The sequence below is a fragment of the Sus scrofa genome, unplaced genomic scaffold (genome assembly GCF_000003025.6).
Source record: "Sus scrofa isolate TJ Tabasco breed Duroc unplaced genomic scaffold, Sscrofa11.1 Contig2094, whole genome shotgun sequence".
NCBI classification, from domain to species: Eukaryota; Metazoa; Chordata; class Mammalia; order Artiodactyla; family Suidae; genus Sus; species Sus scrofa.
Window position 1 is genome coordinate 291418 of NW_018085018.1, and position 142312 is coordinate 433729.

The following is a 142312-nucleotide window of genomic DNA, read 5'->3' on the forward strand; positions in this document are numbered from 1 at the left end:
TATGGATTCCGTTTAGGTGAAGCCCATTTAAACAAACATGTATCTCTAAGATATATTCCTAGAAGTAAAATTTGCTGGATTTTACTTTTTAAACAATGTGATATTTAAAATAAAGGTGATGTTGTGATGTTTCCGTTAGGATGAGGGTATATGAGAAGGAGAATGGTTAGATTTGGGGCCCTACTGTGAAGTGGAGTAGTGTTCCATTTGACTTGGCATTGTCTGTACTGTTCCCTGCGGTCTAATAGGTTCCATCCAGAAGAATCCACTGTAGAAAGATTTGATGGTTTAAAGAGAGTCATTGGGAAGTATAAGGGTCATTGCCGAACTCTTAAGGATTGAGGATCAGTCACTACATAAAACGTGGCTATTAAGTAATAAGATTTTCCACTATTATGGCCCAGTAATAAGAATGTCTGCCCACGTAAATGATTCACTTAAAGGCCATTTAAAGGAAGGGGAAATGGGGATGGTCGTATTGTCTAGAAAGAGATGACAGTACAACAAATACCAGACGACCAAGGTCTGCAAGACCTGTGGAAGTGAGATCCTCGTGGGGGCGCAGACGTCCTAATTCCTGGAAGTCAGGCGCGGTCAGGCACTGGGTGTGTTGTGAGGGGCACAGCATGATCTCACCGCTGGGAGTTGGAGGAGCATGGAGAAGCTTGGCCAGTGAAGAAGGCTGGCATAATGGAACTAGCTATTTCTAATTTATGCCTAATGAAAGAGTGTTCTGAAAACCCTTTGTATCCCCACGGCTTCTGAGAACGTCTTTTGTATAGAATTGCTGCAGAGATTTGGGCTGTCCTCAAACCACCATGAAGTATTGACCGAAGCCTCAACATTCAGTTTTGAAAGTAACACAAATTTCGGGTGCAAATTATTTCATGTCAGGACTGAGTTTCTCCCTCTTCGCTGGGGCTTTTTTCTCTGGCCAGTGACTAGCAATTCCAGATAGCTTACAACTAGAGAGGTGAAGTTGAGCCTTTATTATTATGATGATTTTTTTTTTTTTTTTTTTTTTTTTTTGGCTATGCCCATGGCATGCAGAAGTTCCCAGGCCAGGGATAGAACTCAAGTTACGGCATTGACAATGCCAGATCCTTAACTTGCTGAGCCATCAGGGAACTCCTTTTTTATTTCAATTTTTTTGTTTCTGAATCTTTTTTTTTTTTTTTTAATGGCCATACCCACAGCATATGGAAGTTCCTGGGCCAGGGATTAAATCTGCTTCTGAATCTTTACTTGGCTTCCTTGGCCTCTGTGGGAATTTGATCTATTATGGCCTCTGCTGGTCTGTTAACACCAGTCTCAGCAGGAAGGGCACATATGCCGTCTTGGCTGCATCTTTTCTATATTAATTCATATAAAGTAGTCCTGGGGAGTTCCCCTTGCGGTGCATCGGAAACAAATATAACTAGTACCCACGAGGATGTGGGTTTGATCCCCAGCCTCACTTAGTGGGTTAAGGATCAGGCATTGCCGTGAGCTGTGGTGTAGATTGCAGATGTGGCTTGGATCTAGTGTTGCTGTGGCTGTGGTGTAGGCTGGCAACTGTAGCTCTAATTTGACCCTAGCCTGGAAACCTCCATATGCCAAAGGTGTGGCCCTATAAATAAATAAATAAATAATAAAGTAGTCCTGTTTCCATTCTTTTTCTCCTAAAAATGCTCAGATTTTCCTGCTAGAATATTTTAGTTTGTGAATAAATTTTTGTTTCATTATATATAAACTCTAAGGCTTAGATGAGGAAGAATTTACTACCACTGCAAAATGGAATGAGCTAGAAAAGATATCCTGTGTGACATGAGGTCAATGCCATCAGCACTTGTCTTCTGTTTTGTTAGTACTTTATTTCTCCCTTTGAATTTGAAGTATAGTTGATTTACAGTGTTGTGTTAATTTCTGTATAGCAATGTGATTAGTTATATATATATATTCTTTTTTTTTGTATTCTTCTCCATTATGGTTTATCACAGGATATTGAATATAGTTCCCTGTGCTAAACAATAGGACCTTGCTATTATTTATTTCTCCTTCTTGCTTCTTTTAATGACGTTGTGTTTTTACCTTTGACATTAAACTTCCATCTGTTTCTAATTTCTCCCTTTTTCCTCACCTTTGCTCGTCACTTCCAGGTCCCCTCTGTGTTGCTCCTTATGGATATTGGCCTGTTCAACAAGTCAACTCGGAAATTCAACTAAGCCTAGCATTTGCATTCTCAAATTCAGAGATTTAAAAGTTATGTATGAATTAAAATTTTCAATTGGATTAATGTCAATTATAAAGGAACTTGCTATTTTTAAAATACTGTTGTATTATTGTACTATTTTGTATTATATGGTATCTTTGGGGAAAGGAGTAATAGCCAGTTTATCTATTAAGTGAATTTTGTTTTCATACATTTGCGTAAGATGAGGTACACATTCTTCATTTTATTTATTTATTTATTTATTTTTCTTTTGCCTTTTCTAGGGCCGCTCCCAAGGCATGTGAAGGTTCCCAGACTAGGGGTCGAATCGGAGCTGTAGCCACTGGCCTACGCCACAGCCACAGCAACGCGGGATCCGAGCCACTTCTGCAACCTACACCACAGCTCACGGCAACGCTGGATCCTCAACCCACTGAGCAAGGCCAGGGATCAAACCTGCAACCTCATGGTTCCTAGTCGGATTTGTTAACCACTGGGCCACAATGGGAACTCCTCCTCATTTTATTTATTATTAATTATTTATTGCCACACCTGTGGCATGTGGAATTCCCAGGCTAGAGATCAAAACTGCGCCACAGCTGTAACCAGAGCCACAAGGAAACTCCACACATTCCTCATTTTAATTACTGCAGATTCGTGTTTTCTTTTTTTTTTTTTTTTTTTTTTGTCTTTTTTTTGGTTGTTGTTGCTATTTCTTGGGCCGCTCCTGCGGCATATGGAGGTTCCCAGGCTAGGGGTCTAATCGGAGCTGTAGCCACCGGCCTACGCCAGAGCCACAGCAACGCAGGATCCGAGCCGCGTCTGCAACCTACACCACAGCTCACGGCAACGCCGGATCGTTAACCCACTGAGCAAGGGCAGGGACCGAACCCGCAACCTCATGGTTCCTAGTCGGATTCGTTAACCACTGGGATTCGTTAACCACTGCGCCACGACGGGAACTCCAGATTCGTGTTTTCTTGCAGAGTTCTAATGTCTAATTTTTCACTTGAGGATTTTGTTAATATCTTTCCGTAAACATCTTTATAACTTTGCCTCAGACTTTCGTTCACCTTTTTTAGGCATATTAAGCTTGACCTCTCTAAACTCATCCTTGCACTCCACCCCCTCAAACCTGGTTGTTATTTTGCCTTGTTTGTTTGTCTTTGTTTTCCTGGCTGCCCTGAGGCATATGGAGTTCCCAGACCAAGGATCAGATCCCAACGTAAGTAGTCTAAAGCCACAGTTGTGACAATGCAGGATCCTTAACGCCCTCTGCCAATCCCTTTGCACCACAGTGAGAATTCCTTTGCTTTTATGATAGGATTGTGTGTGTGTCATGCACATATATAAATTTGTGTGTGTCCTTTCTGAAAACTTCTTCCCTTGATAAAACACATGGCTTCTTCATTGTTTGTGCTTTTAACTTGCTGTGGCCTTGTCTTTTTCCCAGATTTGGGCTATTGATTTTGGTTAGTCAGAAAAAGGTGAGATTATAACTAAACGTAAATCAGTAAAGTAACATACACTTCAGGGCTAAAATGTACAAATTCTTTATCAAAGAAACAAATGCAATGACTTAGATTTTTGTTTTGTTTTAACTCTGTCTCTAAGAAGCTCAGCACATAGTATCCTCTAATCTATTAATTTTCAACCTCCCTGGAGAGTATACTCTATGTTTTGTTTGGTAAAGAGTAGTTGATACAAAATGTCTTTTAAAAAATGAGTAGTTGATACAATATATATTTGTCAGATAAGCCTCTGCTGGAACCCCAAATCTTGCTCTTTTTGGATGTGACCTTGAACAAAATAATGTCTTAAACCTCAATTTTTTCTTTTTTTTAGGGCTGCACCCACAGCATATGGAGGTTACCAGTCTAGAGGTAGACTCAGAGCTGTAGCTGCCAGCCACAGCCACAGCTCACAGCAACGTCAGATCCTTAACCCACTGAACAAGGCCAGAGATTGAACCTGCATCCTAACGGTTCTGGTTCGTTACCGCTGAGCCACAACGGGAACTCCAGACCTCAACTTTCTTATCTTAAAAAGGAGATAATACGTAACTCATAGGGTTGTTGAGATTATAAAGGATAATGAATATAATATAAAAGGTTTATTTTGTATTTAGTATATTTATTCAGTTGCTCGATAAATTTAGGATACTTTCAACTACAAGATCACCTCTACATGTAGACATGACGGCCAGACATGTGTAAACACTGTCCAGGATATAAAATCTGACCTTTGGCTTTCATCTTCTGCGGCTATTCTTGATCGTATGTTTTTTCTTTCTTTCTCTTTTTTTTTTTTTTTTTTTTTTTGGTCTTTTTGTCATTTCTTGGGCCACTCTCGTGGCATATGGAGGTTCCCAGGCCGGGGTTCAAATTGGAGCTGTAGCCACCGGCCTACGCAACACGGGATCAGAGCTGTGTCTGCAACCTACACCACAGCTCACGGCAACGCCAGATCCTTAACCCACTGAGCAAGTCCAGGAATCCAACCCGCAACCTCATGGTTCCTAGTCGGATTCCTTAACCACTGAGCCACGACAGGAACTCCTGTTTTTTCTTTCTATTTGACTTTTTTGTCACTAAAACAAACCCACCCATTCATGAATTGTGCTGACCTGGAGCAAAGCCATCACATTTAGAATCAGATGTCCATTGTTACTATTTACATAATAATGATAGCATTTCTTTTCAATTTTACCTGTAGTTTCTACTCTACTGCACTTGAGCTTCCTGGCGATTTGCCCTCCACAGGTCCTGCTTAAGCTGAAGGCAGAATTGCAGTTATTATGGGCAAAATGGTACTACTGTAGTAACTTCCCTAGTGATTCTTCATCAAGACAATGAAATATGGTGAATAAGTGTCTCTGTGATAAGTAGTTGTGACATTTGTTAGAAGTCCCGGTAATCTTTTGACTGATCTAGAGTTTACCACCAGATTGGATTCTGCTGTGTTCTCAGAGGGTGTGCTGCCTTTGCTTGGGCTATCTTCTAGTTTGGTGTCATTACCCAACAAAGTTTGGGCACTGAGGCTGTCACTTGGGCACTCTGACACTTTTCCTGGACTGCTCAAATTCTAGATGTGTGGGCATATGAACTGCTTTTTTAGCCTACCCAACATGGCCTTTAGGCTGGTTTTTTTTTTGTTATTCGGCCCACTGATTCTACAGTCTGGGACCTTTTCTTTTTGATTTCTGTGTGTCCAAGAAAAAACAGAATCATGCACATTTATATCACACTGACTGTCATCAACAATTTCTTTTTTTTTTTTTTTTTTTGTCTTTTTGCTATTTCTTGGGCCGCCCCAGCGGCATATGGAGGTTCCCAGGCTAGGGGTCGAATCGGAGCCATAGCCACCGGCCTACGCCAGAGCCACAGCAACACAGGATCCAAGCCGCGTCTGCAACCTACACCACAGCTCACAGCAACGCCTGATACTTAACCCACTGAGCAAGGCAGGGACGAACCCGCAACCTCATGGTTCCTAGTCGGATTCGTTAACCACTGCGCCACAACGGGAACTCCATGTCATCAACAATTTCTACTGTACTAATCTCCACAAAACTCTGAGATACAAACTGTTGTCCTCATTTTGCAGATGAGGAAGTCAAGGCACAGAGACGTTAGGTACCTTGCCAAGGGTTACACCATTAATGAGAGGAGTTGGGGTTTATATTCAGGCCACCCGGTTCCAAGATTCATGCTCTTGATCGCATGTATATATCATGCTTAAATGGTAGCAGATAGATGGATAATCAGTGCATGATACTTTTTTGTGATCTGCTATTTCATTTTGCAGGGTTTGTTTGTTTGTTTGTTTTTGTCTTTTTGCCTTTTCTTGGGCTGCTCCTGTGGCATATGGAGGTTCCCAGGCTAGGGGTCTCATCGGAGCTGTAGCCACCGGCCTGCGCCAGAGCCACAGCAACGCAGGATCCAAGCCTCGTCTGCAACCTACACCGCAGCTCACGGCAATGCCAGATCCTTACCCCACTGAGCAAGGCCAGGGACCGAACCCGCAACCTCATGGTTTCTAGTCGGATTCGTTATCCACTGAGCCACGACGGGAACTCCTTGTTTTGCAGTATTGTTTCCTTGCCTCTTAGAGTCTCTAGTGTCACCTGGAGCAGAGAACTGGAATTCTTGGCACTTTTTTCCAAGCCACTTAAACTCTCAATTGTAAAACTAAGATGGCTTGGTAGTCAGAAGATCTGGCTTATCTTGGTAGCCATGAAATGCGCTTTGGTTAGGTCTTGCCATCAACCCATTCAGTAAATGTCCAGTAAACATCCACTGAGCTCCTAAACGTCAAATACCAGGCTTTGTACTGGGTAGTGAGGATAGAGTATGCAATTCCTCACTCTCATGGTAATCAAGTGAACGAATACTGAATAACAAATATATGTCAAGTGGTAAATGCTTAAGAAGTAGAAGGTAAGGGGATAGAGACTTAGGGGAAGCATCATTTTAAATGTATGGTTAAAGGAGCTCCTATGTGGTTCAGTGGGTTAAGGATCCTGTGGTCGGATCGCTGGTACGGCACAGATTCAATCCCTGGCCCAGGAACTTCCACATGCTGCAGGTGAAGCATAAATACAAAGATCTATGATAAGGGGACATTTGAGCAAATATAAAGTGAGGGAGTAAGTTGGTATCCAGCTGGTGAAAGTGTTCCAAGCAAAAAGGCCCCGAGGTGAGAGCATGATTGTCCTATTAAAAGAACTCCAAGGATGCCACTGAGCCAGTGTAGTTAAAGCAGAGTAAGGGAGGGGGAAAATAAGAGACAAGAGGACAGTGGGGGGGTGAGTAGGTGAGGCGAGAGGATGCACCTATATCTTGGGCCTTACACCACAAGGAAGAGACATGTGCTTACATTCTGAGTGAAACAACAGCAAGCCAGGAGTTCCCGTCGTGGCGCAGTAGTTAACGAATCCGACTAGGAACCATGAGGATGCGGGTTCCATCCCTGGCCTTGCTCAGTGGTTAAGTATCAGGCGTTGCCGTGAGCTGTGGTGTAGGTTGCAGAAGCGGTTTAGATCCTGCGTTGCTGTGGCTCTGGCGTAGGCCAGTGGCTACAGCTCCGATGAGACCCCTAGCCTGGGAACCTCCATATGCCGCGACAGCGGCTCTAGAAAAGAAAAAAGACAAAAAAAAAAAAAAAAAAAAAAAAGGAAAGAAAGGAAAAAAGAAAAGCAAGCCTATGGGTGTCCTTAGCAAATGACATACAACTTCTGAGTCTTCGTTTTCCCCGCTTAAAAAATGGGTTGCAAATTATGAAGATCAGAAATCAAGTAAGAAAATTTCGGAAAGAAAACAACCCATCCATACATGTTGAGATTACTCTGCATAGCTTTTATTTTCTTTATACCTTGGGCAGGCTGCAGCACGTCATGAGCGAGGATAAAGAGGATTATGTTCCCTAAGCACGGGAGTGTGGGCCTGGCAAAAGGAAAAGGGGTATTGTAGAGAAGAATTTGTTTAGTCATTGAAGATCTGAGCTGAGGGTCTTCCCTCTTCCTCTTTAAAAGGCTGCAGAGGCGCCAAACTCGCTTTCCCAGGGTCCGCTGCAGCCCAGACACCGCCTCCTGAGCCTCTTTGCTGGCGAGCTGTGGCTTTCGCCGGTAGCGCCTCCAACTCCCAGCATGCCTTTGGGCGTGGGGGCTGGCACGTAGACTCCATTTCCCAGCCTGCCCCGGGGCTGGGTCCGGACGTGCCGGCGCCTATAAGAGCCAGAGCGCTGCGGCCGGATCCTATTGTTAGCCGGAGCCGGGGCGGTTCTGGGCGGCTGCTGCCTGGGGCGCCGGAGTTGCGGGAGCCGCCCGCCCTCCGCCGCCTGCCGGCCGACCTGCCCACCCACCATCCCTCCCAGCCCTGCTACCCTGGGAACTCCCTGACCGTCGCTGCGGCCACGGGACTCTCCCCCTCCTCCCTCCTTCCCACCCGGGCTAGGGCGGCGGCGGCGGCGGCAGCGGGGGCGGCAGAGACCATCACGGGAGGCGGCGGCTGCAGCGGGGCCGGTAATGGGCCTGGGGGTGCGGGGCAGAGGGTGCCGCCTCGTCCTTTCTCGGGATCAGCCCCCGGGCGGCTGTGGAGGAGTGGTCAGCCCAGAGCCTCGCGGATGGAGGGGTCAGAAATGAGGGGGGCGGGGAGCTAGGGCGCCGCCGGGAAGGGAAAGAGTCGGGAGAGGCGTGGGAGCGAGGGGCACAGAGGACGCGGGCCCGGACTGCGGGGGCCGCTTGAGGGAGACGGACGGGAGGCTTAGAAGCCGGCAGGAATTCGGATGCGGGTTGAGTTCGGAATGGAGTGGAGATGATGTAGGATGGAGGGAAGTGAAGCAAGGGGAGGGAGGAAATAAGAGGAAAATGTGGGAGGAGTGGTTGGGAATTTGTGAGTAGCAGGCAGGAAGGGATGGGAAGCCGGGTAGGGGGGGCAGCAGACGATTGGAATGAGCGGGAAGGTTAGCAGGAATCAAAGACGAAAGGTGCCCTGGAGCTGAAGGGTTCAGCGGGGGTGTCCACGAAGGGGAACTGGTGACTTGACATGTCCTTTCAGCTCAGGTTCCTGATATCTCACATTTTTCTGGCGTTGTGTGGGAAAACGAAAGCATCACTTGCCCTGGTTGCTAGTTTGATCTTTTCTCTCAGGCCCAAACACGCAGCTGACTGCCATCCATCCTTTTTAGTGCCACGGTTTTGATTCATCCTTTTAAAGGGGTTTAGAGTGGCAGTGTGACACACAAAACGTACTTCAGTATGAAATGTTAGAAGTTATCCCCAGGAGACACAGTGTCCCCTGGTCCTGCAGTTTTCAGTTCAAGGTAAACCCATAGTTGTTTCAGATTTTCCTTTTCTTTACTGACTTTCCATTTTGCAAATGTCCAAAGCCAGGAGGATGTTCGTGTGGGCCAGAGTTATAAATGGCTGGATATCCTTGAGAGTTCACGGTTCCTGCAGCATCATGTTCCAGTTCTCCCCTAAAAGATCTCATGTCCTTCACACGATGAGAGTTTACACATGAAAAGCCAGTTCTAACCTTGTGTCAGGGAAGTGATAAAAACCAAGGAGTGAGTGTTGGAGGGGGGCTCCTTCCCTGAAATGCCTAGTTTAAACACGATGTTTTCACTTGAGCACTTTGTAAGTTCATGATCCTGGGAACCACAAGGACACATGGATGGTGAAATTCATAGCATTTGAGAATCAAGCACAGTTTCTTGTAAAAGAATCAGGACCCATCACCCTAATTTGGGTTGATGATAACACTTAGCAAGCGTTCCATCCTCTAACCCACAGCAAACGGTGGCACTGACGATCTTACTAGAGATTTTTGTCCCTTGACCTTTAGCACAAGGTTGGGTTCCAGCCGAATAGAGAGGCCTTCTCCTGTGAGATATACCTTGTCTTACTGTGGACTCATTTATGACAGAGGCTTTCATTACCTAAACTTTACCAATGCATTCTGCAGCCACAAAATTGGGGGAGGGGCAGCTCCTTTTTCACTAGTCTCACATATGCTGCTTGTTTGTTTTGAGGGGTTGAAATCAGAATCTTCACAGGCCTAAAAAGGCTCAGATCTAGTCCTGAAATACAGATAATAATGCTGTAAATCTTTTATTTGGTACTCGCCTACTATCTTCTATATACTGTGGATCCGAATTATTGCAGATACCTTTGGGAAATGTTCAGCTAGAAACAGTAAGGCATGTAGGTAAAGAGTGTCAGCCGCTCTTTAATTTTACTGGCATAAAAGCTGTTATTGAGGTTTGCATTATTTTCTCCAAAAGCTTTTGTTGTTTGAGTTGGTCATTTTGACAGTTAACTGTCAGTTATGACCTGCATTTTCAGTCTCAACTTGATTATATCTGTGTGGGTTTAAGTGCTTGGAGTATAACTGAGAAGTGTTTTTCTTGAACACAGGCATTGATCCTCTGCCAGTGAATAAATAGTTGGGAGAGGTGGGAATGACTGACTTCTAATTATGGCCTGAAAGGAAGTTGAATTGGTAAATTGGAACGTGGAACCTATTCTTGTTGTTGGTGTTGCACAGAAGGATTTCTTTAGGCCACGGGAAGTGGATGGGAGGTTTCTCCTTGATGCCCAGTGGACATCGTTATCTAACCACTCAAGTTCACACCAGAGAGTTAGACAAGGAGAACTGGGTTGAAATGTCAGTTTATACTGGGAGTTCCCATTACTGCTCAGCAGTAACAACCCAGCTAATAGCCATGAGGATGGAGGTTCGATCTCTGGCCTCGATCAATGGGTTAAGGATCCTGCATTGCCGTGAGCTGTGGTGTAGGTCACAGATGCAGCATGGGTCTGGTGTTGCTGTGGCTGTGGTGCAGGCTGGCATCTGCAGCTCAGATCCGACGCCTAGCCCAGAAACTTCAATATGCCACAGGTATGGCCCTAAAAAGAAAAAAAAAAATTATATTGGTTAGGACAGAATTGTTGTTTTGGCCACACCTGCAGCATGTGAAAGTTCCCAGACCAGGGATGGAACCCAAGCTGCAGTTGCAGCCTATGCCACAACTAAGACAACACCAGATCCTTAACCTGCTGCGCACCACATGAGAACATCGAGGTTTTTATTTTTAAATAATGGGTTAGTGTCAGAGAAAGTGATGCTAGCACCCGAGTAGGGTGAAGAGAGCTCAGTCAGTATGCACACTGGTTACACATTTAGCCATAGATTCAGATGATTCTCAGGTATTTTTAGGAAAATGTTTTTCTCCTAGGTTTCACATCTTTTTTTCTTCTCACTTATCTGCCTCCTGTCATTCCCCAGAAACCTCTATTCCAGCAGTGGAAGTGAGGAAGTCGTAGAAAAGAGGATAGAACGAGCAGCCAGACCTCCTGGCTGTGCCCCAGTGCACAACAGTGACCTGAAGAGAAAGGTTATCCTGAGGGCACCTGGGTTAAGACAGCGGAGAATTCTGATAATAAAGCTGATCTTGGACCAAGCCCAGCCTCACGCAGGGCTCACAGAGAAATACTCCTCGAAGGGAACCCATGGTACCAGAAGCAAAGGGGCACCTGCACGGAGGACAGGAATGCACTTTTGCTCCCAATCCTCCATCCCCAGGTGCTTCCAAGCCGAGGAAAAAGGCACTTTCCTAGTAGCGACACTAACTGGCTCTCATTAAAAACTGAAGCTAGACTCAAGGCCTTTCCAAGGAAGAGTTCCAGCTCAGTCTGCTTTTAAGTGGGGAGGAAGTATTAAATTCATTGGTCAGGAGTTCCCATCGTGGCGCAGTGGTTAATGAATCCGACTAGGAACCATGAGGTCGCGGGTTCGGTCCCTGCCCTTGCTCAGTGGGTTAACGATCCGGCGTTGCCGTGAGCTGTGGTGTAGGTTGCAGACGCGGCTCGGATCCCGCGTTGCTGTGGCTCCGGCGTAGGCTGGTGACTACAGCTCCGATTCAACCCCTAGCCTGGGAACCTCCATATGCCGCGGGAGCGGCCCAAGAAATAGCAACAACAACAACAACAACAACAACAAAAAGACAAAAGACAAAAAAAAAAAAAAATTTCATTGGTCAACATTATTCTGATATTTTTTCTCATTCCAGCCACATAAGTACTCCACTGCAGAGGTCTCCCTCCCCCAATATTAGAATGGGATGAGAAATTTGTTAGTTACTAGCTATCTCTAAGCCCAGATGAAATCTTAACCCATATAAGTCGCTGGTCCTCTCCATTCTCAGCTGTGTCCTAGGAATGCGACCTCTGATGGTAAGATCAGTAACCTGAAGAACAGAATGGATACTTGGGGCTCATTTTTACATTTAATTGCAATTCTTATCAAGTGCTTGATAATTTGTTTCTCGCTGGCCAATTTATTTCGGGAATGTGCTTGTCCGAGTCCTACGAGGACTGAGGTTTCTTAGGTGTATCTTGTGACTTGAATGCAGAATTTTGATGAGCTCTGGCTGGATCGCTTAGGAAATGTCCAAAGTGCTTATTAGGTCTGGTTGACTGTGTAGCGCTGACCCAAGAGCAGGCAAATCGCTTCCAAGAGACAGTCCAGAAAACCAGCTCTGTAGCAGGCATCTCTTGACACCACAGTATATTCTGGGGAAGCTGCTCTGCAGTAATGCGGCCCTGGCTTTCTGGGCAGTGTTGTTATTCCTGCTGCATAATTAGCAGCTAGTGAGATCATAGTCTGGGGAGATTCTGGCATTACTGAGGCAAAGCCGGGAGGTTTCAGATCATCACACGTGGCTCTGGCTCGGACAGCATTTCTGCTGAGCAGATTCATCTCCTCGGGAACTTTAAGTCCAAAGATGGAGGAGGAGAAAGATTTCTACCTGGGAAATGAACTATCCCAGACTCCTTGGTTGTGTGGCAGCTTGCTGAAAACACTGCCTGCCGGATTGATGGAACCGGGTAAATAAATTGTCACTTCTCTTGCTGTTGTGCCCTTGCTGGTTCTTTATTGAGGGCAAAGACTGTAAAGCTACGTCCTCGCGCAGAGGGTGATGCAGACTGGCTGAGCCCTATTTGATGGAGCAGTACGAGATCGGGAAAGCGTCTGGGCTTTGAAGCCTTTGCAGATTCTTATCTTCAACCCATCCCCCGCCCCCCTTTCAGTCCATTCTTTAGAACCGAACCGCACTTCACCTTTTTAGGAGCCTGCTGAGACACTTTACTTTTGTGAAGATCTGGGTAAAGCATTTCTCTGACTGTCAGTGTACTTTGAAATTGAGAGCCTAGAGCAGTATTTCTCAGGGTTCCAAGGTTCCTTTGCGTACACCCCCCCCTCACCCTGCAAGACACTAGAGAAACAAAAGAGTTCCTTAATCGTGTGTGCGGAAACACTGCCTTCTGTTTCCTCCTACCCTTCACCACGCTCATTAGCATATTAAAAGCCACTAAGAGGTCTTCCCGTAAGCAGTTTTCTAAAGTAGTTTGACACAGCAGTCCTATTTCCATGTAAAAGCTATTAATATCTATGGAACTAGTTTACTTAATGGATGCACTTTGGGAAATGCCAGGCTGTATTTCCACGAGGAAAAATAATTGGGTCTAGTCTAGGTTTAGGCACAGCCTAATTCTGCCTTTGATCCCCAGTCCCTCCTACTGGCCCCATGGCGAGCTCTCCTGAGTGAGCTGGAGCGTGGCCTCTGGTATCCCAGGGCTAAGGAAGCCTAGCGCCCAGCTGGCTTGGAACCTAAGGCCTTCACCCCCTGGGAAAGGTGCTGCTGCTACTCATCTCCTTATTCTAAGAGTGACTGAGACTAGAAGGGCAGAGGAGGAACAGAAGTAGCAGAGTGCTGGCTGGACTAAGTAGAGCCATGACGTATGTCAGTGCTGCCTCAGGTGCTTGCTTTCTTCCATCACAGCCTTGGGATGAGGAGCCTTGGGAGGGGTCTGTCTTAGGATGGGACCTGCTAATTCCTCCTTTCCCCTGGGCAGAATCCTAATGCACCTGGCTAACTGGTGGTGAGCAGGGGCTTTGGGGCCAACGTGGTGGGCTCCCCAAAGAAACCCCTTTGAAACCAATGGATGCATTCACGGGCTCGGGTCTCAAGAGGAAGTTTGATGATGTGGATGTGGGCTCATCAGTTTCCAACTCAGACGATGAGATCTCCAGCAGTGACAGTGCTGACAGCTGCGACAGCCTCAATCCTCCTACAACTGCCAGCTTCACACGTAAGTCAGCCGCTCCCTTCCCGCCTACACCCATTCCCCCAAGCATCGCATTGGAGCCCTTGAGACAGCTTCTCTCCAGCTTGGGGATTTGCCCTGAATCATAATCTTGCCCACTCTTAACTCAGCCTTGCTCTTTGGCAGCCCTCATGGCTCGAAGATCATAGACTTAAGTCTGATTTACTCCAGCTGCTCTTACCTGTGCTGTGGTTTGCGTGTCCCAGAATGGGTTGAATTAAACCAAAGAGGGAGGAGCCAGGATTCTACTGTTCTCCACCAGAATGCCATAGAGCTCCACAAACTTGTAGCTCTAGCAGGGCACTGGGCATCGCCACACTTCTTAATTCTTATGGCTCAATTAGTTTCTTGGAAAGAACTTCTAATTCTGTAGATCAGGGGTTGCCTCTGGGCTAAATCTGGCCCACTGCTTATTTTTGTAAATAAAGTTTTTTTTTGGAACACAGCCACACCCAGTGTCTGATGGCTTCGGTGCTACAAAGGCAGAGTCGAGTAGTTGCAACAGAGACCTCATGGCCTGCAGAGCCTCAAATATTTACTTCCTGGACCTCTGTGGGGGAAGTTTGCCATTCTCCATTCAAATGTCCAATACAGTTTTCTGATTTGATAGACATGTTCCCTTTCTGCACTGCCCATTCTGGTGGCCGTTAGCCATATGTGGCTGTTGAGCACTTGAAATGTGATTAGTGCAACTGAGGAGCTGAATTTTGTTTTTCAGCCACACTCTCGGTATATGGAAGTTTCTGGACCAGGGATCGAATCTGAGCTGCAGCGGTGACAACACAGATCCTCAACTTGCTGCACCAGTGGGAACTCCAAGGAACTGAATTTTAAATTTGATTTCATTTTAGTTAAATTACTGCATGTGGCAAGTGGCTGCTGTACTGGACACTGAAGCTATGTAGACTGTTACATCCTGAAAAGATTACCTAGAGATTCTCTCCCCAGCTGGTAACTAAAAATGGATTTTGTAGTCATCTGTTTGAGGAGGTCAGTCTAGAGGCAGTGGTAAGGACCAGCTGACGTTCAAGGGCCCTTCCAGCTGTGTGTTTAGGATTTGAAAACCCAGAGGGTCTCGAGGTACAGTGGGTACCTTTGGAGCCAAGTTGAGAGCCCAGGTGAAGGACCAAGAATGAAGGCCCCAAACAGGCCGTCTCTGGGTTAATAAAACTCTCTGTGCTCCCTTCGCAGCCACATCCATCCTGAAGCGGCAGAAGCAGCTGCGGAGGAAGAATGTGCGTTTTGACCAGGTGACCGTGTACTACTTCGCCCGGCGCCAGGGTTTCACCAGTGTGCCCAGCCAGGGCGGCAGCTCCCTGGGCATGGCGCAGCGTCATAACTCCGTACGCAGCTACACGCTCTGTGAGTTTGCTCAAGAGCAGGAGGTGAACCATCGGGAGATTCTTCGTGAACACCTGAAGGAGGAGAAACTCCACGCCAAGAAGATGAAGGTGCCTAAGGGGTCTGGTTGTTCTCGTGCGCCAAGATGCAGTGGGAAACCACTAAGGCCTAGCGTGCTGTGTTTTTTGGTTTGGGTTGTTGGGATTCTTGCCTTTGGTATGTAGAGATTCCATATCTTTCTAGTGAGAATCTCAGATGTGGAGTCCGATCTTAGTCGGAGACCCCATTGTTTTTTGTGGGGGGTCTGCCAGAGATGGCGAGGTGGCTTCTTTAGAACCCCTACCTTCGCCCCCTCAACAAATGTTTTTGATGTTTGAAGTATGGATACCCCTGGACCCTGAGGCAGCAGCAGCACAGTGTTTCAGTTTCTTGTCAAATGATTGTCCCCTGGCCTGATGCACAGAATAGATTTGGGATTTTTTTACATTCTCTGAAAGAATCCTGCTGTTTCTGTGACTCCATTGCTTCTAGGTGATAGTTTTTCAGGTATAAACAACAGCATTACCAGAGTTATTTCAGTTTGTGTAGTACCGGGCCTGCAGTCGGATGCCACACCGCCCTTCAAGTTGAGGAGGAGAGCAGGGCTGGAAGAAGACGCATCTCAGACGGCTCTCTGTGGCTTCCATTTGCTCTCAGCATAGCTTGGGCTGCAAGCCCAAAGCCATCAGGCTGCAAAAAATTGCCCCAGAGTTCCTGGTTCCAAATTTGGAGAACACTGCTTTAGGCTTGGCCAAGTTTCTTGTGGGCTCATAGTACACAGACTCATAGTAAAACAGGTGGCTGCGTTATTTCCAGGGCTGTGGGTGAAATCCTAATGAGATAACTCCAGAAGGCGGTAGGGTTGGAGAACTGGTGGCCAAGGGTGTATGTGAACTAGATCTCGCAGCTCTCTCCTTTGAGAGCTGTGTCTACTGCCCGCAGTCTACGCCTAAAGCCTTACACCTGTTTTTCTGACTAGAATGACAGTCAGGCTTCCCTTTCTTCTGTCTGAGGAATTCCATCGCTGACCCTTTCACCTTCCTGCTGCCATAGCAACAACTGGGCAAATAAACACTGTTCTTATCATTTGCAATGAAAGCTTTCTTCCCTTTCCCTAAGAAGAAACCTCTCCCCTAAATCTGGTAGAGGGATGTCCTTTCAAAGCGTACCAGCACCCTGTTTGATGTCCTCCCTTGGAGTCTAGGGGCAAAGCCTGGCAAACTCAGAGCGAGGTATAGGATTCCTACACAGTAGCAGGTTTAGTGAGCAGCACACTGGTGACATCTAATACATCTTTTTTTTTTCGGTGGCATATGGAGGTTCCCAGGCTAGGGGTCTAATTGGAGCTATAGCCGCCAGCCTACGCCACAGCCACAGTGTGGATTGGTTGCGACCACAGCCACAGAACGCCGGATCCTTAACCCACTGAGCAAGGCCAGGGATCAAACCTGCGTCGTCATGGTTGCTAGTCAGCTTCATCAACCCCTGAGCCACGATGGGAACTCCTAATGCATCTTTCTGTGTCAAGAGAAAACCCTGACTTTGCTCTTCCCAGGCCCAGTTTTACTCTTTTCTTGGAAATTTTCCTGTCTCTAGCGCTCTATAGGGAAGACTATTGGTCTCAAAAATATATACACATTGCATACCCCATATGCCATCTAATACTTGTTTTCTTTTTAGATGGCCACAAAAAGGAAAAAAAAAAAGCTGCTAGTGCCCTGTAGCTGTATTAGTACCTTGCTTTTTTTTTGGCTTTTTATCCATATGGATTCATGGTTATGAATAGTGTAAATTGGGAAATCTAACTTAAATTTTTGCAAAAGACTATCCATTTGTTTCACTAGCTTTTAATGACTGGAAGACTTTCTCATGATCTATCATGCCATAATAAATTCTCATATCTACAGGGGTTTCTTTCTCTTGCATCTCTAATATCTTTCCTTTGAGAGGGTAAGACGGGGGTGCTTTGGAGGAGGCCACCCCTGGAGAAATGGGCAGGAGCAGTGCTAAGGCTGGCGGAAAGGCCCCTCATCATTGGCCTGCGGGGACAGAAGTGATAGACTAGGAGTCCCCAGAAGCACCATTTTCTCTCATTTCTCTAGCAGCTCCCCCACAAACAAACAAACCAAACAGGTGTATCACTTATTAGCCAGGTCTGTTGCATCACGCCTCTCCCAGGAGTTGTTCCTTTACCAGCACGCCTCTGGCTGGCTGATGAAATCAGCCAAACCCTCCAGTAGCTTGGCTTTCATCCTGCTCGTGCTTCCAGAGCCCTGGGGATCATGAGGCCTCGTTTTCTTTACCCAAATTCTCTAGTGAGTCTTCACAGCTCATTCAGCCACAAATCGTCTCCAGCCCATCCTTCCGCTAAGACTGCCTTTCCTGGCTCCGCATCCTTCTTAGCAGGGAACCCGGATCTCTGCCTGCAGAGAGTACACTCCGTAGGGCTCTGCCGCCCTACCTTGCATCCAGCTTCTCTTTGAAACCAAGTGAAAGAGGATCAGAAAGGAGAAAGAACATATTTCTTCTAGCCCGTGGGTTGGAAGTGAGGGCTTTCTTGATAGTCATGAATAATTTGCTCATTTTTTTTCCTCCTCCCAATAAAACAAAGGTCTTCTTTGTAGGCACAGATAATTATTCACACTGTGGGGCTTCAGGTTCATTGATGAAAACCTGGTAGGTAGCCTTATACTACATGTGTGTGTAATCTTCTTCCCAGAATGTGGCTTGGGGAACATCGGGGTGCAGATTGAAGGGTGTTTTGCAAGGTTATTTACATCCCAGGAACATTCCGTTGTTGATATACCTTCCCCTCTGTGTCTTAGAAGGCAGGTTAGCCGAAGCTAAGGGACCCGAGCCTGGGAATGGAGGATGTGTTTGTGGGAAACGATTATCTTCTGGGAGAGAAGAAGAGGCGAGGTTTTGAGATCTTGATCCCAAAAGCGACGTCCCTTGTGTGGACAGGGCGGCATTCGAGCTCTGTCGGCTTCCTGTCTTCCTGCCCTGGGTTGATTTATTCTCTGGACCTGCGCTCTCCACTAGAGTGCACTTCACTGAGTAAAGTTAAAGGCTCGGTTTCTCGGTTGTGTTAGTCGCACCGACAGTGTGATGGGAGGGCCTGCAGGGATGCTGCCAGAAAGGTCGGTTGGGCCGAGCTGCTGGAGCTGCGCACGGCAGGAAGGCCCCTGCTTTTCACGCCCTGGAGCCTGACCTTGCTTCCGTCTCTTGGCAGCTGACCAAGAACGGGACGGTGGAGTCGGTGGAGGCTGACGGCCTGACCCTGGATGACGTTTCAGACGAGGACATCGATGTGGAGAACGTGGAGGTGGACGATTACTTCTTCCTGCAGCCTCTGCCCACTAAACGGCGGCGGGCCCTGCTCAGGGCTTCTGGCGTCCACCGCATCGACGCTGAGGAGAAGCAGGAGCTTCGAGCCATCCGCCTGTCCCGGGAAGAGTGTGGTTGTGACTGTCGACTGTACTGTGACCCAGAGGCATGTGCCTGTAGCCAGGCTGGGATCAAATGCCAGGTCAGTCCCAGCTGGCCTGCAGTGGTTTGTCTGCCCCAGAGTCGGGGCCGTGGTGTGGGAGGAGCCCAGGCAGGGGGCAAGGCTTGGGAGGAGGGGGGCCTCCCATGGCTGGACACACCCAGTCCGACAGCCCTGCTCCACCCACAAAGGAAACCAGACAGACAGGGTTCTTCGGCCACGGAGATAGGCACGATCATTTTTCTTCTGTGTTTCGCACCTCAGGTGATAAGCAGTTGTCAGCACGGAGAGGAACAGGGGTTGTCAGTTTAACATTTAGTAGCTGTGCCTTAAGTAATGACTGATTCCTGAGTCAAATGGGAGCAGAGAGAAAAATGAGGGTCGGCCTTGTGATTTTTATGCTGCAAACATTGAATCACAGAGCCTCTACTCCAGTTTTGTAAAAATCAAATAGTTCTCAGCATCTGTAACTCTGGATCAGGTTTGGGCTGGCAGAGCTTAAGTCCAGAGAGAGAAAGCATCATCCCCCGGGAGGCCCTCTGACAAGGGACAGTGTGGGAGACAGACACATGTCCACTGAGAGGGGCCACACCATCCCAAGCAGTGACATTTATCTGGAGCTTGTGTACTGAGGCTGTGGGTCCTGTGGTTGAATTTATCCTAACCAACCGTTTCTTTCTTGTTTTCAGGTTGGTATCAAATAGCTATAGCAGGTCTGGCCAGATCATGCTTTTCTCCGACTAAGTCCCATAACAAGTCAGTCTGTTACACACAGACTCAGGACAGTCCTAAGAAGTGGACTTCCCCTGAGACTTGGAATGGAGAGTTCTAGAAGTTAATATTGTAGGAATACATTGTGTATTTGTACATACTTACTTGTCTACTCATGTTTTTAATTTTATTTTTGGTATGCGTGGGTTTTCTTTTTTTTTTTTCGTTTTGGGAATTCCAAAGGCAGCTAAGGAGGTGGACAGCCTATCCTTTCCAGATATCCTTGGTCTGTAAGTTGTCTTGATAACTGTTTCTGAACCAGGTTGGCCAACCATCAGGGAGAAATGAAGCAGTTAGGGAAAAGCTGGCCATTACTTTTGTTGGAAACTTCGGTACAGCTCCTTGGCAAACGAAGGCACTTTTGCGTAGTTTCCTCAGAGTGCTTCGCTCTGGACCAGCTAGATCTTTACCACCCTCGCCCTGCCTGTCGTCAAAGAATGCAGGAGGCTTGGGCCCTGGCCTTTGTTTCTTCTTAATAAAGTAGTTGAGTTCTGGAAAAGTGTCTGAGGCACGTAAGTTTCTTTTCTCTGAGAATTGTCGGCATTCAGAGGCATCTCTGGACTTTTAACTGGAAGGGCCCTTTGATATGATCTTTGTCTCCTTTTTTGTTAAGAAGAGGAAACAGAGCCCTAGAGAGAGAAATGACTTTCTTGAGGTCACACTGCTAATTAATTTTAACGGCTGTGCTGGAATTGAAATGCAAGTGGTCTGCTCACTCCCGTCTACCTAGAGCTGTTAGCTACATGTTTTGTGAGTTATAAAGACTTCAAACGCAACTCCCTGTATTCGCTGGCTAACATCTCCCATCTCATCTGGCTGCAACCTCCTTGTCCCCTCAGGTGGATCGCATGTCCTTTCCATGTGGCTGCTCCCGGGATGGCTGTGGGAACATGGCTGGGCGCATCGAATTCAATCCCATTCGGGTCCGGACTCATTACCTCCACACCATCATGAAGCTGGAGCTGGAGAGCAAGCGGCAGGTGAGCCGTCCGCCAGCCCCGGACGAGGAGCCCTCCCCTGCTGCCAGCTGCAGCCTAGCAGCAGCCCAGGGTTCAGAGACGCAGGACTTCCAGGAGTTCATTGCCGAGAATGAGACGGCAGTGATGCACCTGCAGAGCGCGGAGGAACTGGAGCGGCTCAAGGCGGAGGAGGACTCCAGCGGCTCCAGTGCCAGCCTGGACTCCAGCATAGAGAGCCTGGGTGTGTGCATCCTGGAGGAGCCGCTGGCTGTCCCCGAAGAGCTGTGCCCGGGCCTCACAGCCCCCATTCTCATCCAGGCTCAGCTGCCCCCCGGTTCCTCCGTGCTGTGTTTTGCCGAGAACTCAGACCACCCGACCGTCTCGGCGTGAACAGCCCATCCTACTTGAACAGTGGGCCCCTGGTCTATTACCAGGTGGAGCAGAGGCCAGTCCTGGGGGTGAAGGGAGAGCCTGGTACAGAAGAAGGCCCCCCCGCGTTCCCCAAGGAGAAGGATCTGGGTGTCTTCTCCCTCCCCGTTACCTCACTGGTGGCCTGTAGCCCCGCAGACCCGGCTGCCCTCTGTAAGACAGAAGTGGGGAAACCGTCCACTCTAGAAGCGCTAGTGCCGGAAGATTGTAACCCCGAGGAGGCTGAGAATGAAGACTTCCGCCCCTCGTGGTCCCCCTCAAGCCTCCCCTTCCGCACGGACAATGACGAGGGCTGCGTGGCGGAGAAGGCCGCACAGCAGAGCGAGGGCCGGCCCCCTGAAGAGCCTTCCCCGGAGCTCCCTCTGGCAGTGTGACACGGGGATGGAGAGTCTGCCTCTTACCCCCTCTATTTATTCCCTTATTTTATCTAACGCCATTTCAAAACAAACTGTAGAAGCAGCTGCTGCTCCCATGTTATTTTATTGGGGTCTCTGGGGAACAGGTGGGAAAGGATTGTTCGTACAAGTATTTTCTAAAGGGCGAACAGAACCAAGGAGACCAGCCCCGGCTCGATCTGGGGATAGAGTCTTGGGGCAGAGGAGGCTGCATACTGAGCCTTCTGGGCCTTTGGAACAAAGAACTAGGATCTCGCGGGAGAAGCTGGGTAATTCAAGCAGCTATTCACTAGGGACCAGAACATGACAATTTGGATGGCGTGGCAAAGCCCCTTCCCCTCTCCTGCGCTCCAGGCGGGGTTCGAGCTCATTTTCCTCGGTGGTTCCTCCGAGAGCCCACTTCGGTGTATCGTAATAATACAGCTGGAATCTAGCGAGGAGGGGGTGGAAGGGTCTCTGCTTCTGTACAAAACCTCCAGGATTTATAAAAACTTCACCTGGCTTCCCTGGCCCCCTATTTGGTAAATAAGTTAATATTTGACATGTTTGGTGTTTTCTGACCTGTTCCCCACACTGGGGATTCCTGGTCTGTAACTTGAATTGTTTTTCACATGTTCTTAGGTACTAGAGTTAAACTTGGCTTTTGTCTCCACCCCCATCCCCTCCCCCCCAAAACGCTAGATTGGCTGGGGCCAAGGCCTCAAGAGCCTGAGGCTTCTGTGTGTGTCCAACCCCAGCTCCGCCAGGCACCCTTCATCTGGGGCTCACACATCCCACAGGAGGCCTGTGTGGAGCATTAGCCTTTGCCCAAAGGAGGCAGCAGGTACAGGCTGAAAAGACGACTTTGTGCCATGCTTGCTTTTCCACCCAGGTCTGGTCTCCCCCTCCCCCCACTCGCTTTGGAAGATTTGAGCTTTAAAGGAATGTAGGACGCGGCAATCTAAGGTCACCAACTAGTTTCTGTTCTTTTTTTTCTGTATCTGCCCTTATGGACCTCCTTGGATGTGCAGGGTTTAGAGTCCTCTACTGTATTCTTTCGCGGTTCACCCCCAAGAACTGCAAATGCTTATTGGATCCCTCCGTCTTGATACATCAAAATTGGAAGCCAAACCAATTCTTAAATACAACTCCCAGGTTCTAAAAAAATTCACACTCCGACTACACCCTTTGAGGGCTGGGGGGTGGAACAACGCAGTTCTTGCTCGAATTAAGGGGGAATATGGTTCCTGTCCTCTTATGTCCAGCTTACGTTTCAGGAAGCGCTCCACTGAACACCACTGGATTCTTTTGTTAGCAAAGTTGTCTTTGCCTCTGTTTTAAAAGGGAGGCAGTAGGGAGCGTCCTTTATGCCAGGCTTCATTTCTGGTATAGTTTATTAACCAGGAAAAAACAAAGTGAGAGGAAAAAAAAAAAAAAACTTTTTTTTTTTTTTCTTGGTGGGGGAGATAACTATTCCTACTTATCTTGCTCATGAAGCCTTTTCTTGTGGGATACTAAGGCCCTGGTGTCTGAAAGCAACCTTCATGTTCATCACGGCAGCATTTCACCTCTCCAGTCTGAGCTGAGCCTGAAAGAAACATCTTTGAATTCATTCTGCCTCTCCTGTTCATTCCTGTTTTTGCTGGGTTTTACATTTAAAAGGGAGTTTCTAAGTCATAGGCCCTTATCACACCCCACCCTCTAAGTCTCAGAAAATGGAGTTGAGAATCATAAGTACCTGAGATCTAAATGCCACCCCAAAATGAGCTACACCCCCTCAAGTGTAACACTGAAGCTTAACTGGGACTTTGACTCTGGAGAAGAATCTAGAAGTTCGTGTTGGAAGGGGAGGGCGAGCACTCCACATGCCCTCCTTCCTTGAAGGCTCCAGCCTAAGCAACCGAGTGGATATCACCTGTTCAATAAGACACATTTGGGATCAAACCAAGAATTTGAATCTAGGCAAACTCATTGCCAAATTCCACGATGGTTTAATTGTTCCAAAAAACTAGCTTCTCAATGTAAGTCCATCCCTTCACTAACTCGCAGTTCTGACTCACCTATCCCAAGCTTTGAAATGCTAAGTGTTCACATTTAGCATTAACTGTCTTGTCAAGCAAAGGGCCTTTTCTACAACCTAGTCCATCTCGTTTCCGGTGCTACCCGAGTTGGACAGAATGGCTCGTGGTGGCTGGAAGGGCTAGGCCTTTGGTCACAGAAGCAGACAGCTTCAGTCCCGGTTAGACTAGGTCTAGATATAATAAATGACATTATTACAACTCATTATTTTCCACAATTTCCTTTCTCACATACTGTACACAGATAGTATTTTCAATGTGAATCCAAAGCTTGTCTGGTTCTCCAAAAAAAAAAAAAAAAAAATTTTTTTTTCCCTCCTTTTAGGTCCTTTACATTGTGATAATGCTGTATTTAAAGAGAATATTTAAATGTAATATTAAAGAACTATTCGAAAGGACGGTGTGTTAATTCTTCATCTTGCCAGACCACAGCTCAGTTACTTGTTAGAGAAAAGATGCTTCTCTAGCGCTGTATATAAAACCAATCAGGCCAGTTAAGGATTAATGTTCACAATAGGAATGTTTTATGGTGGAAAAATAGAACATTCTCTTTGGAGCATCAAGAGCCTGACTTGCACCATGTGCCCTAACGCCCCTCTTCAGCGGAAGCAGGCCTCGATCCTGCCTCGTTAGAGCGCTTCCTACCTGCAGTCCCTGTCTTGGGGCCCATTTTTAAATTCCATTACTATACAGGTACATACACATGAAATCTCTATTCCTCGTCACCATCTTAAAATCCAGCAAGAGGATCAACTTCAAATCAGCTCCTTTGTAACTTCCATCCCATCAGAAGGTTCTATTCCAACCAATTATCTCCCCATTAGTTAGGTTATGTTGGTCAGTCTTGTGAAAGGCGCCTTAGTAACTGATTAGGGTGTGCAGAAGTAATTTCCAGCAACTGGTTTCAGGCGGTCTTTACTTGAGTTTAAAAACAGTACTTCATGCATTTACAGTAAATTACTACAGGTCACTGATAACATGTAGGCCGAAGCTGAACCCAACTTACTCTCTCGGTGTAGACCTCGCCTGGTCTCCGGGGCTGGACAGTAATTAGTACCTTACAGGATTGATCCATGGCCCAAAGAAGGCAGCCACTGTCGGTTACAGTCGGATCGCTGCAACACAGTGGAGGGAGCAAAGAATTTAAGACTCACGGGCTGTAGCAGAGCCCAGAAATTAAGACAAGGGAGGCGAAGGCTGTGAACTCTGGCGGGGGGAAGGGGTCAAGTAGCACTTGCATTTCCTTTTCGCTTTTCCATTAGAATGTTCCCATAAATTATTCAGTTACCAAAAAGAAAAAAAGTGTTCACAGGATTTGAAAAAAAAAAAAAAGAGTGGTTAGTCCAGTGAGGAAAACAGAAATAAAATCCCAATTGTTTGGTCATATACCAAGTGTTGAGGGGAGCATCAAAGCACGTGCCTGGCTGTAAAAGCTCCAGGGTGTTCCCCTCGGCAGCCAGAAACTGCCCTGAACAGAAAGAGCTGCAAAGAACATGGCAGTGGCCAAGTCCTAGGCTGAGAGGATCCCACCTGGGGCAAAAGCACACTGCCTGGGAACCAAACCTAAAACACCACAGTAAAAGCGCAGTGCAGAGGCCACTGCCGGCTTGGGCGGATTCTGAGGGGGCTGGAATGACACCTCATGAGCCACCCAGGTGAGAGGTTTCTCTCAGCTCCAGTTCGCACAGGGGCGCCACCCCCTGAGGCTGTGGCACCTGCCCCTCTGCCTCCCACACACCTAACAGTGCACACAGACTCTGCGGACAAGCGCCATTTGGTCCCACGCCGCTGTACTAGGTGACCGCAGGGCAATGCCATCCGCTCCCCGGTCGCTCAGCGCCCTGTCCCGGTGTAGTTGATGGAAAGCAGGACCACGCTGTGTAGCAAGAGGGACAGCTCAGCGTCTGAAAACACCATCAACGTCAATGGTCAGACCAGGGCAGAGTCTGCCTTCTAGCTACCTTGTCACGCAGGGCTTGATACCAGAGGCCAAGGGCAGGGAGCTGTGACATTAAGAGGCCATTGTTCTCAAAGTCCCACTTTGTTCTGGTCCCCACATGTGCACTTTCTTTCCTTCCACTGCACATCTATATCTATTCATCGTCATTTCTGGAGGCTCACGTGGTGGCAGGAGGAAACGCAGCGATGGTAATGGTACTAAACACACTGTCACCCTTCAGGTCTTTCGGGTAGAAGCCGGTCCTCCAGGGACGTCTCTCAGTCCCAAGGAGATTCGTGGGCCTATCCTGACGTTCAGAGGCTTAGAAAACATCCAAGCCTAGCTGAAGGTTCCCAACCGGAGACATGCAGGCCGAATTCCCACCTGCAGATGCTTGTTTAGCCAGCTGAGTGTTTTCTGCTTGCATCTGAATCCGCCTTCTCAGCTGGGACAATTCTGCTCCACGCCCCCTCCCCGAGTCAAGGGGCAACGTCTGGAGACATTTTTGGTCGTCAGAACTGGGTGAGGGGGGTGCTACTGGCCTCAAGTAGAGAGAGACCAGGGATATTGCTAAACGTCCTAGAATGTACAGGGGAGTCCCCCTCACCCCAACAAAGCACCAAGAGCGCCGAGGTTGAGAACCCTTGCTTCACCCTCAGGCTCCCACGCTCCCCAGTCCTCCTCCTGTCTTGCACGGTCCACCTCGTTACCAGCCCTGGCCCTGGAGGCGAAGTGAGTCGCACCCTTTCAATCGGACACATGCATTTGATAAAGGTCTCATACTACCTAATAATGAACTCCAAGTAATCTTAGAATACAATACAAAAATGGGTTTTCGTGGCATAACCATAGGGACTGGTCTTACCTTTCAGGCTGCAGGAAATCTGCAGCCATTCTCCCAGCCAAGTTCGACATCTCTCTTCAGCAATATGGGTGGAATTCAGGCCACGAAGATAACAAGCCTATGTTACTCAGAAGGGAAAAGATCCTTAATGATCACAGAGCCAGCGTGCCAAGGAAGGGTAAACCCATGGCTAATCCCAAACCTCTTTAAATAAATTAAGACTGCATCCCCACGAGAAACCTTTCACCATGGCAATATAAACTCTGATGTGGACAAGATCACAAGCTAAGAAGCCCAACTAATCTACAGCAATGGATGTAAAGTGTAGTGTCTTGGTTCTTGAAGGGCCAGATGAAAAGCAGCAGAAACCAAGACTGCTGTGGGCAATTCCTTCCTACTAGTTAAGATCACTCAGAGAAAAAAAGACAGAGAAATGAGACGAGAGAATAAAGAGCCTGGCTCAGCTACAACAAGACAAGGCGCTCCTTGGAGTCACCCAGCTCCGCGAACTCAAAAACCCACCAAGGACTGAGGGCTGATTGCCATCAAGTGCTTACCGACTTCACCTCCTGAGCAGTCAGCTGGCCAATCCCCAGCTTTGCCAAAGCCTGGTCCAGCTGGTGAATCACAGTGGTATGAGTCTTTAAACGGTGTCTCAACAAGACAGAAGGCAGATAAGGTGTGAGAAGCATGGCTCGACTCAAGGCTCTCTGTGACACAACAACACAGGGGGAGAAAGTCAACTCGGTGTCGCCGCAAGGAAGAGCTGGAGCGAGGTGAGGCTGTGCAAGAAGGAAAGCCACCAAGTGCTCACCATCTGCAAAGCCTGGAGCTGGTTCATGCCCAGAGGATGGTCCGAGAAGCACTCTCTCAGAGCCAGGATATCATGTTTCGATGGGTGGGTACCACGTTGCATCTTGGGAGAGGGAAGAGATGGGCAGAGGTCAGGAAGGTTCTGGCTGGCTCTCTTACCTCGTTGCAGTGCGCTCTGGATCTCACAAGAGTCCTAGCTTGCAGGAAGGGTTAACGTGAAGGAATACCTTGCTGCACAGCTCGGTCATATGCCACTGGAGTCCTGCATCAGAAATGAGAGGGATAACTCTTTCTAAATAACTAAGGATTTCAGGGTGGGACTGATTCCGGAGAGCATGATAGATATCTAAGAAATCAATTTGTTGCTTTGGGGTCCAGAAATGTTGGATCAGCAGTTGCCTAGGAAACAGGTACCTGGAAAGAAAAGGAATCACAATGTCACTTGCTGAAACTGGCATTTTTCAAAGTGAGCTAAGAAAGCATTTAGCAGACATGAACGCTAGGAAGAAGAGATGGAGACACTCGTTCCCTACCTCGCTGTTCCTTCTTGTAAATGAGTCTCAGACCAAGGTGTAAAGACACACAGAAGCCCAATCTCAAGCAACATTACTGAGGTTATGTAAAAGGAAGCAGTAACGGAAGAGCCGTGCAGACAGCAATCGGATAAATGACTCCTTTTGAATTAAAGCACACAGCGAACACGTTTTGGACAGAACTGCAGAGCCAGACGCTATGTGATGTCGACAACCTCAAACTGCAGCACAGTCCTATGTGTATACAAAATGGATTTTCTCCAATTCATCTCTCTCCACGTGTGGTGGTTTTATTTTTTAAAAAAGAAATCCTTATTTACTTATTTTCTGCTTTCTTAGGGCCACACGGGTGGCATATGGAAGTTCCCAGGCTAGGGGTCGAATCAGAGCTGCAGCTGCCAGCCATAGCCACAGTCACTAGGGGATCCAAGCCGTGTCTTTGGCCTAGATCACAGCTCATGGTAACGCCAGATCCTTAACCCACCGAGTGAGGCCAGGGGTCAAACCCATGTCCTCAGGGATACCAGTCAGGTTCTTAACCCGCTGAGCCACAACGGGAACTACCCATGCGGTGGTTTGAAAACGTGGTCACAAATTCCCTGGCACTCCTCTTATTGAGAAGTGAGGTCTCCGACCCCTGCTTTTTAAAATCTGAGTGACTGCACCAGTCAACAGAACTAAGTCTGTTTGACTCCCAAGCCTAGGTATAAAAGGTCACGAGTTTCTTACCTGCTGAACACTCATTATTAGAGCCCTGAGCTGCCACGTAGTCGTCCCACTACTCTGAAGCCGCCACACAAACGAGCCCACATGTAGGCACCCCGGTTGACGGTTCCGGTCTTCCCAAGCCATCCCTCCTAAGGCATTCAGACCTAAGAGTGACCTCAGACTGTCCAGCCACCAGTTACATATCACTGAGGGACCTCTGTCAACACCACATGGAAGAGAAAAATCATTCCCCCACCTGACCCTGCCCAAATTCCTGCAAGTCTTGAAAATGATGCTTGGTTTCTTTTCTTTTTCTTTTTTTTTTAGGGCCACACTTGTGGCATATGGAGGTTCCCAGGCGAGGGGTAAAATCAGAGCTACAGCTTTAGCCTAAGCCACAGCTACAGCAATGTCAGATCTGAGCCACATCTGCAACCTACACTGCAGCTCATGGCAATACCAGATCCTTAACCCACTGAGCGAGGCCAGGGATCGAAGGCTCGTCCTCATGGATGCCAGTCAGATTCGTTTCTGCTGAGCCATGATGGGAACTCCAAAATGATGCCTGTTTTAAGCTATTAGGCTTCTGAGGCTGTTTGTTACACAGCAACAGATTACCTAGAACATGCACGGTCAGACTTTAAAACCATCATCTTTGGATATAAGGTAAAGTTATAAAGACTTATCAGAATATGAAATCCATTTTTCTCCTGAAGATAAAAATTTGCTCCAAGTTGCTATGGCTCTCGGGGAGTGGGCTGCTGCCTCCAGGGATGATGGAAAGGGTCATTATCTTATTTCACATCCCACAGGGGTAGCTAAGGGATAGGGAGAGTCCAGCTCACCTACACCTACAGCCATCCCAGTGACCCAGGCAGCTTTTATAAACCTTAGACTGACGAGAAGATTGACAGCCTCTGCCTAGCTACTGAAATGGCAAGTTCTCTTAGTTTGAAATTTAAAAAAACCTACACATCTTCAATACGCTGGGGAGACAGAACTCTGTACTCACATTAGCAAGAAGACCAGGTAGTTGGCAAAGGGTGGAATGGAAAGAATACCTAGGAAAAGACACTTGTTGACGTCTCGACGGAACTAAGCAGAAATAAACACAGAGGAAGTTTTAACCCAAGTAAGTTCTTAATACAATGAACACTCCCTCCACCCACCCTGTGCAGTCAACTTCTATTATAGCCCAGATAAGGATCAAGGTTATTTCTATCTACCTTCAGTTGGTTCAGTTCCTTGAGGACAGAAGCCCAGATTCATTCACTTTTGTATTCCCAACAACCCCTAACATTACACCGAAATCCCTCAGTAAATTCTTCCTCATTTGCAGAATGAATTCTAGATTCTTACTCTCAGCTTGAAAACTATCATCAAGTCATCACCAAATGACACTTTGCTGCTGCCTTTTGGATCTTTCCTTGCAGATTCGTACATGTTCAGAAATGAACTGGATTTTACAGTTTACAGCTTTTATTCAAAACGTCTGTCAGAAACTCTGTGAAGCTCTGCTACGAAGAGTCCATAACTCGGAATGAATCAATTCTGACAAATAATCGGATGTCATGGCAAGGGGCAAAAGCTTGGTCAGTGGTGAAGAAAATAGCAAAGAAAAAAAATCCTTGAGCTCTGGGTTAACTTGAATTCTCTCACCATGAACTTCTGGGTATCTGGCCCCAGCCCATACCTGTCTCAAATGCTCCATCTCCCGGTATGAAAGTTGATGAAACTTTACATTGTGCTTCCACATATTTGTCTTTATTCTTCTAGCCTTTTTGGCATCAGCCCATAACATCTGCAATCCTGCCTCATTAAAGTAGAGGACAGAGTGTGATGTTATCCCAATTTGATCACCGCAGCTTTTCACTCCACGTTCACCCACCACCCTCCCCAACACTACATCAAAGCTTTAAACTAGGTCACTTGAAATTCTTGTGAGAACGACCTATATTTTGTTTCTTATCCTTCTCCCCTCCCCCCCCCGCTCTCCCCCGCATGTCACTTCTCTTCCAGCCAAGCTGGCCTGCCTTCCATGATCTACCAGGGAATGGCCACCCCCTTCTGGTTCTTTACTCATTCTCCTTTTAAAATAAAAAGTTAAAGCTCTTTAGTCTCAGGAAGTCTTGTTCAATTAACCCTATGTATTTCCCCAACCCAATATTGACTTATCTCCTTTCTAGAACACTTTTATAATTGCTAGAATTCAACACATTTCTGTCTTTATTTTTTAGAGCCGTACCCACAGCATATGGAGGTTCCCAGGCTAGGGGTCAAATTGGAGCTGTAGCTGCTGGTCTATGCCACAGTCACAGCAACTCAGGATCCAAGCTCCGTCTGCGGCCTACACCACAGCTCATGACAGCACAGGATCCTTAACCCACTGAGCGAGGCCAGGGATTGAACCTACATCCTCATGGATACTAGGTAGATTTGTTTCCACTGAGCCACGATGGGAACTCAACACAGTACTAAGATTACATTTTCTTCTTCACCCCAAGATAATTCTTACATTGATCTAGGACTTTAGTTTTTAAAAATGCTTTCCTGGAGTTCCCGTCGTGGCACAGTGGTTAACGAATCCGACTAGGAACCATGAGGTTGCAGGTTCGGTCTCTGCCCTTGCTCAGTGGGTTAAGGATCTGGCGTTGCCGTGAGCTGTGGTGTAGGTTGCAGATGCGGCTCGGATCCCGTGTTGCTGTGGCTCTGGCGTAGGCCGGTGGCTGCAGCTCCGATTCGACCCCTAGCCTGGGAATCTCCATATGCCGCGGGAGTGGCCCAAAGAAATAGCAAAAAAAAAAAGACCAAAAAAAAAAAAAAATGCTTTCCTATTTATGAATGAAATGCTATAATGCCTAGGTTGGCTTCAAAATAATACAGCAGAAAGCAAGTGTATAAATGAAATAAGACCAGTGGCTCTGAGTCAATAATTGTTGAAGTGAGGCTGAGACTATGGAAGCTCATTTTATATATAATATTCTACTTCTGTGTATGTTTACAATTTTCCATAATAAAAGGCTTAAAAACAAACCATCAAAATACTTTCAGACTCTTTTTTCATTTGACTCTAGTTAAAAATCTAGAAGCAGACAAATCAGCCGTTCTTATCTCTTCACAGATTTTCCAAGTCCATGAAGCTATTATATATAATTATTATAATATTCAGAGCTGACAATGTGGTAGTTTACTATAATTGGTGTTACGATAAAAGTAGAGAAAATAAGAATAATCAATGTTACTTTTATGTGTGTGTGTGTGGTGTGTCTTTTTGCCTTTTCTAGGGCCGCTCCCGTGGCACATGGAGGTTCCCAGGATAGGGGTCTAATCAGAGCTGTAGCCACTGGGCTATGCCAGAGCCACAGCAACGTCAGATCCAGGCCGTGTTTGCAACCTACACCACAGCTCATGGTACTGCTGGATCCTCAACCCACTGAGAATGGCCAGGGATCGAACCCACAACCTCATGGTTCCTAGTCGGATTTGTTAACCATTGAGCCACGATGGGAACTCCAAAGCTACATTTATCGAGCACTTACTATGACTCAGACCCTAAGGGCTTTACTTGTATGGATTTATTTAATCCTCAGAACCATGTGGTTGATAGGTTCCGTGACTACCCTCATTTTGCAGATGAGAAAAACCAAAGGACAGAGAGGTTAAGTAAGAATCACACAGCTAGTGACAAGCTGGGATTTGAACCCAGGCAGTCTAGCTCCTGAGTGGACACTTGACACCATACCACCTCCTAATAAGCAGCAGAGCTCTGGAAACATTCAGAAACTAAGTCCACGTGGTGCTATTTCTACAACATGCTATCTCCAGAGAAATCTGTGACAAACATTAGACCCCATTTTCTTACAAGCCAAGTCAACTGACAGCAGGTCTGTGCAGCCATAGATCCCAGCCCTTGTGCATGACAAATTTCTACTACTAGCAGATGGGTGGTTAAGTGCAAAAACACTTCTGTTCCTCCTAGGTGTTGTCAGTAGTGTTTATCACAAAGTCTTCCTAGAGACATCCTCAGGAAGTGCTAGCTTATAAGAAATACTTTAATGCTCCAGTATTTATATGTAACAGAAGACATACCAGCTCATACCCCCATAGCAGAACCTGCAGACAATCTTACTTATTCTAACTCTTTGACACTGCCCAAGAGCTGACTCAATGTATTTTCATTTTAGTTTCATTTTTACCTTTCATGAAGATTGTATACAGGACATAGAAGCGGGGGAAATGACGACCCAAGAAACGATGGTATTTCTCATGAATCACTTTTGTCTTGGTCGCCACATAAGAGATCAAGCTCTTCACATCTGTCTTTGGAGTAACGTGAAGCTTTGAAGACCTACGAGGAAGATCAAAGAGACTATCTGGGAGCCAGCCCTGGAAGCCATTTCTTGCCTGGGGTTCCTAACGTCAAACACCTGCTTCAGAGAATGTATATGTTAAGACCTGAAACTTCGGAAATCCAAGGAAGATATTGGGATCAAGGAGAGATAAGCTCTCAACTGAGGAAAACAGCTAAGGCGGATGAGAGGCCAGGCAAGAAGGGATCCCGGGAACGCCGCGTTTGGAGAGTGCGGAAGGCCTGAGGGACAATTTGAGCAGCAGGCTGAGGCCAGAGAGGTGAGAGCCAGTTAAGCAGCGGTAAAGTCTGAGCTGAAAAAGGGAGGCTGAAAGCTAAGCTCAGAACACGTGGCGAGGGAATCAGACAACATGGGGCACTGAGAATTGAGGGTCAGGAAGCCAGGTGCGAGTTCTGAGCAGAAAAATAAAAATCCAGGAGCCAGGGCGTGGGACCCTGAAAACTGAGACAGAATGCAAACAAGATTGAGACACTTGGAAGGGCCTGAACGTCAAAAATGTTTTTCTCTCTGCAGATCCCTCACCGAGGGGCCCCCCAGGCTAGGCCAGAGCGAACAAACTGCAGCTTCCGGGCGACATAAGGTCCAGGGGGTACCGCCGAACCCCACAAAGCAGCCCGAGCCCAGCACACTCTGGAGAGCGCCATCTTCGCTGCGAGGGAGGGGGAAACGAGAGGAGGTCGTCTTCAGGTCAAAGTTCCCGTATGTCGCGTTCGTTCGATAACGCATGCGCCTTTCCTGACAGCTGATTGGTAAAGGTAGACGGCTCGCCTAGCGCTGCCCGGGCGAAGAGCGAACGCTAAAGCTAATTGCGGAAGGAGGACCAGGATTGGACGCCGTCAGTACTTCCTGTTTTAAAGGCGCCGGAAACGGGCTATCCCCGAGGGAGGGGGGGGTAGCGTCTGTGACCTTGGTTAGGTTATGATCTTGAGGATGTCTTCTCTTTGAGGGCCTTGTGACCCCTCGCGGTGAGGCCCTGAGGCCTCAGGACTTCCTAGCGCCGCCGCTCTTGCCTTCCGTCGGTACGAGGAGTTTTGGGTTCTTGGCGCGGCAGGTGCCTGATGTCAGGTTGTCCGGGCCTCTGGCAAGGGCGCCTCCTAGGGACTGGGAGGACTCGAGGCGCCCTCTAGTGCCAGTTAACACTAGAGGGAAGGCTGGAGCCCTGGGAGCAGCCTCTGTGTGGACGAAGTCCTCTCTTTGCTTTTGTTAGGTTTCTCAGAGTAGGTCTGTGGAATGTCTTTCCTTAAGCGTTTCCTGAAGACCAAGCTTGGGTCTTCTTCTTATTACCTTTTTTTTTTTTTTTTAGGGCCACACTGGTGGCATATGGAGGTTTCCAGGCTAGGGGTCCAATCGGAGCTGTAGCTGCGGGCCTGCACCACAGCCAGATCTGAGCCGCATCTGCAACCTACACTGCAGCTCACCGCAACGCAGGATCTTTAACCCACTGAGCAGGTCCAGGGATCAAACCTGCGTTCTTAGGGATGCTAGTCAGATACATTTCTGCAGAACCATGACAGGAACTCCAAGCTCTGATCTTAATGTTACTTTTCTGAGAGGCTTTTTCTGATCAAAAGGACAATTTTTTCCCATCACCGTGTGTATTTTCTTTATTGCACTTACCTTTACATAGCATATATGTGTGTGTGCGTGTGTGTGTGTGTGTGTGTGTGTGTGTATGTATTTATAATTCCTTTTTTGCCACACCCTTGGCATGTGGACGTTCCCTGGGCCAGGGATAGAACCCATGTCAGAGCAGCAAGCCAAGCTACAGCAGTGACATTGCCGGAGACTTAACTTGCTTCACTACAATGGAACTCCAAACGCACTGTTTTTCTTTTTTTTTTTTGTCTTTTTGTCTTTTTTTTGATGTTGTTGTTGTTGTTGTTGCTATCTCTTGGGCCGCTTCCGCGGCATATGGAGGTTCCCAGGCTAGGGGTTGAATCGGAGCTGTAGCCACCGGCCTACACCAGAGCCACAGCAACTCCGGATCTGAGCCGCGTCTGCAACCTACACCACAGCTCACGGCAACGCCGGATCGTTAACCCACTGAGCAAGGGCAGGGACCAAACCCGCCACCTCATGGTTCCTAGTCGGATTCGTTAACCACTGCGCCATGACGGGAACTCCCGCACTGTTTTTCAATTAAAATCATATACTTGGTCTAAGCACTTACTGAACTTCAGGCTCGTTATGTCTCAGTGCAGAAGGAATTCAGAGATGAACTGGGAGGTAAGAAGTAGTTTTTTTGTTTTCTTTTTAGACCTGCACCTGTGGCATATGGGAGTTCCGGGGCCAGGGGTTGAATCAGAACTGCAGCTGCTGGCTCACGCCACAGCAATGCCAGATCTGAACTGTGTCTGAGACCTACCCCACAGCTCACGGCAATGCTGGATCCGTAACCCACTGAGGTAGCCTGGGAATGGAACTCACATCCCTGTCAAGTTCTTTACCACTGAGACACAACAGGAATTCCAAAAGGTAGATTTATTGAGAGCGAGCGTGTGTGGGCCATCTTAGAAATGGCCTGGGAAATACACAGTCCACAGACAGAATGCAGTCTGTGTCAAAAGGCAAAAGAGCAGCCCGGGGAGAAACACACTCCACAGACAGAGTATAGGCCATCTCGGAAGAGGTTCGGTTATACATTTGTTGTTGCTTGATCGGCTCCCTGAACTAGACCTAAGGCAAGCCCTTTCTTGCTTTGTTCACCACTATACTCTACCTCCAACAGAAGGTGTCATGCCTGGCGCCTAGTAGTTGCTCAGTAAATATGTTTGATAACTTGGAGTTCCCGGCTTGGCTCAACGGACACGAATCCAGCTAGGAACCATGAGGTTGCAGGTTTGATCCCTGGCCTTGTTCAGTGGGTTAAGGATCTGGTGTTGCCATGAGCTGTGGTGTAGGTTGCAGACGAGGCTCAGACATGGCATTTCTGTGGCTGTGGCGTAGGCTGGCAGTTGTAGCTCTGATTGGACCCCTAGCCTGGGAACCTCCATATGCTACAAGTGTGGCCCTAAAAAAAAAAAAGCAAAAAAAAAAAAATATATATATATGTTTGATAACTTAACATCTGAAACTGACTTCCTAGAAGTGGCACTCAGCTGCCTTCCAGATTTAAAAGTCCTCTTGAGTATATATGAATATTCACAGTCCATGGGGGGTAGTAGAAAGAGCATCCCATTTGGACCCAGGGGATCTAGGTTCAAGTTTGAGCCCTGTCATTTCCTTTGATATGTGTGACCTTGAACATGTCACTTTAGTTCTGAGTTTATTTCCTTTACAGTAGTACCTATTTAATAAGAGTTCTGTGAAGATTCAAGGAGAAAATGGCTGTGAAAGCTCCCACATCTGTGCAGCACACTATGGGTCACAGAGCTTTGTATGAACATATATTGTTCACAATTGAACCACTCATATAATCAGAGGAAAAATTCTGTAAATGGGTGGATTTTTCTGCAAGTGTTAGGTGGATGGTGTGGGTGGAATAGAAAGTTGACTAAGGGAGTTCCCTTCCTGGCTCAGTGGTTAACAAATCCAACTAGGAACTATGAGGTTTCAGGTTCGGTCCCTGGCCTTGCTCAGTGGGTTGGGGATCTGGCATTGCCATGAGCTGTAGTGTGGTTGCAGACACAGCTCGGATCTGGCGTTGCTGTGGCTCTGGGTAGGCTGGTGGCTACAGCTCCAATTAGATTCCTAGCCTGGGAACCTCCATATGCCATAGGTGCGGCCCTGGAAAAGACAAAAAAAGAAAAAAAGTTGACTAAAACATGATCTCCACCTTAAGACATTTTCTAAGTCCTCTCAACAGTGACCTCTATGTATTTCTCAAGAATGTTCAGTTATAAAATCCTGGAACACGACAAGAAAGGTGTTAAGATCAATCAGAGACGGTTTTGTGTAGGAAATGGGGAGGAATTTTGCCTGGAAGGATGGAATAGAGGGAAGGCATTTCCTGTGGCAAAACAAGATGGTAGGAACACAGAATTCATCCATTCCTCCCTCAAATATTTATGTATTATTTAATGCCTCTCCCTCCCCTCGCCCTAACATACATCCACTCAGTGGTATTGGTTCTGCTTCTTTTTTTCAGTTAGCCAGCTTCCTTCGCTCTTCAGTGCCATTACCCTAGTCTAAGCGACAAGCCTCTGATCTCAATTACCAGAGTAGCCTCCTTACTGGTTTTCCTTTCATCTGTCTTGGCCTCACTCCAACCAGTTCAATATGCTATAGCCGAAGAAAGCTTTTGAAGTTACAAATCTAAGCTTGTCACTCCCTTTTGTAAAATCTTTCAAGTTTCCTCTGACTCCTAGGATAAAGTTCAGACTCCTTAACCCAGCCTACCTTCTAGCCCCATCTCATATCTCATGATATCTTTTTCCCTTTAGCTTTCTATGCTAAGGAGCATTGGCCTTGCAGTTCTAGAATAGGCCAGGGAACTTTATGCCTCTGGGCTTTTGCACATATTGTGTGTGTGTGTGTGTGTGGTGTGTGTGCGCACGTGCGAGTGTATTGAAGGCCAAACCTATGGCATATGGAGGTTCCCAGGCTAGGGGTCGAATCGGAGCTGTAGCCGCTGGCCTATGCTACAGCCACAGCAATGCCAGATCCAAGCCACATCTTTGACTTACAGCTCACGGCAACAATGGATCCTTAACCCCCTGAGCAAGGCCAGAGATTGAACCTGCGTCCTCATGGATGCTAGTCAGATTCGTTTCTGCTGAGCCACAGCGGGAACTGAACCACTTATTGCTTTCTGCTTGCAGTTCCTTCTTCCTTTCTTCTTGGCTTGTCTTTCAGTTTCCTGCGGAAGTGATAACAATAGCTAACATTTATTGAGCAACTACTATTGTTTTCAATGCCGTATGCATATTAACTTGTTTAATCCTCATTATAACTTTATGAGGTAGGTACTATTGTTAGCTCCACTTTATATATGAAGAAAGAGGTTAATAACCTACTCAAGGTTTGAGTCAAGATTTAAACGCAGCTACCCAATGGGCACATGGATTACTGCAGCACGGTACATAAATAGCATGGCAGAGGAACGGGAGGAATAAATTAGGAGGTTGGGGTTAACATATACATACTATTATATATAAAATAGATAACCTGCAAGGGCCTAATGTATAATACATGGAACTCTACTCAATCTTTTCTCATAACCTATAAGGGAAAAGAAATTGAATCACTTTGTTGTACACCTGAAACTAACATGACACTGTAAATCAAGTACACTTAAATACATTTAAAACTTTTTTTTTTTTTTTTTTTTTTTTGCTTTGTAGGGCTGCATATGTAAGTTCCCAGGCTAGGCGTCAAATCAGAGCTGCAGTGACTGTGTCAGTTTTATAGGACATGAGAGTCCTTTTTCTCTACATTCTCACCTTCACTTAAAATGGTCAGTCTTCAAGGTTATTGCTAATCCAGGAGATGCGAAGTGAATCTCATCATCATTTATTTTGTATTTCCCCGATTACTAGAAAGGTAGATGAGGTTTGTCTGTATATTATAGGTTTCTTGGATTTCCTCTTCTGGAAGCTGTCTCTTCATACCTTTTGTCCATTTTTCTATTAGATTGTTTATCTTCTTTATTATTGTTGATTTGTAGACGTCCTTTACAGATACCCGTATTTTTTTTAAAAAACAAATTTTATTGGAATATAGTTGACTTAGAAAGTTGTGTTAGTTTCAGGTGTACAGCAAAGTAAATCAGCCCAGATGCACATATATCCATTCCTTTGCATTCTTTTCCCTTATAGGTTATTATACAACATTGAGTAGATTACCCTGTTCTATACAGTAGGTCCTTGTGATCTATCTATTTTACATGTAGTGGTGTATATGTGTTAATCCCAGCCCCCTCATTTATCCCTCCCACCCCACATTTCCCCTTTGTTAACCATAAATTTGATTTCAAAATCTTTGTCTGTTTCTATTTTGTAAGTTCTTTTGCATCATTTTTTGTTAGATTCCACATATTGATGATCTCATATGATATTTGTCTTTCTCTGTCTGACTTAGTATGATAATTTCTAGGTCCATCCATGTTATCGCAATTGGCATTATTTCATTCTTTTTTATGGATGTCTAATATTCCATTGTATATATCCATCTTCTTTATCCATTCCTCTGTCAATGGACATTTGGGTTTTTCCCATGTTTTGGCTATTGAAGATAGTGCTACATGGAGTTCCTGTTGTGGCGCAGCAGAAATGAATTCAACTAGTATCCATGAGGATGCAGGTTCGATCCCTGGCCTTGCTCAGTGGGTCAGGGATCCGGTCTTTCTGTGAGCTGGGGTATAGGTCACAGATGTGGCTCAGATCCTGCATTGCTGTGGTGTAGGCTGGCAGCTTCAGCTCCAATTCAACCCCTAGCCTGGAAGCTTCCATATGCCGTGGATGCGGCCCTAAAAAGCAAAAAAAGAAAAGAAAAGAAAAAAGTGCTACAACAAACATAGGGGTGCATGTATATTTTATTTTTATTTTATTTTTGTATTTATTTTGTCTTTTCTAGGGCCGCACCCACGGCATATGGAGGTTCCCAGGCTAGGGGTCAAATCAGAGCTGTAGCCGCCAGCCTACACCAGAGCCACAGCAACGCCAAATCCCCAGCCCACTGATCGAGGCCAGGGATCGAACCTGCAACCTCATGGCTCCTAGTTGGATTCGTCAACCACTGAGTCACAATGGGAATGCCATCTTTTTATTTTTATTTTATTTTATTTTTTTTAGAGAGTAGTTATTTTAATGACTGAAGATGACTGTAGTTTATAGAGAAAAATTCTGCAGCTCAAAATGTCTACAAATCTGATATCTGTGTACATAATATAAAAAGAAAATCACGAGAAATTTGTCAGTGCTGCCTCAATTTAACAGTTATAGCAGGTAAAGTTAAGAAAAATCTAGGGGAGTTCCCATCGTGGCGCAGTGGTTAATGAATCCGACTAGGAACCATGAGGTTGCGGGTTCGTCCCTGCCCTTGCTCAGTGGGTTAACGATCCGGCGTTGCCGTGAGCTGTGGTGTAGGTTGCAGACGTGGCTCGGATCCTGCGTTGCTGTGGCTCTGGCGTAGGCCGGTGGCTACAGCTCTGATTCGACCCCTAGCCTGGGAACTCCATGTGCTGCGGGAGTGGCCCAAAGAAATAGCGAAAAAAAAAAAAAAAAAAAAAAGAAAGAAAGAAAAATCTAGGCAATTAGTAGAAATAAATGGGAAAAAACTCTACAGGTATCTAACTAATTAATTGCATTACAATGAGGCTTTGTTATTACTCATCCAAACTAAAGATAATTCCTTAGATGATAAACTGAGCTGATTGTTTTACAACATCACATTTCCCTTGATTTTATAACCCAGAAGTATTATAAGAATTTTTGATTTCTAGTTAATGCAGTCTATTATGTGATTAGGATACGGTAGTACACTTTATTACTCTTCCCAAATGTACGGTGCCCCTCCCTATGGGACGATTTATTTCCTCACCTCACTGAACTCAAGTATGGCCATGCGACTTGCTCTGCCCAGTGAAATGTGAACAGAAGCCACATGTGCTCCTTTGGGGCAGAAACTTTAAGATTTAGTATATGCTTTGCTATACTTTCTTTTCTCGCCCAAAGGCCAGAAATATACTTCATTTTTTTTCTCAATGAATTTATTACATTTATAGTTGTACAATGATCATCACAATCCATCTTTATAGGATTTCCATCCCACACCCCCAGCGCATCCCCCAACCCTTCAAACTGTCTCCTTTGGAAACCATAATGCATGTATCCTTTCTTTTGTCTTTTTTTTTTTTTTTTTGCCTTTTCTAGGGCTGATTCCGCAGCATATGGAGGTTCCCAGGTCAAATCGGAGCTGTAGCCACTGGCCTATGCCACAGCCACAGGAACGTGGGATCCAAGCCGCACGTGGGATCTGCGACCTACACCACAGCTCACGGCAACACCGGATCCTTAACCCACTGAGCGAGGCCAGGGATGGAACCTGAAACCTCATGGTTCCTAGTCAGATTCGTTAACCACTGAGCCACAACGGGAATTCCCATGTATCTTTAAAAAAAATTTTTTTTATTCTAGTTGATTTACCATGTTCTATTTCTTCTGTAGAGCAAAGTAACATATATATGTGTGTATATACACACATTCTTTTTGTCCCAGTATCCTCCATCATGTTCCGTCACAAGTGATCAGATATAGTTCCTTGGGCTATACAGCAGAATCCCGTTGCTTATCCATTCCAAATGCAATTGTTTGCATCTACGAACCCCAAACTCATATCCCTCCTAGTCCCCCCCCCCTTGGTAACCACAAGTCTGTTCTCCAAGTCTATGAGTTTTTTCTTTTCTGTAGATATGTTCATTTGTGCCATATATTGGATTCCAGATATAAGTGATATTATATGGTATTTGTCTTTCTCCTTCTGACTTACTTCGCTTAGTATGAGAGTCTCTAGTTCCATCCACGTTGCTGCAAATGGCATTATTTTGTTCTTTTTAAAGACAGTAGTATTCCATTGTGTATATGAACCGCATTTTCTTTCTTTCTTTTTTTTTGAACCACATTTTCTTAATCCATTTATCTGTCATTGGACATTTAGGTTGTTTCCATGTCTTGGCTATTGTGAATAGTGCTGCTATGAATATAGGGGTGCATGTATGTTTTTGAGTGAATGCTTTGTTTGGATATATGCCTAGGAGTGGGATTGCTGGGTCTATGGTAGTTCTGTCTTCAGTTTTCTGAGATACCTGTGTACAGTTTTCCATAGTGGTTGTACCAATTTACATTCCCACCAACAGTGTAGGGGGGTTCCCTTTCTCCATACCCTCTCCAGCATTTATTTGTAGCTCCTCTTCTTCTGATATACCTGTATGTTGCAGATATCCTCTCCTTGTCACTTGTACCTTAGATGTCTTCTATGTAGGAGTTTCTGGTATTTGTTTTAGATCATTTATCAAAATTATCCATTATCCATTAATAATCCATTATGACTCCTGCTTTTCCATAATTTGATTTAAGAAATTCTATTTTTTTGGAGTTCCCATCGTGGCACAGAGGTTAATGAATCCAACTAGGAACCATGAGGTTGCCAGTTCGATCCCTGGCCTTGCTCAGTGGGTTAAGGATCTGGCATTGCCATGAGCTGTGGTGTAGGTCGAAGATGCTGCTCAGATCCCCCGTTGTGGTGGCTCTGGCGTAGGCCGGTGGCTACAGTTCTGATTGGACCCCTAGCCTGGGAACCTCCATATGCTTCAGGAGCAGCCCAAAAAATAAGACAAAAAAAAAAAGAAAGAAATTATATTTTTTGGAGTTCCCGTTGTGGCTCAGTGGTTAACGAATCCGACTAGGAACCTTGAGGTTGCAGGTTTGATCCCTGGCCTTGCTTAGTGGGTTAAGGATCCGGCATTGCCGTGAGCTGTGGTGTTGGTTGAAGAGGCAGCTCGGATCCTGAGTTGCTGTGGCTCTGGCGTAGACGGTGGCTCCAGCTCCAATTAGACCCTTAGCCTGGGAACCTCCATATGCCATGATAGTGGCCCAAGAAATGGCAAAAGACAAAAAAAAAAAAAAAAAAAAAAAGCAGCAGTGGCAAAGATGAGGTAAAAGGACTCCCTGGGAGGAATCTTGTAAAAGATGATACAGAGGGTGGGTCTTCATCCTTCACACCAGGAACCTAAGGCTCCTGGAAGAAGAATTAGGCTTGTGGGGAGAAAGAAGAGTGTCTCAGTTGCTGGCCCTGAAAGAAGGGAGGTGTAGACTTGAGACAGTATCCTTATATCCCACTTTTAAAGTCCTTCCACGTCTACTTTCTTATTTTCCCTCTCTTGCCTACTTTCAATCCCTGTTAGCTTTGTCTGGCTTGCCCTAGAAGATTGCGAAACTGAGGCATATGACGTCTCCCAGAAAGTGGTGGTGCGTGTAATGGAGAACCCAGTTCTCCTGAGCATCGAACTGGAAGGTTTAGGCAAGCCCAGCTGAAACCAGAGGAAAGCCTTATAAGAGGAGGTCAGCATTTCCAGCAGAGCCGTATGCCCAAATGACAGAGTAGCCTTCAATTTCTAGTGTAATCACCGCAGACATAGTCATCATCACAAAGCCTTTCTCGGAGTTCCCGTCGTGGCTCAGCAGTTAACGAACCCGACTCCCATCCGTGAGAAGCGGGTTCCATCCCTGGCCTCATTCAGTGGGTTAAGGATCCGGTGTTGCCGTGAGCTGTGGTGTAGGTCACAGACGCGGCTCGGATCCCAAGTTTCTGTGGCTGTGGTGTAGGCCAGCAGCTGCAGCTCCGATTCGACCCCTAGCCTGGGAACCTCCATGTGCCGCGGATGTGGCCCTGGAAAAAGACAAAATAAAAAAGCCTCTATCAGTGCCTGCTAGCGGTAAGCAATTAAGGTAGACCCTGAACTAAATTTAGAACGTATTGCTCACAAACAGGGTCTAAGAATTCACACTCTGAAAATTAAAACAGGTAGCCAAAGGACATATTTATGTGACAATAATAATAATAATAATAAAAGTAGACCAATCCAGCTACTGTGGACAGTAAAGAATTAACATCAGGAGTTCTTGCTATGACACAACAGGTTAAGATCTGGCATTGTCTCTGTGGCAGTGAGGGTTCGATCCACAGCAGATGCAGTGGCTTGAAGGATCCGGTGTTGCCACAGCTGTAGTAGAGGTTGCAACTATGGCTCAGATTCAGTCCCTGGCTCGGAACTTCCACATGCTGCCAATTCGACCAAAAAGAAAAAAAAAAAAAAAAAAAGAAAGAATTAACATCAAATATGTCAGAAGTCAGTGCAATTCAAAGAAAAGAGCATCCCTAGGTGAAGAGCGGCGTGAAGTAGGGATTGGTTACAGGGGTTCCAAGTTCAGGGAAATTTACTCAACGATTAGGGAGGGCAGGTCTCTTGACTTCTGACTTCTCCCCCTGCTTTCCACCTGCCGCACACGTGCCCCACCCCAAGCTTTTACCCTTCTAGGCAACATAACCCTTGCGAAGGCTTAAGATCAGAGGAATTTCTGCTTTATGTTAGTCTTTGGCTCTGAATAAGGGGACCTTTACCCAGCGTTGTTAGGAACCTCCCTCAGGAGCCACCTTGTGCTGCCTGGCACGTCCACAGCAATGAGAGCAAAAGGACAGGCAGGGACACTCCTGGAGGGAAGGTCTCCCCACCCAGTTTTGACAAGGTCACCCGAGATCTCCACCATCAGTTCTGATATTCGCTGTGGCGCACAGCTCATTATTCCACCTGTGCCATTTATTGAGCTTCTCCCGGGTTTAGTTTCTGCGGGAAAAGGAAGCCCCCGCCCCCACGTACTCTCAGTCCAGGCACATCTGCACGCTCAGCAAGATGTGTAAATGCTTGCCTAGCTGAATCAGGGCTAGAAAGACTTCATGGATTTTGCAGTATGATATCACTCATAAAATCACTGTTATAATATCACTGTCAGATATTCCCAGCTAGGAAAATAAGGGAATAACATGTCACATACGTCTAGATCTATTACTAAATGTACACGTATTGTTCAGGGGAAGTCATTGTCTCTCTCAGAGTCCTTGCACTCGCTTTTCCCTCTGCCTGGAAGTTCATCCCTAAGAACCAGACAGTTACTCACACGACTTGCTCTCTCACTTCAGATTTATTCTTCAAAGTCAGGTCTTCCCTAAGGGTCCCCTCTAAAATGGCCCATATTTTGGAGTTCCCACTGTGGCTCATCAGTAACGAACCCAGCTAGTATCCACGAGGCTGCAGGTTTGACACCTGGCCTCCATCAGTAGGTTAAGGATCCGGCATTGCCTTGGATCCTAGCCTGGGAACTTCCATACGCCACAGGTTTGACCCTAAAAAGCGATAAATAAATAATAAATAAATAAACTTTAAAAATAAAACGAGAGCCCCCTCTGGCTCTCGTTGCTCCTTATCTTGCTCTTTATTTATGTATTTATCTATCTTTTTGGGGCCACCCCGAGGCATGTGGAGTTTCCCAGGCCAGAGATCAAATCTGAGCCACAGCCGCAACGTAGACTGCAGCAATGACCACGCTGGAACCCACTGTGCTGGGCTATGGATCGAACTTGCATCCCAGCGCTTCCAAGATGCTGCCACCAATCCCTTTGTACCGCAGCGAGAGCGCCACTGCTCTTTATTTTTTAATAGAATTTATTACTTCTTGAACATATACTTACTTGTTTATTATTTGTGCCCCCCCAAATGTAAATTCTCTAAGAACAAAAACTTTGCGTTTCTTGATCATTGTTATATTCCAGTATCTAAAACAGTACTTGGCATATAGTAGATCCTCAGTGCTGTAGTAAATGAATCAAATGAGGAGTTCCTTGATAGTTAAGTGGTTAGAACTCAGCACTGTCATTGCTTCGGCCTGGGTTCAGTCCCTGGTCTGGGAACTGAGATCCCACATCAAGCTGCTGCAGACCAGGGCCAAAAACAAAACAAACAAAATTAGTGAATGAAATTAAATGGAACAAATGTGTGTTAAATGTGTGTTTGTGTGTCTTTTTTTTTCTGACTGTTTCTGCAGCATACAGAAGCACCCTGGCCAGGGACTGAATGCAAGCCAAAGCTGCGACCTACACCACAGCTGCAGCAAATGCCAGATCCTAACCCACTGTGCCACAGTGAGGACTCCTACGTATCCTTATTCCAATGTTATATGATGACATTAAACATAAGAGACAAAGACATCTTTATAAACTATTCAAGTTTGTTTCTTTTTTTGTCTTTTTAGGGCCAAATCTGTGGCATATGGAGGTCCCAGGCAAGGGGTCCAATCGGAGCTGTAGCCACTGGCCTATACCACAGCCACAGCAACTTGGGATCCGAGCCCAGCCTCCGACCTATGCCACAGCTCACGGCAACGCCAGATCCTTAACCCACTGAGCGAGGCCAGGGATTGAACCCGCATCCTCATGGATACTAGTCAGGTTTGTTACTGCTGAGCCACAACAGGAACTCCCATGGGCATTGTCTGATGAAAGGAAAGGTGAGGGATCCATGAGGACTTCCAGTTTTCAATGCCAGAAAGTGCATATATAGGGAACGTGTAAGAACAAGACGGTTTGAATAGAGAGGAAGCTAGTTTAGGATATAGCAATGCTGACTTTGCAGCTGAAGATCCAGGGAGAGAGACATAGGGCAGTTTAGCTTGAGGCAAGAGGCTACAGAGAATAGCCTTTGGGAATCATCCTCAAGGAGGTGAAATGGGGGAGTTCCCATCGTGGCTCAGTGGTTAACGAATCCAACTAGGAACCACGAGGTTGCAGGTTCAATCCCTGGCCTTGCTCAATGGGTTAAGGATCTGGCGTTGCCGTGAGCTGTGGTGTAGGTCGCAGACATGGCTCAGATCCTGCGTTGCTGTGGCTCCAGCATAGGCTGGCGGCTCCAGCTCCAATTCAACCCCTAGCCTGGGAACCTCCACATGCCGCAGGAGCGGCCCAAGAAATGACAAAAAAAAAAAAAAAAAAGAAAGAAAAAAGGAAGTGAAATGGTATTAGTTTGGAAGGGATGCTGCCAGCCTTGGAGTCCTCCCTGAGAATACAAGAGTGAATAGGACAGAGTCCTGGCCCTCAAAGAGGGTTGCAGACAAATAGCCAAACAATTTCATGAGGTATCGCTATGGGAAAGGGAAGAGAGTATAGGGTGTCGTAGAAGACCTGCCTCACAAAGGTATTGGGATCACTGAGGCCTTTTTTGGAGGAAAGAACATCTAAAGGGAGACATCAGTGGTGAGTAGGATTTAACCAGATCAAGGTTGGGCAGGGCAAGAGTGTTGCAGCATAGGCGCAGCCTACGAAAAGACAGGGATGTGAAAGAGAACATCAGTGTGTTTGGGGGACAGAAATGTAGGGAGCATCCTTACAAGATTGGTATTGATGCAGTTCAGATAAAGAAATGAAACATAGAGGAGTTCCCTGGTGGTCTTGTGGTTAGGATTTGGTGCTTCCACCTTTCAGCCTGGTTCAGTCCCTGATCTGGGAACTGAAATCCCACATCAAGCCACTACACGTGGTAGAAAAACACACACACGCACATTTAATAATTTACTCATGTTTTCTACTTGGCTTGACCTGGACTCCAGGTCTAGTCTACCCTTAAAAGGCTGTTTGTTTTACTCCAGCCGTTCCATGAATGTCTCTAATGCTGAGTGGGTCCCCAGTATTATTACCTTGAAATTGCAGAGAGATTGTTTGGAATTAGAAGAGGATGAAGGAGTGAACCTAAGAATATCTACATGTAAGGAGGAGGAGGAGGAAGAGTCCCAGTTGAACGTGGTAGAGAAAGAACACTTCAAGCAGAACGACCCAGAAAGCACAGTGTGATGGAAGCCGAAGAAAAGCAGAGCTATAAGGGGGCAATGTCACATGGGCATACGGAAAAAGTTGAAGAGTTCATGGCTTCTGACTATATTTGGCCAGTGATGATCTCACTTAGCTAACGAGGAAGTAGTTTCTCGGGTGGACCCACAAAGAATGGAAAAATAAACGAGGGTTAAGGAAGTAGAAGAGTGCAGATCACTTTTTCAGACCCATTAACTTGGGGGATTCAGGAAGAAGTAAGACAGGGAAGCTGACTCAGAGATGGAGGCAGTAAGCTTATTAGAAGTTGATCTTGGGGAGTTCCCATCGCAACCCAACTAGCATTCATGAGGAGGTGGGTTTGATTCCTGGCTTCGTTCAGTGGGTTAAGGATCTGGCTGGGAGTTCCTGTCGTGACTCAGTGGAATCTGACTAGGAACCATGGGGTTGCAGGTTCGATCCCTGGCCTTGCTCAGTGGGTTAAGGATCTGGCATTGCCGTGAGCTGGGGTGTAGGTTGCAGACGTGGCTTGGATCTGGCATTGCTGTGGCTGTGGTGTAGGCCGGCAGCTACAGCTCCAATTGGACCCCCAGCCTGGGAACCTCCATATGCTGCCAGTGCAGCCCTTAAAAAAAAAAAAAAAAAAGTGATCTTGGGATGGACACTGAGGGAAGGAAGCAGTCTGCACAGAGGTCAGGCTGTGATGGGGGACATAGGTTCCGCCACCCTTCAGAGCTGTCCCCAGTTGGGGTGAGAGGGATAAATCTTTACAGTCCCACATGGATCAGTCACTGCATGTGGGCTGCCCGAGAAGGGGGCATGATGTGACAGCTGAGGTCATCTGCCAGCAGTATTCCAGTTTCTCCTGTCCTTCCGCTCACCCTGCCTAGGACTGAACTATACAGTAAGTCATTTCTCTGTCGTCAAGGGCTTTGTAGTTAACAGATATTGTTTAATAATCATTAGGACTAGGTGGCCCCTATGCTCTGTTGGTCCCCAAACAATGATGAAAACCTTTGTTGACGTATTCCTGACACCCACGGGACGAGTTACTCATAAATATTGGCTTAGGAATGTATTTACTGTTTCCAAGTACCTACCCCCCTACCCTAGGTTAAGTCTGAAACTGTCCCAGTGGCCCCTCAGTGGTGTGGAGGGCAGCGGCGAATTCTTCCAGATCAGTGTCTAACCAATCCCAGCCTGTGGGTAAGTTACACGATAATAAACTGGTCCCCTAGCCTAGGAACCTCCATATGCCACGCGTATGGCCCTAAAAAGACACAGACACGGAGTTCCCATCGTGGCGCAGTGATTAACGAATCCGACTAGGAACCATGAGGTCGTGGGTTTGATCCCTGGCCTTGCTCAGTGGGTTAAGGATCCAGTGTTGCCATGGGTTGTGGTGTAGTTTGCAGACTCGGGCTCGGATCCCGAGTTGCTGTGGCTCTGGCGTAGGCTGGCAGCTACGGCTCCGATTTGACCCCTAGCTTGGGAACCTCCATATGCCGCGAGAGCGGCCCTAGAAAAGGCAAAAAAAAAAAAAAAAAGTGAGAACTGGGAAATTAGAAGGTGGGCGTGGAGTGTGTTTTAGGAGTAACTGCTGAGTAGGGGCAATAGGGGGGGCTTTGGTAGAGTCTCATTGTAAAATCCATTCCTATTTTGGAATTCCTAAACCAAAATAGAGCCTTTTCCTGCAAAAAGTTAGTTCCTAGGCGACTTCATGTTTCTTCTTTTTTTTTTTTTTTTTTTAATCTCTTTTGCCATTAAGGGGAACAAATTGGAGCCCAACCCAATCGAAGGCAGTTTTGCCTCAGGGAATTTGTCTGCTGTAGAACAAGGACACAGAGATAGGTCAAGTTGTAATGAGATGACATTTAGTCCTTTTTCTTCATCCCCTCATTTTTGGCCCCACTGCAGCATATGGAGCCACCCTGGCCAGGGATCACATCCGCCCCACAGTCTCAATCTAAGCGCAGCTGAGCCATGCTGAATCCTTAAACTACTGTGCCAGGCTGGGGATTGGACACAAATCCAGCACTCCCACGACACTGCTGATCCTGTGAGCCACAGTAGAACTCCATTCCTTTTTTTTTCAATGGCCCCACCCGATTCTGGCCAGAGATGGAACCAGCGCCACAGCAGCAATCTGAGCCACTGCAGTGACCATCCAGATCCTTAACCCTGCACCACAAGGAAACTCCTATCTCGTTTACTTCTATCACACTTATTTGTATATGTTTTTAGGTAGTAAGCAGCTTTTCCTTAAAACTACCAGAAAACTTTCTGAAGGCAGTGAGATCTTCCAGTGTCCCACCCCATTCTCCTCACCAGACTCCAAAACCTCTTATTTCCAGCTTTGCCTCCAGCTGGCCTACTAAACTATTTTTGGTTGAGGCAAGCCCTCCCCCATCTTTCTTTTTTTCTTTCTTTCTTTTTTTTTTTTTTTCCAGTTCCTCTCCCAGATTGAGAAATCCTGGCTTGATCTGGATTTGTTTTTTGCAAGCTCAAGCGATTTTACTTTTTTCTTTGCCATCAGGCACTGTGTCCTGGGTTTGTGTGGCTTTGTTGTCCACCTGTGGATCACTAATTAACTAGCCTGGTGCCAGCGGTCCTTCAGATCCCAAGGGATGGACCGGGTGGCATTTTCACTTACACTCAGACTCCTCATAATTGCATTGGTGCTGCACGTACCTATGTGGAAAATACCCATGGACTGTCAGGCTTGGGGTTAATTGGTTTCACCTTACGTCCCGGGAGCAGAGTCCCAGCGCACATGCAGACTTGGTTCAAGTGCCCAGACCAGCTCCGTTCCAAGGGGAGTGGCATCTCGTAGAAAAGGAATTATTTTTACTCCACCCCTTTCCATCGCTCCCACCCACAGCCCCGCCTCCAGCTCCTGCCAAATGAGACAGAGATGAAATCTTAGAATAAACGTTTTCAAATGCAATTAATTGTTCATTTATATCCAGGAGTGGCAGATATATGATGATTCCTTTTCATGGCAGGTCAAAGATGAAATTTGATTATGCTTTGAATGGTGTGGTTGGCTTCTTGAAATTCCATGCGGTGTCTTTACCTATGTGTTGCCCAGAGCCGCCGAAAGTGCCCTTATCTAACCAAGGGAGGCGCGCTTGTCTGCATATATAGAGGGAAGACACAGGGGCCGGCACCGGGAAAAGTCAAACCCTTCAAGCACAATGAAGAAGGGGAAGAAGGAGGCAGCCCCATGCTGTGAGCTAAGTAAGTAGCCAGCAAGTGTGGAACAGCCCAGGGAAGTTGCCCACCTTAGCCGACTTGGGACAGCAATAAGAATGGCTCCAGCCATTCTATATTCTAGTTGCACTACAAGTTCCCAAAAGAAAGGTTCTGGTCTGGAGGGACTTCATCAAGCCTTTCTGAAAATTTCCCAGGTGTGTTGTTAGAGAGATTCTCAGAACTAATTTGTGCATTTTTTTTCTCTCTAGGAGAAATTCTGTATGGAAACAAGCCTGTACGGGATAACTGATGCTCAGCCCAGTTTTTTGGGGGGTTCCTGAATTTTTTTTTTTAACTTTGTACTTTATCTGGATTTTCCTTTTTGCAGTTTACCCTCTTTCTCTTAACATTTACCAACTAATAAAATTTTCTCCTAGCAGTTTTTACATGAAGAAAGAAGTCTGAGGGGCTTATGTTCTTTCTCTCTAAGCCTATGACTTGGTTAGACAAGCTTGGTTACCTTTGATGAAAGCGGTAAGGTGACGGGTGTGGAGAGTGGGGAGAGGGGTATCTAAGAATGTTTCTGGTAAATCTGTTTCTGGTAATGACACTGTAGAAAATTAGGGTGGTTAGTCAGACTATTTTCTCCGCTTTAAAGCACAATTGATCTGGCCATCACCTTCAGAGAAAGAATCTGGGGTGTGAGAATGAGGCTGGGGGCAGAGTGGGATTGATTTTGGGTAGGTGGGGAATAAAGTTTTGGGGAAGAAGTGAGGCAGCTTGTTAGGAGGGAAGAAAACAAGTCATTGCCCAGGCTTGGGAGTAGGAGATTGATGTAGTCGAACTGGCTGCACAAGATGCTTCGAGGTTCCTCCCAGGTTTGGGGTGCTCTCGGTGGGGCGGCAGATGCTATGATGTGGCTCTGCGAGGGAGAGGAAAAGATCCTGCCAGGTGGCTCTATTTTACAGGGTGGAGCTGCATCTCTTGCAGAGCCGTGTCTCAGAAGAAATAGTCTTGATTTCCAGGATCTAACGTGAGGTCGCGGCGAACTACTGCAGGAATCTTAGAGTCTCCAGACTGCCAGCGGGATGGGAGACTCCAATCCACACTTTGGGTTGGACCAGCGAGAGCACTGACTCTGCAGCAGAGAGCTCCAGGCCGGGCCGCAGTGGCTCCGCCTCCAGTCTGATCAAGGGTGGGCGGAGCCTCTGGATACTCAGTCTGCCCGCCACGCGCGCGGGCCGCTACGGGAATACGGGAACCCAGCCAATAGGAATGTGCGGTTGTGGTCCTGTCGGCCAATCGCTGGGCGTGTAGTGGGTAGGTTGGCGTGGCGCTGGCTCCCGGGATATGGAGCCACCCGCTCGGGGACCGCTTGTGAGGTGGTGGCGGAACCGGTAAGGCGAGGAGCGGGCCAGGTCAGGGGTCACGCTGGAGACCCGCTTTCCCCACTGGGGTGGGGTGGGCTCCAGGCGCCTGGGGGGCCGGCTTGGGTGCTGGCGCCGGGGCCAGTATGGGGCACGCGGGGCGCGGAGCGGGGCTACGGGGGGCGACGCCGGCGGGGAGGGCCTGGGCGCTGGGTCCAGATGGAACCGCGTTATTCGAAGGAAGACCAAGAGGAGGGGGACGGGGAGCGAAAGCCCGAGGTCGCAGGGACCTCGCCTTTTCCTCCGCGGCCTAAGAGAAATGGCTGAACCCCTGGTCGGACCTGCCGCGGTGTCGGGGCCCGTGATCGACTGTGCGCCGACCCCGCTTTGCGCCGAGAAAGAGGCCCTCGGCCCAGGGCAAGGTCCTCGCGGCTGCTGTCTTACCTTGGTGCTCTGGCGCCCCGTCCGCTCCCTGGGCCTCCCGCCGCCCCACTTCAACAAAAGAATTCATTTTACTGCACCCGACATCCAAGGAGCGCCTTAAGGTGTAGGGCCTGGACAGGCTGCTGAATACTTTTTGTGTAGATAGGTTTTCAGGCTTTTTGTGCAGGTTCCAGGCTCCAGGTACTTGTGCAGGGGGCATTATTGCACAGGATATGTGAATGGGGTAGTTGCTCTCTGTCTGTTAGATTTCATGTGTCCCTGCTTTTCAAGCTGTGTTTACTTTTTGATGTTCCTCCTTTGGGTTCATTTTTACTTGGTTTCTCCAAATTCCCTTTATATGTCCGACTATTTCAAAGCGCGTCGTTGGAGGAGAAGCTGAGGAACCTGGGCTTGAGTTTTCCTGTCCACTGCTCCAGAGGGAGTGTTAGGAAGTTAAGGGAATGTGACATCTCTTTAAAGTGAAAAGCAAAAGCAGAAATTATATGGAAGGAGAGAGGCAAGAGGAGACAGGTTTCCAGAAACTTTTGCTGGCGGTAATTCTAGTGAATATGGGTGAAACCAGGGGGCACTGTGTTTCGCCCTTGACTCCTGTGGAATCTGAACCCGGCCTAGTTTGCAGCACTCGTGGCTGCGTAAAACGTTGAGCGAGTTGCTTGGCCTCTTTGTTCTTTTGTGTCCACATACTTAAAATGGGGATGGATAATACCAATCTTAAAAGAGTTGGTAGTGAGTTTCAAATGAGTTACTACTCTTCACGTGCTTAGAACGAATCCTTGCATATATGAGTTTTTGTTATTATTACCTACCTGTGCCTTCTTTCCCCTTAAAGATTCCACACTAAAAGAATTCTGACCTTATTACTTATCCTTTGCTCAGAATTCTGCCAGCCTATTGCCCATGAACCTGTAGGCCTGTGTTTTCCATCCATGTCATTAATGATCTGAGGGTATGGTATAATTACCTGTGACTGGAGGCTTTCTACTGGGTGTTTATCATTAAATAAGATCGGAAACTACCGCTGTATGATACTAGGTCTGCCCTTGATAGCTGTGCTGAGTAAATGAAACATCTTTGTTTAGTTTTTCACTGAATACTGTTTCATGTATAGTCTTAACCTAGGCACTTTTTTTTTTTTTTGACCCAATACCAAAAAGGCCATGATTGCAGCATTCTTGGTTTCTCATGTTTCCGGGATGGCCCTGGGACTCAGGCGGGGAATTTCTGGGCAGCCTGGCAGCACTTCTTGTTAATGAATGAGGAAGCTTGGCGCGAATCTCATCTTACGCTACTGTTAGGAAATCAGCGGTGATCCCTTGGAATACTCCACAGAGCTCCTAAGCAGCTTTGCTTCAGTTTTGACTCAGTGAAATGAAGGTTAGAGGTTGGGGACTAGTATCTACAGAGTAGATTCTTTTCCGTTTGATCTTTTTTTTTTTTTTTTTAATATTATGGCTGCGCCCTCAGCATATGGAAGTTCTCGGGCCAGGAATTGAATCCAAGCTGCAGATGTGGCAGCGCCAGCTCCTTTAACCCATTGCACTGGGCCAGGGATCAAACCTGTGCCTCTGTAGTGATCTGAGCTGCTGCAGTCAGATTCTTCATCCACTGTGCCACAGTGGGAACTCCTCTAATTGGCTTTTTAGTGCTGAGAGCTTGGGTGGGTGCTGTGGAATCAAAGACATCTTTATTCCCCCCCCCTTAGCCTGTACACAAATAGAAATGTCTGCTGGCAGACTTAAGTGCTTTCTGTGAGCTTCAGGTTTGCTTGGTGCTCTCTGGAAGGCTCTAATGGAAGACTTTTTTGTCTTCTAGTTCTCCCCTTCCAAGAAAGTTGCTGTTTATATACGTTGCATTATTGGGAACTAATCACAAAATGAGAAACTTTGAATTTATAAAAAAGAATGTCGAGGCATTCCCGCTGTGGCACAGTGGGATCAGCAGTGTCTCTGCAATGTGGGGATGTACCTTCAATCCCTGGCCCAGCACAGTGGGTTACAGACACTGGCGTTGCCACAGCTGTGGTGTAGGTCACAACTATGCCTTGGATCTGATCCCTGGCCTGGGAAGTCCATATGCCACCAGGCAGCCGAAAAAGGAAAAAAAAGAAAAAAAAAAACAGCTTAGTTTTCTGCAGTAGTATGCTGTCCTGATTTGGCTGAAGTACACGTGATATAAGTTCAGTTATTTAACTGTGGAATATGGAATAAGACGACTTAGTACTTGTATGGGGTTGAAAATTGGATGCTGGCTTGGTGAGAGTAGAGGGCAGTGTCTTTATGAAACCTCTGCTTAAAAAAGGAGGACAGGGAATGACCTCTTTAAAAGGTTTAGTGTTTTTGCCTTAACATTGTTATTTTTAATCTTGTGAGTCTCTCTGGTTTGAATAAAAAATGCATGGGAAAAGAAGGCAGGGAGCATTTGAATGCAGAATATATGGAGTTAGAAGACCTGCATCCTTGTCTCCCCGTTGGATGCCATTTATTCTTTTGAAAGGTTAATATATTGAACAATTAACATTTATGGGCTGCTGGAGACACAAAGAAGAGCCTCGAGGTATTATCAGGAATATCGTGGATACAGTAAAACAACAAATATGTGTTATAAAAAAAAAACAAAAACAAATATGTGTGATAAACTATAATAAGATCATAATGGAATATAAAGTCATTGGCCAGGAATGAAAAAAATATTGTCTAATTCCTCTCCCACTTTTTCTTTTAAACCAAAAGCAGGCACAAGGTTTATTATTATAAGCACAGCTCATTCGGGAGAGCACACAGGGGAGCAGTTTAGAAACAAAACAACAAGTTCAGAGAGGAGTGTGGACACCCCCACTAGTGGGGAGCAAGCCAAAGGGACAGTGATTTAAATTTTCCTCTTCTGCCTTTTTTTTGGGGGGGAGGCCGCGCCAGGGATTGCACTTGCGCCACAGCAGTTACAGTGCTGGATCCTTAACCTGATGTGGCATCAGGGAGTTTCTCCTCCTCTTCCACTTTTAATTTAAGATCAGAGTAACTTAGTTTTTTTTTTTTTTTTTTTTTTTTTTTTTTTTTTTTTAGTGTAAGGACCAGTTTCCAGTAAAGACTTAGATTGGGAAATTAGGGTTCTCATTCTTGTCTTTGTGCTTATTGCTAGTAGGTCATCTTATATGGGTTATTTTTTGTTTGTTTTGGTCCCATTTATCACTAATAATCAAGTGTCTATTAAAATTCCTAGCTAATGAAAGGAGGTGGTTTATTATTATTGAAATTTTAGCAGGTTCCAAAGAGCAGAAGTAGGCATTTATGAGGCTGGAGAATCTTGTATGTATTTGCTGTCTTTACACACACTTTTTCTTTGCTTCAAGATAAGAAACATTGGGAGTTGCCGCCATGGTGCAGTGGGTTAAGAATCCAACTGCAGGAGTTCCCGCTGTGGCTCAGTGGTTAACGAATCCGACTAGGAAAGAGGATCGGGTTCGATCCCTGGCTTTGCTCAGTAGGTGAAGGATCCAGTTGCCGTGAGCTATGGTGTAGGTTGCAGATGCGGCTCGGATCCCGTGTTGCTGTGGCTCTGGTGTAGGCCGGTGGCTGTGGCTCCCATTGGACCCCTAGCTTGGGAACCTTCATATGCCGCAAGAGCGGGCACAAGAAATGGCAAAAGACAAAAAAAAAAAAAAAAAAAAAAAAGCCAACTGCAGAGGCGTGGGTCACTGCAGAGGTTTGGGTTCAATCCTTGGCCTGTTGCAGTGGGTTAAAGGATCTGGCATCACTGTAGCTGGGGTGTAGGCTGGTGTGGATCATATTGAACCCCTGGCCTGGAAATTTCTATATGCTGTGGGTGCGGGCATTAAATAAAATAAGAGAAAAGAAACATTGAGGAAAATATGAATTTAAAATTGTTAAGATCGGGAGTTCCCATCGTTGCTCAGTGGAAACGAATCTATCATCTGTGAGGACTCAAGTTTGATCCCTGGCCTTGCTCAGTGGGTTAAGGATCTGGCATTTCTTTGAGCTGTGGTGTAAGTCACAGATGAGGCTTGGATCCTGTGTTGCTCTGGCTGTAGTGCAGGCCAGCAGCTACAGCTCTGATTCGACCCTTAGCCTGGGAACCTCCATGTGCCGTGAGTGTGCTCCCCTGTACCCCTCCCTGCCAAAAAAGAAATAAAATTGTTAAGGTCAGTCTACATTGGCACACCAGTGTCTGTCACTGGAATAAATAAGTTGAATGTAATCTAATGATAATCATTCTTAACATTTGCCAGAGAAGAGTTAACTTTAGCAAGTAAAAGGACAAACACCCCCCCCCCACCGCCCGAGACAAGAGGTGGGTATAGACTGATTTAATAGACTTTCTTAAGTGTAAAGGAGTCTGATGTTTTTGAAGAGCTTGGAGTTGTGTTCCAGGAGAGATGCGTCAGGCCAGGAGGGCAGGTTGGTCCGCCAAAGGGAAATGCCCTGTTGTGAACTTGGGGTAAGGAGGCAGCCAGGGAAGCTCACACTGTGAGAGTTGGGAGGAATGAAGACCAAGCTATAGTCTCCGAAGTAAGGTTTTAGTGACCCTGACCGTGAGCCGTCAAGGAGGTTTGGAAGCTGGTTAAGCCTCAGAACACTGAGCAGAGAAAGTGGAGAGCTCTCTTTAATGGGTATTCTTCATTCGGCCCTTCCAATAACTGAAGTCTCTGGTCGATGAGTGATATTTTTGTTGAGTCCTTCTTGACAGCCCGGCCACATTTCTCCCAAGTGTTATCATCTTTGACACCCAGGCATCTGGCTTCATTATCAACTGTACTTTGCTCCCCACGCCTTATCCCCTCTATCCTCTTCTTGCTGCCTAACATTTTCTGTTTTTCTCTCTTATCATGAGTGGTTCTCAATGTCAGGTGTTTCTTTTAACTTGTAAAACAGATTTTCAAAAGTCCAGCTCAGGCGGAATCAGCTAACTTGCTGTGGAGTTGAAAGGGTGGTTCTCTGGTAGACTAAGCAGGACATCTCCAGTTTTGAGCATATTTCTATGGCATATGAGGTCAGTACAATGAAGAACCGTCTAAGCTGGTATCTCGGTGGCCGCTGCCCGAGGGTGAGACAGCCGTCCACACACGGGGAGGCTCTGATGCGTGGTAATTGCACTGTACAATAGCAGCACTGTTTGTGCTTTATGAACTGGGCGTGCTTGTGTGACCTGCAGCTTACGGAAACATTATCCACTCAGGTAGAGAAGATTAGCATTTCAAGGCCTTTTTCTTAAACTAACGAACACCAGAGGGGTTTTTTTTGCTTTGTTCTTCCGTCAGGAAGTAGGTATAATCTGTCTTCACCCTGTCTTTTTTTTCCCTTTTTGTTTTATATCAAATTCATTGTTATGAGAGAAAAACAGGATTATTATTATCCAATTCTTTTTTCCTCTGTTTTTGGCTGCCCCTGCAGCATAGGGAAGCTCCGAGCCGGTAATCGAACCAGCAGTGCTACAGAGACAAGCCAGATCGTTAACCCACGGCTCCCCATTTTTTTCCAAATTTTAAAAATATTTCCAAACTTCACATCCTCAGTTATAATTTAGAAATTCTCATAGCTTTTTAAGCTTTCTGAGCTCTCCTCACCTGTGGTGGGGGCAGATTAAGTTTTTGGAATTAGATGGATATTGTAATGGAAAGGCTCAGAAAATGGTGCTTCTTTAATGGAAAAATAGGAAGTAATCATTGCTTATTTTTAGAAATGGCTAGTAATTGTCCTTATTGGAATACATAGGGTTCAGACAGCAATTAGCTCTGTTTGAACTACTGAATATTCCTGAATTGTGTTGACTTCCAGTCATCCAGGGGCCGGAGCTCACCTTCAGGAAGAATGTCTTGTACAATGTAGATGTTAGATAAATAGTAATGGTTTAGTAGCCATATCAAGGCCTTTAGTCTTAAAGTAGACCTCTGCAGAAAAGGGAATTTTAGAAGAATCTGGACGTCTTTACAAAAATGTATTTTCTTCAAGACAAGTGGGATTCTTTTTTTTTTTTTTTAAACACAACTCCTCATTATTCTCTAATAAACACCTTGGATATTGGTTTTTTTTTTTTTTTTTTGTCTTTTTGCCATTTTCTTGGGCCACTCCCGCGGCATATGGAGGTTCCCAGGCTGGGGGTCTAATTGGAGCTGTGGCCACCAGCCTACGCCAGAGCCACAGCAACGCAGGATCCGAGCCGCGTCCGCAATCTACACCACAGCTCACGGCAACGCCGGATCGTTAACCCACTGAGCAAGGGCAGGGACCGAACCCGCAACCTCATGGTTCCTAGTCGGATTCGTTAACCACTGCACCATGACGGGAACTCCGATATTGTTTTTTAAAGCGTTGATCTGTATGTACATCTGGCAGTTTCCATTTTGTCACCACGATGTTGCTGGCACTGAACACTGGCTGAGGAAGCAGCAGGAAGGGAGAAGAGACGTCTTTGCTAGTCAACTGTAAACATTCCTGTTCACATTTAAATCAGCTGATTCCCTGCAAACACTTTTCTGGTTGCCTCTTTGAAAACTTTTCCTACTTAATGCTGTGGTGTAGGCCGGCAGCTATAGCTCCCATTAGACCCCTAGCCTGGGAACTAAAAAAAAAAAGACAAAAATTCCTCTCCAAAACTTAAAATTAATTTTAGGGAGACTTTTGCAACATTGAACAGAGCTCTAAAATCAGTGAAATGGTCTTTCATGACTGCCTTTGCTCTGTGTAAGAGAATTTTATAGGAAAAAAATTCAAACTTTTTTTAACTATCAAGGGAAAAAATTTAAGTTAAAGTTGTATCATTTTATTTATGTATGTATGTATATTTTGTCTTTTGTCCTTTTAGGGCTGCACCTGCGGCATATGGAGGTTCCCAGGCTAGGCGTCGAATCGGAGCTACAGCTGCTGGTCTACGCCAGAGCCACAGCAATGCCAGATCCGAGCCGCATCTGCAACCTACCCTACAGCTCATGGCAATGCCGGATCCTTAACCCACTGAGTGAGGCCAGGGATTGAACCCTCAACCTCATGGTTCCTAGTCGAATTCATCTCCGCTGTGCCATGACAGGAACTTCTAAAGTTGTATTATTTTAATACTCAGTATTTCACATTTTCTTGGTGGCAATTTTCAAAACATGTTTGGGCTATCCAGACTGTTCTTCTAGCATTTCTTGTAAATACTAAGAGAACGTATAGAATTATTGTTAATTAGGTGATCAGAGTCTATTATAGCTAGTATGTGTTTGGGGGCCAACTTTTTATTTTGATGTATTTTCAGACTTACCGAAAAGTTGTAAGAATGGTATCCAGGAATAAATGCTTTCAGGGTCATGTGATATGACAGTACTAAGCAGTAGATGTGCCTTGGGGCAACCTGAAAGAGGGCCATTTACGCCAAACTAGGGAGTCAGGAAATGCCCTCCTGAGGAGAATTTTTCTAATTCTTCGCATTCAGGTAAAACCTCCAAATTGCAATTTCAGAGCATGACTGTCTGCGCACTGTGTCCAAGGAGTAGTAAGTTAGCTTAAGGCCATGGATGCCTGCCAAGCAGACAGTTTCAGGTCCCTGATAATCCATTGCAGAAGCTTTGTCAGAGAGAGGTTAACCGAATGGCCCTGAAGTGTTCATTGAGAAACTGAGTGAATCTGTTTGACCTTTACATTAAAAAAAAAAGTTTTTTGGTGAATTTTTTTCTAAGTGCAAAACCACATACAGTGTGTATTCAGTGAGAGGTCTTCCTCTTGCCTGACCTTTTGTCCTCCGCCACGCCTTCTCTTAGGGACAGCATTACCAGTTTTTGGCTTGTGCTTTGGGTATCGTCTGTGCATGTATGTGTGTATGTTCTCTTTTTGCTACAAAAGTGATGGCGTACTGTTTATAAATTGGGTTTTTAACTTGATGACAAATCTTGGAGATTGCTTCTCAGCAATCCGTGTAGACCTGCCATATTTATGACAGCTGCATAGCTGCATGACATGGTGTTCCATCCTATGAATGGTTGTTTTTAGTCTTTTGACACTACAAACAATGCTATGGGAAATATTCTTTTTTTTTTTTTTTTTTGGTCATTTTAGGGCTGTACCTGTGGCATATGGAGGTCCCCAGGCTAGGGTCGAATCAGAGCTGCAGCCACTGGCCTACGCCACAGCCACAGCAATGCCAGATCTGATTCCCGTCTGCGACCTACTCCACAGCTCATGGCAATGTCAGATCCTTAACCCACTGAGGGAGGCCAGGGGTTGAATCTTCGTCGTCATGGATGCTAATCAGATTCGTTTCCACTGAGCCATGACGGGAACTCCAGAAAGTATTCTTGCACATACTTCCTTGTGTGAGTGTTTCTTGAGTAGGCATTCTTAGAAATGGAATTGCTGGGTCAACAGATATATAGGCTTCTGATGTTTCAAACAGAAAATGTAATTTGATTGGCATTCTTATCTTGTAAAACAGTCTTAGAACTTTTGATAAAGAATGGGATAAAATAGTTATATTACACTGAACCATGAGTGCTGTCTTTTTTTTTTTTTTTTTTTTTTTCCCTGCTGTTGATTGCTACTTGATAGGAAGAAACTTTACTGGCTTGACCAGAAGGTGACCCTTAATAGCTGGGGGTGAGCTAGAATATCAAAGGAATGTTAATCATAGTCTTTTAGATATTGAGCGGTTGATTTTTGTTGCTTGTATCTCCACTTCATCTTTTCCTTAATGTAATTAAATGACTGAAGGGACCTGGTCGTATGGTCCTAGAGAGCAAAACTGTCCTCTTATTAACTTAGTGTTTCCATAACGGTTTTAAATTTTTATGGAGACTTAAATACTGTGCAGCACACCAAGCATAACTGACCCTCTGTTCTCTGCCCTCGTTATGTTCTATAGACACTGCAAATAGTGGAGCTTATAATTTGTTGACTAAATGTTTTGGTGAAAAAGTTGGAGTCTAGAATCCATTTTTCTCTTTTAGAATAATACAGTTTTGTTTTTTTTTTTGTTTTTTGTTTTTTTGTCTTTTAAGGCTGCACCCGTGGCATATGGAAGTTCTCAGGCTAAGGGTTGAATTGGAGCTGTAGCTGCCGGCCTACACCACAGCCATAGCACCTCAGGATCCGAGCCATGTCTGTGACCTATACCACAGCTCACAGCAGCCCTGGATCCTTAACCCCTTGAGCGAGGCTAGGAATCGAACCTGCATCCTCATGGTTACTAGTCGGATTCATTTCTGCTGCACCACAATAGGAACTCATGTTTCTAAGATTTCACAGAGATCACCAGGCTTCTTGTATTTTGTTGGCTCTGTAATTAGTATAGGAGTAATCACTTGGACTACTAATAATAATTACTAAAAATTTTATCTCGAAGGGAGTTCCGTTGTGGCTCAGCAGTAACGAACCCAAGGGTGCGGCCCTAAAAAAGACCCAAAAAAAATTTATCTTGAAATATTTCTGTTTAGAATTATTTAACTATCACCTCTGCAGACTACAGGATTAGGGAAAACACACTACTATATTAATCGTTTGCTTTTTCTTTTCTTTTTATTATTTATATGTTTATTTTTTTTTTGTCTATGCCCTGGCCATGTGGCAGTTCCTGGGCCAGGGATTGAACCTGAGCCACAAGTACACTTCCTACTTTTTAAATATGTTTTAAATGCCTGGTTGGAGAGGAGTTTTGGGCCTTCTGGGACAGAATATCACTACAAAAATAATATAATTGAATTGGTTCTTAGTGAGTAGGGTTGCAGGTAGAAACTTGAGTTATTCTGAATAATAATATTCTAATAATATTGTGCTCAGAGCTGACTGCAGTATAATAAAGATGCCTCATATCAAATAGCCCAAGACTTTCCTTGTAAGCGCCATAGTCACAGATCTGCCCTGTAGTTTCTAATTTATTATGTGTTATCCTGGCTTCTTAAAATTCTATATAAAATAAAAGTAGAGGAGTTCCTGTTGTGGCTTAGCAGGCAAGAACCTGACTAGTATCCATGAAGATGCAGGTTCAATCCCTGGCCTTGCTCAGTGGGTTAAGGATTTGGTATTGCCATGAGCTGTGGTATAGGTCAAAGACACAGCTTGGATCTGCCATTGCTGTGGCTGTAGTGTAGGCCGGTGGCTACAGCTCTGATTTGACCCCTATCTTGGGAATTTAGTATGCCGAGGTGCTGCTCTAGAAAGACAGAAAAGAAAAAAGAGAAAGAAAAAAAATGCTGTGGGTGGGGCCTAGGAACCTTGCTATGATTGGATTCCAAGAGGCTCTGCTACTAAGTGGTCAGATGTGTAAAACCCAATTGGGCGAGGTACCCTTGTAACTGGCTGAAAGAGTGGTTGCATTTAGTCTGTATTATTGGGGTCTGTTGGTGAAAACGTCTGGTGGCTCAAAATCTGATAGGAAGGACGTGGCTGTGGTTCCTTGTAACAAAATATTTGATATGGGTGAGTACAGAAATGAAAGCTTATGTTTTCCAGATTAGCACCTAGTAGTATGTTTTAGTAACTTTAAAAGATAGATGAAACCTAACACTGCCTTCAGGTCTGAATTCTGTAATTCTGCAAAATAGGAGAAGAATAGGTAGATAGTCTGAAAAAGAAAGTAGAGGACTATTCAGACAGGAGGAACAAAGGTACAAGAGTAAAAGAAAAAAGACTGTTTAAGTAGTAAAAGATAGCTAAGGGGAGGCTTCTCAACTTTTTCTGTAGGATAATTATTATTGGGATTTAAGGAGGGGTGGCTAACAGTTCACCTTCTAAATTTGGGATCAGCTGAGAAGTAGATTCGGTAAGCAGTAGATCACAATTTTTGAAAATCAGCCTTATGGATGGAGTTGACTGGAGAATGTGCTGTAGATCTGTGGCCCGAGGAGCTTACTCCTCTCCCCCCCACCCCTGTTAAACTTTAATGGGATGCTGGACACCTGGGGCACCCCCTCACCCCCATCCGCCCTGGAGGGGCGGAAGTGCAGGAGAGAAGTGCAGGTGAGCTGCAGACGCTGCCTTGTCCCAGGTGCCTCAGTTCTCCTTGAGAGCCCAGGACGGAGGGTCATGGTCCTTAGTTTCTTCTCCCAGTTGGTGAAATTTTTGGGAATGGGACCGGAAACGCTACACCTAAGGTCTCTCTTCAGGGAAATAAGAGCCTGGGAAATAGTGGCCCTCTACCACCAAGGGCTGGTGAGACGCTTCCCCTTTCTCCTTTCCAGAAAATTGAAAAGTGAGCTTAAATTGTTAGGTCGGAGGGATTTTTAGATCTCTGCCCTTAAAAACTCATAAAAATGGGAATTTGGGGAGAGTCAGTCTGGCTTTAAATACTTGGCTTAATCTGGAGGCAAAGGCAGAGACTGGGTGATTGCTTAGCAGCCTCTCTGTGTGTACTTAATGAAAAGTATTTGCCTGCTTCCCTGAAATACCTTTTGTTTCAGTTTGGTTTTGAAGTCTTGCCAGCAAAAACATGATTAAGATTTTGACATTTTTTATTAAACATCTTCTTAACTGTGTTCTGATAACTGTAATTATTTCCAGGGTTATCTACTTCAGTAGAACGGTTACTCTTTTCCGTTCAGTCATACAGAGTAACAGAAGACTGATTTTGAACTTGTTAGTTTTAGTTCCTTCTTGCTAATTCCTCTCCCTCCCCTTTCTCCTTTCCAGAATCCTATTCTAAGAACTCAGGCACTCAGGTATCCGCCATGGTATTAGGTCCTGAACAGAAGACACCGTCTGGTAATTTATAGCTTTGTGTTGTTGTCTAATTATTATTTGAAATTAGGCTTTGCCAGTAACAGAAATTTACTATATTGTCCTTGTCCTCTATCCCAACAAAAACTGTCCCCATGTCCTCTCCCTCCGCCAACCATGTCCTCATGGAGATCTCCTCCATTCAGAGGTTACCACCTGGTGACCTAGGCTGTAAATGAAAATGGTTTTGTAACCAGAGACTGGCCTCATATCTTATTTCCAATTCTGAGTAGAGCCAAGATTAGCTGTGAGTTTGGTTTCTATAGCAATAATGCTTGTCAAGGCAGTATTTTTTGCAGACCTGGCATATAAACCTCCAGAGTGCTTGGACTGTACACAGCCCTTCAGATCTGCCTGGAGCTGTAAAATACTAAGCTAGCATCTTATAGAGTTGTTCCATTAGACTTCTTGAGTGCTTTGACTAATCTTTCCTGATTCTAAAGGTCTGGTTCAGAATTTCCATTCCTTTTCTATAAATGTCCTCCTCAGTTCAGCACTATTTAAGGTGAAGTAGGTCAGCTCCCTGCAGAAGGAAAGCTTTTGTTTTTCTAATTGCAGGTTGCAGAGATTTCTTGGAAACCCTGAGATTAGAGCCTTGTAGTTAAAAATAGCCATTTGGTGACTACAGCAAACTGAGCTTTGTATCTTTCTGGTGGATTAGCCCTTTTCTTCCAGACCCTCCTCCTCCCTGCATTTAAAATTACCTGAAAAAATGCAGGGCTCTGGGAAACCCGGGTGATTAGTCTTCGTGAGGGCCGGCCCCCCCTCCCCCTCCCCCAGCTCTTCACTGCCAGCCTGAGTCAGGAGGCAAAGGGTTCCTGTTTGCTGGTTTCCCTGCAGCTTCAGGGTTTAGCCTGAAATGTGGCAGGAGTTTGCAGCTTGCACATTTTTGGAGAAGGCTGGTGGAGGTATAATGTCCCAGGATGATTCTTTCAGTAAGTTATGAAATAAGGGGGAAGGAGGGTGTCCCGATGGACTCACCTGTCTCCTGAAGATTTTAGATTACCAGTGATTTTCGATTACCAGTGGGGCTAGTCAGGCAATGTTATGTGTTAAGCCCTGAAGACATCAGTATTTTTAGAAGAAAATGATGGAAGAAAATGAAATGGTTCTAGAAATTGGCAATGAGGAATAGAAGTATGACAGTAGGAGGAAACCATTGTGAGACTAGTGTTGAGAACTGATATAGAGCCATTGGGGAAGTGGGATGAAAGGGAGCTTTTTTTTTACCGTACGCATTTTTGCATTTCTCACATTTTCAGCCATGTGAATGTATTGCCTATTCAAAAATTAATTTATTAAAAATAGAAATAAAAAGGACTAGAAATTGAGATAGAGTCAGATGGGTCTTATGTGCTTAAGCATGAAAAAGATTTAATTTCAGTATTTCTGAGGATGAGTTGTTAGTGTATTTTGTTCAGTTGAATTAATTTCTTCTCACATGTCTTAATGCAGAAGATGCTTCTGGAGAACATGGGGACACGGCCAGTCTTGGTGCCATCAACCCTGCTTACAGTCACTCCTCTCTCCCGCAGTCGCCCGGGGGGCTCTCAGAGGAGCCCTTCACCACCTACTTTGACGAGAAGATCGCCATTCCTGAGGAGGAGGTTCGTGACAGGTCCTTGGGAGGAAACACTGGTATCCAGGGGGAACCTGGGAGTGAAACGTCTGCTGGACAACTCAAGATCGACAGCAGTGTCAGATCTAATTGTGACAAGCAATCTCTAAAGGCTGAATTTGTGGTAATCAGAGTAAACAAAAACTGTTAAGGAAACTGAGGGCTTTGAAAACCCCTAACCCTAACCATTGCCAAGTTCTACTTATATGCATTTTTTGATCAAGACAGTATAAATTTCATGTTCCTTTTTTTGCATTTGGGTAGTGGTTGGCACAGAGGTACTGTTATTATTGCTTGGGTTTTAGAGTGAAAGTCTGTTGGAAAGAGCTGGGCTCTTAGGTTTTGGACAGAGGTGGCCCGCTTGTGGTAAGTAGTGCATCAGATGGAAGTGAAAATTGGTCACACCCAATATCCAACTTCCTAAATCTTTTGTTGTTATGAAGCTGAGATTGTCGCTTTAAGTGTGATAAAATAGAAGGTAAATTACCTCAGCAGTGCGGAGGCGATAATCATTGGGATCTCTCTTCCTCTCTCGTACAGCACTCGTGTTTTAGCTTTCGTAAACTCTGGGCTTTCACGGGACCAGGATTTCTTATGAGCATTGCCTACCTGGATCCAGGAAACATCGAGTCTGATTTGCAGTCTGGAGCAGTGGCTGGATTTAAGGTGAACATCGAGTGCTACCTCGTCCCTCTGAAGCACACACAGCACACCACATCCTCTTCCTGTCCTTTGCCTGTCGGTCATCAACCTTGGCGGCCACATACCCACGTGCTCCTTCGTTGGTTGTGACACTTAGGTGAAAAGTACTTTTCCATTAAAAAAAAAAAAAAAATTATTTTATCCATGTAGCTGTTTTTTACAATTTTATTTCAGCCACATAGCTTCCTGGAACAAAGGAGAAACTGTAGATGGAAGAAACTAAGGCTGAGAAGGGTTTAAGGTGACCTAGCAGGTTCTGGGCAGAACGAGATGCAGAACTCAGGTCATTTGATTCCTGACCTGGGCACTATTCCTCACTGTGGTGGTTCCCACTCACATGGCTAAACAAGCAGACCAACCTCCCCACAACCTGCCCCCCCTACCCATCACCACTTATCTAATAAGTGTTATGGTGGGATTTTGTTCCAGTTGCTCTGGATTCTTCTGTTGGCCACCATCGTGGGGCTTCTGCTCCAGCGCCTTGCGGCTAGACTGGGAGTGGTCACTGGGCTGCATCTTGCTGAAGTGTGTCACCGTCAGTATCCCAAGGTGAGCAGCGTTTGTTCCTCGTAGGAATCTGTGCCGCCCCACTGTGTACTGTACGGTGGAGGGAGGGCATGGGGGTCTGGGGCCCTGAGGACTGGGAATCCCACGGGGAGTTCTGTTGTCCCTCTGCTGCTAAGCTGTGTTTCTGTGCTTCTTCAGAATCTAACTTGAGATTTACCCTTCCCAGAAAGTTGCCTTAGAAAAATTTGGTTTGAGCAAACATTTACCTTTTCCCTGTCTTTTGGCATCTAGCATGAAGGGGCTGGGGCGTTCTCTCTAAGCTCTTTCATTCCTACACCCGTATTACTCCTGTCACTTTGCAGTATACATATTTTCTTGTTTGTTATCAATTTGGAAAAAGTGAGTTTTTTTCTTTTACGACAGACTGTATGTGGCAGGACCTTTGGATCTGTTAATAATGATTTGCAGTTTACTCTGACCCTAGAGTTGACACTGTCCTCTACAGCTTCCTTCTGGACTTTTTTTTTTTTTGCTTTTCAGGGCCACACCTACTGCATATGGAGGTTCCCAGGCTAGGGGAGCCCACCTCACAGCCACAGCAATGCAGGATCCAAGCTGCTTCTGCAACCTACACCACAGCTCATGGCAATGCCGGCTCCTTAACCCCCTGAGCGAGGCCAGGGATCAAACCTGCAGCCTCATTCATGGTTCCTAGTCAGATTCGTTTCCACTGTACCATGTCGGGAACTCCCTTCTGGACATTTTTGACCTTTTTTGTGCTGCCTAAGGCAGGAACGGCTCCAATATCTGGAAGACAGCTTTGACTTAAACTGGCTTGATCTTTAGTTAAGATACCTCCAGCTTGTCCCAAATGTTTAATCTCCTTTTCTGGCTGTGAGACAGTATTTTTATCTACTTTTTATTTTTACTTATATGCTTCTCAAAAAAAAAAAAAAAACCCACCTTGGTAATTTATAATTTCTTTTAGCTTCTCTTTCATCATGTATTTTAGGAGTTGTTTTTTGAGACTTATTTTTTGGGTAGTAAGTACCTGAGTAGGTGTGTTTTTCCTGGCCTCAGTGAGCCAGCATTTACTAAATTTCTTTCTGCTAGATTATTTGATCAGATCAGTTTTCAAATTTTATTATAGGATACCTAATTCCAACAACTTTGCCCAGAGTCCCTTTTCATATCTGTTTTTTTTTTTTTTTTTAACTCACTTGTTCATTAATACATTACAGACGACTCCAACCTTTTCATGTTTCTTTTGTCTCTCCATCTAAGGTCAGAATAGATATTTTCTTCTGCAGTATCTCTCTTCTCTCCCAAAGAGTATTTTGACTATATTATCATCCTCATTTTCCCCTCAAAGTTTTAGGATTGTTTTTAGGCCAGAAACTATGTGGAAATAATGAATGGAAATTCCATTCCTCTCTTGAGTGGAAAGGAAAGAGAAAAAAATCAGAATCGGCTACTGCCCTGACCTTGGCTCATGGGCTCTGCCACGTGGAGGCACCCTTGCCTTCTCCAGCTAGGGGCAGATGGAGCTGGGTTCTAGTACTTCATCTTCTAGAGGGGCTCGTGAGGGGCTGGTTGTGGATCAGCGCCAAAATGTGAATTCCAAACTGTGGGGGAAGTTCTTAGAAATGATCGCTTAGAACCATGTCTTTCTACCATTTGGTGTTTAGGTTCCGCGAATTATCCTATGGCTAATGGTGGAGTTGGCTATCATTGGCTCAGACATGCAAGAAGTTATTGGCTCAGCTATTGCCATCAATCTCCTATCTGTTGGAAGGTGAGGGGTTTTTTCTCTAGAAAGGAATCAGCGTTTTGCTAGATTTCAAAGCAACTGTAAAAACAAAAACGCAACTCATTTTCAGTTTTCAAGATTCAACTCAAGTATTATTTTTTCAGTGGAGCCTTTCTGGAACTGCCAGAAAGGCAGATGTAGGTTCTATATCTTCTTTGTTCTCATGTTGGGGTACGCATACCTCTGTTATCCAGTGTGTGGCAGTGTGTATTAGAATTATTTGTATGTCAGTTTATCCAGCTAGACAAGAGAGCTCCTTGAGAAGTAGGACGCATACTTTTTGTATGCTTTGTATCCTAAATGTCTGACATAGTAGACAAAGTTTGAGGGAATGTATTATTATTTTTTTGCTAGGGCTGTACCATGGCATATGGAGGTTCCCAGGCCAGGGGTCAAATGGAGCTGTACCTGCTGGCCTGCGCCACAGCCTCAGCAACATGGGATGCGACCCGAGTCTGCAACCTACACCACAGCTCACAGCAACGCCAGATCCCCGACCCACTGAGCAAAGCCAGGGATCGAACCTGCATTCTCATAGATACTAGTCGGATTCGCTTCCGCTGTGCCACGATGGGAACTCCCAAGTGAATGTATTTTAATTGGTGCTGTGATCCTAAACTACTCAAGGCCTGGCCTCCTGCCATTGTTCCCTGTCGCCTAAGTCCTTGCTTCTCCAAGTGTTATATATCTGGAGAGCTGTTGGGAAGAGAGTGTTTCTTGATGTTTCTTTCTTTTTTTTTTTTTTTCCTAGGGCCGCACCCTCAGCATATGGAGGTTCCCAGGCTAGGGGTCTAATCAGAGCTATTGCCACCGGCCTACACCACAGTCACAGCAACTCGGGATCCGAGCCACATCTGCGACCTACACCGCAGCTCGCGCCAACGCTGGATCCTTGATGTTTCTTTTCTTTCTTTTAATCTCCATGTCTTATCTCTGACCTAGGATTCCTCTCTGGGGTGGCGTTCTCATCACCATTGCAGATACCTTTGTATTTCTCTTTTTGGACAAGTATGGTAAGGAGAGTGGGAATGGAGGGGTCAGTCAGAGCCACATTTTCCATCATGGGGCTGATGGGGAAGTCTGCCTTCTGTGACCTCACTGCCGCATTTTCCCCTTTAGGCTTGCGGAAGCTAGAAGCATTTTTTGGTTTTCTCATCACCGTTATGGCCCTCACATTTGGATATGAGGCAAGTGTTACAGGCTGTTCATTAGCTTTTTAAAATAGTTTTTTTCCCTTCCTTTTATAATGTTAAGATGTTTTAATTGTTTTACATGTATTAACAAAAAGTTAGTTCAGCCCTGGGCCAATTTTGAAGGAATAAAATGTAGCAAAGCCTGGTATCCAGAAAGGCCTGCAGGGACCCCTAGGTCAAAAATGACTAGACTCTCTACAACTTTCCAGACTAGACTCCCTGCTTTCAAGTTGGCCATCCCAACAGCAGAACAGCCTTGGAGAGGGTTAGGGAGGGGTTTCTAGGCTGTTCCTTTTTTCTTTTTGTCTTTTTAGGGTTAAAGGATCTGATGTTACGGTGAGCTGTGGTATCATCGCAGATGCAGCTCACATCCGGTGTTGCTGTGGAGTAGGCCTGCAGCTCCAGTTCGACCCCTAGTCAGGAAACTTCCATATGCAGCAGATGTGGCCCTAAAAAAAAGCAAAAAAAAATTAATTGACTTTATAGTCCTGGGTCTGTCTCATAGGAGTTACTGTGAAGCAATAAGGCCCTTAGCAGTCATTTGAATTCTTTAGAACATTGGTTACATTGAGTCAACGTCTTTTTTTTTTTTTTTTTGGCTGCCCGGTGGCATATGGAGTTCCCCGGTCAGGGATCAGATCCAAGCCATAGTTGTGGTAGTGCCAGATCCTTTACCCCACTGTGCCTGGCTGAGGGTTGAAGCCACTTCCTGGCACTGCAGAAATGCTGCCAATCCTGTTGCGCCGCCGTGGGAACTCATCCACCTCTGCTTTGTGTACCTAAAGTCCAGTGTGAAACATCTGGTTGCACCAGTGCTCCAGTCCTGAATCCTCTGACCTTGCACCGCTTGGTTTCTCGGCTGGTTCTCTATTCCTCATTGTCCTGTGTAGTTGTTGCAGAAGAAAGGATTGAAGTAGTGAGGGATGCGGCATGTTACGTAGCCCTGTGTTACTCCCCTGCCCTCATACTCCCGTCAAGGCTGATGGCTGTCCTGTTGGTATGCAGTATGTTACAGTGAAACCCAGCCAGAGCCAGGTGCTCAAGGGAATGTTCCTGCCATCGTGTTCAGGCTGTCGTACCCCACAGATCGAGCAGGCTGTGGGCATCGTGGGTGCTGTCATCATGCCACACAACATGTACCTGCATTCTGCCCTAGTCAAGGTGAGCAAGGCCTTTAGGTCAGCGGCCTGCACAGTTCTTGGGGTCTTTTCCTTTGGTCGCAACAGAAACATAACTTGGTTTAGTTGCAAGGCGCACATACTTTGTTTACAATTGCTAGAGCCCTGGAGAGCCAGATATGTTTCTACGATTGGACACCACACACTTGGACCCTGGCATTTATCACCAAGATGACCAGAGATTACTGACCCCATAGAGAAGGGACTTCATCAAAGAGCTGAAGGTGCACTGTGTCTCTTGTGCTTAAGTCAGAGTGGCCTCCTGGAGGTCAGGAGGAAAGAGTCGAGCCTGGTTTTTATCAGTTATTCTAACACAACAGTTTGCTGGGAGATTTCAGAGACCTTTGTGATTAAGGTTATCCGCCCCTTAGGTCTGAAATCAAGTTGTTTTTGTAGGTTAGTGGTTCTTTTAGCCACAGTGACTGAGCGCTCAGCAGTCACGTCCCTACTTGGGGATGTGTGGTGTCGTCAGGGGGTCACGGGTTCTTACTCAGTGAACCAGGATGTAAACAAGTTCTCTTGCATTTCATGTGGTCAGTTGTTTGCCCTCTAGATCTTTCACCTGACTCCAAACTGATGAAATACGACAAGGGAACTTGTTCCATCTAGTCAAAAAATGACTGTTGCTGTTTTCTCTCTAGTCCAGACAGGTAAACCGAGCCAATAAGGAGGAAGTGCGAGAAGCCAATAAGTACTTTTTCATTGAATCCTGCATTGCTCTCTTTGTTTCCTTTATCATCAACGTCTTTGTTGTCTCAGTCTTTGCCGAAGCGTTTTTTGAGAAAACCAACCAGCAGGTGGTAAGTAAGCCAGGGTCCTGGGTGGTAGTGAATGTGAGGGTAAAGGAACGGGGTGGGAAAAGGTGACAGGGACTTAGAGCTCAGGGGAAAGAGAGCTCCAGCCTCCACGCTGCCCCCTAGGTCAGTGCGGTGGTCATGGTTTACAGCGTGGGCTGCGACTGGGAAGGGAGCTTATCTCAGACTGGAGATTGCCTCATGCTTTTGTTAGTGGCTTCACATCTGTTAGGCTGTTTGTCATCCCCCGTTTCCTGGATACCAACTACTGGTCTGATTGCCCATCCTGCCATTTGGTGATGACAGGTTGGGAGGAGTCCACAAACAGAAAACAGAAACTGGCTAGACAGACTGTTTTTGTCATTCTGAAATCTGTCATCCTGATTCCCCCAGTGGCCGTCTAGTTTTGATTACTGCCCTGTTTCCCATCCGTAGAACCTGCTTTGACGCAGGACCCCCTATTCTCGCCTTCGAAGTCTTGAGCACCCTCACCTCCTGTCATCATTTAGGATGACCCAGCATCATGTATTACCATGCACACTCTAGCCCAGTAAATGTTTCTGCTGACATGGGGATGTAGAAGGATTATGGAGGAAGACCTCAAGGGACACCGCTGCCTGTCTCTGCCCTTGTCCCAGCCTGTGTCCAGTGTCTCACCTCCAGCACACGTCTCTTGTGCTGACTTGGGCTTCCTCTCTGACTCCAGGCCTCAAGAATAAAAGTTGTTCCTCACCTGCTTTGCTTCCAGGTTGACGTCTGTAGAAATAGCAGCAGTCCCCATAGTGACCTTTTTCCTGAGGACAACTCGACACTGGCTGTGGACATCTACAAAGGGGTAAACCTATTCAGATTTGTAGTCTTTGCTCCCGAACCAGTATTCTTGGCAGAGTATCTAGTCTTTTCTGTGGGTTCTCTTCAAAGCTCAGCATATCTTCTCTGGAGTGTCATTTTTTTTTTTTTTTTTTTTTTTCCCAGAGACCCAGATGCCAGTCAAGCTTTTTGGGTTACATGGAAGGGAGTAGAAGATTAGCCGAAAAGATGAATTGTGTCAGCAATTCCCCAACTTGTGTTCATAGTATATTGTTATATAGGGTCTTAATTGGGGTGACTAAAGAAGTGTTCCTAGGAGAGTTCTTTACTGGGGCCTCTCTGTCCCTTTCATGCTGGTAACATTGTGACCCTCCAGGAGTAGAATATACAGCATGTGGCCTTTCCTAAATGAAACGAAGGACCTTTCTCTTCACTCCAATTACCATCCTCCAGAATAGTGTGTTAAGGAATATAACGTGGGAAATGTGTTGTAGACTTTTTTTTTCTTTTCTTTTCTTTTTTTTTTTTTTTGTCTGCACCTGTGGCATATAGAAGTTCCTGGGCCAGGGCTGGAACCTGCACCACAGCAATGACATGGGCCACTGCAGTGAAAATGCCAAATCTTTAACCACTGCACCACAAGGGAACTCCAATTTTTTTTTTTTTTTTTTAAATACTTAAGATATAGGTTGGGGATAAAGATTTTAGGAGCCTAGAGAAGCGAAGGGACTAAGCTGAGAAAGGGAGGTGCATCCAGCAGAATTTAGGTTGAAAACTTCTAGCATGAGTCTTGCTTGGGGGACAGTGCTCAGCACAGCTCTGGTATAGATGGGTGCGTGAAGCAAGGAAGAGGGAGAAATGCCGCCGAAGAATGAGTGCAGTTTGGGGTGCTGTCTTGGATGACCTTTGGTGCAAACATACCTTCCTCCCTTGCCTCTCCCAGGGCGTGGTGCTAGGGTGTTACTTCGGGCCGGCGGCACTCTACATCTGGGCAGTGGGGATCCTGGCTGCAGGTCAGAGCTCCACCATGACAGGAACCTACTCCGGCCAGTTCGTCATGGAGGTACGTCCAGTTGTGACCGGGGTGGACCAGAGGAATAGGACATTGCCCTTTTGTAACTTCTTCTTAATCCTATGCGTCTAAGGTCGTTCCGAATCGTCTCCATCCTTTTTCTGTTTCATGTCGCAGACACTCATCCTGCTTCTGTGTTTTCTTCCAGGGATTCCTGAACCTGAAGTGGTCGCGCTTCGCCCGAGTGATCCTGACGCGCTCTATCGCCATCATCCCCACTCTGCTGGTGGCCGTCTTCCAGGATGTAGAGCATCTCACAGGGATGAATGACTTCCTGAATGTCCTCCAGAGCTTACAAGTGAGGCGGGAGCTGGGGAAACTCCCACGCTCTTGAGTCAGGCAGCGTTTTGTATTGCCCTTAGGAACCAAGCCTAGTGCTGGGTGCTGGGGAGAATTCAGAGGAAGAATGAATGCGTATGAAATCCCGGGCATCTAAAAGGCTTTTAGGAGTTCCTGCTGTGGCGCAGTGGGTTAAGAATTTGACTGCAGTAGCTTGGGTCACTGTAGAGTTGTGGGTTTGATCCTACACCTGGCATAGTTGGTTAAAGGATCTGGTATTGCTGCAGCTGTGGCTCAGATTCAGTCCCTGGCCTGGGGACTTACATATGCTGCTGGCGTGGCCATATTAAAAATAATAGTAATTAGGAGTTCCCGTCATGGCACAGCAGAAGCAAATCTGACTAGGAACCATGAGGTTGCGGGTTCAATCCCTGGCCTCGCTTAGTGGGTTAAGGATCCGGTGTTGCCGTGAGCTGTGCAGTAGGTCACAGACTCGGCTTGGATCCCGAGTTGCTGCGGCTCTGGCGTGGGATGGCAGCTACAGTTCTGATTTGACCCCTCGCCTGGGAACCTCTATGTGCTGTGGGAGCGGCCCAAGAAATAGCAAAAAACAAAACAAAATAGTAATTAAAATTTTTTTTTAAAAGGGCTTTTAGAAATGACTTATTCGACTTGTGTTTTTAAGCCCTTTGAATGAGAATTACAAGCTATAATTGCACATAGAACACAAAATTATTGTTCATTAATCCACACAAACATTAAATAACATGTAGGACACGGCTCGGTTTTATGGAGACTAAGAAGACAAGGCAGATGCAAATTTTTGTAAAGATGCTATGATCCTAACTGATGCTAGGTTAATGCCAGCTCTACACATTTTGACATAATGCTCCAGGATGTTGGCTGATAGGAATGACTTCTTTTTTTTTTTTTTTTTTTTTTTTTTTTTTTTTTTTTTTTTTTGCCTCCGGGCATATGGAGGTCCAGGCTAGGGTCGATCGGAGCTGTAGCCCGCTCGCCAGGCCACGCGGGATCGAGCCGTCTGCCTACCACGCCGCACGCTGGATCGTCCACTGGCAGGCAGGACGACCGCCTCATGGTTATCGATTCGTTAACTGGCACGATGGACTAGGAATGACTTCTCATGGTGTAGGTGTGGCAGGGCTCTGTGTGTCCCTTGGCTAACAGTGCTGCTCTCTGGGGTGATACAAGGACCTCTAGTAGCCCCATCTGATCTTAGCTTTTTCTTTTCCAGCTTCCCTTTGCTCTCATACCCATCCTCACGTTTACAAGCTTGCGGCCAGTAATGAGTGAATTCGCCAACGGGATGTAAGTGTGCTTCCCCCGAAGATATGTGGGTGCAGGGTCTCTTCAAGCAGTGCAGTCGGAAAATGAGTCACAAGGAAACTGTAACTTTGAGAGGTGGTTGATCAAGCTGCCCCCTCAACTTTTGACTTAGAAAATGGGGACTGGGAGTTGCCAATATGGCTCAATGGGTTAAGAACCCAACATGGAAGACGCAAGTTCGATCCCTGGCCTTGCTCAGAGGGTTAAGGATCCGGTGTTGCTGCAAGCTGCGGCGTAGGTTGCAGATGCAGCTTGAATCCAGTTTTGCTGTGACTGTGGCGTTGGCCAGCAGCTGCAGCTCCAATTTGACCCCTGCCCTGTGAACGTCCATATGCTGCAGGCGTGGCCATAAAAATAAAAAAAAAAAAATGAAAGAGGAGAAAATGGAGACTGAAAGTAACAAAGGAGGAAGGCACATTTTTTTATTTCTAATTTTTAGCATTTTGGGCTTTAACTCTTCAGCCACAGCCACTGAAGTTCAAAGACCTTAATTTCATGTTAAATGATCTTGATGAGACAGGCATAAGCTAATACCTTTTATATACACCTGTGAAGGGCATGGGGGTATTTGGAATGACTTGGAGTTCCTGTTGTGGCTCAGGGGTTTAAGAACCTGACTACTATCCATGAGGAGGCAGGATCGAGCCTGACCTCGATCACTGGGTTGGGTTAAGGATCCGGAATTAAAAAACAAATGAACAAGGATCCAGCATTGCCACAAGCTGCAAGGTGCGGCCCTAAAAAATAAAAAATTAAAAAAAACAAGAAATGTTGCATCTCTGACTTTTGCATTTTTAGGACTTGTTGCATTTCTAAGGACTTAAATAATAGAGGTTATTGATAGTATTTTTTCCCCTTTCTCCCTATCATTGTGTAACTTTGGCTCATTTAAGCTAATCTGAGACATAAGAACCACTTCTCATTTTAAACGCCTCATACTCCTGTCCTGTGTGCCCCAAAAGACTGTCTTTTTCTGTTTATGGACAGCTTGGACCATTCCACCAATAATTGTGCCGATTCTTTCCACAGAGGCTGGAGGATCGCAGGCGGTATCTTGGTCCTCATCGTCTGTTCCATCAACATGTACTTCGTCGTGGTTTACGTCCAGGATCTAGGGCATGTGGTGTTGTATGTGGTGGCTGCCGTGGTCAGCGTAGCTTATCTGAGCTTCGTGTTTTACTTGGTAAGTCCAGTTGGGAGGGAGCAGGGGCATATAGATATCAGGGCTGGTAGAGGTGGGGCCAACACTCGGAAATGAAGGGACCCAAAAGGGCACATGGCAGTTTACGTGAAATCGTTAAATTGCTGTGATTAAATTTTTTTTTCATTGTTTAAAGTTTTATTGACATAGTTGATTTATAATGTGATAGTTTCTTTTTTTCTCCTTTTTTCTTTTTTTGGTCTTTTTGTCTTTTTAGGGCCACACCTGCGGTATATGGAGATTCCCAGGCTAGGGGTCTAATTGGAGCTGTAGCCGCTGGCCTACACCACAGCCACAGAAATGTCAGATCCAAGCCGCATCTGCGACCTACACTGCAGCTCACTGCAACGCCAGATCCTTAACCCACTGAGCGAGGCCAGGGGTTGAACCCAGATCCTTATGGATGCCAGTCAGGTTCGTTAACCATTAAGCCACGACGGGAACTCTATATTTTTAACTGTAACATTTACTTCAGTTCCTAAGTGCTATCATTTTTCTATTTCTGTCCCTTCTGTTTGGTTTCCATTCTGAATTCCTAACAAGAGAGTGTAGTATGTTTGAGGAACTAAAGGAAGATCAGGCGTATAGAAGCAGAGCGTGGTATAAGATAGGGTTGGCATAGGGGGCTGTGTGGTGTGATTTCACAGCTTCGGAGTGGGACACGTGCGGGTTCTCAGCCCTGCCAGCTCTATTATGTAATAGCTGTCCGATAAGGACAAAACTAAATAGTGATAGTGTCTCAGTGAATCATTCTAGAGTTATTAAAAAGTGATGCTTGGGAAGTTTCTGTGTGGCACAGCAGGTTAAGGACCCAGCATTGCCACAGCCGTGGCGCAGGTTGAAATTGTGGTATGGGTTCGATCCCTGGCCCGGGAACTTCCACATGCCACAGATGTGGCCAAAAAAAAAAAAAAAAAAAAAAAGATGGTTATAAAACATCACTACATAGAAAAAGGCATGCGGAATTATGTATATCTAGATAATAAAAAGTTTTTTCCAAAATCTAGAGTAAATTGTATAAAAATGGTAATAGTAGTTGTCTTAGGGTGGTGGGAAGATGGATATGTTCTTTATTTTCTAGACCTTCTGTAACATTACTTATATTAGTGGAAAACAGTTGCAGCGTCAACAGCATGTCCACCTCCCTGTTCTGTACAGGTTTCTCTAAGAAACCCAGAGCTTGAGGATTAGGGACAGCAGAGTTTATACTATGTTGCTACAGAGATGCTAAGGATGGAGGGCAGGTGCTGCTACCCCTGTTTTTTTTTTTTGGCTGCTGGGCAGCTTGCGGTGTTCCTGGGCCAGGGATCCGACCCAAGCCACAGTCGAGACCTAAGCCGCAGCTGCGGCACTACCAGACCCTTAACCTATGGTGCTGGGCTGGGGATCAAACCCATGTCCCAGGCTCCCAAGGTACTGCCGATCCACAGTGGGAACTTTTTTTTTTTTTTTTTTTGGCTACTGCTCCTCTTTACAACACTCACCTTGTCCCCGTGCCATTGTCTGCCACAGGTCAGATGTGTGATTGAGAAAATCACTTTGGTAAATATTGAAAAATTATGTCCTGGATTGATACAGCCCTTCTTTTTTCCTCCCCAGTAGACCACGGGCACACTAAGATTATGCCGATCCTATAATATAGGGACTCACTCCAGGGAAACGCAAAAAACTGAGTATGTCTTTGAGAGAAATTGTTTTAAAAATTCACATAGAAGTTAGGGGAATCTTTCCTTCATGCAAATTGGTTATGAAGGTACCCAGTTATTCTCTGTTAGCCTGAGACTGTTGAGATTGTTGAAGAACCATTTTAAGGGTGAGGGCTGATTCTAAATTAATTAATTTTTTTTTTTTTTTTTTTTTGGCTGTACCCAGGGCATATATAAGTTCCTAGGCCAGGGATCGAACCCACACCACAGCAGTAACCAGAGCCCCAGCCGTGTCAACGCCAGATCCTCAACCTGCAGAGCCACCAGGGAACTCCATGGTTCTAGAGCACATTACTCCTGTTTAGCTCCAGAACATACACTTCCCAGAGCAGTCCAGTTGTATTAGGTAGTCATTTTCCCCACTGTGAGGAATGGGGTGGGAGTGAAGAAAAGTGGTCTTCGGGGAGCTCTCCCAGTCAGAAAAGAGAAACAAACCAGCAGCAGAAGCAGAGGGAACTCAGCATGGAAGGCAGTCATGGCGGGTGAGAGGTTCTCCAGAGAGGTTGGTGAATGATGGCCGTACTTTCTCTTGCAGGGTTGGCAATGTTTGATTGCACTGGGCATGTCCTTCCTGGACTGTGGGCACACGGTAAGCATCTCTAAAGCCCTGCTGACTGAAGAAGCCACCAGTGGCTATGCTAAGTAAACACTGGATCAGTCTGTCTGTCTTCCGCAGGTAGCCATCAGAGCCAGTGTGTTTCTATGGTTTACTTTGTGAACATAGCCAAGAGTATGTGCTGTTGCACAGACTGCATTTAGGGCTCAACTGTTTGTTGGGAAAGATTTTGTTTCATATAAGTTTGAAAGCTGGGATTAGTTTTCTTCCTGACCTCTTAACCTGGGAATTGCATTAGGTAGGATCTTTGAAAAGCTGACATTTGCTGCTCTCATTCCAACACTAAACTTGTAAGTAGCTGCCCAAGGGCCAGCTTGTTTATCTTTTTGAGAGAGAATTCTCTGTGCATGATTCTTAACAAGACTGACTATATGTTTAAAAAAATTAGGTAAATGCAATTAACTTTTCAAAATACCAATTACAGAATGGATATGCAAGTTTTGCTTATCAAACGATGGCTTTTAAAAGGCTGAGAAATTTTATGTATGCATGCCCTTTTAATGATAAAAAGTAAATCTCAATCAGGTCGGTTTGATCCGTATTAAGTATAAAATTATGAAATATCTACCTCTATTAGGTTCAGGGTTCTTTTATTTCCACGGTAAATAAATTTCTCAATGGAAGTTAAGACAGGTGAGAAAGCATAAAGAAGGTGATCAACGGACAAATAGCAAAACTCACCTGTAAGTGATGTTTACTGATATCTTTTGAAAATCACTTTGATGATTTTCCTCAGAGATGGAGAGCTTACAGAAATTTCTTGGGAGTCCTGATTTTAATATCTCTCATATTAGTGCAGAGCTTTCCTGATGGTATTTCTTTTCAAGCACTTAATTAATAGTTGTAGCATGTATGAACTGATGTTCTCATGAGACTTTGGGGTAAGGAGAACAAACTTGAAAGGAGAAGAAGAGCCATCTCTCCTATCCCTAAAAAGCCACCCTCTGCTAGAATCGTCCTGTTTTTCTGAAGCCTGCCCAAGACGACTTGCAAGGCCATCTCCGGAGCTCTGGATCTAACTGTTGCAAAGCTCGCTGGCTCACAGCAAGCTCATAGGTATCACTCTGGTTGCCGAGTTCTCTCAGCCGGGTGGCGCTGGGCCACCTGTCTTCAGCCATTCCCTCAGAGGGAAGCACTTTGAGACCAGACGGTGGCGCTCCGGAGTCAGAAAATGGGTCCCTTCGGCACGAAGCTGCTGCTCTTCAGCCACTTCTGACATTTTTACATGTGGAGCCTGAGACTATGTGATTAGCTCAGACCAAACTCCCATTTGTCTGGTGGAGATAAACGATCACGTCTTCTCTAGCCATTGACTGGGTGTGACCAGCGATGGGCATGGCAGTGAAGGACTTTTCATTTTTGGCGGTTCCCTCTGCAGTCTTTGGTGATGGACGTTCTCTGTTCACCCGAGCCCCTTAAAGGCGTTACTGCCGATCCTTTGTACACAGTGGAAAGCCCAGACTGGATGGACTGTCTTTTCTCTGGCATTAAGGGTACATGACTGGGTTCCACTGAGCACACCTCTATCTCAGCCCCTCCTGTAATGTAGCACAGGATCATGAGAGAGAAATTTCCCTAACTGTTCCTCCTGAGAGCCGCCCCTCTCCTCTCCCTTCATCCCTGAACTGCTCAGCAGGGCACTCGGAAGATGCCGGGACTGACAGCTTAACTCTAGTCCCGCTGCAGTAGGCGAGGGCCACAGTGACAGAATTCTCTGTAGAGATGATACCGTAGCATTTCCCTTGGCCCTGAGTCTGGGTGGGTCCAGTCAGTTCAGATTCACAAATACTCAGAAGCCCAGGTAAAAGCTGCTAGTTTTTATATGACTTGCAGTGATGGAAAATTTCTTCCAGTTCAATGGCATTTTGTATCACTATGTGTGCAGTTTTTACAGTGTTAAAAACATTCCCACACTGTACTCCATTTGATCTTCTCAGATAGAAAGTATACTCTATTCAACCAGTACCATTTTTTGGATTTTTTTTTTTTTTTTTGGCCACTCCCATGGCATGTGGAAACTCCCGGGCCAGGGATCAAACCTGTGCCACGGCTGCAACCCAAGCCGCTGCAGTGACAACGCTGGATCCTTAACTTTCTGGGCCACAAGAGAACTCCCAGCCACTACATTATATGCAATAAACAATGTTTAGAACTGAAGTCTTCCAGTGCCAGCATGTGCAGTATGTTTGTGTGAAATGTTTAAGGATATACAATGGTACTTTGTATGAATTGGTCCTTGCTCTCCATAAATGTGGCGTGAGGTAATTGTGCTGCTGCAGAGTACCGGGAATTGATGGGGATAGGGAGCGCTGCAGCTTGTCTCCTGTGAGGTCCTGCTAGTGGTTTTAGAGGTGGTTCCACCGAGCTTGTAGTGACCATTTAACAATATGTAAACTTGGTTTGTAATTAAAAAATTTTCTTCTTTTTCCAATTTGGTTTCCTGGGTATTTTTTTTTTTTTTTAACCTTGAAAATAGGAATTAATGGGGTCTCAACAACTTTGAAATACTGAAACATCAACTGCCACCTGAAATGATGTATTAAGCCCACACTATTAGTGATTTTCTCTTTGGAGGGGAGAAAGAAATATAGTTGCCCCCTGACAGCAAGGGTTAGGGTGCCAACCCTCCATGCAATAAAAAAATCTGCATATAATTTGTAGTTGGCCCTTCATGTCTGGTTTCCTCTGAGTCTGTGGCTCCACATCCTCCGATCCAGCTAGCCTCAGATCATATAGCACCGTGGTATTATTTGCCGTTGAAAAAAATCTGCGTGCGCGGACCCACACAGTTCAAATCCATGTTTTTCGAGGCTCAACATAAGTTCAGTCCCCAGAAGACTCGATGAACTGCAGACACCAAACGCTAGTTTCTATTACCCATTTAGTCAGTTTTGCCATTGCTAAAGGTTACATCATGACCATATGTAAAGTTGGAAAAAAATTGTTATCCCGCCTTTCTCTGCTCTAAGCTGAACACTTTTGTATCTGTTGTCTTGTTTCCCCATTGAGGTAGGCTTTTATATTCTGTATATACTGCCAATAAAAAGTATGAGTAGTTGAAAAGAGAAACCAAAATTGTTTCGCTTACAAGGGAAAGCATTTTGGCAGACCTGATATAAATGGAAATATTGGCACCATTTAATAAAGACAAACCCAGGCACAGTAAACTACCAGCCTTGTCACCAAACACGTGACAGGGAAATACAGGTCACACTTAATTTGTTCCAAGGGTGTAGAACTATACCTTCATTTTCCCTTTCTCTGTTGCAAGCTTCCCCTCTCTGTCTTACAGGAGCTGAATACTGTAAGTAACCCCACAGACGCTATCTGGGAGTTTTGTGCTGCGTGTGGTCCTTCTTTCTTTAGCTCTGCCTTCCTAATTTGGGTTTCATTTCAGAACTAAAATAGGATGCATAACAATTTGAAGATCCTCACTTGAGAGATTTCCTTCAGCTTGCTCTCCAGTGTGTTTTCCGTTCCTTTTTTGGAAAGGACCAATGAATCAGGTTCTCTCGGCACCTTAGCTTTTGAATGTTACAGACGGCTGACATGTAATACTATGTGCTAGTCCTGTCTGGGCATTCTTCTGATCGCATGTAATGCTTATAACAAGAGGATCAGCCTGTATGTAGAAAGGCAACTGAAGGCCACAAAGGTGAAATAACACATCACTAGAAATTGGGCAGTTGCCATGTAAACTTCACTAGCTTACCTTCAGAGCCCACATTATCTTTCAACAGTCCTGTACAGTGTATATAGTATACACTTCATGGGTAGTTAAGACAACAAGCTCTGGTGTTTAATAGCTCTGGGAACGTCAACACATCAAAGTATCTGATACTCTTGGAGTTCCCGTTGTGGTGCAGCAGAAACAAATCCGACTAGGAACCATAAGGTTGTGGGTGCGATCCCTGGCTTTGCTCAGTGGGTTAAGGATCCTGTGTTGCTGTGAGCTGTGGTGTAGGTTAAGACACAGCTCAGATTTGGCATTGCTGTGGCTGTGGCATAGGCCAGTGGCTGCAGCTCCGATTCAGCCCCTAGCCTGGGAACCTCCATATGCTGTGAGTGCAGCCCTAAAAAGCAAAAAAAAAAAAAAAAAAAAAAAGTATCTGATACTCATGATGCTCTTATTAATGCTAGAATATGTTTCAGATGAGAAGTTGCCACCTGGTAGGATAATTTTTTTTGGCCTGTGCTAACCTTTTTCAAAGTACCCAATTGTGGGTGTCTGCCATGGCGCAACAGGATCTGCAGTGGCAGGTATCAGAAGGGCTGTGGCATAGGTCACAGCTGCAGCTGGGATCTGACCCCTGGCCTGGGAACTCGTATATGCTGCAGGGTGGCCAAAAAAAACCTTGGATGCTTTTGGTAGATGTGGAAAATGGGCAGGGCTCTCTCCAATCCTACCCTGGCAATAACTGAGAACTGTTTACTCATTTGCTTACCTCTTTAGCCAACTCCTGTGCCATTTAGCCCCATTCCTCATAGTCTCAGAGCAACATGACAGACTTCTCCACTGAAGGTGTTCTCTCTAAGTTACCTAAGTGCTGCAACCTGGGGGTCACAGCACTCAAAATGCAACCCTTGCATGCCACATAATGAGGAAGCCCACCATCTTAGCTTACTTGAAGGAAGGCTGCACTGGATTATCAGTGTATCTGACCATTGCTGTTGGTTGTTAAAACCTGAGATGTAAGACCCTAAAGTGAGTCAGCAAGCTGAAGTCTGAAGAGCTGTTTCTTTGCCCCAGGGCCCATGTGACTCAGTAACTTCCCAGCCCAGTAGTTGAGAAGAGTTCTATCTTGGGCTCCATTTGGTCTCATCTTTACACAGTCATCACAAGCCTGTGCAGTATACAGGGCAATTTATAATGTGTTGACAAAATTATATTTATTGAAGACTTACACGAGATCAGTGTCCTTGGCATTTTCAAATGTAGCATATATTCCCATTTCACATGGTTGGATATGGCTCCTAAAGGACACATGATTTGCTCAAGGTCACAGGAAGTGACAGAGTTGGAGCTTGACCCCAACTTCAGTGCTTTTCCCACCATAATAGAAATATTTTCTGTGAATTTAGAGGCTGTATTCTGAACACTCACATGGTCTCATTTAATTCTTACAAGAGGATCAGTCTCTATACAGACGAAGCAATTGAAAGGCCACATAGAGACGTTGGTGCCAAGGGAATGAGTAATAATGGTAAGGCTAAAAGGAGACTCAGTGATTGTCCCACGGTGTATGCCAAGGAGAGGAGAAGAGTAAGATAAAACTTCACAGATGCCAGCACAAAACATCTGGATTCAGGGCTCCAGGAGAGGGGTCTGGCAACATGTTTTAAAGGCAGCTGAAAGTGATTCTCATTCAGCCTGAATATCATGTGGGCTCCACAGGTCATCTCTCTTAACACATGCTGTTCTGTGTTGTTTGTTTGTTTTGTTTTTGTTTCTTTTTTGGCTGCCCAGCAGCATATAGAGTTTACAGGCCAGGGATCAGATTCAAGGGGCATTTGCGACCTACGCCACTGCATTGCAGGATCCTTTTAACCCACCTCGCCGGTTTAAGCCCACTGGGATCTGCAGAGACGCCACCAATCCCACTGGGCCACAGCGGGAACTCCTCTATTTTATTTTTAATGAAAGGCTTTTCTCTGCTCAGGTGCCAAAGGATAATGGGGCCCAGACAGTAGGGCTCAGGATTTAGACCTTTTGAAATCTGATTTCTAACACATTTGAAATTTGATTGGTATCGAAGCACAAAAGCTCGCACTGCACCTCTGCTCTTAATATCCTGACAGAGGCACCCATCCTGAGGCCGAGCGTGTCACGAGAAGAGTCGAAGTGCAAATTTTGCTGACGCCGTTTGGTGCTATCTCAGTCCTTAACTCTTTCGGCTCCTGGCTGTTCTTTTATGTCCAAGAAACCACTCATGTATCTGTAAGCCGTTTCTTTCTGAAATAACAATCAATAGCACCGTCCTGAAAAGAGACCTACGTTGGTAGGCTGATTATAGGTACTTAATCAGTACCAGGTCAGTATTAAAACCCTTGCAAATCAGTCTAACCCTTTTGTCTTTTTATCCTTAGTACCACCTGGGATTGACAGTTCAGCCTGAACTCTACCTTCTGAACACCGTGGATGCCGACTCACTTGTGTCTAGATGACTGACAGCCTGAGAGACTGTATAAGACCCACTTTCTCTTAGTCCTTTTGCGCCACGTGTCCTGTTGACATAGCTCTGTTAGTGCAGAGGTGAGTTTTGTTCAAACGTTTTGAACAAAAGGCAAAGATTTCCTCATGGGAATGGTGTTAAAAGCTGATAGCTGTTAAGTGTGGGTCAGAGACTTATCTCGAAGCGGTCCTGCCTGCTGAGGAGTCAAAGGATTAGCCTATGATGGCCACACACCCCATGGGCTTGTGTCTTAACGTCTGGAATTTTAAAAATATACATGTGTATATGTTTCTATGAACCTGAACATACTCGTTTGGGTAGAGTTTTTAAGGTTATATAAAAGCGATAGCTCTTTTGTATTTTTTTAACAAATGTTGAGATAAGTCAGATATTTATTTCGTTTGGATCTCAAGTGACAAAGGAAAAGGAGCACAGCTCTTTTTCCAAATGAACTGGTCACACTGACTGACTTTTTCAAGTGATGCTTGACGATGGCCAGTTAAATTTCACTTTGATTTTAATCGACCCAGCCTGGGTAAACGGATACCCAGGCACATCATTTCCAAAGAAAACATTTCTTCTTCTCCGCAGTCCTATTTAATCCTGGTTGTTGGCGTGCTTTGTGATTTTTATTTTCTTTGTTGTTGCTTTTCTTGAATTTTTTTTTCAGAGAGATGTGTATTTTCCTAGTAGCAGGATCCAGAAATCATACTTTAATGAATGATCAGTTTTCCACACAGCCTTTTAACTCAGCCCATGCTGGCATTTCAGTTGTAGGTATGAAAAGAACAATGCTAGCATTTAATTTTGTCAGTCCCAGCAGAAGCTAATGGAGGCGTTGGGTTTCTTTCTCACATGTGTCAAGTCCCACTGTGTCTTTTCTTCAAACTTTTCCCATCAACACTCCAGACACCATTTCCAAGTCAGTTTCCAAGAGTGGCTAATATTTCTAATGCTGACTTTCCTAGGGAATGCTAAGTGTTTTAAGATATTTATACCAAGCAGTATGAGATTAGAACTAGACTGGCACTTACTGGAAGACTAGTCCACCTGTCACAAACTGCCTGCCTACATGTGACTTATAGGTTTTTTTTTTTTTTTTTTTGATTGACCCCTCTTCCTAACCAGGATTTTTCCTTCTATAACATTTTTATAATTAAAAATTAATATTTAAAATTTTAAAGCTTCGTCATAATTATCTGGTCGAAAAGTGACAAGATTTTCAATACGGGGTTCACATTCCTTCATGGAAGTGCAGTTGGCTTGAACCAAATGGCAACTATCCATTTTTCATGGAATATACTCCAGGGTGGCATCCACACCCTCTCTCATTTCCTTCCAGCCCCAAAGGCACTGAGTTTGCAAACCCAGCAGCCTTGGTAGGTTTAAGCATCATTTTCTTCTTTCAGCATTAAGATGAAATATCCAACCTCTCTTGCCTTATTTTAAAGCAGAGTACCTTTCAATAAGGCTTAAAAAATTTCCAAACATGGCCAATCTTCATTGATAATGATGTGATCCTCTGAGTGGCAAGGATTTTACCAAGACGATGCCTTAAAATTCCCCCATTTTGTTGTGGCCCTTCAAACTTCTGATAAGAGCAGCAATCTTGGAATCCAGGTTAGACCTTCTGATCTTAAAAAAGCAACTGAGTTGATAACAGTTATCATCTTTTAATGGAAAAAGAGGTTTATGAGTTTCAGTGTTTTGGTTTCTTTATGTAGAGACAGCAACTCTAGGTGAATCAATCTGTTGGGTTTTCCTCCTTCCCTGGGCAATTTCATTTCTCAATAGTTTCATTATCAGAGAATGGGGACATAAAAAAAAAAGACCCCAAAATCCTGTTTCTCAGCCCATAAAAAGATAAGGCGGTTGGTTAAACAGAGATTTAGTTCTCTGAGGAATTCTGTAGCTTTTCTCTATGCTTTAACTATTGTTACTTAGAACAGACTATAGCGTTTACAGGGTTTATAAATATACCCCTCAAGTCATACAACTTCTGTAATCAGAAAATTTGGTAATAACATAAACTGAATCATGCTAAAACCAGAAGAGGAGATTGATGTCTAAAGAATTGAGTCTTGGGTAAAGTTTTTTGGTAAGTTAAGGATATTTAATCTTCTCTAATTTATGATGTACAGTTCTGGATTTCCATGTTATGTGCTTATAATGTAGATATTAATATATTCAGTCCTCAGATTAGCCCAGATGCATATATACTCAGTCAATTCCTGCGGATTAACACTGTGAAATCAATTTGTAAAAGGATGCTCTGACAATGTATACCCAGAATGTCAGAAAAATGCAGTTAAATAATCATTACTGAGCAGCTGCAGTTGGTCTAATATAATAGGCAATCAGAGCATATCCAGGCATGTGAAAGAGTTGCGTTAGCAAGACATCAGAGGTTACAGTAGTCAATGAAAATAGCCTTCTCAATTTTAAATATTATATTAAAGCCACTAAACTTTTGCCCCAGAAGTATTGTGCAAATTCAGGTACTGTATTTTATCTCTAGGGTCTTCCTGCAATGGCCTTCCCTCTTTACCCAAGCTACTGTGGGTAACTGACATCCTGCATTCTTAACTTTCACATATGATTTTACATTTTAATTTAAACAGAACTTGTGAGTGCTCATGCATACCTGCTCTTAATAAATACTTTCATTGCCTTTCTCAAGCAATAACCGTTATTACTTGAGTTCTTTCAGAGTAAGATAGAGCCTATTGGATTTGGGAAGAAAAGCCTGTTTCTGATCAAACACTTCAATTAATCTGTTTTTAATGCTGAGCATAAAAATAGAGTGGGTCTTTCCGGTAGCCTGATTAGAACTGTCTTCTCATTGTGTCATTAAGGTAAAGGATTTTTCTGTGCCAGCTGTCCTGTCTTTCATGGAAAATATTAGAGTCAACTGCTGGAATAGTCACTCTAGTGGAATAAAGTAGTTGGATTCCTTCCTTGCCTGTTTTCTAAAGAGGAGAATTTTTTTTCTTGTTTTTCTTTTTTGGCCTACGTGTGGCATATGGAGTTCCCTGGCCAGGGATCAGATCTAAGTCACGATTGCAACCTACGCCGCAGGTGTGGCAATGCTGGATCCTTAACGCACTGTGCTGGGCCAGCAGTCAAACCTGCATTCCAGCGCCCAAGATGCCGCGAACCCATTGCCCCACAGAGGGAACTCCTAAAGAGGACAGTGTTGACCAAAATATGTGTCCTATTTGGTGGCACTAGAAGAGCTCATGACAGGTACAAATGGCAGATTTTAAAATAATTGCTTGTGCCAGTAGAGAAAAGGGTATGTAATACACAGAACAGTGGGTTAATGTCTAGAATGCAGACATATTTTTAAATATTCCTAAGTATTTCTCCACTACAGGAAACATCAAGGAAGAGGAAATCACTACCTCAAATCATCTTAGAGTGCACAGTCTTTTATTTCAGTAGGTACTTTTTTGTTTTGTTTTCTTTCTCAGGCCTGGAGTGTTTGGGAGTAAATCTGAGTCATGGGAGTTATGACTTCAACAAGATCTAGTTAAATTTTAGGGACCCTAGGGCAATTACAGAGGAGTTTGAGGCCATAGGTATACTTAGCATTTAATGTCTTGTTTCTTGTGTTTTCTTTTTTCTTTTTTTTTTTGTCTTTTCAGGACCTCAGCATATGGAGGTTCCCAGGCTAGGGTCCAATCAGACCTATAGCTGCTGGCCACAGCCACAGCCACAGCAACATGGGATCCAAGCCACATCTGTGACCTACAGCACAGCTCACAGAACACTGGATCCTTAACCCACTGAGCGAGGCCAGGGATTGAACCCGCAACCTCATGGTTCCTAGTTGGATTTGTTTCTGCTGCGCCACGCCACGACGGGAACTCCTCTTGTGTTTTCTACAGTGTCACACACCAGATTAGCAGTAGCACGTCTGAACTGAATTCTTTCATCCTCACACTACTGCCATCTGAGGGAAAAGGGATTTTTTTCTAGCAATTTACTTTTATACACCTAGAAGTACTAAGAAGTTTAAAAATGAACACACAGATATTTAAATGTTAGACATTTACGTTTGTGGTAAAAGAGTCAAGTTTCTATGTAAGAGTGAGGTGCACAGTGGGGAACCAAAATTAAATAACAATACGACCATGCTCCTCTGATGTAATTTCTAAAAAGTTTATGAAGGGCTCAATTACCTTGACTTGTTTGGAGAGACTTAAGCCATGGGAGTAGAGAATATCATTTAACACGGAGATAGAAAAATTTTCCGTAGCCACTATATAACTTCTCATTTTCAGGTTGATTTGGCATAATATAGGTTATCTTCTGCCACTAACTCGAAAATAAAAATTTTAAAAGAAAGTCATGTCCTAGATCTGAAAGACATCAACAAGAATATTTTGGGGTTAACTATTTATGAGTGTGGATTTGGGAATCAACTTAAACAATTGAGACTTTCACGATACAAGGCTATGAGAATTCTGGCTGAAACTTCTGCCATATAATTTACTATATATTGAAAAGTCATTCCTCATAATAAATAGTTTTCAAAAGCCTTCTTGTCTTTCTTGTCTGCAGCTTCATTTTTTGGACACATTGAAGAATCGCGGTCTAATGTAATCCTTATACATAGAATAGAGAACACCTAGAAGCAAAAAGATGTTGATCAATAGAGTATCCATAGAAAACAAACACTAAATTTCTTCACTTATACTTTTCTTTTTTTTGGTCTTTTTAGGGCTGCACTGGCGGCACATGGAGGTTCCCAGGCTAGGGGTCTCACTGGAGTGACAGCTACCGGCCTACACCACAGCTACAGCAACGTGGGATCCACGCCTCGTCTGCCACCTACACCGCAGCTCATGGCAATGCCAGATCCTTAACCACTGAGAGAGGCCAGGCATCGAACCCACATCCTCATGGATACTAGTCGGGTTCATTAACTGCCAAGCCACAAAGGGAACTCCCCACTTGTATTTTTCTAAAACTAAACTACAAAAAAAAATTTTTTTTTTTTTGGCCACACCGTGATGTATGGAAGTTCCCAGGCCAGGGATCGAATCTGAGCTACAGTTGCAGCTTAACACCACAGCTACAGCAACACCAGATCCTTAACCCCCTGCACCAGGCCGGGGATTGAACCTGCACCTCTGTAGCGACCCAAGTTGCTAAGTCAGATTCTTAATCCGCTGCACCACAGTGGCAACTGCCTACAATTTAAAAACACACCAACCCCTCCATCTTACTAATTTTTGTCTTGGATCATACAAGTGACTCCAGAAAAGAAAAAAAAAAACAAAAAACTGAGAGCCCTTTAAGATCAGTATAAATCTGAATTTATGATGTTACTATGCCACCCTAAAGACTGGATTTTGAAATATTGGTGAAAAAGGAAAACGGGAAGATGTGGCTAGATGTTGAGATAAAAACAATAGGCACCTCAATTTAGCAAATCTGTTCAGTGTCTGCTTGTGCTCAGTATCCTGAAGAAAGCAAAGGTGAATGGATCTTAGTTGTACTGCACTACACCAGGTGGTGTCAAAAATAGGTATTTATTAGGACTAAATGAGGTAATGATACAGAAAGCACAGTAACACATCATGAGCATTCATTAAGCGTTAGCTATGACTCTTCTGCAATATGCACTCATCCTCCAACCAAACCTAGTCTTCTTAATTCTTTCTTTTTTTTTTTTTTTTTTTGCTATTTCTTGGGCCGCTCCCGCGGCATATGGAGGTTCCCAGGCTAGGGGTTGAATCGGAGTTGTAGCCACCGGCCTACGCCAGAGCCACAGCAATGCGGGATCCGAGCTGCGTCTGCAACCTACACCACGGCTCACGGCAACGCCGGATCGTTAACCCACTGAGCAAGGCCAGGGATTGAACCCGCAACCTCATGGTTCCTAGTGGATTCGTTAACCACTGCGCCACGACGGGAACTCCAATTCTTTCTTTTTTTTTAGGCTGCACTCTCGGCATATGGAGGGAGGTTCCCAGGTTAGGGGTCGAATCAGAGCTACAGCTGCCAGTCTACGCCACAGTCACAGCAACGCTGGGTCTGAGCCGCATCTGCGACCTATGCTGCAGCTCACGGCAATGCCAGATCCTTAACCCACTGAGCAAGGCCGGGGATCCAACCCACATCCTTATGGATACTAGTTGGGTTCTTAACCTGCTGAACCACAACAGGAACTCCTCTAATTATTTTCTTTTTTTCCCCTCTTAATATTTTTTTTTTTCACAGTGATGCATGGAAAAGAGTACATAAAACTTAAATCACCAGGTTAACATAGTTGTAGAGTGAACACCTGTAATTGTGGGTCAAGAAATAGACTATTACGGGCATCCTGGGAGCTCCCCAGCTTTCCCTTTTTGACCATGTGCCCTCTTTTTCATAGGTAATCACTGATCTGAATTTGATAATGGTTTTCCTTGTCTTTGTAGTGTGACTATTTAGTATCCCCAAACAGTTCCATGTTGCCTATTTCTTAGCTTTCCATACAGCAGGCATCTTTCTAAATTGCCATTCTGCCTATGTCACTCCTCTGTTTGAACCCTTCACTGGCTAACTTCATGTTATTACTCAGCTAACAAGCATATACATCTGTTGGGTTTTTTGTTTTTTTTGTTTTGTTTTGTTCTGTTTTGTTTGTCTTTTGACCTTTTAGGGCCGCACCTGTGGCATATGGACGTTTCCAGGCTAGGGGTCTAATTGGAGCTGTAGCTTCTGGCCTACACCACAGCCACAGCAACGCCAGATCCAAGCCACGTCTGCAACCTACACCACAGCTCGTGGCAATGGATCCTTAGCCACTGAGCGAGGCCAGAGATTGAACCCGCAACCTCATGGCTCCTAGTCAGATTCGTTTCCACTGCGCCATGACGGGAACTCCCATTGGGGGTTGTTTTAATATCAGTTGAGCTAAGGTGTTACTCTCTTTTCCAGAGTTCCCTTCCCTGTGTGGTTCTGGGTTAGCTTGGCCATGGGAGACATTTTGCTTGAGATTTGAAGGTGAAAGTTGAAGCGGCAGCCGTCAGAGTCTTTTTGCACTTGGAAGGCGTGATGCAGAGCCCTGGGTGCTGTGACAGCTTGCATGTGTTGTCTCCATGCTGGCTCACTTCGTTGTTGTTGGGCAGCAGTCACGCCCACAGATCCTTCAGCTTCTTCTGGATCTCCTCCATTAGATCTTTTGGCTCCTAGGCCAGGTATGGATTAGCTTCATGATAGAAGGTGCCAGCCCTTCCTAGAGGTCATGCCATGATCAAGGTTGGGGTCAGCAAGACTCTGATTCAAGTTTCCAACTGCCTTTGTGGGTCACAGCTCAGCCTTGCAGATTCTTTCTCTTTCTTTCCCAGTCGCTGCCTTGCTCATCACTTCAGGTGCCAGAATTAGAAACATAGCCAGCAGCCTAACATGGACTGTTTAACCAGTTACCCAAATGGCTTAAGCTCATATCTATAATAAATCCCTTTTTATATAACACTACTAGTAGTTTTGCTTCTCTGAACTGACTGATACAGAATTTGGTATTGGAAGCTTATGGAGGAACATGACCTTGAGATAAGTTCTCTGAATTGCTTCGGGGTTATCTGGAATTGGTTTTCTGATTTGATTAGATTCCCACCCTCCCACCCCCCACCCCCTCCCCAGTGGCAAAGAGTATGCTAGCAGTTCATGGCATGTGGTAGCAACACATATCCCCCCCCTACTAAAAAAAGGACTTTTCATCGTGGCGCAGCAGAAACAAATCTGACTAGGAACCATGAGGTTGCAGGTTTGATCCCTGGCCTCGCTCAGTGGGTCAAGGATCTGGCGTTGCTATGAGCTGTGGTGTAGGTAGCAGACGTGGCTCAGATCTTGTGTTGCTATGGCTGTAGTGTAGGCTGGTGGCTACAGCTCCAATTGGACTTCTAGCCTGGGACTCTCCATATGCTGTGGGTGTGGCCCTAAAAAGCAATAAATGAATAAATAAAAACTTATCGCCGTGCAGATAACCTTGAATCAGGTGCCTGTAGAAAGAAGGCTTTGGGTGATACAGTATTTACTGCCACAGAACATTCAGCGGAATTGAAGTGTATAAGGAGCATAATAATAAGGTTGGTTCCTTCTCAGTATGCTGGAAAACTTTGGAAAACAATATGATGGGCTCACAGCTTTCAATTCTTAGCTCAAGGTCTTGTGAGGGACCTGAAAGCTTTATGATGTTCCCAAATGAAACTCTTAACTCCTGTAGCCATGAGGCTGATATTTTTGAAAAAGGGACCCAGGGACTAATCCTGTCAGTGACTAATCACAGCACACATTACAGTTCCAACCCCACAACAGGTCTTTTGTTGAAGTTAGGGCGTTGCTTTGGAAGGTGCGGGACTCTGAATGTTGACATGGGATCACGTGGGCAGCTTTCAGTGAAGCTGGGTCCTTGAACCCCTCTGCTTGACTGAGACTCCTTTGCCAATACAAACAGTCTTATCTCAGTCAACATGTGGACCAAAAAGTAGTCTCCATTAGATGAAGACTAGTGAAATAACAGAAATTCCTTGGTATACTTGTGTGGTAGAGAGCAACGGGGCAGTTTCGTCCTCAGGGAACTCTGGCAATGGCTGGAGACATTTTTGATTGTCACAGTGGGGGTGGGTGGGCACCCTGGCATCTAGTGGTTAAAGGCCAGGGATGCAGCTGAACATTCAGTATGCACAGGACAGTCCTCCACAAGGAAGAATAATCTAGTCCGAAATATCCATAGTGCTGAGATTGAGAAACTTTGCCATAAAGGAAGTTACCCAAAGGCTTAGGGAGATTATAATGGTAGATTGGATTTATCCTGCTTCCTCAGCCCCCTAAAAAATATACACAGGGACTAATCCTGTGAGTGACTAATCCACTTCTTCGGCAGGGCTGTGAGAAATACATTTGTGAAGGAAGCCCTGGCATCCTGGAAGGGATCGATGGTGACGATTTTCTATAAACCGGGAAGAGACAGTAGGAATTTCTGGGCTCCCTGAATTCAGTGGGGAAGCTGAGACAGTGGAGTGGCAGGGGGTCAAGTGGCAGCATTTAACTGGCAAAAACAAGGAAAGCATGATTAATGGGCAGGAGAGCCGAAGTAGGAATCAGAATAGTTTAAGCCACGAAGATCTCTGGCGTTGGCTAAGGGATTACAGTGTACCTAGAGTTAAGAGTGGTGGACAGCATAGAAGCAGAAAAGCTCTAAGCGTTGGTCAACAGATTTGACTTGAATCGTCACAGTAGAGAGTCCTGGCCCCTCCACCATTTTTCAAATTGGGGTCAATTCACAGTCCCAAAGTCCCTGGAATACAGGAGGAGTCAGATTCCCTGAAGAAGAAGGGAAAAGACCCTGTGTCACAGCCCCAAAATGCAAATCCTCCTCCTAGGCTTCCCCAAAGGAACCTGTGCCTATTCACCAGGATGCCTGTGCAAGGGGAAGGAGAATAATCCCATTTGTGGGACACTGTTAAATGTTGGTTCTGAATTGATACTAATGCCTGGAGACTTAGTGTGTTCTCTGAGTCAAACTAGGAGTTGATAGTCAGGTTAATGGAGTTTTGCTGTGGGTCTGCTTTACAACTGGCCTGGTGGGTCCCTGTTAGTCTGCCTTAACGTTGTTTCCCCAGTTTGGAATGTGTGATTGGAACAGACAGGCTCAGCAACCGTCAGAATCTCACATTGGTTCCCTGACCCGTGGACTGAGAGCTGTTGTGTCAGGGAAAGCCAAATGTAAACCATTGTAACCTATCAGAGCAATGCTGCATTCCCGGAGGGATTATAGAGATTAGGGCTTCCTCAGGGACTTTAAAGATGCTGGGGTGGTGAATCCTACCACATCTGCATTCAGTTTGCCTCTTTGGCCAGAGGACAGATGGATCTTGGAGAATGATAATGGATTTCTTAACCAGATATGATCAGTCTAATTGCAGCTGCTGTACAGATGTGGTTTCACTGCTAGGGCAAATCAACACAATTTTTGCTATTTGGTTTGCGGCTATTAATCTGGTTGATTGCTCTTTTTTTTTTTTTTTTTCTGTATACCTTTTAGTAAAGGTCATCAGAAGCAGCTTGCTTTCATCTGGCAGGGCCAACACTATAGTTTTGTGTGTGTGTGTGTTACATTTTAGGGCTGCATCTGCGAAATATGGAAGTTCCCAGGCTAGGGGTTGAATCAGAGGTACAGCGGCCGGCCTATGCCACAGCCACAGCAACGCAGGATCCTTAACCCACTGAGCAAGGCCAGGAATTGAACCTGCATCCTCATGGATGCTAGTCGGGTTCATTACCACTGAGCCACAATGGGAACTCCAGCACTATACTTTCAGTGTTAAGCTCAGGGCTGTGTGAACTCTCCAGCCCTATGGCACAATCTAGTCTGCAGGGATCCCAATCACCTCTCCATTCCACAGGACATCAGATTAGTCCATTATATTGGTACAATATGACTATCAAGGGGAAACTGAATTGCTACAGTGGTAGGGTAAGGAAGAATGTCTCTGGAATGCATACTTTCTGGGGCATTTCTTAGAACTCCCATGTCCTGTGGTTAAAGAAGGTGGAAAATAATATCCCACACAGGAAGGATGGTTAGTGACCCAGATCATTTAAGAATGAAGGTTTAGATCAACACACCAGTCAAGTAACCTTGAATAGCCAAGGTGCTGCTGGAGGCAAGTGAGGATGAAATGGCTGGTGGAAAAACGGTTATAATACCAGCTATGCCCATATGACTGGTTGCAGATATAAAGACTATGAGGAGTTCCCATCATGGCACAGCGGAAGCGAATCCTACCAGGAACCATGAGGTTGCGGGTTCCATCCCTGGCCTTGCTCAGTGGGTTAAGGATCCAGCGTTGCCATGAGCTGTGGTGTAGGTTGCAGACACTGCTCGGATCCCAAGTTGCTGTGGCTGTGGCTGTGGCGTAAGCTGGCAGCTGTAGCTCTGATTCGACCCCTAGCCTGGGGATATCCATTAAAAAAAAAAAAAAAAAGACTATGGTAGTTATGAATATTTCTTCCTTATTTTGATATGAATACACTTAGTGTACATTTACCAATTTTTTTGTTCTATTTGCCACTTCCATTTACCTGCCATCTCATATAAGAACTGTTAGTAGTTAGCTTTATACATCTCAGGATTTAAGTCACAGGATATCAAAGGGGAATGCACCTCAGCTCAGAGATGAATCAACATCACCCAAAGATGGACAAAGGGATTTCATAGCGTCCTTGGGGAGAGAATGTTTTTGGTTTTACAAGGGATGGTTGATTTGGCCATTGTCTTTATTTGAAGGTAAGCGTATTAAAAGAGGTGCATATGGATGCCTGGTTGACCAGGGATGGACGGTGATGGGTTTGTATCGTGTCTCCTTAGCTAAACTGTAACTAGATTTTCCAGAATTCCTTTCCTTTTATTCCTTGAGTAATTGCAGAAGAGACATTTTGCATGAGATCTAGAAGGCAGAAGTGAAGCAAGAGCCAAATTCCTTTCACCTTGGAAGGCACTCATGCAGCAGATTTTTGCTTATCTGCTGGCCTACCTGTTGGCCTGGGGCAGCCATCAGCAATGAAGCTACTATGGCTCCTGCTGAATTGCCTCATTCATCTTCTCTGACTCCTTGGACAGGTCGCTGCCACACCCGTCATCAAATGTGGAGGCTTAGAGATGGTGAGAAATCCACAAGGGTTTCAGGCCATCCTGTGTGTTCCAGCTCATCCTTGTGGGTTCCAGATTTTCTTGCTTTCTCATTTTTCATCTCTCTTTGCTTTCTAACTCCTTGCCCTGCCCACTTCAGTTCCCAGCTCCTGATACCTAAGCAAGAGCCTCACAATTACATGAAATCCAAACAGGTATAATAAATTCCTTACTAGATGTAGCTACTGGGAGTTCTGCAGTCTCATTGATTCACCTACCATACCAAGCCATGCAGGGTTCCACTGACATGCCATGCTTCTGTGCCTTTGTTTTTGCCTCTGCCTAGAATCCCGACTGCCTTCTCTGCTTAGGTAATTCCTCCACATACTTGGCTCATCATCAGGTTTGCCTCCTTAGAGAAGCCTCCCCATGGTCGTGCTTCCATAGCAACCTCTGCTATCTCGTGGTACCCATGACTTCTTATTGTCTTCTGCTCTTGGTCTCTTTTCTTTAGGAGACTAAATAAACTATTTGGAGGGTAGGGACTGAATCTTATCTCTGTATCTCTAGACCAGCACCATGCCTTGCACATACGTGCTCAATACATGTTGGCTGAAGGACAAAAATGAGGACTGTTACTTTATTTATTTATTTATTTTTGCCTTTTGTCTTTTTAGGGCCACACCCATGGCATACGGAGGTTCCCAGGCTAGGGGTCTAATCGGAGCTGTAGCCGCTGGCCTACGCCAGAGCCACATGGGATCCAAGCCACGTCTGCGACCTACACCACAGCTCATGGCAATGCTGGATCCTTAACCCACTGAGTGAGGCCAGGGATCAAACCTGCAACCTCATGGTTCCTAGTCAGATTCGTTTCCGCTGCAGCACGGCGAGAACTCTGAGGATTCTTATTCTGAAGTCAAGTTTCTTGTATTTTGTTTAAGACTTGAATATCACCGCTCATAATAATAAGATAATTACCATATAATTCCCTCTATGCAAGCCCCATCCTCATCATCACTGGATAATCCTAGACCTACTTTTAGACTGATTCAGCCTTGCATAGCATGCAAGGGGAGCTAAGAACGCTGTGACTTGGTTTCAGTGTAGACAAAAATATTTAGATAATTTAGGTCCCAAAGTCGACTCCCTGTTAGAACTACCTGATTTAGCTGTTGATATAACCTGAATTAACCAGGTAATTTTACACCTGTTCTTTGGATTTGTCTGTGTCAATACTGCTTCATTTATAGACTAACAGAAAAATGTGCCTATTGCTCAAAGCTTGGAATAAATGAGAAACAAGTATATTGAGACTGGTGGGCTCTGAAAATGTTTTCTTCCCAGTTAAACTACTTTAATAGTTATATTTACTGTTGAAATAGGTTGGGAACTGTGACGACTGCTCTTAGCTGAGCAGTAAAGGCTGAGTTCCATAACCACTGCTTTTAGCTGACTTACATAAGGTACAAACTATTCACTGCTCCTCTTGCTCTAGAGGATAAAAGAAACTATAAGCTAGTTCTCTCCTGGGTTTTTCTTTTTTAAAATTGAGGCATAGTCCACAGGCAACATTACTGGTGTACAACTTAATAATTCTGTATTTGTGTGTTTTGTGGAATGATCCCCACAATAAGTCTAGTTAGCATCTATCACCATACGTAGTTATAGAATTTTTCTTCTTGTGATGAGAACGTTAAAAATGTACTCTCTTGGAATTTCCCTTGTGATACAGTGGGTTAGGGATCCAACGTTGCCATAGGTGTGGCACAGGCCACAACAGCAGGGTGGGTTTGATCCCTGGCCCAGGAACTTCCACATGCTGGGGGTGTGCCCCCCCCCAAAAAAAACCCTACTCTCAGCCACTTTTTTTAAAAATTGAGGTAAAGTTGCTTTACAAATGTTGTATTCGTTTTAGGTGGTACCGCGAAGTGATTCAGTTGTACATATGTGCATTCTTCTCACATACTTCTCCCGAGCAACCTTCAAATATGAAATACAGTGGTATTGACTCTAGTCATGCTATACATTACATCCCCATGACTTATTTATTTTATAACTGGAAGTCTGAACTCTTTTGCCCCCCCCCCAAGTTTTTTTTTCTCAGTGGAGATCACCATCTTTCTTATCATTCCTCCTCCATTACATCATCTTGACCCAACATTCATCTTCCGATATGAGTGAGTGAATGAATGAATGAATGAATAAAAGTAGTCTCAAAGACTGCTGAACAAAAGGTACAAATGAAGCTGGTTACCTAGAGTCACAGCTCCTACAGCAAATCCGTGGGCAGCAACTCTCATGTGAATAAGGTGAACGGACATGTTCTGATCTCTTCTGTATTTTAACTTGTAGAGACCATAGGACACCACACTCACAAAGCCTGCTATTCCTGTGAATTAAAAAGAGGGGATTATATAAATAGCAGGCTAAAATTCCCAAGAGCTTATTTTTATTTTTTATCTTTTTGTCCTCGCGGCATATGGAGGATCCCAGGCTAGGGATCGAATCGGAGCTGTAGCTGCCGGCCCACACCAGAGCCACAGCAACGCCAGATCCGAGCCGTGTCTGCAACCTACACCGCAGCTCACGGCAACGCCAGATCCTTAACCCACTGAGTGAGGCCAGGGATCGAACCCGAGTCCTTATGGATGTGAGTCGGGTTCGTAAACTGCTGAACCACAACAGGAACTCCCCAAGAGCTTAGATAATTGAATAAAAGACTGTCCAAGAAAGGACCCAGAAGGTAAGCTGGCAAGATACCAAAGAATACTTCCTGTGGAGATTCAGTATTTGGAAGTTTGAGTTTTTCCCGGAAAAACCTGAATTGTAGAGTATAGTAACTTATCTAGTACTTACTAATTTTCCTGAGGCATGGTTTCCAATCCAGAGACTGCAAGGCTTTTATTTGGGGCAAGCTACTTAGCCGGTGAGTGAACTAACCAACATCTCAGCATCCATAGCTATTGGGTTTTTGGCATTATTCCTCTCTACTTGTCATCAAATAAGGAGTAAACTAGTAAAGTCAAAGAAACTTTAATCTTCTGTGAAAATGAGATACTAAATTTTAATTAATTATAAAAAGATATGAATATTTGCACGAAAAGTATGTGACTCTGGGAAGAACTGTGATTCCAGAAAATTCCAGAAGCCCATACAGATATTTCTTTATTCCCTACATATGTCAGGGTGTAAATAGGACAACCAAGATTCTGTGTAACTGGCTTTAAAACAGAAAACTGATCAGCCAAACAGGAATAATTCTAGAAAGTGATTTGAAACTGTGAGAACTTAATACATGACATATCAAAATAACCAAACAACAGATAAGGGAATAACCATTTAATAAATACCATTAGTACAATTTATTGGTAGAAAGAACTAACTTGGATTTGTATCTCACAGCAGGCCCTACCAAAAAAAAATTGTGTATGGGTCAGAATTAAATGTAAAAATAAAACAAATCAACAAAATCTATAAGAAAACAGAACAGCATATTTATAACATTGAAAAGGGTGTAAAACAGACTTAAAACGACAAGGACATAAAAAGCAAAAAATGGAGTTCCCGTTGTGGCACAGTGGTTAACGAATCTGACTAGGAACCATGAGGTTGCGGGTTCGATCCCTGGCCTTGCTCAGTGGGTTAAGGATCCAGTGTTGCTGTGAGCTGTGGTGTAGGTTGCAGACACTGCTCAGATCCTGAGTTGCTGTGGCTCTGGCGTAGGCCGGCAGCTACAGCTCCGATTGGACCCCTAGCCTGGGAACTTCCATATGCCACGGCAAGCAGCCCTAGGAAAGGAAAAAGACAAAAAAAAAAAAAAAAAAAAAAAAAAAAAAGGCAAAGAAACAAAACGGAGTCCCTGTTGTGGCTCAGTGGGTTACGAATCCAACTAGTATCCATGAGGATATGGATTCAATCCCTGGCCTTCCTCAGTGGGTTAAGGATCTGGTGTTGCTGTGGCTGTGGTGTAGGTCGGCAGCTGCAGCTCCAATTTGATCCCTAACCTGGGAACTTCCATATGTTGCAGGTGCAGCCCTAAAAAGAAAAAAAAAAAAAGGACAAAAATGCTGTATTTTGATATAAGAATAAAAGGTTTTTGCACAACAAAAGTATGGGTCTGTTCGTGGGGGATCTCTCTTCCATCCTATTGACTTATGTGTCAATCCTTTCATCAATGCCACACTGTCTTGATTTCAGTATCTATATAGTAAGCCTTCCTATCAGGTAGGGGTGTTTCTTCCCACCCCAACAAAACTTGACCCTCTTATCAAATCAAGGCTCTGTGCTTACTGAAATTTGGTTTGTTTCTTTTAGAGATTAAAGTCAGAACCTTTACTGTTTCCCATTCACTGTCTTTGTAGTTTGTGTATAATTGAATTTAGCTAGGAACACTTTTATCTCTCTACTTTAATCACCCTAAATGTCTCTGGAAAAACAACTTAATTACAGCAGGCACAGTGATTAATTTCTGTCCAGTATAATAATCTGTTCTAGTGGCACTGAGTTCTTGAATTGATTTTCTAGTTAAAAATGTTAAAGAAGATGAATAAATCACTAAAAAATGATTTGCTTCCTTTTCTTGGGCTATTACAGGCCTTAATCAAATGAAGTGAAACTTCTAAACAGAATATTATTATAAAGTAAAATTTTGATTCTTTTCAATATGTGAATAATGACACTTAGAAAATTGCTAGATTTGCAGTGACATTTAACAGAGACATATGACATATTTATTTAGAAGGTCTTGTAGAATTAATCACAAACATATGTACATCTAATTGAAATATTATTTTAATGGTTTCCAGACAAACACAAGGAAAGAGGCCTGGCTGAAGTATACAGTTTAGGGCATGAAGTATAAATAAACATGAAGTATACATGTTTAGGGCAGGGAGTTCCCTTGTGGCACAGTGGGCTAAGGATCTGATGGTGTCACTGTAGCAGTTGGGGTTGCTGCCATAGTTCAGGTTTGATCCCTGACCTGGAACATGCTGTGGGTGCAGCCAAAAAAAAATAATAATAATAATAATAATGCTTAGGGCAGCTTAAGCATCCAAAGGAGAAGGAAGAGAAAGGATAGATTTTAAAACATAATATTGGTGCTTAGATGTGTGTGTGTGTGTGTGTGTGTGTGTGTGTGTGTTTTAAAGTCCGTATATATAACAGTATTTGTGGAAAACGTAAACATGATGTGTTGGGAAAGGATAAAGAGGCTAACACTCCATATCTAATTAAAATAACGCTTTTAAAATCTGGAGTTGGAGTTCCTGTTGTGGCTCAGTGGTTAATGAATCCAATTAGGAACCAAGAGGTTGTGGGTTCAATCCCTGCCCTTGCTCAGTGGGTTAAGGATCCGGCATTGCCGTGAACTGTGGTGTAGGTCGCAGACATGACTTAGATCTGGCATTGCTGTGGCTCTGGTATAGGCCAGCAGCTCCAGCTCCAATTAGACCCCTAGCCTAGGAACCTCCATATGCCACAGGTGCAGCCCTTGAAAAGACAAAAAAAATAGATAAATAAAAGTAAAAATAAATAAGTAAATCTGGAGTTTACTTAACTATTAACCTCAGCATCCGGAACACATCAGGAAGCCAGCAAAAAGCCACAAAGCACGAACTTCATGTTCTCAAGTGTACAGTAGGCTAATGCTTTCTCTTTTGCCTTTTTTAGTGCCACGCCTGAAGCACATGGAAATTCCCGGGCTAGGGGTGGAATCAGAACTAAAGCTGCTGGCATACACCACAGCCATAGCAGTGTGGGATCCAAGCTGCATCTGCAACCTACACCATAGCTCACGGCAACGCCAGATACTTAACCCACTGAATGAGGCCAGGGATCAAACCCGTATCCTCATGGATACTAGTTGTGTTCGTTTCCACTGAGCCACAATGGGAACTCCAGGCTAAGGCTTTCATTCAGAGCTTCTTTACTCTGAATTGACTCAATTCTCTTAAGCTTGGATGTCTAGCTACTGGTACCACAGAACATTAGAAGCAGAAGTTTTTGATGGTACCCAACAGTAATAGAAGAAAGAAAAATATATATACAGTGGACACAAAATTTACATTGGAGTTGATTAAAGGACAAAGAGACATATAGATCTTAACTCATAGTGGGGCTACATCTTGATAAACCCATTGTAAGTTGAAAGCATTTTACATCAAAAATTCATTTGGAGTTCTCCTTGTGGCTCAGTGGAAACTAATCCAACTAGTATCCATGAGGATGTGGGTTCCATCCTTGGCCTCACTCAGTGGGTCAAGGATTTGGCACTGTCGTGAGCTGTGATGTAGGTTGCAGACATGGCTCGGATCTGGCATTGCTGTGGCTGTGGTGTAGGCTGGCATCTGTAGCTCCTATTTGACCCCTAGCCTGGGAGCGTCTATATGCTGTGGGTGAAGCCCTAAAAAGACATAAAAAAAAAAAAAAAGAAAATTCACTTAATACACCTAACCTACTGAATATCATAGCTTTCTTTAAACATACTTAGAATATTTTACATTAGCCTGTATTTGGGCAAAGTCATCTGACGCAAAGCCCATTTTATAATGTAGCATTGAATATCTCATGTAATTTACTGAATATTGTACTGAAAGTGAAAAACAGAATGGGTATATGGCTACATAGTGGTTGTAATTGTACTGGTGGTTTGCCTTCATGATGGCGAGGCTGACTGGGAGCTGCTGCTGCCCAGCATCATAAGATAATATGGTACTGTGTGTGTGGCTAGCCCAGAAAAAGATCAAAATTCAAAGTATGGTTTTTGCTGAATGCGTATTGCTTTCTCATCATCTTAAAGTCGAAAAGTCATAAGTTGAGGACCATGTGAATACATCTCAGTTGTCCCTAACAGACTCAGTATAATCAACTGTTGCTGCTGCTACTGATTCTGAGTCTTCGCAGAAAAGTCATGGTCCATTCAGTCAGTTCCATGTAGATTGGCTGGGAACTAGTAATCTTAGATAGACCTCTAATGAAAATGGATTAAACAGAGTTAAAATTTGATGCATAATAATAATAATAATAATAGCTAGTATTTATTGAGGATTTACTATATACTAGAAACTGTTGAAAACTTAACTCATACTCACGCATGGAAGGGATTAGCCTCAATTATCTTATAACAATTTCACTACTCAAAGATACTGGGTAAGGCATTATTGTATTATGATAAAAGGTTTTCAGTATCAGTCAGAGCTTGTACTTACCTACAGGGACAAAGGGGGAGTCTCTAGATTTCCTGATCAATCGAGATAACTGGCCTTCATCCTCATCTGCCGACCACTGGTTATTTGAAGACATTATTTTCTCACTAGTAACAGTACAGGATAAATATGATTGCTGTGAATAATTAAATACAATGTTTCCCAATATACTCTTTTTTTCCCCCTTATACTCTTTTTTTTTTTTTTTTCCTTTTTTTGGCCCCACCCGGGGCATCTGGAAGTTCCCCGGCCAGGAATGGAATCCAAGAGGCAGCTGTGTCCTAGGCCAGATCTGGGCAATGTAGGATCCTTAACCCACTGAGCCGGGCCTGGGATGGAACCCTACTGCCTCAGAGTCAACTTGGGATCCTAAGCTGCTGTGCCACAGTGGGAACTCCCCCACCACACACTTGATTATGTGTTTTTCCGTCTTCATTTGCTTGACATGCTTATCTGCTCAATTGAAGTAAACAGTTATCTTCCCTTCATCCTTTAAATTGTGGAATCCTTTCATTTTGCTTGGGGGGGGGAGGAAAGAAAAATACACAGAGGTAATTAATGATCATAGGATTCCAAGAAGGCAGAGTGAAAACACAGGTCTTAAGTACCTTTCACGCTTCAGCATTTGAAAGCATTGGGAACTTCAGCACTTCCACAAAACAGAATGCGGAGTTTCTGTCACAAAGTATCATTTTAAAAGAATGATGGCATTGCCAGCATAGGCCTAAATACCTCTAGATTTACAAGTGATGGAAGAATGATCACTCCTCTTCTGCAGAATGTGTAGCTTATTACAGTCATTGAGATATTTACCAGGTGCCTGCCATATCCCAGGTGCTATGGTGGACAATGGAAATAATCTTCCTTGTCTACGCAGGATGAATAAGCAAACTAGCAAGAGCAGCTATCATCACAATCATCACGGTTTGGCAGCACCCTGATCTGTTATCCATGCAACCCCCTATTTTCAACCTTCAAAATACCAAATGCGAAGGCTTCATCCTATCAGTCAGCTTTCCGCAGAAAATGTAAACTGCTCAGTGGCAGAAGCACAATACCTTTGGCGCACCTGCTGTCCGTCTCCTGGTGTTCCTTGAGCAGGAGCAGTAGATCTGAAACAGGCTTCAAAAAGCCAGGACACATTTACGTGCAACTCCAACCAACTGATGATGTCAAAGCCCAGAACCTCCCCCCCCCCAAAAGGGGGATGGCCAGCTGGTATTGGTCAAGGTTTCCATAGCTCCCGCTGGAAACTCACTGGTAGCAGAGCCTGACCCACTAATAATAGGCTTTCGAAGAGAACATTGAAGGAAACATAGGGCTTTTGAAGATGCCTTTCCTTCTGCCTTCACAGGTGAGCTCCCAACTTCCCTCTGAGGCTCTGAGTCCCACTACCCAAATCTAGGGCTGGAAACCGAAGGGAAAGCAGTTGTGGGGTTACAACACTGGATTTATAGGTGGGAGTGGAGGTTAGCCTTCTGAGGCTAAGATTCTTGTTGTCTTTTAGGACTATGCGCTTGCCAGAGGGGCGCCCCCTGTGGCCTGGATCCTGGGTTAGCCTTCCCCGGATCACCTGGCGTTGAGGCAGTCGCACCTGTGGCCCCTATCTATGGAGCCTCGAGCTGCCTGCGTGGGCTGCAGGGAAGGCCGTGATGTCACTGGGTCCGCGGCCAATCCAAGGGCTGGATGGGCGGCTCCGGGATGCTGAGCGCGGAGCCTGAAGCTCATTTGGCTTTCAGGGGCGGTGGGTGCTGGGTGATACCTGTGCTGCAGTCTGGGCCTCTTAAGGCCACGGAGAAGTTCTGACTCACCGCCTCCTTCTGACTGCAGCCCGAAAGACCTCAGGATGAGAGCCGAGGACCAGGTAGCGTTCATGCTTTTGTTGTATAACTTTTAATTTTTAAATAATTTTAGATTTGCATGAGTTCCCATAATGATACAAAGACTTGTGTATCTGATACTCAGCTCCCACTCTGTGAACATTTAGCCACATTTGCTTTATCATATTTCTCTAGATATGATTCCTTCCTTCCTCTGAACCACCTGAGAGAAAGCTGCCTACTGAAGCGCCTGTACCCCTTTGAACTTTGTGTGCATTTGGGGCGTTCTCTTACATAACCACAGTGAAGTGAGCAAAATCAGGAAATTAACATTGTTATATTACTATAATTTAAAATTCTATTCATATTTCACTAGTTGCACTGTTACCATCCAGGGCTCTTGGCTGCCTTTATTAGATTTTTTAAAATTATAGTCTTTTTGTTTTAATGGCCACATCAATGGCAAATGGACGTTCCTGGGTCAGGGATTGAATCCCAGCACCAGCTGTTACCTAAGCTGCAGCTGGGCCAACTCCGTTTACATTTAACCCACTGCGGGCCTGGGGATGGAACCTGTGTCTCTTGCAGCTACCTGAGCCGCTGCAGCTGGATTCTCATCTCACCGCCCCACAGCGGGGAGCTCCTCTTGGCCTTCTTACTCAGTGGAAATTGATAAGAGGCCATATAGGAAAATTCAGGCAGGGCTTTAATTGGGGCCCCTGCTGCAGTAGGAGGTTAGTGAAACAAACAACAGTTTTCCTTGCTTACCCGATGACTAGGGGGCAGGTTAGGGAGGGGAGTGAGCTGGTTCCTTACATGGGAGGAGGGTAGCAGTGGGACCACGGGGTAGGGCCAGAGGGGTGACTTTGGTTGTCTGTCCACCCCTTTGGTGGTGTGTGCAGGGAGCATGCAGTAGTACCCTGCTTTTGCCCTGGGCTCTTCAGAAGTGGCATTTGAGTTTTAGTGTTTTTGTATTTTCTTGCTCATAATTAGCCCCAACTGTGCATGTCCAGAGTTATTTTTAGCCCCTTATAGTTTCTTTGTATTTTGTTCCAGGAGATGTTTGTCTAGGTGTAAGCATTGTAGTCTCTGCAGACAGGGCTCCAAGTCCAGTCCCAGTAATACTTAGTAGCCAAAAAAAAACCAAACTTCTGGTCTAAGATGCATATTGCATTTGGTTGTCAAGTCTCTTTTTAGTCCTCTTTAATTCTAATCTAGAACATTTTCTTAATCTGTATTATTCAAGGTTCTTCAGAGAAAGGAGGAGTAAGAGATATGCATTTATACATATGTAGGAGATTTACTATAGGAATTGGCTGCAAAGTCCCAGGATCTGCAAGCTGGCAATGGTGTTCCTGTCAGTATCCAGAAATAATGTTTTTACCATCCATCTGGGCTGGCAAACTGTAGCCCAGCTAAGCTGACAACGAGAATTTACCATCACAGGCTCTTTTGTTTTTTCATGACCCTGATAGTTTGCCAATGCAAGCCAGTTCTTTTGTTGGATGTCTCTCAATGTAGGTGTTTTTTTTTTTTTTTTGTTGTTGTTGTTGTTTTCTTCTGATGCTTTCTTAACATTAGATTGAGTTTATGTGTTTTTGGCAGAATACACAAAAGTGATGTTGGGTTCTTGGTGTATAGTGTCAGGAGGCGCCTAAGGTCAACTTGTCTGGTGGAGGTGACTTTTTTATCCAGTATTCTGCTGATAGATGGGTTTTTTTTCCCCTTGGGGGAGAAAAGGCCTGATTTGTAACATTTGTTGGTTTCTAGGGTGTAAATACTCCCACCATGGTCCATTTCAAGCTACTGTTGTCTCATCACTGAGCATAAAACTGGAAAGACCTGTGCCCCCTCTGAGTTGATGCAAAGTTGGCTGTGGCACACCACTGCTTTGATTACTTCGATTAAGGTTTTGTCTCCCAGTTTCTCCACTGTAAAGTTACTGTTATTTCCCTTTATAATTAATCAGTACTTTGTGAGGAGATTTTTTTTTTTTTCAGGACTGCACCCACAGCATATGGAGGTTCCCAGGCTAGGGGTGGAATTGGAGCTGTGGCCACTGGCCTTCGCCACAGCCACAGCCACACAGAATCCGAGCCACATCTGTGACCTATTCCACAGCTCACGGCAACACCGAATCCTTAATCCACCGAGCGAGGCCAGGGATCGAACCCACATCCTTATGGATGCCAGTCAGGTTTGTTACTGCTGAGCTACGATGGGAACGCCTGTCTTCTTTGGAGAGATGTCTATTTAGGTCTTCTGCCCATTTTTCAGTTGGGTTGTTTGGGCTTTTTTGTGTTGAGTTGTACCAGTCATTTGTGTATTTCAGGGATTAAGCCCTTGTCTGTTGCATCATTTGCAAATATATTCTCCCATTTCCTAGGTTGTCTTTTCATTTTCTTGATGGTTTCATTTGCTGTGCAAAAGCTTGTAAGTTTGATTAGGTCTCACTCGTTTATTTTTGTCTTTATTTCTATTGCCTTGGGAGATTGACTTAAGGAAACATTTGTACGGTTTATGTTAGAACATGTGTTGCCTCCGTTCTCCTCTAGGAGTTTTATGGTGTCATGTCATGTCTTATGTTTAAGTCTTTAAGCCATTTTGAGTTTATTTTTCTGAAGGGTGTGAGAGTGTGTTCTAGTTTCATTGATTTACATGCAGCTGTCCGGTTTTGCCAGTACCACTTGCTGAAGTGATTGTCTTTTCCGCATTTTATATTCTTGCCTCCTTTGTTGAAGATGAATTGACCGTAGGTGTCTGAATTTATTTCTGGGCTCTCGAGTCAGTTCCATTGATCCATATATCTGTTTTTTTGTACCAGTTCCACACTGTCTTGATTACTCTGGTTTTGTAATATTGTCTGAAGTCTGGGAGAGTTGTGCCTCCTGCTTTATTTTTTTCCCCTTTTTCCTGAGGATTGCTTTGGGTCTGTTATGGTTCTAGATCTTTTATGGTTCTGTCAGGTTCTTCTGCTCTGCACTCTCTCTCCCTCGGTCCTTGCCTACTCACATCAAGAATTTGAAGGTGCTGGCCGAGAAGCAGCGTGGTGGCGCTGGGATAGAGCCAGTGGGCTTCATCAAGCAAGGATGGAGGCAGGTGGTCTGGCAGGAGGTTGTTCTGGCTGGAAGGTGCTGCAGCAGTGCTGGGATAGACCCAGTGGTCTTGCCTTGCAGGGATGGAAGCAGGTGGTCTCCCCAGGCAGGAGCAGTCAGCTCAGGATGGGACCAGTTCTGGGTGTAAGGAAATTTCTCCTCGAACCAGCACTGGATTTAACAACTTGGACCTGGGCTTTCTTTTTTTTTCTTTTGGTCTTTTGTCTTTTATTTTTTTGGGCTGTATGCCATAAACGTATACAGTGCTATGTGTTAGTTATATCTCAGTAAAACTGGAAGAAAGGAAAAATGGAGCCCAAGACTGGCCTTTGCAGCACCTGGGAGAAGCCCTCATCCTCAGGTCAGAAGGGGAATCTGTGAGGTTCTTAAATTTCCAATCCCACTCAATGGCTCTTTTTTTTTTTTTTTTCCTTCTGTGAGTGAGTAGTGAAATCATCTGTGGGGAGGGCCAGTGTGGAAATGAGTGTGGTGAAACTTTGGCCTGTGTGGCAGGTGGGGGTGCATTGCATAGTTCCTGGGCAGCACTGAAAGTCTAACTCAGGTTTTGTCCTTTCTCCTGCGAGCACCCACAGAGGAAGCAAATAGCTGGGATCATTTGTTCATTTAAGAAAGATTAGTTGGGAGTTCCCGTTGTGGCACAGCGGATATGAATCCGACTAGTCTCCATGAGGGATGTGGGTTTGATCCCTGGCCTCCCTCAGTGGGTTAAGGGTCCAGTGTTGCCATGAGCTGTGGTATAGGTCACAGACGAGGCTTGAATCTGGCGTTGCTGTGGCTTAGGCGTAGGCTGGCAGCTGTAGCTCCAATTCGACCCTTAGCCTGGTAACTTCTATATGCTGCGGGTGCAGGGCCTTAAAAAACAAAAAAAAAAGGAAGATTCGTGTTGTCTGCTGCAGATATGCAGATGAGTTAAGACGATTGCCTTGTGCTCTAGAAGCTTGGCGTCAGGTTGCTGAGGTGGATGAAGCCTTATGTGAGGACCCACTGAGATGGTGGGAGGAGGAGGCATATTCTTATAGGAACAGAGATAAAGGACCTAAACATCAAACTGGAGAGTTAAGAATATTCTTTTTGGAGAAAGCGACTTATGGGATGTTTTAGAGAACTGGCGCATTTTAGATGAAGACAGGGTAGGGGTATTTCAGGAAAAGGGCACAGCTGGTGGAAAGACACAGAGGCAAACAGCCCAAACGGCTAAACATGTCGAATAGGATGGAAGTGGCCTGTAGAGGATGGAGTTGTAGGGCCGGCAGGGCCAGAGCCTTGCATTTTAAGCTAAGGCTTTTGAACTTTCATCTGAAATCCTTGAGAAGCCATCAAAGGATTTCAGGCAGGATGTGATTATTTTTTTCTTTCTGTCTTTTATCTTTTTAGGACTGCACCTACAGCCTATGGAAGTTCCCAGACTAGGGGTCGAATTGGAGCTGTTGCTGCCAGCCTACGCCAGAGCCACAACTCCAGATCCAAGCTGTATCTTCGACCTCCACCACAGCTCATGGCAACGCCGGATCCTTAACCCACTGAGTGAGGCCAGGGATCGAACCTGCAACCTCATAGTTCCTAGTTGGATTCGTTTCCACTGCACCATGAAGGGAACTCCCAAGGAAGTGATTTTTTTATTTAGTTTCTGGAAGCAGCACAGAGGACAGATTGGAGGGGGTGGGACCAAGGTGACATAATTGCATTAAGGAGTGGTGTGTGCACAGCAATGGAGGAAGGAAGGAAGGGTCGGGGTCTGGTTGCGGGAGGTGAGAGAGCGCTAGGAAGATGTCTTGGTTCCTTGCTCGAGTGACAGTGACAAAAAGTGGTTTTGCTGTTTACTGAGATGAAAAACAACACAGAATAAGAAGCCAATTAGAAGTAAAGAAGAATCACGGTCAGATACTGGTCGATTTTTATGGCCATAGGAAAAGGAGGCATGGATGGGAGAGCGGTGGTGAATTGATATACCCTGCAGTCCAGCCTGGTTAAAGAAGGGAGTCAAGGAGTTCCCATCGTGGCTCAGCAGTTAATGAACCTGACTAATCTCCATGAGGACGCAGGTTTGATCCCTCGCCTTGCTCAGGGGGTTAGGATCCGGCGTTGCCATGAGCTGTGGTGTAGGTTGCAGACGCAGCTCGGATCTGGCGTTGTGGCTCTGGCGTAGACCAGCTACAGCTCCGATTGGACCCCTTGCCTGGGAACCTCCATATGCTGCAGGTGTGGCCCTAAAAAGACAAAAGACAAAAAAAAAAAAAAGTACATAAATAAAAGGGAGTCAGTGTCAGTGGGTAGCCCAAGACACACATTTGAGGTCTCTAAATTGAAGAACAGGTATACTGGGAGAGGTGAAAGGCTGGGAAGCTGGGTCTCAAGAACGAGACTTGAGTTTAAAATTGACTCTTTGGAGGTGATGACAATATGCCTGCATAGGTGTTTGGCATGTCTATTTTCTTCTAGAAATGCTATGCTTATTTGTAGGAGCTTTTTTTTTTTTTTTTTTTTTTTTTTTTTTGTAAGGAGAGGATCTGTGTCTTTCATCAGACCATCAAGGAATCTCTTAGGATCCTGTAAAAATTAAGAATTGGTATTAGCCCCTACTTCTCACGTTTTCATACATACCTGTCATGAAGGTACTGTGTGAACAGAAGCCAAATGTTACGTTATAAAATTTTAGTCTTTGGATTGCAAGGAATACAATTTGATGGTGCGGAGGTCAACCAAAGGTCCAATCCAGCTGCACCCAAAGTTGAAAATATCTACTGTCTGGCCTTTCACGAAAAAGTTTTCTGAGTGGCCTATGATACCATGTACTAACTTTTATCTTTCAAAGAAACAAATTAAAGTTAAAATAACGATGCAGGAGTTCCTGTTGTAGCTCAGCAGTAACAAATCCGACTCGTATTCATGAGAATGAGGGTTCGATCCCTGGCCTCGCTCAGTGGGTTAAGGATCTGGCGTTGCTGTGAACTGAGGTGTAGGTTGCAGATGCCACTCAGATCCTGTGTTGCTGTGTCTGTGGCAGCTGTAGCTCCGATTTGACCCCTAGCCTCAGAACTTCCATATGCCATGGGTATGACCCTAAAAAAAGACACACACACACACAAGAGAACTGAATGATGCAGTTATTTTTCTTGGTTCCTATGGAAAAGGTTTGAGAAGGTAGCTTTATATTTTTTTATCAACATGGCCTTGTATTGTGTTTATATGTTTGAGATGCTGCCTTGATAAAAGTCATGAATAGTAGTAATAATTAATCTGAAAAAATTTTACTCAGAAGGGCCCTACCCAAAAATATGAGGGGAAGAAAATAAAAAGCATGACAGCAAAGATGCAGGCTGACAGGTGAACAATTTATTAATAATGCCCACTTTCTCCAGTGCCTTCTCCCACTTTGAATATTTGGGCAGATGAAGTTATATGCATTGCCAAGCAATTTGTCATATGGCATAATTTATATTTATAAATAAATGTTTATTTTATCCATTGGTTTTTCAAAAAGAAAGTTTTTAGATTTTTGTTATTGGTGGACAATAAAATTGAAAAAAACTCTTCCTCTGGGATTAGTTATAATCTGTTCCCATAACCTGAGAGGTGAGATAGAATTTGAACGGAGTGCCACTCCTTTTACAAGTTTTTTCTTTTTTCTTTTTACAGTTTTAATACTACCTGCTTAGCTTAGACAGGTAAAATTGGAGCCAAGATTAGAGGGACTCAGAAAATCACATCTATGTCCATAACACTCCATGTGGAAGATATTTGCAGCAGCTGAAACAAGTGTCTCTCATTGGTGCCAAGTTTTTATTGTCAGGTACATAAATGAGAGTTTTGCTGAGTTATTTGATATAGACAATTTCTTTTTAAAGTGCTAAATCTTCAGAAAATATTAGTGTATAATAATCCAGTTAATTGGGATTGCAGGATGATATTTAGAGAAGTAAAATATATTTTCTGATAGAAAAATACACTTCATTCTTTTTTTTTGGGGGGGGGCTGCACCTGCAGCATATGGAGGTTCCCAGGCTAGGGGTCGAATTGGAGCTGTAGCTGCTGGCCTACACCACAGCCACAGCAACGCCAGATCCGAGCCGTGTCTGCAACCTACACCACAGCTCATGGCATTGGTGGATCCTTAACCCACGGATCGAGGCCAGGGATGGAACCTGCAACCTCATGGTTCCTAGTCGGATTTGTTTCCACTTCGCCACAACAGGAACTCTGAAAAATACACTCCCTTCTGTTCTTGTCACAAATGCTGGAGGAGATGAAGCCTTGACCAGAGTGAGAGACCGCGTGGAGCAGTTCCAGTGCGCTCACTCTTTTATATTTCATTTCATCCTCACAAAAATCCTAGGAGCTGTAGGTGGTGTTATCCTCTTGTTACCAAACCCAAGTCCATGTGTCTGACACATGGTTTGGAGCAGACAAAGTTTATTGCAGGGCCGTGCAAAGAGACAAGTTGCTCTTATCCAAAAAAGCCCCGAGGAGTTCCTGTCATGGCTCAGTGGAAACGAATCTGACTAGGATCCACGAGGATGAAGGTTCGATCCCTGGCCTCACTCAGTGGGTTAAGGATCTGGCATTGCCATGGGCTGTGGTGTAAATCGCAGATGTGGGTCGGATCCTGTGTTGCTATGGCTGTGTTATAGGCTGGCAGCTACAGCTCCAATTTGACCCCTAGCCTGGGAACTTCCATATGCCCTGGGTGGGGCCCTAAAAAGACAAAAACAACAAAAAACAAACACACAAACCCCTCCAAAAGCCCCAAACTCTCTGAAGGCTTTCAACAAAGCCCTTTTAAAGGCAGGGTGAGGGAGGGTCCTGGTTAGTTATTGCAGATTTCTTGGTGTCAAAGCTTTTGTTCTTGAACCTGTCCATGTAGGTCAGGTCACAGTCAGGTTACAATGTTACTGTAAACCTCCAGCCAAATAGAAGTTATTCTATGTTTTGTGATTTTTTTTTTTTTTTTTTTTTTTTTTTTTTTTTTTTTTTTTTTTTTTGCTTTTTAGGGCCGCACCTGCAGCATATAGAAGTTCCCGGGCTAAAGGTCACATCAGAGCTACAGCTGCTGGTCACAGCAAAGCAGGATCCAAACCGCATCTGCAACCTACACCACACCCCTTGGCAACACTAGATCCTTAATCCACTGAGCCAGGCCAGGGATTGAACCTGAATCCTCATGGATAACATTCTGGCTGGTTGCTGCTGAGCCACAACAGGGAACTTCTTGTTTTGCAACCTTTTATCTAAAAATGTAATACTCTTAAAGGTCACAACTTTAAGAATAGGTTATCCTGTATATTTCAGGCTACACAGATCTTCCTTTTGCAAAAGGTGCAGAGCCAGGATGACTAGGCACAAGTGACAGAGGACAAAATTTAAAGGAAAAGGAGCAGAGGACAAAGTTTAAAGGAAAAGGAAAGGAGTGTTCTTCCCTATTACACTCTTGCATCAAGTGAATAAAGTATTAGATCAGATGAATATTATTTATAATATTATTTATTTATATTGAATATTATTTAATAAATTTATTAGATGAATAAAGAATGAGATTTGGACTCAAATACTTGGACTTCAAATCCACCGATTTTTTTCACTGAACCACAAAGCTGGGAAGCATTGAGGTGTCAGTTGACAGATGGCCTTCAATGCAGAGTTGAACAGCTTAAATTCAGTCTTATGGTGAGTAGATACCTTTGTAATTAAAAAAAATTTTATTATAGTAGCTTACAATGTTCTGTCAATTTCTTCTGTATAGCAAAGTGACCCATTTATACATATATATACATATATATATATACACACACACACATTCTTTTTTTCCACATTATCCTCCATCATGTTCCATCACAAGTGATTAGGTATTGTTCCCTGTGCTATACAGCAGGATCTCATTGCTTATCCACTCCAAATGCAGTAGTTTGTTTCCACTAACCCCAGACTCCCAGTCCCATCCCACTTCCTCCCCCTCCCCCTTGGCAACCACAAGTCTGTTCTCCAAGTCCATGAATTTGTTTCTTTTCTGTGGAAAGGTTCATTTGTGCCATATATTAGGTTCCAGATATAAGTGATATCATATGGTATTTGTCTTTCTCCTTCTGACTTACTTCACTTAGTATGAGAGTCTCTAGTGCCATCCATGTTGCTGCAAATGGCATAATTTTGTTCTTTTTAAAGACAGTAGTATTCCATTGTGTATATGTACCACATCTTCTTAATCCATTTATCTGTCATTGGACATTTAGGTTGTTTCCATGTCTTGGCTATTGTGAAGAGTGTTGGCAGTGGACATAGGGATGCATGTATCTTTTTCAGTGAAAGTTTTGTCTGGATATATGCCCAGGAATGGGATTGCTGGGTCATATGGTAGTTCTGTATTTAGTTTTCTGAGGTACCTCCATTCTGTTTTCCATAGTGGTTGTACCAATTTACATTCCCTGCAACAGTGCAAGAGGGTTCCCTTTTCTCCACACCCTCTCCAGCATTTGTTATTTTTGTTGACTTGTTAATGATGGCCATTCTGACCGGTGTGAGGTGGTACCTCATTGAGGTTTGATTTGCATTTCCCTGATAATCAGTGATGTTGAGCATTTTTTTTTTTTCATGTACATGTTGGCCATCCGTATGTCTTCTTTGGTGAAATGTCTATTCAGGTCTTCTGCCATTTTTCAATTGGGTTGTTTGGTTTTTTGCTATTGAGTTGTTTGTACATTTTGGAGATTAGCCTGGTCAGTTGCATCATTTGAAACTATTTCTCCCATTCTGTAGGTTGTCTTTTTTTTTTTTTTTTTTTGATGGTTTCCTTTGCTGTGTAAAAGCTTTTTTTTTTTTTTTTTTTTTTTTTTTTTTTTTTTTTTTTTTTTTTTTTTTGTCTCTTTGCCATTTCTTGGGCTGCTCCCTCGGCATATGGAGATTCCCAGGCTAGGGGTCCAATTGGATCTGCGGCCGCCAGCCTACACCAGAGCTGCAGTAATGCAGGATCTGAGCCGCGTCTGCGACCTACACCACAGCTCACGGCTACACCAGATCGTTAACCCACTGAGCAAGGGCAGGGATCGAACCCGCAACCTCATGGTTCCTAGTCGGATTCGTTAACCACTGCGCCACGACGGGAACTCCCCTGTGCAAAAGCTTTTAAGTTTGATTAGGTCCCATTGATTGATTCTTGTTTTTATTTCTGTTGCTTTGGGAGACTGACCTAAGAAAAAAATATGGTTGATGTCAGAGAGTGTTTTGCCTATATTCTCTTCTAGGAGTTTTATGGTGTCATGTCTTACATTTAAGTCTTTAAACCATTTTAACAGTTTATTTTTGTGCATGGTGTAATGGTGTGTCCTAGTTTCATTGGTTTACATACAGCCATCCAGTTTTGTCAGGATCACTTGCTGAAGAGACTTTTTCCCATTTTATATTCTTGTCTCCTTTGTTGAAGATTAATTAATCATAGGTGTCTGGGTTTCTTTCTGGGTCCCCTATTCTGTTCCATTGGTCTGTATGTCTGTTTTTGTACCAGTACCACCTGTCTTGATGACTGTGGCTTTGTAATATTGCCTGAAATCTGGCAATCTGGAGGAGAATTATGCCTCCTGCTTGGTTTTTGTTCCTCAGGATTGCTTTGGCAATTCTGGGTCTTTTGTGGTTCCATATAAATTTTTGGATTGTTTGTTCTAGTTATGTGAAAAATGTCATGGGTAATTTGATAGGGATTGCATTGAATCTGTAGATTGCTTTGGGTAGTATGGCTTTTTTTTTTTTTTTTTTTTTTTTTTAGGGCTGCTCCTGTGGCACATGGAGGTTCTTAGGCTAGGGGTCCAGTCAGAACTGGAGCCACCAGCCTACACCAGAGCCACAGCAACATGGGATCCGAGGTGCATCTGCGACCTATACCACAGTTCATGGCAACCCCAGATGCTTAACCCCCTGAGCGAGGCCAGGGATACAACCCACATCCTCATGAATGCTAGCCAGGTTTGTTAACCTCTGAGCCATGATGGGAACTCCATTATGGCTGTTTTAACAATATTAATTCTTCCAGTCCAGGATAATGGACTATTTTTCCATTTCTTTGAATCCTGTTTAATTTCCTTGATTAATGTTTTATAATTCTCAACATATAATAAGTCTTTTACCTCCTTGGTCAGGTTTATTCCTAGGTATTTATTTTTTGGGGGTGTGATTTTAAAAGGTATTTATTTTTATATTCCTTTTGTAATATTTAATTTTTAGTTTACAGAAATGCAATGCATTTCTGAATGTTAATCTTGTATCCTGCTACTTTGTGGAATTCATTGATCAGTTTGAGTAGTTTTTTAATTTTAATTTTAATTTTTTGCTTTTGAGGGCCACACCTGTGGCATATGGAGGTTCCCAGGCTAAGTGTTGGAACTACAGACACTGGCCTACACCACAGCCATAACAGTGTGGGATCCGAGCCACATCTGTGACCTACTCCACAGCTCAGGGCAGTGCTGGATCCCCGACCCACTGAGCAAGGCCAGGGATTGAACCTGCAACCTTATGGCTCCTAGTCAGATTTGTTTCTGCTGTACTACAATGGGAACTCCAAGTTTGAGAAGTTTTTGTGTGGAGTCCTTAGGGTTTTCTATATATAGTATCATGTCATTGGCATATAGTGACAAATTTACCTCTTCTCTTCCAATTTGGATACCTTTTATTCTTTGTTTGTCTGATTGCTGTGGCTAGGACTTCCAATACTATGTTGAATAAAAATGGTGAGAATGGGTATCCTTGTCTTGTTCCAGATTTTAGTGGGAAGGCTTTTAGCTTTTCTCTGTTGAGTATTATATTTGCTGTGGGTTTGTCATAAATGGCTTTTATTATGTTAAGATATGTTCTTTCTATACCCACTTTGGTAAGACTTTTTATCATGAATGAATGTTGGATTTTGTCATATGCCTTTTCTGCATCTATTGAGATGATCGTGTGGTTTTTGACTTTTGTAATGTGTGTGATATTGATTGATTTGCATGTTTTGATATGTCCTTGTGAACCTGGTGTGAATCCCACTTGGTCGTGGTGTATGATCTTTTTAATATGTTTTTGGATTTGGTTGACTAAAATTTTGTTGAGAATTTTTGCGTCTATATTCTTCAAGGATACTGGCCTGTAATTTTCTTTTTTTGGTGGTATCTTTGTCTAGTTTTGGTATTAGGGTGATGGCCTCATAGATTGTCTTTGGGAGTACGCCTTCTTTTTTAACCTTTTGGAAAAGTCTAAGAAGAATCGGTATAACTTCTTCTTTGAATGATTGGTAGAATTTGCTTGGGAAGCCATCTGATCCTGGACTTTTGTTTGTAGGGAGTGTTTTTATAACATTCAATTCATTTCTAGTGATCAGTCTGTTCAAATGATCTCTTTCTTCTTGATTCAGTTTTGGTGGGTTGTATGTCTCTAGAAAGTTGTCCATTTCTTCTACGTTGTCAAATTTGTTGGCATATAATTGTTCATAGCATTGTCTTGTGTTTTTTTGTATTTCTGCAGTATCCGCTGAGATATCTCCTTTTTCATTTTTTATTTTGTTTTAGTTCTTTTTCTCTTCTTATTGGTGGGTCTGGCCAGAGGTTTGTCAATTTTGTTTACCCTTTCAAAGAACCAGTTGTTGGTTTTATTGATTTTTTTTTCTTTTTTGAATCTCTATTCTATTAATTTCCTCTCTGATCTTTATGATTGCCTTCCTTCTGCTGGCTGTAGGTTTTGTTTGTTCTTTTTCTAATTCTTTTAAGTGGTAGGTTAAGTTGTTGATTTGAGATTTTTCTTCTTTTCTAAGGAAGGATTGTATCACTATGAACTTCTCTCTAAGGACTGCTTTTGGGGCTGCCCATAGATTTTCAATGGTTGTGTTTTCATTATCATTTGTCTTGAGGTATTTTTTAATTTCCCTTTTGATTTCCTCCTTGAACCATTAATTTTTTAGTAGCATGTTGTCACTTTTTTTCTCATTTCTTTTCCTCTGGTTGATCTCTAGTTTCAGATTTCTTATGGTCAGAGAGGATACTTGAAATAATTTCTATACTTTTAAATTTGTTGAGGTTAGTTTTGTGCCCCAGCATGTGGTCAATCCTTGAGAATGTTCCAAATGCATTTGAAAAGAATGTATATTCTGATTTTTTTGGATGTAATGTCCTGAAAATATCAATTAAGTCTAACTTTTCCATTGTGTCATTTGGGATCTCTGTTGACTTACTGATTTCTGTCTAGAGGATCTGTCCATTGATGTGAGTGGGGTGTTAAAGTCTGCTACTATTATTGTACTCCCATCACTTTCTTCTTTTATGTCTGTTAGTTTTTGTTGTATGTATTTGGGTGCTCCTGTGTAGGGGCATATATATTGAATGTAATATCCTCTTCTTGAGTCGATCATTTCATTATTAAACAGTATCCTTCTTTGTCTTTCTTTATGGCCTTTGTTTTAAAGTCTATTTTGTCTGATACAAAGATTGCAACCTTTCTTGTCATTTGCCCTAAGGTGAGTCTCTTATAGGCAGCGTATTGTAGGCTCTTATTTTTTTAATCCAGTCTGCCACTCTGTGTCTTTTTTTTTTTTTTTTTTTGTCTTTTTTTTGTTGTTGTTGTTGTTGCTATTTCTTGGGCCGCTCCCGCGGCATATGGAGGTTCCCAGGCTAGGGGTTGAATCGGAGCTGTAGCCACCGGCCTACGCCAGAGCCACAGCAACGTGGGATCTGAGCCGCGTCTGCAACCTACACCACAGCTCACGGCAACGCCGGATCCTTAACCCACTGAGCAAGGGCAGGGGCCGAACCCGAAACCTCATGGTTCCTAGTCGGATTCGTTAACCACTGCGCCACGACGGGAACTCCCACTCTGAGTCTTTTGATTGCAGCATTCAGTCCATTAACATTTGAGGAAATTATTGATAAATATGTATTTATTGCCATTTTAAACCTTGTTTTCCATTTGATTCTATGTTTCTCCTTTGTTCCTTTTGTCTTTGTTGTTGGATGATTTCCTTTTATTTTATGCTTCTGTCCTGCCCTTTTTAGTTTTTGTGAATGTATTATTTGGTTTTGATTTGTGGTTGCCCTATTTTTCAAGTATGTTAACCCCTTCCTTTATCTGCTTGCTTTAGCCTGATCATCATAGAGCCTCAAACACATTCTAAAAAAAAGGGTCTAGATTTTCTTACTTTGCTTCCCCAATATTTTATGATTCTGATGTCCTTTTTAACATCTTCATGTTTAGCCTTTTGCTGTTCCTTGTGTTTATCATCTCTTAAAATAGGTTGGTTTTTTTTTTTTTCCCCCTTTAGATCTGTATACTGGCTTATTTAAGTGATTTCTCTTCAGTTGTGATTTCCTCATCTATTTCTTCATACTTCTTTTTGTGGGGGTTGGTAAAGGAGAAAAAGATAGCGTTCTTGCTTTGCTAGGCAAAGAGGGCCACACCAGAATAATGCCTCAAAGACTGTGCCCTCCCTCCTTGGAATGATTTAGGAAGTGGTTTTATAGTTTGGGGTGTGGAAAATGGGGCTGTAGATAAGGATCAGGGCAGAGGCAAGCTTGCATTGTCTCTTAAAGCTGGTAGTTTTTTTTTGTTTGTTTGTTTTTTTGTCTTTTTAGGGCCACATCCGCAGCATATACAAGTTCCCAGGCTAGGGGTCAAATCGGAGCTGTAGCTGCCAGCCTACACCACAGCAAAAGCAACGTGGGATCTGAGCCATGTCTTTGACCTACACCACAGCTCATGCAACGCCTGGATCCTTAACCTACTGAGCAAGGCCAGGGATCGAACCTGCATCCTCATGGATGCTAGTCCGATTTGTTTCCACTGAGCCATGATGGGAACTCCTTCAAAGCTTTGTTTAGTGACCCACAGAACTGGTTCTGGTGGTCCTGCTTCTTCCCGGAATGAAGAATGCTTCATTAAGTAGGTCTTCCATTTGTTGGGGGTTTTAGTTCCAGTATCTGGACTTACAGAGGTTTGGGTTCTTTGTACTTCTGTGCAGAAGGAATTCAGTGAGAAACAAAGTAATAGGCAAGAAATAGATTCATTAGGCTAGGATGTTTGTGAGAGATGCAAGTGGGCAGGCGAGGAGGCTCTGCCGTCTTTTTTTTTTTTTTTTTTTTTTTTTTTTTTTAATTTTCCCACTGTACAGCAAGGGGGTCAGGTTATCCTTACCTGTATACATTACAATTACGTTTTTTCCCCCACCCTTTGTTCTGTTGCAACTTGAGTATCTAGACATAGTTCTCAATGCTATTCAGCAGGATCTCCTTGTAAATCTATTCTAAGTTGTGTCTGATAAGCCCAAGCTCCCGATCGGCTCTGCCTTCTTACTACTTTTTTATTTAGAGAAACCCTTACAATATTTCTTGTAGAATGGATTTAGTGTTGCTGTACTCTTTTAGTTTTTTTGTTGTTGGAGAAATTTTTTTTTTTTCTGGTCTTTTTGCCATTTCTTAGGCCTCTCCCGTGGCATGTGGAGGTTCCCAAGCTAGGGGTCAAATCGGAGCTGCAACCGCCAGCCTACACCAAAGCCACAGCAACAAGGGATCTGAGCCACGTCTGCAACCTACACCACAGCTCACGGCAACGCCGGATCCTCAACCCACTGAGCAAGGCCAGGGACCGAACCCGCAACCTCTTGGTTCCTAGTGGGATTTGTTAACCACCGAGCCACAACGGGAACTCCGAGAAATTCTTTATTTCTCCTTCTATTTTAAATGCCATTCTTCCTGGGTAGATTATTCTAGGCTGCAAATTTTTCCCTTTTAGAACTTTGACTATGAATATATCTTGCTACTCTTTTCGGGCCTGAAGTGTTTCTGTAGAGAAATAAGCTGATAGCTTATTTATAAGGTTCTCTCATAATTAACTCTTTGTTTTTCTCTTACTGCCTTTAGAATCCTCTCTTTATCCTTAACTTGTGCCATTTTTATTATGATATGTCTTAGTGTGGGCCTGTTTGGATTCAACTTGTTTGGGGTCCTCTGTGCTTCCTGTATCTTGATATTTGTTTCCTTTAGATTTGAAATTTTTCAGCCATAATTTCTTCAAATATATTTTCAATCCCCCTTTCTTTTTATTCTCTTCCTGGAAGCCTATTATGCATAGATTGGCCTGCTTTATATTATCCCATAGATTGCATATTGCTTTCATGTTTTTTCATTTGATTTTCTGTCTGCTATCCTGATTGGGTGATTTCCATTATTCTGTCTTCTAAGTCACTGATTCGTTCTTCTGCATTATTCATTTTGCTCTTCAGTGCCTTTAACTCAGCTTGGATCTCTGCAAATGAATTTTCTAATTTTTGTTGGTTCCTTATATTTCCTATTTCCTTCCTAAAATAATCTGCATTACTGTTCATGTCTTCTCTTAATTCTTTCATATTCACTCTTAAATCCTTCAGTATTTTCACTATCTCCTTTTTGAACTTGGTGTCTGTTAGACAGCACAGGTCTGTTTCATTATTTGCTCCTTAAGATGAATTCTCTTGTTCTTTTAACCAGTAAATGGTTTCTGAGCTTCTTCATTTTGCTTATATTTTTCTTGTTCTGTGAGTTTAGGGAAAACAACTACTGTAGTTTTGGAAGGCTATTTATATGCAAGAGTGCCCCTGGGTATTTTGTGAGGACTTACTATTTATTTTTAGGGTGCTGCACTTCCAGGGAGATTGAGGCAATGGGCAGGGGCCAATAGCCAATGCCTGGTTGCTGGGCCCTTGACAGTGGCAAGGACCCATGGCACAGGCTGCTTCTAGTTGCAGGGCCGTGGGATGTAGCAGCGACTCTCAGGCAAGTGTATGTGGTGCCTGGAGTGTTTGGCAGTGGCAGGGAGTGTGTGTTCCCAGGGAAGTGAGAGCAACGATGGATGCTACTTGGTTCCAGTGTCCTCCTCTCTGCTGACCTCTGAGGTGACTGGACCCTTAGTGGTGGAAGGCCACCTCTGGAGTCTGAGATGACTTCGTTTGCTTCTGCCAGCTTAGCCCATGCAAGAGGCACCTTGCCAACCATAGCCCTGCCCTCCGAGGGTCTGCAGGAGTGCCAAGAGATATACTCCTATGGCAGTCCACCCCTTCTCCTCCTGCCCTCCGATAATAGTGCCTTGCTTCTCCTGTGGACCCAGACCTCCTCCTGGGTTCCCTTGGCTGTGGTGCTCCACTCCCTAGCCCTTGGCATACTGCTCCTTGTCCCTCAGCCTATCTGCACACAGCCAACCCTAGTCCTCTCCTTGGAACTGACCTCCAGAACCTAAGTCTCAGCATTTCAGGCTGTGGTGTCCTCAGAGGTGATGCCGTGCTGGGTGTGGCTCTTTCTCTGCTTTACCCTCCTCAGTCCAGCTGCTCTGCTTTTCTCTGAGGCTTTGAGGTCCCTCTGTCTTGGCTGATCTCCCCGTCAGAAGCTTTCCAGGTGTGGGTTCCTTTCCTCTTTCCTAGCTCCCTCTCAGGAGTGCTAGTCCTGTCCTGATTCTTTCTCTCTCTCTCTCTTTTTCCCCTTTTGTTCTACCCAGTTATGTGGAAGGTTTCTTGCCCTTTTTGGAGGTTTAAGATCTTCTGCTAGTGTTCAGTAGATGTTCTATGTGAATCATTCTACATGTAGATGGTTTTTTTTTTTTTCTTTGTTTGTGGGTTAAGGGGAACACTACGTCTTATTCCTCTGCTGTCTTGATCCCGCCCCGATACCTTTGTAATTCTGAGTTGTGGGAATGGCCAAATTAAACTGTTCTGGAAATTATGAGCTCATGCTCTGGAAGGGGTGGTAGAGGCATGGAGACCAGTTTGAAGCATTTTCTCACATGAGAGATTATGACTTGGATTATATAGTGGTACTTGCCTAGGAGGCGCCTTCTTTGTACCCCAGGAATGTTGTTTGCTGAGCTATTTTTCCACGGGGTGGATTGGGTGACAGAGGGCAAAGAAGGTTAAATCAGTTGCAAAAGGAGTGGTTTTTGTATTACTATAACTAGATGTAGTATCTCCCCTTCACCTTAGAGCTACTTCCCTGTTGTATCCTTGAGTCAGGCAATAACTGGCATGTTCCTATATAAATGGTTTATCATTCCCGCCATCTCCCCTAAGTCCATCCATGTGGTCATCCAAGCATTAGTTCTCAGACTGAGATGGTAGCTGTAGAAGGCAGTAGAAGGGACCAATTGAGAAGTATGTAGAAGAGGAGGCAGGACTCGATGATTAATCAGTCCATCAGCAAACACTTTCAGAGCACCTGCTCCGTGCCAAGGATTGTGTTTGGCATGTAGAATAAAGGACGAAGATATGGGCGGATATTGGTGAGTGCTGAGATTTCTCAAAGAAGCTTCTTGAAACAGTCCAGTGTATGTTTCCTAGAAGCCATCGCTTTATCTAATCTTTGGGAAATAATCGTAGATATTTGAGGAATTTGGAAAGTGTTGCTCATTCAGGAAAGGGGAGAGTGAATTGTTTTTGATGCGATAAATTCAAAATATCAAAGGCATGGGGAAGTGTGAGGTTGCCATAGATGGTGGTTGACAGCCTAAAAGTATAAGAAATTCTCAAGGCATGGACCATAGGCCCCTGGAGGATCGTGCAAGAGAAATAGTGGAAGAAGGAGGAAACAGTTGCAGAGACTAGGATTCAGAAGACCTTGGGAAGCAGGGCAGCATCTTAGGGAGGCCTGGGCTTGGAAGTCAGGTGAGCTCTGTTGGGAACCCAAGGGTGGCCACTCACTCCGTGGCCTTGGGTAAGTGATGGAACCCCCACTGGTCTGCTTTCTCCTTTGCCAGATGCAGATAATTTTACCTGCCTTGCAAAGTTATGAGTCATGTATGAAGTAATTGTGTAAAAGTCCGTAGTATAAAGAAGGCACATAAGGAGTTCCCATCGTGGCGCAGGGGTTAACGAATCTGACCAGGAACCATGAGGTTGCGGGTTCGATCCCTGGCCTTGCTCAGTGGGTTAACGATCCAGCATTGCTGTGACCTGGGATGTAGGTTGCAGGTGCGGCTCGGATCCCGAGTTGCTGTGGCTGTGGTGTAGGCCAGCAGGCAGCTACAGCTCCGATTCAATCCCTAGCCTGGGAACCTCCGTATGCAGAGGGTGCGGCCCTAGAAAAGGCAAAAAGACAAAAAAAAAAAAAAAAAAAAAAAAAAAGGCACATAATAAATGGAAATTTTTATTATTAGCTGTCAGAGTCATGGAATAAAAGGATCCTTCCAAAGAGAAGGTTGGCGTCAATGTCAGATACATTTTTAATGTTGAGAGGGCTGCAGCCCTGGTTGGAAGAGATGTTTACTTTTAAGAATGCTAAATTCTGAATGGTGATTTTTTTCCCTGTTCCCATGTAGTTCTCTGCAGGTTCCCAAGTAGTTCCCTTTAGAAACAAAATAATACCTTCCTTGATCAGCGTATTACTGTTTTTTTCCAATGAACTCGAAATTGGGAATGTTGTTCATTTCCTGTTTGCTCTGAGTTAACGTGACTTCAGCCCCCAGACTCTGGTGTTTCCATAGTTCAAGGAATTCTGGTTATTTTTTTTTTTCATGTATTTTCTGAATGTTTTTGGCTTTAAGTACTGAGATATTTAAAGTGACATGTATTGCATAGTTTTCTTTTTCTGCTTTTGTTGACATCAGTCTGCTGTGATTCATTATACCCTCAGTTGCCTTAACAGATAAACAAGTCTTGAATTTCAGTTATATTAAATTCTGTGTTTTCTAAATCAATACCAGACAAAAGGCTTATGTTAGGGTCAAGAGTACAAGAGGAACTATTATGCAATATTTGCCTCACTTTCTATTCAAGTGTGAAATATGTGGGAATTCAGAAGAAACAATGAGAATATGGGGTCAGGAACAGAATGTAAGAAATATAAATATAATAAGTGTTAATGTTTTTTGTTATTGTTGTTAGCCTCTGCAATAAATAAGCTCATGGACCCAGGGTTTTAAAATTAGAAACAAGCTGATGAAAGTAGTGGCCATTCCAAAATCTGCCCTTCTGGCTCTGGTGCACACAGCCCTGCCTGCTTTCTTTCAGTTCCTTAAACATACTGTGTTTCTTCCTTTTATTTGTCTGTGACACAGCCTGTTCCATTAAGCTGAAATACTGTTTATTCATCCTCTGGAATTCAGCTCAGATGTCACTTCCTCAAGGAAGCCTCTGATCCTCCTCCCCCTGAGAGGGTCAGATTTCATTCTTCTGGCAGCCTCGGCGTCTCCCTCATAGCACTGATCACAGCTGTGTGCACCGCAAGGGCAGGGAACAGGTCCAGCTTACTCAGGGCTCTAAGCCCAAGCACCAAGAGCAGAGTACACAGTAGGCATTCAATAATATTTGTCGCATGAAGTGCAGCATTTATTAAGCACCAAACGCTTCTCTTCATTAACTTCCCACAGTAACCCTTAGGTAGACATTGTCCCCATTATCAGATGAGGAAAGTGACCTTAGGTAAGTGACTTGCCCCAGGTCACATAGTCAATGATTGACACCGCTAGGACTTGATCCAGATCCCTTTGATGCCAAAGCTGGTGTTCTTCTGTTTATTTCCCTCATTGCATGCTGTTACCTCACTGAAAAGCCAGTGTTCTAAGGGTGACACTGTGCGACCTATGTGATCGACTGCAGGAAAACAGACAGAGGGTCTCATCCAAATGCAGCCATGTATTCATCATGGTCATTAGCTGTGCGCTTTCCCACCATCCGTTCCTGTTTTTCCCAGTCACAGGCCCTGCTTCCACTTGGAGGATACACCACCCTTTTTGTTTCATGGTCTTGATACATGGTCTGGGGGTGCTCAGCCCTAGTGATGAAGCCCTCTGACCTTGAGCCCATCAGCTCAAGGACCATCTCACTGAAACACTGGTTGATTCAGGGATGGGCTTGTGTTGTCAATAAGAGCCAGTTGAGACTCAATCTAAAACTTTGGTTGGAGTTTTGGCAAAACTGGACGTGCTCTTTGCAACTGGCCTTGGGCCCTGGGAGCATGAAGATTGGCTCTCCTTCTAGAGACTCACTGCCTGAAATAGAGAGAAGGGCGGATGGGACCCTAAACACTGTCTGGCTCCTGAAAACATGATCTGAGCCACCGGCAACTTTCTGCCTCTATGCTTTTCACTCCTTGGAGTCAGGAGACTCCTTTTTCTTTTTTATTTATTTATTTATTTATTTATTTTATTTTTTATTTTTTTGTCTTTTTGTTGTTGTTGTTGTTGCTATTTCTTGGGCCACTCCCGCGGCACATGGAGGTTCCCAGGCTAAGGGTTGAATCGGAGCTGTAGCGACCGGCCTACGCCAGAGCCACAGCAACGCGGGATCCGAGCCGCGTCTGCAACCTACACCACAGCTCACGGCAACGCCGGATCGTTAACCCACTGAGCAAGGGCAGGGACCGAACCCACAACCTCATGGTTCCTAGTCGGATTCGTTAACCACTGCGCCACGATGGGAACTCCCAAGGAGACTCCTTTTTCTGCTTAAGCCCTTAAGTTCTGTTACGTACAATCCTGGGCATCTAACCAACACAGGACCAAAAATACATTGGATGTGTTTTGCCTTTTTTTCTGTTTTCATTTTGCATAGGCTTAAGTCACCTCCTTCGGCTCTTGGAATGATCATAGATGTGTGCTTTTTGGGCCTGAGGAGGAAAGCAGGATGGCAGTCCTGCTTGTCAACACAAGTATTGTGGTTTGGGGATTCCGGGCTCTGAGACTTTCTCTGTAACTCATGGAATGTAAGAAACTTGACTTATTCGTTTTTCTACAAGGATAATATTTGCTACATCGCTTAAACAAGAAGACATTGATGAGACTGTTGCTCGTTCTTTGTCCTTTGTCCTTTATTTCCAATGTGCCAGTGACATTTCACCATGTCATTCCATGGCTTTTCATATTTCGCAGTCCCTAGACTGACCTAACCCATGGTGATGTGGGTAAATTGAGGAAGTCCCTACCTTTGGGAGACTGTACAAGGAGGGTATTCATGTTCCAGTGCTCAGGAGGCCACAGATGAGTGTCGTAATCTCGCTGTAACATGAGCTGGTTTCATGTTCAAGGGAGAAGACTAATAAGCTTTTCTTTCGGCTCTATGGATTCCACACATGGGGTCTTTGGACTTGAACTTTGCAAAACCCATTTGGATTCTTCCAAAATTGTTTTTTATAAAATCTCCTGGCTGTGTTTAGAGTTACCTGGCTGAAGAAAGAAACATCCATATGTTCAAATAGCTTAGTTTTCCACAGTGAAGGAAAGCCCTCCCAGAAACATTAAGAAGAATGAAACCACGCCAGCAAAGATATAAACCATTAATTTTATTTCTAGTCCTAAAGCATATGTGAATTTAGTGATTAATTTAATAATTAAAGGAGTCCCTTTGGGAGTTCCTGTTGTGGCTTAGCAGGTTATGAGCCTGACCTCGTATCTGTGAGGACGTGGGTTCAATCCCTGGCCTCGCTCAGTGGGTTAGGGATCTGGCGTTGCCGTGAGCTGTGGTGTAGGTCGCAGATGCGGCTCAGATCTGGTGTGGCTGTGGCTGTGGTGTAGGCTGGCAGCTGTAGCTCCGATTCGACCCGTAGCCTGGGAACCTCCACATGCTCCAGGTGCATGGAAGACTAGAATGTAGGAAAACAAACGGGTAGAATACTGCAATAAACACAGCAAAGCTGGACAGCACTAGGTGTGACATCTTTGAAGGCCAGCCCAATGATACTAAGAACAGCAGCGTCACATTTCTTTTTCAAAAAAACGAAAATAAAACCAAAAAACCTGTGCTCCTTAGCTTTGGATGTTCAACCGGTTAGTATTTCTTTATTCATTTTGTAAATTATTAAGATCTTTTCATATCTCCCCTTTCAAAGTCTTTTGAGTAAGTTAACTGTGTATTAGCACTAACCTCTCAAAGAGGGGGTGAAATGAAAATCCGTAAGGTAACAATTTCAAGAAGACAGAAAAATGGTGACGTTAGTAAAGCAATGGTAGCCCTCGATGAGGAAAGCCCACTGTTTCCTTTCAAAGCTGCTGTTTGGTTTCGTTTTGGATTCTTTGGGAGACGACAGAAATGGCTAAGTAGGTTATAACATAAACTTTTAGGGATGAGATGCAGATTTACCTAAAAAAAAAAAGGGAGGGGGGTTCCCATCTCCTGATTAGTATTTTAACATGTAAAACCCAAACTTGTAATTATTTGAGCCGTGCAGGTCTCAAGTCCCTGCTTGTGCTATTTCACGGCATATCCGTAGATGTGAGGGCGCACCAGCTCCCAGGGCAGAGGGGCCTCTAAGTGCTGCAGCTTCAGTGTGGAGAAGCTGGCCCGCTCCAGGGCCTTCCAGCTCTCTCGGCTCAGGTAGCACCCATCAAACAGAAGGTGCCACACAGGATCCAGGACCTGTTGCCAGAAGGAAATCCAGCTTGATGGCTTTGCTGCTACATGCTCCATGAAATAAAAAGCTCCTCCCTGAGAAAGGAAAAAAAAAAATCAAGGATTGTAGTTTTGGGAAAAGACAGTGATAAATGATTACATATTATATTTCAGGGGCCCCAAAGGCCAACTTCCTGAGAGGACATGGAGAAATTCAAATTTATCGCAACAGCATTTTGGTTCATAGTATCATCTTCAGTCAAATTTTATACAGAGCTGCCAGTCTTTATTTTCTGTTCACAAAAGCAACACATAATAATCAGTAAAAGTGAAAGCAGTTACTGCATGCAAGGTCCTATCCTTAATGCCTATCACGTGTTAATTCACTTAATTCTCATAATAAAGTTGATTTGGTGAATATTATTATTACCATTCCTGTGTTTACAGATGAGGAAACAGAGTCACATAGAAAATTCACCCAAGGTCATACAGCTTATAAATGTCAGAGTCAGGTTTTTAACTTGGGTGGACTGGCTCTAGAGGCTGGCAATATGGTCTCACCAAGTTTTTTTTTTTTTAATTTAATTTTTTATTTTGTATTGAAGTATATTTGATTTACAGTGTTTTGTTACTTTCAGGTTATAGCAAAGTGATTCCGTTATACATATATCCATTATTTTTCATATTCTCTCCCCACAGAGGTTATCTAGGAGAGGTAAACATTCCCACAGAATATTTAGTATAGTTCCCTATAAGTAGGTCTTTGTTAGTTATCCATGGTATATATGGTAGTGTGTATATGTTAATCCCAAATTCCTAATTTATGTCTCTCTCACCCTCCTTTTCTCCTTTGGGAACCATAAGTTTGTTTTCTATGTCTGTGAGTCTGTTTCTGTTTTGTAAATAAGTTCATTTGTATCTTTTTTTTTAGATTCCACATATAAGTGATATCATATGATATTTGTCTTTGACTAACTTCACTTAGTATGATCATCTCTAAGTCCATCCATGTTGCTGCATGTGGCATTATTTCCTTCTTTTTTATGGCTGAGTAATATTCCATTGTATATACCATATTTCTTTGTCTTTTTAGGGTCGCACCTACAGCATATGGAAGTTCCCAGGCTCAGGGTCAAATTGGAGCTGCAGCTGCAGGCCTACACCACAGCCAAAGCAATGCAGGATCTGAGCTGCATCTGTGACCTACACTGTGGCTCATGGCAGCACTAGATCCTTAACCCACTGAGTAGGGCCAGGGATCAAACCCATGTCTTTATGGATACTAGTCAGGTTCATTACTGCTGAACCACAATGGACACTTGTACCATATCTTCTTTATCCATTCCTCTGTCAGTGGACATTTAGGTTGCTTCCATGTTTTTTTGTTTTGTTTTGTTTTTTGCTCTTTAGGGCCACACCTGAGGCATTTGGAGGCTCCCAGGCTATGGGTCCAGTCAGAGCTGTAGCTGCCATCCTACACCACAGCTCACTGCAACACTGGATCCTTGACCCACTGAGCAAGGCCAGGGATTGAACTGAGTCCTCATGGATACTAGTTGGGTTCATTAACTGCTGAGCCATGACAGGAATGCCCTTCCATGTCTTGACTATTGTAAAGAGTGCTTCAGTGAACATTGGGCTGCACGTATCTTTTTGAACTATGGTTTTCTCCAGATACATACCCAGGAGTGGGATTGCTGGATCTTATGGTAGTTCTATTTTTAGTTTTTTAAGGGATCTCCATACTATTCTCTATGGTAGTTGTACCAATTTACATTCTCACCAATAGTGTAGGATAGGAGGGTTCCCTTTTTGCCACACCCTCTCCAGCATTCGTTATTTGTAGACTTACTAAGCATGGCCATGCTGACTGGTGTGAGGTGTTATCTCATTGTAGTTTTGATTTGCATTTCTCTAATAATTAGCGATGTTGAGCATCTTTTCATTGTGCCTATTGGCCATCTGTATGTCTTCTTTGGAGAAATGTGTATTTAGGTCTTCTCATTTTTTGATTGGGTTGTTTGTTTTTTGGTATTGAATTATGTGAAATGTTTGTATATTTTGGAGATTAATCCCTTGTCAGTTGCTTTGTTTGCAGATATTTTCTCCCAACCTGTGGGTTTTCATTTTTTTAACGGTTTCCTTTGCTCTGCAAAAGCTTTTAACTGTATTTAGGTCCCGTTTGTTTATTCTTGTTTTTATTTTCATTTCTCTAGGAGGCAGATCTAAAATTTATGTCCAAGTGTTCTGTCTGTATTTTCTTCTAGGAGTTTTATAGTGTCTGATCTTAAAATCCATTTTGAGTTTATTTTTGTGTATGATGTTAGAGAATGTTCTAATTTCATTCTTTTACATATAGCTGTCCACTTCTCTCAGCACTACTTATGGAAGAGACTTTCTTTGATCCATTGTATGTTCTTTCTTCCTTTGTTGGGCATTAATTGACTATTGGTGCATGGTTTTCTGTCCTTTTCCATTGATTTATATTTGTTTTTTTGTACCAGTACTATACTGTTTTGATGGCTATAGCTTTGTAGTATAGTCTGAAGTTAGGGAGCCTGAGTCTCCCCGCTCCATCTTTCTTTCTCAGTATTACTGTGGCTATTCAGGGTAAGTTTCCATACAAATTAAAAAAAACTTTTGTTCTAGTTCAGTGAAAAAATGTCATTGGTAATTTGATAGGGATGTGCCTTTTTAAAGCTCTTGGCACAATTGTCAAATTGCCCTTTGGAAAAGTTGTAGCAGTTTGCATTCTTACTAGCAATAGATATGAGTGCCCAATGCCAAAAAAACTTTCATCAGTACTCTTTTTTTCCCCTCTGTATTTGTCAGTGGTATTTCATTCTTAATAATATGCACATCTTTAACATTCTTTTTTTTTTTTTTTTTGCCTTTTCTAGGGCCGCGCCTGCAGCATATGGAGGTTCCCAGGCTAGGGGCCTAATTGGAGCTATAGCCGCCCTGCCTATGCCACAGCCACAGCAATGCAGGATCCAAGCCACGTCTGTGACCTACACCACAGCTCATGGCAACACCAAATCCTTAACCCACTGAGCAAGGCCAGGATCTGAACCCTCAGCCTCATGGTTCCCAGTTGGATTCATTAACCACTGCGCCACGATGGGAACTCCAACATTCTTAACCTTAACATCTTTTATTAAACCTTATTGGTTATTTGGATTTATTCTTTTCTCATTTGTCTGTTGATGTCCATTATCAGTTTTCTAACAGGCTGTTGGTTTTTTCCTACTGATTAGTAAGGGCTTTTAGTATAATTAGACTATGTATACTACACATGTTTTCTCTACTTTGTAGTTTGTCTTTTTGCAATTAAAAATTTAAAAATTTTTTTATGTAAAAAATATTTTAAATTGATCTAAAAATTGTTCTTAGGCTCTACTTTGCAAGCCTGTGGGAGTCTGAATCTATACCAGGTGCTGCCTGAGACTAAATAACCATGTCTTTTACTTTTTTTTTTTTTTTTTTTTTTGGCTCTGCCTGGTGTATGTGGAAGTTCCCAGGCCAGGGATCGAATCCATGCCACAGCAGTGTCCCAAGCTGCTGCAGTGACAATACAATGACAATTTTCCAGTTGAAGAAAACAGTTCCACAGAATAGGACAGGAGAGAAAAGAGGAGACACGGGTCTGGGGAGGTCGATGATGCTCTCTGGGTTACACAGGTTAAGCCAGAGATGCCTGTTACCCATTCAGGTGACTGTTGAGCAGACAGCTGGATACCAAAGTTTGAGATTGAAAGAGAGATCTGAGCTTGATATTAAGATTCGGAAACCAGGAGTTCTGTCATGGCGCAGTGGATAACGAATCCCACTAGGAACCATGAGGTTGCAGGTTCGGTCCCTGCCCTTGCTCAGTGGGTTGACGATCTGGCGTTGCCGTGAGCTGTGGTGTAGGTTGCAGACTTGGCTCGGATCCTGCGTTGCTGTGGCTCTTGCTAGGCCAGCGGCTACAGCTCCGATTAGACCCCTAGCCTGGGAACCTCCATATGCCATAGGAACGGCCCAAAGAAATAGCAAAAAGACAAAAAAAAAAAAAAAAAAAAAAGATTCGGAAATCATTTTTGTATGCATGGTAATTGAAAAATTGGCGGCACGGGAGTTCCCGTTGTGGCGCAGCAGAAATGAATCTGACTAGTATCCATGAGGATGCAGGTTTGATCCCTGACCTCACTCAGGAGGTTGGGGATCCAGCATTGCTGTGAGCTGTGGTGTAGGTCACAGATATGGCTCAGGTCCCTTGTGGCTGTGGATGTGGCGTAGACCAACAGCTGTAGCTCCAGTTTGACCCCTAGCCTGGGAACTTCCATACGCCTCTGGTAAAGCCAAGAAAGAAAGAGAGAAGAGACAAAGAGAAGGAAGGAAGGAAAGAAAGAAAGAAGGAAGGGAAGGAAGGAGGAAAAGAAAGAAAGAAAAAAAAAGAAGGAAAGAAGGAAGGAAGGAAGGAGGAAAAGAAAGAAAGAAAGAAAAAAGAAGGAAAGAAGGAAGGAAGGAAAGAAAGAAAGAAGGAAAGAAAGGAAGAAAGAAAGAAAAAAAGAAAGAAAATTTGGGGGGCACATGTGATTGCTGAGGGGTATATATAAGGGAAATGAGAGCCCAAAAAACTCTCCATTGTTTAGGAATGGGCAGCCAAAGAACAGCTAGCAAAGTGGTAGTAATATTGAAGTTGGGGAGAAAAAAGCCCTAGTGACAAGCTCTGTGGGACGGCAATAAGAATATGTACCTTGGAATTCCCGTTGTGGCTTGGTGGTTAATGAATCCAACTAGGAACCATGAGTTGCGGGTTTGATCCCTGGCCTTGCTCAGTGGGTTAAGGATCCGGCGTTGCCGTGAGCTGTGGTGTGGGTTGCAGACACAGCTGGGATCCCTCGCGTTGCTGTGGCTCTGGTATAGGCTGGCAGCTACAGCTCCGATTAGACCCCTAGCCTGGGAACCTCCATATGCCGTAGGAAGTGGTCCTAGAAGAGGCAAAAAAAAAAAAAAAAAAAAAAAAATAATAATAATAATAAAATAAAATAAGAATATGTACCTTAAGGTTGGACCTACTTGCCATGCAATTTGGGATAAGTTTCTTAACTCTTCTGAGTCTGTTTTCCCAACCCGTGATGAGGACAATACTGGCTGATGTGAGGGCTTAATAAGAGCGTTGTGAAGCTCCTGGTTCTATTCAGCAGAGAGTAGGTGCTTTGCGGGAGCTAAGGAAGACGGCCAAGACTATGACTCTCAGTGCTTAAAATAGAGATGATCAGTATTTACTTTGCAGAGATGTTATGAGATTAGTGACATTGCGAGCAAAACATCTCCTAGCTGTGCCCAGTTATTGCCCAGTCTTAGGACATAAGGACCCAGGAGTTGGGTATTAGAATCAGACCTGTTTTGTTTACTGCTTTGATACTGGCCTATCTTTGAGCCAGAGACAAATTATAGTCAGCCCTCAGTATCCACGGCTTCCACATACTCAACCAAGTGCAGATTGAGAATATTTGGAGGAAAAAAAAAAAAAAATCCAGGAGTTCCCTGTTGTGGCTCAGTAGGTTGCAAATCTGATTAAAAATCCATGGCCTCGCACAGTGGGTTGAGGATCTGGCGTTGCCACAAGCTGTAAGTTGAAGATGCGGCTTGGATCTGGTGCTGCCATGGTAGAGGCCGGCAGGTGTAGCTCCCATTCGACCCCTAGCCTGGGAACTTCCAAATGCTGTGGGTTTGGCCCTAAAAAGAAGAAAAAAAGTCCAGAAGTTTCCAAAAAGCCCAACTTAATCTTTTTACATGCTGGCAAGACTTTTTTTTTTTTTTTTTTGGTCTATTTAGAGCTGCACCTGCGACATATGAAGGTTCCCAGGCTAGGGGTCCAATCAGAGCTGTTGCTGCCGGCCTACACCATAGCCACAGCAATGTGGGATCCAAGCCGCACCTGTGACCTACACCCCAGCTCACAACAATGCCAGTCCCTTAACCCACTGATCCAGGCCAGGGATCGAACCTGCGTCCTCATGGATACTAGGTGGGTTTGTTAACTGCTGAGCCACGGACAGGAACTCCATGCTGGCAAGTCTTTACATAGCATTTATATTGTATTAGGTATTTATTATAAGTAATCTAGAGAGGATTTAAGATATGTGGGAGGAGGTGCATATGTTATATGCAGATACTCCATCATTTTATATGAGACTCAAGCAGATACGGCATCTGGGGGGGGGTTCCCTGAGGATACCAAGGGATGACTGTATATTATTGCCTCTAAATACTGTCTCCAAGTCCTTTTCTTCCTGAGGAACTTTCTCTATTAGAAAATAAAACTGATGGAGTTCCCATCATTGTGCAGCGGAAATGAATCCGACTAGGAACCATGAGGTTGCGGGTTCAATCCCTGGCCTCGCTCAGTGGGTTAAGGATCTGGTGTTGCCGTGAGCCGTGGTGTAGGTTGCAGAGTCGGCTGGGATCTTGTGTTGCTGTGGCTGTGGTGTAGGCCAGCAGTTGTAGCTCCGATTGGACCCCTGGTCTGGGAACCTCCATATGCTGTAGGTGTGGCCCTAAAAAGCAAAAGAAAAAAAGAAAGAAAAGAAAACTGCAATCACAGAACATCCTTTTCTCCTGGAAGAGTAAATTCAAATGTCAAGGTATCCACACCTGATTTACATTCAACTATGTTTGGAATAAAACTAGTTTAGGCTAGTTTTTAAACAAACAATAAAGGTAACATGAAAATTACATACAGGTATTATAAAGAATTTCACACTGTACAGAAAGGTATAAAGTGAAAGGTAATTGTTCCTTCTCATCTAATTCTCTTCCCAAGAGGGAACCACTGGTAATAGTTTCTTGTCTGTCATTCCTATTAATATAAATACTTGCATAGGTATATTCCTCTCCCCAACAAATGGACTAATTTCTACATAATGTTCTATGCTTTCGTGGCTTTTGAAAATTTTACATTATCTCTTGAGGGTGTTTCTCATATCAGCACAGAATTTCTTTCTTTCTTTCTTTCTTTTTTTTTTTTTTTGGTCTTTTGTCTTTTTAGGGCCTCACCTGCGGCATATGGAGGTTCCCAGGCTAGGGATCCAATCGGAGCTGAAGCTGCTGGCCTACACCACAGCCACAGCAACACAGGATCCAAGCCATGTCTGCGACCTATACACAGCTCACAGCAACGCCAGATCCTTAATCCACTGAGTGAGGCCAGGGATCGAACCTGTGTCCTCATAGATGCTAGTTGGGTTCGCTAACCACTGAGCCACGACGGGAACTCCTAGAATCTCTTCATATTCTGTGACAATTTGTTTAACAGCCTCCTATTGATGGATGTTTAGGTGTTTTCCAGTTTGTGGTATTACAAATACCATAATGAATATTTTTACTCATGAATAAGTTTTTGCATATTTGCGCCGTACAGCTATAGGATAAGTCCCTATTGGATGAACAAGTACGTGTCCTTTAAAATTTGATATGATCAAATTGCCGTCCAAAGAGGGCATTTCCTCCAGTTAGGGTATCCAGTCTCCCAGACTCACCCCAACACCATATTGACCTTAAAAGTCTGTCAGTACAGTAATGAAAAATAGTTATCTTGCTTTAATTTCTTTTTAACTGAAGTATAGTTGATTTGCAGTATATTAGTTATAGGTGTACAACATAGTGATTCAGACTTTTTATAGACTATACTCCATTTAAAGTTATCACAAAATAATGGCTCTATTTCCCTGCACTGTAGAATATAGCCTGGTTGCTTATTTATTTTAATGTAGTAGTTTGTATCTCTTAATTCCATACCCTTATCTTGCCCCCTCTCCCTTCCCTTCCCCCCAACTGTAACCCCTAGTTTATTCTCTATCTTTGAGTCTGTTTCTATTTCATTATATAATTTGTTTATTTTTAAGATTCCACCTATAACTGATCTCTTTCTCTAATTTGTTCTTTAATTGCAAGACTAAACATTTAAATCATATACTGGCTATTTTTCTTTATTTCTGTTCCTGTGCTTTGCTTATTTTTCTTTTGAAAAATTGATTTTAGAATCCTGCAGACCTGATTGATTTGTAATATTGTAATATGAAGGAAATTAATCCTCTCTATCCATCATCCCTGACAAATATTTTTTTTCCAAACTTTTTTGTACTTTGTTTATAGTTTTCTTTTTTTCCTCTGAAGCAGTTCTAAGATTTTATGTATTAATGTATTATACTTCCTTTATAGCTTCTTTTTCACTCTAAGATTTAAAGAAAATTCATTAGTGTCTTCTGAGTAGTTTTACTTACGTTAGGGCGTTTGATCTACCTGAAATGGGTAGGGACTGCCCTTGATATGATAGTGGTTGCTACCAACCAGCCCCCCTCATCCCCCACACTCACTGGTCTCAGCACTCTGCACACTTCCTGGAGGACCCGATCCTGATTCTTCACGGAACACAGGACCAGGGTGCAAACCACCACATCCACGGAGCCGTCCGCCACCTGGTGCATGTCCTCCCCGGTCGACACCACGAAGCGCTCAAACTGCAGGTGTCGGTTCTCGGCAATGCTCTTGATCAAGAACCTCTCAAAGTTGGGGTTGGGATCAATACAGGCCACCCGGCATCCGGGGGGGTAGAACTTGAAGTTGGTCCCAGTGCCGCAGCCCAGCTCTAGCAGGGAGAGCTTCCCAGAGGGCCAGTGAACTCCTGCAGGTTGCTGAAGAGCTCCCGCTTCTTGCTCGCCATGTCTCTGTTGTACATCACACTGAACCTCACCAAGAAGTAGGGAAACCATTTTTTGCACATCCAGCTCCACACGCCCAGAAAGTCCAGCAGGTACATGGGAAATGCCAGGATGCGGAGGGCTAGCTGGAGGACAAAGATGGTAAGCGCCATCCCTCTGAAGAGAAATAAGCAGGTCAGTGGTTGTAGACCTGACTCCTTTAATTGCAGGAAGTAGGCTTCTGGCCACACTCCAGAGCCAATCAGCCGCTGAGGAAAGAAGAACTGGTCGTGCTGGAAAGACGCAGCCGAAAACAAATCTTGGACAAAAGGCCTGTTTCGCCTAATTAATAGATATTTGGCCAAAGGTGCCTCATAGCTTACGTTTCATGAAGCCAAATGAGTTTCCCAGCCTTTCCTTAGAAGGAAAGCTGATTGCGATCTCTTATAAATCGATTCCTACTTGGAAACCGCTGCTTAGTTTCCTGCTGGAGTTTTAAATGCGCAGTGGCTTCCACCCGGCTCAGTTCTCCAATGACCGCTGATAGGAAAACGTCCGTGGGCGGAGCCTGGCGAAGTCGTAGCGAAGGCCATTGCCAAAGTGCCTTTACAACAGCGTGCCCCTTCCTCCCTCCCAGCCCTGCCGCTTTTTTAAAGAGAAAAGTGAAAGGACAGGCCTGTCTGGCCACCGTTAACGGGAATTTTCCCTTTTGCATTCTGGCCAGAGGCTCTCAGATGTGTATACACATCTGCCCATCTTTTAAAGGGCCAGTTTCGCCTTCAAGCTGTGCCCACATACCAGTTACTGAGCTAATGGACAAAAAGTAGTCTCCAGAATATTCACCTTTGGGAGCCTAGAGTAGTTAGAAAACAGTTTCAAACAGCGAGCTATTTTTAACAAGAAAGCCTGGGCTTTAGGGTGGTCAGGGAACATTGAAATTTTGAAAAATAGTGGTCATGTTTCCTTTTTTAAAACCAGGTGATGGATACAGGGAGGGTCCTGTTGTTTCATTATTTGTTAATCCTCGACACATATTTTATACATATGTGTATTCTATTTGAACAGCTTTTTTTGAGGTGGACTTGACCTGCGATAAACTATACATATTTAAATCGTGTGGTTTAAGTTTTGACATATGCACACACCGGTGAAATCATTGCTTCAATCAAGACCACGAACTCATCTATCCCCACCCAAAATACCTCCTGCCTCTTTGTACTCTCTCCTACCCATGCTCCCACCCCAAGGCCACTGCTGATGTGTTTTCTGTCACTGGAGGCTATTGTACATTTCCTAGAATTTTGTGGATGTGGAATCATATAATATGTGCTTTTTTGTCTGGCTTCTTTCATCCAAGAAAATTGAGAATCATCCATATTGTTGCATGTATCCATTGATTTTAGTGCCAAGTATTACTGTAGTGTGTGGATCTTTAACAATTTGTTTATCTGTTACCCTGTGGATGAACCTTTAATTTAGATTGTTTCCAGTGTTTGGCTGTTACAGATAAGGCTTCTGTAAACATTAGTATACAGGGCTTTGTGTGGACATGGGCTTTCATTTCTCCTGGATAAATCCTATGAGTGGACTGCAAAAGTCTCATGGTAGGTATATGTTTACTTTTTAAGGAAACAGTTTTGGCAGATGGTTTTCCATAGTGATTGTCCTATCTTTTAATTCCCCCCAGCAGTGTGGGCGAGATTTATTTGCTCCACCTCCTCAGCAACACTCAGTATGGCGGTCTTTTTAGTTGTAGCCATTCTAAAAGGTGTGCAATGGTCTCTCATTGCATTTTTTTTTTTTTTTTTGGTCTTTTTAGGGCCGTACTTGCGGCATATGAAAGTTCCCAGGCTAGGGGTCAAATTGGAGCTGTAGCCACGGGCCTACATCACAGTCACTGCACACCGGATCCTTAACCCACTGAGTGAGGCCAGGGATTGAACCTGCATCCTCATGGACGCTGGTCAGATTCGTTTCCACCGAACCACGACAGGAATTCCCTCACTGTAGTTTTAATTCGCATTCCCCTGATGATTAATGAGGGCAAGCATTTTTAATGGGCTTAGTTGCCATCTGTGTATCTTATCTGAAGTGTCTCTTCAAATCTTTTGAATGTTTTAAAATTGTTGTTTTCTGAGTGTTGAGAATTCTTCTGAGTGTTGAGTCATGTGTCAGTTATGCAATTTGCAAATATTTTTTCCTACGCTGGGCTTGAGTTATTTTTAAGTGTCCTTAGAAGTACAGAAATTCTTTCTTGTGGCGTCCTTGTCTGGTTTTGGCATTAGGGCAATGCTGTCCATGTAATGAGTTTGGAAGTGTTCCTTCTGTTTCTTGGAAGAGTTTGAGAATGCTTGGTATTAATTTTTCACTAAATATTTGCTAGAATTCACTAAGTCCTCTGGTCCTGAACTTTTCCTTGTTGGGAGATTTTTGATTACTGAGTTTAATCTCCTTATTAGTAATCTGTCTGCTTAGATGTTCTATTTCTTCATGATTCAGTCTGGTAGGTGGTATGTTTCTAGGAATTTATTAATTTCTTCTAGGTTAACCAATTTGCTGGCATATAATTGCTCATAATAGTCTTTCATGATGATTTGTATTTCTGGGGTATCACTTGTAAAGTCCCCTCTTTTATTTGAGTCCTCTCTTTTTTTCTTGCTGAGTCTAGCTTAAGGTTTTTCTGTGTGTCTTTTCAAAAAACCATCTCTTGGAGTTCCCGTTGTGGCGCAGCGGAAACAAATCTGACTGGGAACCATGAAGTTGTGGGTTTGATCCCTGGCCTCGCTCGATGGGTTCAGGATCCAGCGTTGCCATGAGCTGTGGTGTAGGTCGCAGATGTGGCTCGGATCTGGCATTGCATGGCTCTGGCTTAGGCAGGTGGCAACAGCTCTGATTTGACCCCTAGTCGGGAACCTCCATATGCCATGGGTGTGGCCCTAAAAAGGCAAAAGACAAAAAAAAAAGAAATTAAAAACAAACAAAAAAACCATCTCTTAGTTTCATTGATCTTTTATATTGTCTTTTTAGTCTCTATTTCATTTATTTCCACTTTGTTATTTCCTTCCTTGTACTAACTTTGGGCTTTAGTCTTCTTTGTCTAGTTTCTTGAGGTATTAAATTAGATTGTTTATTTGCAAATTTTCTTGTTTCTTGAGGGCAGGCATCTATCATGAACTTGCCTTTTAGAATTGTTCTTGGTGTATCCGTGACTTTTGGTAAGTTGCATTTCCATTTTCATTTGTCTCAAGGTATTTTTTATTTCTCTTTTGAAGTCTCTTCATTAACTCTTGGGTTGTTCAGTAGCATGTTTTTTAATCCCTGCATGTTTGTGAATTTTCCCGTTTTCTTGCAGTTAATAGCTGGTTTGATAACGTTGTGAATGGAAGAGGTACTTGCTATGCTTTTAGCCTTCTTAAATGTACTAAGACTTGTTTTGTGGTCTAACATATAAATCTCTCCTGAAGAATGTTCCATGTGTACTTGAGAAGAATAAGTATTTATTGCTTTTGGATGGGATGTTCTATATGTGTTTCTTAAGTCCATTTGGTCTAATGTGTTGATGTTTCCTTGTTGCTTTCTTGTCTGGATGATCTATCCATTGATGAAAGTTGGGTGTGAAAGTCCCCCTGCTATTGTTATATTGGTGTCTATTTCTCCCTTTAGGTCTGTTAATATTTGTTTTATATATTTAGTTGCTGTGCCACTTTTCTTTTTGATGTTAAGATTGATCACTGTGGGAGTTCCCTTGTGGCACAGTGGGTTAAGGATCAGGCATTGTCACTGCAGTGGCTCAAGTTTGACCCCTGGCCTGGGAACTTGCACCTGCCATGGGCGTGGCCAAAAAATAAAAGATTGATCACTCTGTTCTGGTATTGGCAACTGGATCCATCAATGAAAAAGTTCTCCACTGAACTTCCTAATGGTTTTACTAGCTACCAGTGATCACTGTCTAGATCCATTATTTTATTTAGAGACTGAATAATAATGTTTTATCATTTTTCTTTTAATTTTTTTTTTTTTTTTGGCCACAGCGTACAGTGGCTTGATGTGGGATCTCAATTCCCCAGACCAGGGGTTGAACCTGTGCTACAGTGGTGAAAGCACCAAATCCTAACTGCTGGACCACCAGAGAACTCCTTCAGTTTTCCTTATTAATTAAAATACCTGTATAAATAAAACTTTCCCTTACCAACAGTTTGGTTACTCTGCAAACTGCAGTTTGTTCAGGAAAAGAAGTACAAATGCTTGATTCTTTTCCTATACTTTACCAGTTTTTAGAGTAATGAGTTAACTCTTAACATCCAGCAAAGGTGACAGTGTGATCTTGAGTGAAGAAAACCAGACACTAAAGAGTACCTAATTAATGATTCCATTCATGCAAAGTTCAAAACAGGAGAACTGAAATGATAGTGTTCCAGGCAGTTCCCGTTGTGGCCAGTGGAAACGAATCCCGACTAGGAACCATGAGGTTGCGGGTTCTATCCCTGGCCTCGCTCTGTGGGGTTAAGGATCTGTGTCGCTGTGAGCAGTGGTGTAGGTCACAGGTGTGGCTCGGATCTGCTGTGGCTGTGGCAGGCAGCTGTAGCTCTGATTGGACCCCTAACCTGGGAATCTTCATATGGCATGAGTGCAGCCCTAAAAAGCAAAAAAAAAAAAAAAAAAAAAGAAAAGAAATGATAGTGCTCCAGTATGCATGCATTTTAAATATATATGATGTTCATTCATTAGTTATATATGGTATGAATATTATGTGTTCATTATATATAGTGTATGAACATGTAATGAATATTATATTATATGTTCATTATATAGTGTATGTATACACTATATATAATGAAGCTATAATATTCATACCATATTAATTTTATACAGAAAAATATGAAATTATAAAACAAGGCAATAATTGCCATTAGTCAGGGTTTATGAAGGTGTTTTGATGTAGAAGGGAAACTCAGAAGGCTTCCAGAGTTCTGGCAAAGGTCTATTTCTTGACTGAGGTAGTA

The 142312-nt window shown here is 44.2% G+C and overlaps 5 protein-coding genes across 13 annotated transcripts; 2 read left to right on the forward strand and 3 right to left on the reverse strand.

Annotated features, from left to right (window-relative positions):
- The first annotated feature begins 8328 nt into the window (after window positions 1–8328).
- Window positions 8329–24672, forward strand: CSRNP2 (cysteine and serine rich nuclear protein 2). The gene is given in 5 exon segments (XM_021081715.1): window positions 8329–13847; window positions 15054–15313; window positions 18475–18771; window positions 20340–20841; window positions 20844–24672. Coding segments are annotated over 5 exon segments (1629 nt in total). The 5' UTR covers window positions 8329–13696; the 3' UTR covers window positions 21263–24672.
- Window positions 22240–33751, reverse strand: LETMD1 (LETM1 domain containing 1). Of its 4 annotated transcripts, none has more exons than XR_002341154.1 (10): window positions 33070–33744; window positions 32374–32525; window positions 29871–29986; window positions 29190–29272; window positions 27164–27350; window positions 26938–27039; window positions 26681–26833; window positions 26145–26241; window positions 25079–25244; window positions 22240–24455 (listed from the first exon to the last, which is right to left on the reverse strand). XR_002341154.1 is itself a non-coding variant. In XM_021081717.1 (9 exons), the coding sequence occupies exons 1-9, from the start codon at window positions 33189–33191 to the stop codon at window positions 25174–25176; spliced, it is 1083 nt and encodes a 360-aa protein (XP_020937376.1). In that variant the 5' UTR covers window positions 33192–33566; the 3' UTR covers window positions 23655–25173. The 4 variants fall into 4 exon arrangements, 2 of the variants coding, with proteins under 2 accessions (XP_020937376.1, XP_020937375.1); XR_002341153.1 differs by having other exon boundaries at window positions 24226–24455; window positions 25079–25216; window positions 33070–33751; XM_021081717.1 differs by having other exon boundaries at window positions 23655–25244; window positions 33070–33566.
- Window positions 33752–49957: 16206 nt separating this feature from the next.
- Window positions 49958–89108, forward strand: SLC11A2 (solute carrier family 11 (proton-coupled divalent metal ion transporters), member 2). Of its 6 annotated transcripts, none has more exons than XM_021081706.1 (17): window positions 49958–50097; window positions 63473–63544; window positions 65015–65166; window positions 65718–65843; window positions 66309–66428; window positions 68075–68181; window positions 69139–69209; window positions 69316–69383; window positions 70395–70550; window positions 71209–71367; window positions 72110–72196; window positions 73115–73234; window positions 73392–73541; window positions 74778–74851; window positions 75899–76052; window positions 78312–78365; window positions 84480–89108. In XM_021081706.1, the coding sequence occupies exons 1-17, from the start codon at window positions 50055–50057 to the stop codon at window positions 84555–84557; spliced, it is 1791 nt and encodes a 596-aa protein (XP_020937365.1). In that variant the 5' UTR covers window positions 49958–50054; the 3' UTR covers window positions 84558–89108.
- A 25-nt stretch (window positions 89109–89133) lies between these two features.
- HIGD1C (HIG1 hypoxia inducible domain family member 1C) lies at window positions 89134–104368 on the reverse strand. The gene is made up of 3 exons (XM_021081718.1): window positions 103406–104368; window positions 98452–98586; window positions 89134–89198 (listed from the first exon to the last, which is right to left on the reverse strand). Exons 1-3 carry the CDS (start codon window positions 103635–103637, stop codon window positions 89134–89136), a joined length of 432 nt encoding a protein of 143 aa, XP_020937377.1. The 5' UTR covers window positions 103638–104368.
- A 23188-nt stretch (window positions 104369–127556) lies between these two features.
- On the reverse strand, window positions 127557–137861 carry METTL7A (methyltransferase like 7A). Its single transcript, XM_021081719.1, is given in 3 exon segments — window positions 127557–128718; window positions 136986–137281; window positions 137284–137861. Coding segments are annotated over 3 exon segments (732 nt in total). The 5' UTR covers window positions 137483–137861; the 3' UTR covers window positions 127557–128481.
- Between the last annotated feature and the right edge of the window lie 4451 nt (window positions 137862–142312).

Excerpts from the sequence above, each read along its gene's own strand:
- LETMD1 (XM_021081716.1), bottom strand. The coding sequence starts at position 33,191 with ATGGCGCTCTCCAGAGTGTGCTGGGCTCGGGCTGCTTTGTGGGGTTCG. Across the intron at positions 27,351-29,189 it reads TACCTGGTCTTCTTGCTAAT|GTACCTGTTTCCTAGGCAAC; the intron begins GTGAGTACAGAG and ends TTTTCTTTCCAG. Across the intron at positions 26,242-26,680 it reads CTGCTCAGGAGGTGAAGTCG|GCTTGTTATCTTCGTGGCCT; the intron begins GTAAGCACTTGA and ends TGAGTAACATAG.
- SLC11A2 (XM_021081706.1), top strand. The coding sequence starts at position 50,055 with ATGAAGAAGGGGAAGAAGGAGGCAGCCCCATGCTGTGAGCTAA. Across the intron at positions 63,545-65,014 it reads TGAACAGAAGACACCGTCTG|AAGATGCTTCTGGAGAACAT; the intron begins GTAATTTATAGC and ends GTCTTAATGCAG. Across the intron at positions 78,366-84,479 it reads TCCTGGACTGTGGGCACACG|TACCACCTGGGATTGACAGT; the intron begins GTAAGCATCTCT and ends TTTTATCCTTAG.
- HIGD1C (XM_021081718.1), bottom strand. The coding sequence starts at position 103,637 with ATGCCCCGGGTGGGGCCAAAAAAAGGAAAAAAAAAAAAAAAAGAGTAT. Across the intron at positions 98,587-103,405 it reads CTCCCCCTTTGTCCCTGTAG|GAATAGCAGGCTTTGTGAGT; the intron begins GTAAGTACAAGC and ends TTTAATTCACAG. Across the intron at positions 89,199-98,451 it reads TGTAGGAGCTGTGACTCTAG|GTGTTCTCTATTCTATGTAT; the intron begins GTAACCAGCTTC and ends TTTTGCTTCTAG.